The sequence below is a fragment of the Rana temporaria genome, chromosome 7 (assembly GCF_905171775.1).
Source record: "Rana temporaria chromosome 7, aRanTem1.1, whole genome shotgun sequence".
NCBI classification, from domain to species: domain Eukaryota; kingdom Metazoa; phylum Chordata; class Amphibia; order Anura; family Ranidae; genus Rana; species Rana temporaria.
The window spans coordinates 107,506,218-107,650,396 of NC_053495.1; the positions used below are offsets into that span (position 1 = coordinate 107,506,218).

The 144,179-nt window shown below is 42.5% G+C and overlaps 2 protein-coding genes across 2 annotated transcripts in view; one reads left to right on the forward strand and one right to left on the reverse strand.

Annotated features, from left to right (window-relative positions):
* Nucleotides 1–18,566: 18,566 nt before the first annotated feature.
* Nucleotides 18,567–102,038, forward strand: LOC120945562 (beta-1,3-galactosyltransferase 2-like). The gene is made up of 2 exons (XM_040359819.1): nt 18,567–18,784; nt 99,287–102,038. Exon 2 carries the CDS (start codon nt 99,384–99,386, stop codon nt 100,479–100,481), a length of 1,098 nt encoding a protein of 365 aa, XP_040215753.1. The 5' UTR covers nt 18,567–18,784; nt 99,287–99,383; the 3' UTR covers nt 100,482–102,038.
* A 17,441-nt stretch (nt 102,039–119,479) lies between these two features.
* KCNT2 (potassium sodium-activated channel subfamily T member 2) overlaps nt 119,480–144,179 on the reverse strand; it is a 1,265,156-nt gene continuing 1,240,456 nt past the window's right edge. Inside the window, exon 28 of the mRNA XM_040359820.1 lies at nt 119,480–120,379. Within this exon, the coding sequence (XP_040215754.1) occupies nt 120,268–120,379 (112 nt within the window). The 3' untranslated portion in view covers nt 119,480–120,267. The remainder of the gene's footprint in view (nt 120,380–144,179) is intronic.

Sequence of the window (144,179 nt, forward strand, 5' to 3'; positions counted from 1 at the left end):
ATGTTACATATATGCTCTGACACTCTTTTGGCTAGGGTTCTCTTTGTATGCCCAATATACATGAGCCCGCAAGGGCACTCCAGAGAATATATAACATGTGTTGATGCACATGAAATTAATTCTTCAATTTCACATTCTTTGCCATTGGCAGTCAATGTCAACCTTGTCAGACCTCTCAATTGAGTTGATACTTGCTGGCAAGCCTTGCATTTTCTGCAGGCATAAAAGCCTGCTCGATCCCAAAACATTTTTATTTTGCTAGGAGGGTCTAGTACCTTTTTGACTACTTGATCTCCAAAGGATGTTGTCTTTCTGTAAATAAAAGTTAGATGATGGGGTAGTACTGGGTTTAGTAGCTTATCCATACTAAGAATGTTCCAGTGTTTCTTAAAAATGGCTTCAATCTCTGAGCTTGGGGACCCCTCCCCCCATGCCCACCCGTAAATAATGGCTGAATGGCTGCTTGGTCCTTTTGCCCACCTGGGTTTCTGTGTTTTTTTTTTCTTTTTTACGTTTACTTGTTGCGCTTGGGATGCCATTTGCAATGTATTTTCATTGTTTAGTGTATACACTGACTCCTGTATTCCCCTTATCTCACCTGTGTGTGATGTATGCTTATGCGTTATGTATGCCTTTTATTTTTTCAAATAAAAACACCAAATTTGTAAAAAAAAAATGGCTTCAATCTCGCAAGATTGCACATGATAACCACCTATGAAGCCCCATTCATGTCTAGAATTTTGTTGTCGTTCTCTTGGGACCAGCTTTATTCTTGTGATTGTGAGCCTACTCAGCAATACGTTTATTTAGAACTGGTGCGCTGTAGCCTTTTTCCACAAACTGCTGCTTAATCTGTTCAGCCTGGATCACATAATCTGTGTCCAGAGAGCAGTTTTGGTGTATTCTCATAAACTGCCCCTTTGGTAGATTGCGAAGCCATTGGGGATGGTTGCCACTTTGGACCGGTATGTAGCTATTTCGGTCTGACATTTTAAAGTATGCTTTAGTAAACAGTTGGTTTTCCCCTTTGGTTACCAAGACATCAAGATAATGTATCTGGTCCTTACTCCACTTAAATTCCAAATTGATGTTATTGTTATTGGTATTCAACCATTTGGAGTATTCGTCTAAGGATGCTTCAGATCCCTGCCATATGATGAACAGGTCATCTTTATACCATTGGTAGAAAACCAATTTTTTTCTTCTATTATGACACACTTACTCGTCCTCCCACTTGCTCATAAATAAATTAGAGAGACTGGGCTCAAATTTTGCGCCCATCGCTACACCGGTCTTTTGGCTATAAAAGTTCCCATACCAAAAGTAGTTATGTGTTAAACAGTAATCTAACACCATTCTTAGAAACTTTTCAGAGATGGTATTAATATATGTGTTTTTATCATAGATCACTGCATATTTACATTTATTTTTAGTTTTGAATAATGAATGGATATAACGCCAATACATATAGTCTTTTTTTTATATGTTTTTTTTCTAAATATGTATATTGGCATATCAGAATGGAGATTGGTCGACAGTTTCCACAGATATTAATAGGTTAATGACTGCTTTGGTGAGTAAACAGTACCAGTCAGAGCAATAAAGGGAAGGATAGGTTGCTGAGTGGCTTTTCCTGAGTACAATCCCGATCTGGGGGTGTATACCAGTTCGATGACGCCCGTGATGATGCACGCAGAAGTATTGGCCCTCCCAATGCTATTTAAATGATGAGTTGTGTTGCATGGCCACGCCCTCTAAAGACAGAATGACAAAACGCATCAGGGCATGACCACGCGACTCACCAACCTATCACAGTACAGCATCATCCCGGGACTCATCGAGGAAGGAGGTTCATGCTAGGAGCTCCTATACGCAGTGAGCTGATGCTATAAATGTGACAGATAGGCTGGATTTTATTTATCTATTTTGTGTAAGCATATTATATGCGGGGGGTTTCGGATTCCATTAATAAACAAGTTTACACTATGGAAGGCATCCCTTTGTATCTTTACATGCTCCATCTACCACTGTGAGAAGCGATCCAGTACAGGAGAGCTGATTCCCTGATTAAGCTGCACTGACAGGCGGGTTTGGAAGGAGTGTATAGGCACTGGTTATCCTTACCTCTGGTAAGCATATACACAAAGGGGGCACGTAAGGTGAATCAGTGGAGGTGAATCAATATATTGTTCACGTTTGAGGATACTTCAGCAACAGATGCTTACTACTATTACATATGAACTGTGTGCACTGGATTTTCAATAGGAAGAGCGGGCTGATTTCACTACTCTTTTTCATGCTATCTATTTAGCTCTATGGATAATTAGTGAACACTGTGACCCATTTTTATGCATGGTGTGGTAGTAAATGGGGACATGTCTACAACATATGAAATACTATATGGTTGAATATTTTAGGGTATTCATATATTAGCACTGTTAATGTTTCTCTTTTTGAGATTAACATATTTTTTATATGTTTCTTTGATTTTATAATAGTGGCTAGAAGTCCAGGTTAAAATCTTTTAAACATTGAGCGCTGGGATCAGGGTGTCCCTTGAGTCTCTGATATTAATTTGTTATATACTTGCTTACGCCAGTGAATTTCACTGGTGTAAGCAACCATTTTTATTGAATAAAATGCATTATTTCAGTGGGTATTGTTGTGAGAAGCTGTTATTGGCCAAAGCTAATCACATGGTACATACAGGCATGCGATCACTGTACAATCACAGCTAGCAACAAATTGTACACAATGAATGCCACTAATCAAAGCCATTAATTGTTTACAACTGTCATGTAATATGCTGTGATTTGTCACAGTGATCACATGGTACTGACAGCGGGCCGGTACACTGATCAGTGATCAGCTGTGTCTGGCGCACACAGCTAGTGACAGATCACGCCGCTGTGCGGCCCTTGGTACACGCATAAGGCATGTTCCTGGAAGACGTCATGATGTCCACCTGGAACGACAATATTAGCAATAACAATTATGATTTTAACCACTTCCCACCCAGCCTCTTGTCAAATGATGGCTGGGTGGAAAGTGGTTAAAATCATAATTGTTATTGCTAATATTGTGAATGGGTGATAGGCTCATTCTATCTGGTGGAAGTTTGGGGTTTAAAAAGTTAATTGCTTAGTTACCTAAACCCAGTGACAGTATTTTTCAGTCTTTTGGCACTTAGATTGTGGTCCCTCAAGCTCCTAAAATATTTGTGCACGGTGAAGCTGAGAGTGTCATTGTGACATACCAGTTACATAGTTACATAGTAGGTAAGTATTGTCAGGGAATTCCACATCCTTGATGCTCTTACAGTAAAAAACATCTATGCAGTTTAAGGTTAAGCCTATTATCTTCTAATTTTAATGAGTGGCCACGTGTCTTATTAAACTCTCTTTCACAGAAAGGTTTTATCCCTATTGTGGGGTCACTAGCACGGTATTTGTAAATTAAAATCATATCCCCTCTCAAGTGTCTCTTCTCCAGAGAGAATAAGTTCAGTGCTTGTAACATTTCTTCATAACTAGGGTTGAGCGAACCCGAACTGTAAAGTTCGGGTTCGGTAAGGACTTTGGGTTTTTCACGAAACCGGACCCGAACCAGAATAATTGAAAAAAGTTCGGGTCCGGGATCGGAGTTCGGGAAAAAAAAAATGTGCGGAGGTCCCCGCAAATTCAATAACCAGACCCTTTAGGTCTGGTATGGATATTATGGGGAACCCCGCCGTCAATTAAAAAAAAAAATGACGTGCGGTTCCCGGTAAATATCCATAACCAGACCCTTCAGGTCTGGTATGGATATTAAGGGGAACCCCGCCGTCAATTTAAAACAAAAATGACGTGCGGTTCCCCCTAAATATCCATAACCAGACCCATTATCCAAACACGTTGACCTGGCCGGCCGCAGAAAAGATGGGGGGACAGAGTGCGGCCCCCCCTCTCCTGAACCGCACCAGGCCACATGCCCTCAACATGGGGAGGATGTCCCCATGTTGATGGGGACAAGGGTCTCATCTCCACAACCCTTGCCCGGTGGTTGTGGGGGTCTGGGGGCGGGAGGTTTATCAGAATCTGGAAGACCCCTTTAACAAAGGGGACCCCCAGATCCTGACCCCCCCCGTGTGAAATGGTAATGGGGTACACTGTACCTCTACCATTTCACGAAGGAAGTGAAAAGTATTGTAAGAAAAACACACTGACACCGTAGAATAAAGTCCTTTATTAAAAAAAACTCCAGCGCTGAAAAATCCACTCGTTCCCGGCTTCCAGCGTTGTCCTCATCCTGCGACGGTGATCTCCCGCGATGAGAAGATCCTGCGGCGTCCATGTCATCTTCGATCCATCGCTCAGAAGATCCATCCGGAGCGCAGCATCCCCGACCTCCTCATCGCCGGACACAGCCCAGCTGAATGACGCGCTGGGGCTGTGTGACATTACTTATATAGAAGAGGCAGGGGCACCCGTCACGTGACCCCGCCCCCTCTGACGTACCCTCTGCTACGTCACTGGCGAAGCCCGGCTTCCCTCTTTTTGGGCTTCCCCAGTGACGTAGCAGAGGGTACGTCAGAGGGGGCGGGGTCACGTGACGGGTGCCCCTGCCTCCTCTATATAAGTAATGTCACACAGCCCCAGCGCGTCATTCCGCTGGGCTGTGTCCGGCGATGAGGAGGTCGGGGATGCTGCGCTCCGGGTGGATCTTCTGAGTGATGGATTGAAGATGACATGGACGCCGCAGGATCTTCTCATCGCGGGAGATCACCGTCGCAGGATGAGGACAACGCTGGAAGCCGGGAACGAGTGGATTTTTCAGCGCTGGAGTTTTTTTTTTTTTTTTTAATAAAGGACTTTATTCTAAGGTGTCAGTGTGTTTTTTTTACAATACTTTTCACTTCCTTCGTGAAATGGTAGAGGTACAGTGTACCCCATTACCATTTCACACAGGGGGGGGGTCAGAATCTGGGGGTCCCCTTTGTTAAAGGGGTCTTCCAGATTCTGATAAACCTCCCGCCCGCAGACCCCCACAACCACCAGGCAAGGGTTGTGGGGATGAGACCCTTGTCCCCATCAACATGGGGACATCCTCCCCATGTTGAGGGCATGTGGCCTGGTGCGGTTAAGGAGAGGGGGGCCACACTCTGTCCCCCCCTCTTTTCTGCGGCCGGCCAGGTCAACATGCTCGGATAATGGGTCTGGTTATGGATATTTAGGGGGAACCGCACGTCATTTTTGTTTTAAATTGATGGCGGGGTTCCCCTTAATATCCATACCAGACCTGAAGGGTCTGGTTATGGATATTTAGGGGGAACCGCACGTCATTTTTTTTTTTAATTGACGGCGGGGTTCCCCATAATATCCATACCAGACCTAAAGGGTCTGGTTATTGAATTTGCGGGGACCTCCGCACATTTTTTTTTCTGAAAGTCCGTGTCCCATTGACTACAATGGGGTTCGGAGTTCGGGTTCCCGAACCCGAACTTTTTTTTTAAAGTTCGGGTTCGGACCCGAACCCGAACATCCAGGTGTCCGCTCAACTCTATTCATAATGAATATCCTCCAGTCCCTTTATTTGTTTTGTTGCCCTTCTCTGTACGTGCTCAATTTCAAGCACATCCTTCCTTAGGACTGGTGCCCAGAACTGGACAGCATACTCCAATTGTGGCCGGACCAGAGTTTTGTAGATTGGGAGAATTACTGCTTTATCTCTTGAGGTTATCCCCTTTTTAATGCATGCCGATATTCTGTTTGCTTTGTTAGCAGAAGCTTGGCATTGCATGCCATAACTGAGTCTATCACCTACTAGGACCCCAGGTCCTTTCCAGTCCTTGATTCCCCCAGTGGTTCTCCCTCCAGTGAGTAGATTGCATTCATATTTTTGCCACCCAAATGCATAATTTTACATTTTTCACACTAAAACTCATTTGCCATGTAGTTGCACCTTCCCCATTAATTTATTCAGATCTACTTTCAAGGTTTCCACATGCTGCGGAGAAGTTCTTGTCCTGTTTAGCTTAGTATCATCTGCAAATACAGAGATTGAGCTGTTCATCCCATCCTCCAGGTCATTTATGAATAAATTAAATAGGATTGGTCTCAGAACAGAACCCTGGTGGACCACTCTTCCCACCCCTGACCATTTTGAGTACTCCCCATTTATCACTACCCTTGTAGCCAATTTTCAGTACATGTACTCACCCTATGGTCCATGCCAACTGACCTTACTTTGTACAGTAAACATTTATGGGGAACTGTGTCAAATGCTTTTGTAAAATCCAGATACGTCTACAGGCCTTTCTTTATCTAGATGGCAGCTTACCTCCTCAAGAAGGTTAATAAATTGGTTTGGCAAGAACAATTCTTCATGAATCCATGCTGATTACTGCTTATGATACAGTTTTCTTTACTAAAATCTTGTATATAGTCCCTTATTATCCCCTCCAAGAGCTTGCATACTATTGATGTTAGGCTAACTGGTCTGTAATTCCAAGAGATGTATGTTGGCCCTTTTTTAAATATTGGTGCTACATTGGTTTTTCTCCAATCAGCTGGTACCATTCCAGTCAGTAGACTGCCAGTAAAAATTAGGAACAATGGTCTGGCAATTACTTGAGTGAGTTCCCTAAGGCCCCTCGGGTGCAAGCCACCTGGTCTCGGTGACTTATTAATGTTAAGTTTTTTAAGTCTATTTCTATTTTTGTTAGCCATGAGGGTGCTTCCTGTGAAGTGTCATGAGGATAAACACTGCAGTTTTGGTTACTAAAGCCCCCCGATTCCCTTGTGAAGACTGAGGAGAAGAATAAATTCAATGCCTTTGCCATCTCACCATGCTTTGTAACCAGATTCCCTAACTCATTCTTTATGGGGCCAATATGGTCTGTCCTCCCTCTTTTACTGTTTATATACTTAAATTATTTCTTGGGTCTTTTTTGCTCTCTTAGCAGCTCTAATTTCACCCTTACATTTCTTGTTGCATTCTTTGTAAAGTCTGAATGCTGATGATGAAGCCTTGTATTTTTTAAAGGCATTCTCGTTTGTTTTTATATGCATTTTTACATTGGAGTTAAGCCATCCAGGACTTCTGTTCACTGTTTTAAATGTATTTCCCAATGGGATGCACTGGCTAATGCCCTTATTTAATATGCTCTTAAAGCAAACCCATCTCTCCTTCGTGTTCTTTGTTCCTATGATTTTATCACAATTTATATATTTTAGCAAGGTTTGTAGTTTAGGGAAGTTGGCTCTTTAGAAATTCAGTGTCTTTGTATTCCCCTTATGTTTCCTATTTGTGTGATTTATACTGAAGCAAATTGACCTGTGATTACTGTTTCCTAAATTGCCCCTATTTCCACATCTGTTATCAGGTCTGTATTGTTGGTATTTAGTAAGTCTAGTAATGCTTTGTTTTAAGTTGGTGCGTCTACCATCTGACTGTCAGAGCTGGGCTCAGCCCTTCCTTCTCTGAGCTGGCTGCTCAGCTGTCGGCTAATTGCCAGCTCCTATCTCTCCACAGTGACTCACCTCACCTGCTGATGATCTGGCTCCTCAGTCCTGCCTACTTAAGCCTTCCAGTTCACTAGCTCTCTGCCTTCACCTTGGTCAACATCACAGAGACTATCTCCTGCATTCCTGTTGAAGACTTTGACATCCCTTCTGGTTTCTGATCCTGCTTGCTGTTCTACTACGTTCTTCTCTGACTCTATGACATTTGGCTCGGCTGACTATCCGATCTGGTTCCTGAACTCTGGCTATGTTTTGACTATGCTTACTCTGTTTATCTTTTTATTATTATTATTAAACAAGTGTGACTTAACTGTACTTCTGTCTCGGTCTGATTCATAGTTTCTGACACTGACAAATGAAATTAGCCTGTAAGACATTCAGGAACTGACAAGCTTTAGATGAATGTGCGGCTCCTTCTTCCCAGTCTATTTCTGGATAATTAACCACTTAAGGACTGCCTCCTGCACATTTACGTCGGCAGAATGGCATGGCTGGGCACATGCACGTACAGGTACGTGCTGTGCTATTGTCCAGCCATGAGTCGTGGGCACGCGCCCACCACGCACACCCGCGACACGGTCTGAAGTTCCGTGACCAGGACCGCAGGACCCGTGGACCCGATTGCCGCTGGAATCCCGCGATCGGTCCCCGGAGCTGAAGAACGGCAAGAGCCATGTGTGATCCCTTTTATAGGGATACATAATCGATGACGTCACACCTACAGCCACACCCCCTACAGTTGTAAACACACATGAGGTCACACATAACCCCATCAGCGCCCCCTGTGGATAACTCCCAAACTGCAACTGTCATTTTCACAATAAACAATGCATTTTAAATGCATTTTTTACTGTGAAAATGACAATGGTCCCAAAAATTTGTCAAAATTGTCCGAAGTGTCCGCCATAATGTCGCAGTCACGAAAAAAATCACTGATCGCCGTCATAAGTAGTAAAATTATTTTTTTATAAAAATGCAATAAAACTATCCCCTATTTTGTAAACGCTATAAATTTAGCGCAAACCAACAGATAATTGCGTTTTTTTTTACCAAAAATAAGTAGAATAATACGTATCGGCCTAAACTGAGAAAAAAAAAGTTTTTTTTTATATATTTTTGGGGGATATTTATTATAGCAAAAAGTTAAAAATATTGATTTTTTTTCAAAATTGTCGCTCTATTTTTGTTTATAGCGCAAAAAATAAAAACCGCAGAGGTGATCAAATACCACCAAAAGAAAGCTCTATTTGTGGGAAAAAAAGGACGCACATTTTTTTTGGGAGCCACATCGCACGACCGCGCAATTGTCTGTTAAAGCAACGCAGTGCCGAATCGCAAAACCTGGCCGGGTCCTTTAGCTGCATTTTGGTCCGGGTCTTAAGTGATTTAAATACCCCATTATGATGACACCTCTCATCCTTGCTGCTAATCCAATTTGTAATAGGAGGTCAGTCTCCCCCTTCTCCCTCAGGTTAGGGGCCTATAGCATACTCCCAGTATTACTTTGCTCTTAGTATCATCCCTTTGGGGCTCTCCCATAAGAATTCCACCTCCTCACTGGCTCCCCTAGTAATGTCATCTCATACATTCACATATACATTATTTTTGATATACAGGAATATCCCTTTTTTACCCTACCTATCTCTGCGATAAGGGGGAATACCCATGAATGGCTTCCAGCCAATCATGAGAGCTGTTGAACCAAGTCTCTGAAATTCTCATAGAATTAAAATCCTCCCCGTACAACAGTATCTCTAGTTCTTCCATCTTTGTTCGACATGCTCCTGGCATTGGTGAACATGGCACGTAGTTTAGACCTGTCGCATACTGTCTTCTTTCCCCTCTACCCTTCCTGACTGTCACCCATCTACTCTTTTCTAGTGCCTGCACCTCTTTGTCTCCATGCACTAGCAGCACTCATGTACTCACAGTCCACGTGCACTCGTTTACTTAGCGTGGTATGCATTTGACCAGTCATTTGTCACAAGTTGGTGAACGTCTGACCTGTGTTTGTCATAGGTGCTTCTCCTCTCCCTTTATGTTCACCTTTTCAGTGTTGCTCCTAGCTCACAGGACATAGCAGCTGCTGAGTGTAACTGAACTCTTACTGGTGTGGGCTACCAGTGTAGACTTATTGTTTCCATTATCAGGACTGTTGTGCATTACTGTAAACTGTTCATTTCCTTGGTGCGCAAAAATCTCTCTTTGTCTAATCACTTATAAAGAGCATGCATAGATGAAACGGTGTAATCACTCAATCAATAAATACAAAATTAAATGAAAGCACTGTAAGTACCCTAATTTGACTTGGTATAAGTTTCATGCAGTCTACTGTACAGTAGACCCAAAACTTCCTAGGGGGAACAGCATACAGTGACATTCAGGCATGCTGCAGTGCAAAGAGCATGCTAATCATGCTAGAGAACAAAGTGATAGAACTGTGTATATAGAATAACCAGAGAGAAAAATAAAAAAATAAGAAAAATGGGTAAACTATTGTGAATAAAACAATTAGGGCCACTGCAGGCCACATGAGCACTAGATAGAGATACATTACATTCTTGGTGGAATAGGTAAAAAAGTCTATAATAGTATAACTCCTACTAGTGACACTGGAGGCAGAAGATTTTTTATTCACTATATTATAGACACCACATTTAAGTACCCCATATCTCCTACATAAAAAAATAAACTTTCTTAGACTTATGTCGCGTACACACGATAATTTTTCAGCATGAAAGAAAACGTAGTTTTTCAGCATGTCTAAAAAACAAAGTTTTCCCAACTTCATCATTAAAACAATGTTGCCTACACACCATTGTTTTAAAAAAATGATCTAGCAAAGCGCGGTGACATACAACACGTACACCGGCACTTTAAAGGGGAAGTTCCATTCGTCTTTGGGCTGCTTTAGCTGATTCCGTGTTAGTAAAAGACGATTCACGCTTTTTTGTCTGTTACAGCGTGATGAATGTGCTTACTCCTTTATGAACGGTAGTTTTACCAGAACGAGCGCTCCCGTCTCATAACTTGCTTCTGAGCATGCGCAGGTTTTTTTCGTCGTTTTAGCCCACACTCGATCATTTTTTACAACCCGAAAAACGACATAGTTTAAAACGATGTTAAAAAATGCAGCACGTTCAAATTTTTTCGAACCTGAAAAACTGATGTGAAGCCCACACACGATCATTTTAACCACTTAAGGACCGGACCAATATGCCGCTAAATGACCCAAGGGGTTTTTACAATTCGGCACTGCGTCGCTTTAACAGACAATTGCGCGATCGTGCAACGTTGTTTTCCAAACAAAATTGGCGTCCTTTTTTCCCCACAAATAGAGCTTTTTTTTGGTGGTATTTGATCACCTCTGCGGTTTTTATTTTTTGCGCTATAAACAAAAATAGAGCGACAATTTTGAAAAAAAACTTTTTGCTATAATAAATATCCCTCAAAAACATATATAAAACATTTTTTTCCTCAGTTTAGGCCGATACGTATTCTTCTACCTATTTTTGGTAAAAAAAAACGCAATAAGCGTTTATCGATTGGTTTGCGCAACATTTATAGCGTTTACAAAATAGGGGATAGTTTTATTTTTATTTTTTTACTACTAATGGCGGCGATCAGCGATTTTTTTCGTGACTTCGACATAATGGCGGACACTTCGGACAATTTTGACACATTTTTGGGACCATTGTCATTTTCACAGCAAAAAATGCATTTAAATTGCATTGTTTATTGTGAAAATGACAGTTGCAGTTTGGGAGTTAACCACAAGGGGGCGCTGTAGGAGTTGAGGTTCACCTAGTGTGTGTTTACAACTGTAGGCGGGTGTGGCTGTAGGTCTGACGTCATCAATCGAGTCTCCCTATAAAAGGGATCACTCGATCGATGCAACCGCCACAGTGAAGCACGGGGAAGCCGTGTTTACATACGGCTCTCCCCGTTCTTCAGCTCCGGGGAGCGATCGCGAGGGGGCGGCTAGAAATGAATAGCTGCGCCCTCGTCCCGGATCACTCGGACAGCCACGGGAACAGCCGCATGTACCGGGGGGGGTCCCGATCGGACCCCCGACCTACGTCTAGGCAGGGACGTACAGGTACGCCAATGTGCCTGTCTGTGCCATTCTGCCGACGTATATGTACATGCGGCGGTCCGGAAGTGGTTAAATGACGTTTTCGAAAAACAACGTTTTTTTTCATGCTGAAAAATGATCATGTGTACGCGGCATCAGATTGTTCATAAGATTTGGAAAAATCTTGTCCCTAAAAAAGGAGTTTTCTTAAAGATGACCTTAGGATCATCCAGAATGTGGGGGCCTTTTACCAAGTGTAATTTTTTAATGTAGCCTATTGCTTTCTCAAATGTTTTTTACAATGTAATACTGGTCAGAATAAGTGGTGATACAAGACCACATGAAGTCATTGGGGTCTAACTTTTTCTTACATTGTTCATGAAGGGATTCCCTGTTTAAATCAGCAACTAAGTTTATATCAATTTGCAACTGGTCTACATCATATCCCTTAGCTTGGAAACAATGTTTGAGAATTTCTTCTTGCTTATTATAATCCTCTGCTTAGGAACAATTGTGTTTAATATGTAGGAATTGCTCTTTTGGAATAAAGCTCACAGTCATGGCAGATGGAGGCAACTTTGCCATATGATATACCCATTTCAATCTGTTCGCTTGAAATAAGTTCCAATCCACAGTTGGTCCCCTTTCCTGTAGAAGGTCAAATTCAGAAAGTTAACTTTCAATTTACGCCACTCATAGGAAAATCTGATACCCCAACTGTTAATATTCAAATGTGTCTTAAAGCAGTGTAAAGACTCAACACTGCCTTGTCGTAAAAGGTGGGCATCATCAATGTATCTTTTCCATAATAGGATCTCAGGTATAGGACATTCAAAAATGGCCTCACACTCCTAATAGGCCATAAATAAGTTTCAAGGATAGGTGAAAATTGACCACCCATCGCCACGACCAATTTATGCAAATCATATTTATTCCCACACTAAAAGTTATTGTGTTCAATTGCAAATAATTATCACCACTTTACATTGATTGATTTCCTAATTATTTTATTAGTTGACCCCCATTGTTATTTTTTATTTTTAGTTGCTCTCTCCAACTATTCTTAAATAGAAGGGTGCAGGTATTTTTATTATATATATATATTTTAACTCTTTTAGTGGTTTGTATAATTTTTAACTATTTTAATCACCTACAATTGATTTTAGTTTGCGTTATCTCATGCATATTATTTCATATTGCTTGATGATCAAATATATATGTTGCTAAGGTATGAAATATATGGTAAGAGAAATGATTTATGTGACCATATCAGAGGTGAAAGGAATCCCTTTGCATTCTAATGTATGCTATATTTCATGGAAGTTTGTAATCTGACCACTAGATACCCCTTTTTTGCTATGGGTACTAAGAATTTCATAAAAGATCTTTTGATTGAAGCCCTATACACACGATCGGTTTGTCTGATGAAAACAGACCGATGGACCATTTTCATCGGACAAACCGATCGTGTGTGGGCCCCATCGGTTTGTTTTCCATCGGTGAAAAAAAATAGAACATGTTTTAAAATGTTCCTATGGATAAAAAAACTATTAGAAAAAAGCGATGGTCTGTGTGTCCATTGGTCAAAAATCCAAGCATTCTCAGAATCAAGTCGACGCATGCTCGGAAGCATTGAACTTAATTTTCTCAGTACGTCGTAGTGTTTTACGTCACCGCGTTGGACATGGTCAGATTTTTGACCGATGGTGTGTAGGCAAGACTGATGAAAGTCAGGTTCATCGGATATCCGACGAAAAAATCCATCGGATTAGATTCCATCAGATATCCGATAGTGTGTACAGGGCTTAAGAGTTTTAATTATTTCCATATGTAGTAATATGCTCATGTTCACATTTTTTGTTGGCCATAGTGCTCTTTTATGTTGGTATGGCCTTGCAGTTTTGTCCTGAGGTAGTCAGGATTTTTTTCTGCTGCCTCTTCCGCATAATAAACTATATTATGGAGTACATATGTCTGCTGCCAAACCCTGCTCCCTTAGGATGTCTACGCTGAAGAAAAGTGTATGGTTTTTTGGCTACGTTATCGTGCACACATGCTCGGTTTGGTGGCATGCTGGTATTATATGCTGTAATCCTAAGAATCCCTTCTGAGTAAATCCTTTAGTTAATAAAGCACATATTAAAGTGGTAATACACTATAGTTTTTTTTCTATTCTTCTTCAAAATTAGGGATGGGGTTTCCCATGGCGTCAGAGTGGGGCAGGGTCACCCATGACGCCACAGGGAAACCGCCGCAAACCCCTGTTGCATCAGAGGGGCGGGGTCACACGCACGTCACTGGTGGCCCTGCCCACTAACACACAGCTCCTTTCTCTATCTGCAACATAGAGAGCGTCCTGACTCTCCTATAGTCCAAGGGAGGGGCGAGCACGACACTCCACACCAGGGAGAAAGCCTCACATTACTGAGTTACAGACAGAAGAACAGGAAGTGAGGATTTCTCAGAAGAAATAAGGACATTTAAAAGCAAAATCGAAGGATGAGGTAAGTGAAGGAGGACTGCACTAAGGTAAAGGAAGCTATTTAGGGGGGAAAAATTGTACAACCCCTTTAGGGCTGTCACAGCGGGTCTTGCATCATTGGGCAGGCGTCTCCCACGGAGGCGGATTTAATCGTGGTGGCGTGTATTGATGGGTGGACACGAACATCGGGCTTATACCTATTCAAGATCATTGGAATTTTTGGGGGATCATTAGGAGTATGAATCTATTACTGCTGTGGGACATGTATTATTCGGGACCACCATTACTGGGCTTGAAAGCAGAGGATTTGGAGGTTCTCATCCTAAAGAAAACCTGTTATTGACAGGATTTGTCCTGCACTCAGGCGCTGTTGACCTCTCAAATTTTGGGATCATTTGTTTTCTGGTAAGCAGGTGTACTTTATTTGTGGTGGTGGAGCACTGGACCTGCATCATGAATTGCCAGCACTTGTAGCTCATTTAATACATGGACTATTTACAATACTGGTAGAACTTATAGTTTACGAAATGTATGGACTATTAACAATACTAACTTGTATTTTGATGTTCACTATCACATTTGTCTTTGAGCACTCATACCACTGATTGGTATTATTTTATTTGTGTTAAATTATTTTGATGTGATTTAAAGGGATATACACTGCTCAAAAAAATTAAAGGAACACTTTTGAATCAGAACTCCTGGGATATTGGTCTGGTCAGTTAAATAGCAGAGGGGGAGGGGTATATACAGAGGGGGTTGTTTCAGCTGCTTTGCTGTTAATTGAAATTAACAACAGGTGCACTAGATGGGCAACGATGAGACGACCTCCATAACAGGAATGTTTTTTTAGGTGGAGGTGTCTGACATTTTTTTTCCCTACTCATCTTTTCTGACTGTTTTTCAGTAGTTTTGCATTTAGCTAGGGTCAGTGTCACTACTGTTAGTACAAGGCGATATTTGGATCCTATAAAGTTTGCACAGGCAGTCCAACTCCTCCAGGATGCCACATCAATATGTGTTATTGCCAGAAGGTTTGCCGTGTCTCCCAGCACAGTCTTAAGAGCATGGAAGAGATTCCCGGAGAAAGGCAGTTACTCTAGGAGAGCTGGACAGAGCCGTAGAAGGTCCTTAACCCATTAGCAGGACCGGTATCTGCTCCTTTGTGCAAGGAGGAACAGGATGAGCCTGAGGGCCCGACGTCCTCTAGTGTACTCTGTGCTCACTGCCGGACACTGTGGAGCTTGATTGGCATTTTCCATTGAACACCAGAATTGGCAGGTCCTCCACTGGTGCCCCATGCTTTTCACAAATGAAAGCAGGTTCACCCTGAGCATATGTGACAGACGTGAAAGGGTCTGGAGAAGCTACAGAGAACTTTATGCTGCCTGTAACATTGTTCAGCATGGCCGGTTTGGTGGTGGGTCAGTGATGGTCTGGGGAGGCATATCCATGGAGGGATGCACAGACCTCTACAGGCAACACAATGACACCCTGACTGCCATTAGGTAATCCTTGGACCCATTGTCAGACCCTACGCTGGTGCAGTGGGTCCTGGGTTCCTCCTGGTACACAACAAGGCCTGGCCTCATGTGGCAAGAGCATGCAGCCAGTTCCTGGAGAATGAAGAAATTGATACCGTTTCCTTTCAGAAAGGACGCTATGTTAAATTTAGTGGGGAATGAGAGAGTTATGTTTCTCTCATTCTTGATTTTGGTAAATTTGGCTGTCGCCAAATCCTGGATTGTCCTGTGGGTCAGTCTGTGCGTCCAGAGATACGGTCCCATCTCTGGATGGTAGATGGCGCCAGAGGGATCCAGGCAGAGCCACTTCCTCCCAGCGGCCAATGAGAGGAGTTGGGCCTCGCTGTGCCTGCTGGGGAGGGGTATTTCTGTGGCGGAGGCTGTTGTTCCGTGTTCTTCGCGGGTTCCTGGTTCCAGGTGCGGCACCCACCTTCAGGGTGTGCGCACATCGCGGGCCCCACCACTATGGCCCACCTGGCCTGGGGTCGCACGCTACATGGAGTTCCGGATTCTGGGCCCTCCTGGCCTGGAGCGACTGATACCACAAAGGGGCCCCAGTGACTTACTGGGTCCCCACTTCTACTGAGGAGATCCCAGGCTGTATGCCGTTCGGTGGGGGATCGGCTTGAGGAGAACCCGGAGGCAGGTTATCCAAAAGGGCTTGAACGAACCATCGGGGATCTGGTGACCGGAACATTGGCAGGTACACTTGCACTGGCAACCGGTGACCCTAACGTACTTTACTGGGAGGATTCGCTCTGCTGTTCAACTTAAAGCTACCACTAGGCCTGTGGCAGAGGTCTCAACATTTTATCAGAGCTAAGTCTGTGGCAGAGACTTGTTCCTCCCAGCAACCTAAAGTGACACTCCGGCTGCCAGGCCTGTGGCAGAGGTCTGTCCGGAGTCACTTCACCCACTCTGGCTAGAGTGGTGACGCATTGATACAACTACAGAATAGCAGGATTGCTGTTCTCTATCCAAAGCCTGATACTGCAGAGTTCCTTTATTTCATCAACCTTTCCTGTCTACTTTAAGTTGATGTGTTGGTCGTGTTGGACCAAGAAATAAAGCATTCAGAAAACTTCATCTGCAGACTGGACATTCAATTACTGCTCTACTCACTACCTTCACCCCTAGACATCACATAGAGGTAACTTAATACGCCGATCCCAAATCAATCAGCGGCTCCTTCAGGGGTAGCGCTACACGCATATGGGGTTTCTGTACTTTATTTTTTACATAATAGCTGCTATTTACCTTTTTTTTTTTTTTTTTGAAATATATACCATTGTGCGCTTGGATCAGAGTTGTCTTTTGATCACTTCTGATATTTTTTAGCATACAATATGATGATACTTGAACAAAAAGAGCTGCATGGTCAAGGTGCCAGAAAGAAACCTTTACTGCACAAGTTCCACAAAAAAAGTCTGGTTACAATATCTGCCCAACAACACCTTGACATGCCTCATTGGGCTTTTTTGTGGCATTGGGGCTAGGGATGATCCGAAAACCCCCCGGTCCGGTTCGCACCAGAACATACGAACAGGAAAAAAAAAAAATCGGACACGGGAATACCCCTAAAAGCCTATGGGACAGGAACATGAAAAATCAAAAGTGTTCATCTTAAAGGTTAATATTCAAGTTATTGTCATAAAAAGTGTTTGGGGACCTGGGTCCTGCCCCGGGGACATGTATCAATGCAAAATAAAGTTTTAAATAAAGTTTTACTTGAGGACAGGGTTGAGAACCACTGGTGTAGACCAATGTTTCTCAACTCAAGTCCCCAATTACCCCAACAATGTTTTCAGGATTTCCATCAGATGAAATTACTAAGGCAAAATAATGGTAAGCCTGAAAACAAAGCCATCCACAACTTGGCCCCAGTTACATCACCAACCTAGCTCCAAAGTACCAACCAAATAATTATTTGTTCCTCCCAAGTCCTCCTGCTCTAGTTCCCTTGTCACCACCTCTCAGGGTCACCTGCAGGACTTCTTCCGAGCCTCTCCCAATCTTTGGAATTCCCTACCGCAATCTGTTCGACTATCCCCTACATGTTTAGGCAATCACTGCAAACTTTTCTCTTCAGAGAAGCCTATCCTGTCTCCACCTAACAACTGTACTTTCATTTTCATCAGCTTAACCCCCACAGTTATTACCTTTTGTATCACTTGACCCTTCCTTTAGATTGAAGCTCTTACAAGCAGGGCCCTGATTCCTCCTGTATTGAATTGTATTGTATTGTGAAGCACTATACAAATGGGTACAATGTCGGGAGACATTTGCCAGTTAAAAAAAAAACAGTGTGTATGTCAGTCTATCGGACATGCATGCTGGCCCTCCCCTGGTCAGAACAGCTCAGCTGGGGAGATTGCTGGACTAACCTTTGCATGGTTAGTACAGCAGCTCTGACTGGAGCTGCTAGCTGTGGTGTGTACCAGGCTTTACTGTATTGTTAGCCCTAACATTGTAAAGCGCTGGGCAAATTGTTAGCGCTATATTAATCCTATATAATAGTTAAAATCATCAGTCTGCTTGCTGATCCTTCATTGTCCATTCATCAGAAAGGGGGTGTGTTCTTGATTAAGCTGCTTGGGCAACTGTATTGGAGGTTGCAGGTTTGGCTGTGCTTAGATCGCAAAACTGGCAGCATAATGTTACAAATCCTTCTAAGAGTAATACACTTTGCTGTATATATATATATACTTAAGCTGTTTGATGGAGTTTAGCTTGACATATCAAATATGCCTATTTAAATAATTATTAATTATGTACCTTTTTTAACTACCTTTTTGTAAAAGATGATTAACACATAAACCTATATAAAGCAAAGACACATGAAAATCTGTAAAGTACCAAATTTGTCTCGTGACTCAAATATGATGTTTTCGGCACTGCCCAGTGTTCTAAAAATATGTAATTCTGAGATTCCACATGTCACACTGAAAAAGAGAAGTACTGTATAGGCTTGCAAAATTATACTTTTTCATCCTATTGCGAGACTACAATATACTTGTGTGAAGTAACAGTAAGTGTTTTGAAATGTTCCTCCAGTGTCACAGCACAATGCAGGAAAGGTGTGGTTAACAGGTGCATTATTAGAACATGTAACCTTCGTGTGATGCTATTCACATGCAGTTTTAAGAGAAGGTGACCAGACGCTCCTAAGACTCCTCAAAGAAAATACACACAGAAGATACAGGTAGGACAAATGTTATACTTTTTGGTACTCTGGTTAAGAATATATGTGATAATAATATCTGATCTACTGAGAAATCGAATTATTTTTCCTGCATATAACAAGCGTTTTTACATTTTTACACAAAAAGTTAACTTGATATGTCTGTGCTCTGTAATACTTTGACCTGGCCTTGTAGATAAGTAATTGTAGGGGGTCACACTGAAGGTATCATACTGACTACCAGCTGTACAGGGACATTAGGAGGGATATGTTTCATATTTTTAGGAAGGACAATACACTTATAAATTAGACAATGCAGTCCACATATCTATCAGAAAATTTATAAAAAGGTAAAACTAAAGAGCTTAACAGTGGTAACTGTGACTCATAGTAAATATACCTATTCTTATAAACGCAGAGAAACTCGTAATCAAGATAAATATTGTAATATACTGTACATGGGAGGTTCAGTTTTACTACAGGAGTTTACAATCTTTATTCATAATATTTTTTTCTAGATTTTATTTGAGAGTTTTTTTGCATAAACTGTACTGTAGTCAAGAAAATCTAACCATATATTATGGTATTTATACCTAACTGTGCAAATAATTATATTCTGTAGGTAAGTCTGTAGTTTTCCAATATACTTAATTAACTCTTGGTCAGCATTAAGTTTGTAAATGATTTAAAATGTATTAATACGGAGGAATAAATAATAAAAAATCAGCTTCACCAGCACTACGCCCCCTGTTAAGGTCTGGAAATGAAGCCTCGTACGCTCGGTTTTCTTGGCCAGAAACAGCAAGAAAACTGCTGGCAGAGCTTTCTTGCCGAGTAAAGCGTGCGTGTGTACAAGGCTTTGAGGTTTCTCGTCGGGAAAACTGCCCAGAATCTCAACGAGAAAAATAGAGAACCTGCTCTCTTCCTGCCGAGAAACCCGAGCGTGTGTATACTTACCTGCCTCCATGGAAACCTGCACATGCTCAAAATGACTTTGACGCATGCGCGGTATCTTCCAAGGCACAGGTAGGGTGAAGCAAGATGGCGGCGACGGCATCGAATATGACGAGCGCATGCTCGTCGTAGTCCATGATGTCACCATGTTCGTGCCATTCAAAAAAACGGCGGTTCTTTTGAATCGTGCGTGTGTACACTCGGCCGGCAAGAAAATCTTGCCAGGAATCTCGTCAGGAAAAACAATGTTTTTTTTTTTTCAGACGAGAATCCCGGCCGTGTGTACAGGGCTTCAGATTGGATTTGGTGATATGCAGTTGTTTTCTTTCTTTTTTTTTTTTTTTTTACCATTTTCATGTTTTAATGTCATTGTGAGCCATATGAAAGCAGCTGGACACATTAGGATTACAGACAGAAGCCCTCCTGTTCTATTAAACTTTGCTTCTATGGCCTTAAGCATTGTGTGTGTGATTCAAAAATATTGGGGTCCTTTTGACAACATCAGTCTGAAAATAGTCAGGGTTTGTATTGTGGAGTGCACCACTGTTGGAACATTTACATGGGTTACCATCTAACCTCGTATGTTGGTGATATTTTATCTGCTCCCCTTACTCATTCACTAAACTGACATTAAAAAAAAAAAAAAAAAAAAAACTTTATTAACATTATAAATCCACTTCACATCCTTGTTTCTTAATTTTGGAAAAACTCTCTATAATTTGGAGCGTAGGAACTTCTGAGTTTTTCAGCATGTTTCTGTTTTATTTTTATTTATTTTTATGACTATTGACTAATACATTCTGTCACTAGAAATTATATGGTAACTAGGTGGAGAAATTTTTATTTCTCATAATTAACTCTAGGTGAGGTTTTTGACAAATGATGAAGCATTTACTTTATTTTAAATTACTTTTTTTAGACAAATTGAGAATGAACATGACTATTAAAATGCTACTTTGATACAAGTTTTATTTGTAATATTGATATATATTAGTACTGGTATCCTTTTGTATAATTCTGTCCTAGTAAATGTCTAACAAACCCCATTCAGGAGTTTATATGAAAGTGTGTAGCTTAAATTCTCCTCAAAAACGTATTTTCCTGGGGAGCAGAGATGCAGAAAAGACCAAGATCTAAAAGCACAGGATGGTTATTTTAGGAGCGAGGCTTATTTTTGCCCCTCCCTTAATCAAGCATTCTGAAATTACAAAGGGTGTACAATGTGTTGTGAAGAGAACAGAGGAGCTATCTGCCCCTCTTTGCAATAAGTCATGTTCTTGCCAGTGGCGGCTGGTGCTCAATTTTTTTTGGGGGGGGGCGCAAACAAATTGAAAAAAAAAAAACAATTGCAGCCTCACTGTGCCCATCAAACACAGCTACTGTGCCCATCAATTGCCGCCACTGTACCCATCAATTTCAGCCACTGTGACCATCAAACGCAGCCACTGTGCACATCAATTGTCGCCACTGTGCCATCAAATGCAGCCACTGTGCCCATCAATTGTCGCCACTGTGCCCATCAATTTTCGCCACTGTGCCCATCAATTGTCGCCACTGTGCCATCAATTGTCGCCATTGTGCCATGCCATCAATTGTCACCACTGTGCCATGCCATCAATTGTCGCCACTGTGCCGTGCCATCAATTGTCGCCACTGTGCCATCAATTGTTGCCACTGTGCCATGCCATCAATTGTCACCACTGTGCCATCAATTGTCGTCACTGTGCCATTAATTGTCGCTGCTGTGCCATGCCATCAAACGCAGCCACTGTGCCATGCCATTAAACGCAGCCACTGTGCCATCAATTGTCGCCACTGCCATCAATTGTCGCCACTGTGCCATCAATTGTCGCCACTGTGCCATCAATTGTCGCCACTGTGCCATCAATTGTTGCCACTGTGCCATGCCATCGAACGCAGCCACTCTGCCCATCAATTGTCTCCACTGTGTCCATCAATTGTTGCCACTGTGCCATGCCATCAAACGCAGCCACTGTGCCATGCCATCAAACGCAGTCACTGTGCCATCAATTGTCGCCACTGTGCCCATCAATTGTCGCCACTGTGCCATGCCATCAATTGTCACCACTGTGCCATGCCATCAATTGTCACCATTGTGGCCATCAATTGCCGCCAGATTGCCCCCTCAAAAACCACCAGATTGCCCCCCCGCCCGCCATCCTCCTTCCACTGTCCCTCGATGTCTTCTCCCGCCCTCGATGTCGGTTCAGCCAATCAGGTTACCAGTAACTAGACCCAGTGAACCTGATTGGCTGAGATGCGTGTCAGTGTTAACCAGGGAACGCACACCCTGTGCGTCACCTGGTTAACTATTTGGAAGCCGATTAGAGCCAACAGGCTGGCTCTGATAGAGACTTCCAAAGCCAACCAACTGCTGTTATTCAGATGGCCGATGCTCACCAGGTGGCCGGCCATCTGAATAGTGGTTGGCAGCGGCTCCGGCGACAATACATAGATTCATGCAATGCACGAATCTATGTATTGTTGACTTCAGTGGCGGTGCAGGAGAGAGAGGGGTCGGCGCTCCTGCACCCACTATCGACGCACAGCCACTGGTTCTTGCATGTCTAATGCACTGAACTGTAAAACACATTTTTATTTATTTCATTTGAAGAGATAGCTCACCTTTTTGGCAAAAATTAAAAGGTGAATTACCACCCTACACCCTCACAACGCTGTGGTCCCTGGAACACTAAAACAGAAGTGTTGGTATTCTGGAGTGTGTCCTTGTGGAAATTGTTAAAACCTACCCTCTTATGTTGGTAATGGGTTTTTCTTCACCTCTTACTCATTTCCTAAAGGGCCAGTTCACACTAGATTGCTGTACAGGAAGCCGGCATTCTGTGTGCATTTGCTGTATCAAGTTCAAAGACTGCAATTGCTGTCAATACCCCAAATGCAGGTTGCAAATGCAGTGCATTTACTTACACTGGATCACATAGTACAGATGTACCATGAGACCCGGTTGCTCTGTCGCAGACTTTACAAAAACACAGAGCCTCTGTGTTTTTGTAAAGTCAAATGGGCTGAAATTGTAATGCGCCCGAATCACATGTGAATAGCACTGTAATGCGCAGCTTTTGATTGGTGTGTGGATTGCGCTAACTCCTGAATGAAAAGATCTCACACCACTCCTATTTTACTTATACAAATATATATATATATATATATATATATATATATATATATATATATATATATATATATATATATATATATACTATACTCTATTTCAGTGGGGGATCCCTGTAGATATTTCTCTACGTGACAACAGTTTAATACATATGTGTACCCAAAAGTAAATACAATAACATACTTCTATGAAAAAATGCCAACTCAAACTATGTAAACAATGTACTTGTGAAAACCACTATGCAACAAATTAATGTCACTAATCAAAGTGCATGTGCCAAATACATATCAAATATGAAATAAGTAAAAGTGTGATTGCTGCTGTGTGCAACTCAGTCCTTTTAGTCCATAATTCAAAATAAAGTTCAAATGCAACAAAAATACAATGGATGTCCTCAGTGAGTGATCAACTTCTTACAATGATGACGTCCCTTGTCTGTGATAAAGTGCTTCTACTACCACGTTATAGTGACTGTACCACCACCTAGTGAAATGGCCACTCACCAGATATAAAAGAGTATGCACCTTTGGTTCATTAATTTAGGATAACCACTTTGTTTCAATGGATCCGTCAGCAGCCTTTCCAAGCAATGTATTAATATCTATTGCTCTATAGACAGTGGCATAGTGTGGGGGGGCTAGGGGGAGCGGTCGCCCCGGGTGCAAAATTTAGAGGGGCGCAGCGGCAGGTGGCAGGTTACCTGCAGCTCTTCTCCTGTGCAGTCTAGGAGACTGTGAGCTCTTCCACTTCGCTATGAGGAAGAAGTTGCGGTGCAGTCCTGGCTTAGGCTCCAGTGGTGAGTGAGTGAGTGAGTGAAAAACTTGTATTGCGCTACATTTGCGAACTGAATCGCCTCAAGGCGACACAGCAGTAAGTAAATGAACACTGAAGACCACCCATAATGATCCCAGGGATTGTGACCACGCGGAGACTGGGGGGAAGGAGGAGGGCAGGCGACTCAAGAGGCATCCTCTCCATTACACGCCACTCCCCACACACAAGGTCCACGTGCAACATGCTGTCCATCCACTTAGCCCACCCCACAGCCCGGACTTCCGACCACCGCCGCTTCTTCTGAGTCCTGCATGTGCCTGTCAGTGTGCTGCTATGCCTTCCCGTCACTCTGACCCTGCACTGACCACCTAGAACTGGAGGAAACCAGGGCCAGGAGGAAGAGGATGAGGCATCATCCACACAGACAGAAGCCCCTCCTTACCGATAGCTGCACAGACATTGTAAGTATGCCTCTACAGAGGAAAGCTCTGTACGGATGATGGCAGCCGGAGGGGGGCTGGGGCAGAGCTCTGAACTGGAATCTGTGGGAAAGAGAGCTTTGATTTTGAGGGGGGAGATGTACACAGTGCACCCCCTCATCCCTGCAAGCCACACACAGTGCATCCCCTCAACCCTGCAAGCCACACACAGTGCACTCCCTCATCCCTGCAAGCCACACACAGTGCACCTCTGAACCCTGCATTCCGTACAAAGCGCATCCCTCAGCCTTGCACTCCATACACTGTGCACCCCTCAACCCTCTTTGCTAATAATTCGTTCTATTTCTTCTTTTCTGTCTATTGGTGGGTCCCGTCACTTCTGCAGTCTGTGGTGTGCAGGCAGTGAGATGATGTGCTGTAACCTTAAGCAACAAATCAGTGGGTTGTAATGATGTGCTGTAACCTCTAGCAACCAATCAATGAGCCGTAATAATGTGCTTCAATGTCTAGCAACCAATTAGGGAGCATTGATAATATGCAGTAACCTTCAGCGACCAATCAGTGAATAGTAATGATCTGCTGTAATCTCTAGCAAGCAATCAGTAAACAATTATATCTTGCAGTAACCTCTAGCAACCAATCAGTTTGTAGTAATGATGTGCAGTAACCTCTAGCAAACAATGGGTAGGCAGTAATTATGTGCAGTATCGTCTAGCAACTAATCAGTAAGCAATAATAATGTGTGTAGTGGACAGTGTAGGAATCAGGTGGGTCAGTGTTGTGGTCAGTATAGGAATCAGGTAAGTCAGTGTAGTGGTTAGTATAGAAATCAGATAGGTCAGTTTAGTGGTGAGTGTATGAATCAGGCAGGTCAGTTTAGGAATCCGGTAGGTTAATACAGTGGTCAGGTAGGTCGGTGTAGGAATCAGGTTGATCAGTACTACTGTACTAGCAGAAGGGACTAGCAGAGAGTGCTAAAAGTCCGCGGGTTAGGGGCGCAAATCTCTTGCCCTGCCCTGGGTGCTGACATCCCATGCTACACCAATGTCTATAGATTCTCATAAAACACATAGATAGCCATCATGGTGTAGCATGTAACTATTTTTTTATTTAAAAAGTAAAAAAATACTATTAAACTCACATGCTGTAGTGCCTCTGAGCCAGCACCCAGCTAATCCAGCCGTGTATGTGGAGTGGGGAATGTCAACGTGTCTGCCCCTATGTTTTCTTTAAATGGTGTGTGTTCAAGGCATCACTTTCATTTGGCAGGAAGTGATGAAAAGTTTCCTCCCAGCAGCATCTACGTGTTTTGCATTTCTGTATGCATTATCAGGAAGCTGCTGTATTGATGTCCATCCTCCAATTTATACCCCCCTCAGATTTAATGTGTCCTATCAATATGTCGCGTGGCCGGAAACAGACGTTCCGCTGTACCAGAAGTGGTTGAACTGCCATCTTAACTGCTGGTTCTCATTCCCCATTCCCATCAGTCTAATGCTACTGGTGTTAGTGTCCCCAGCAGTCAGAACGGCTACATTCTGACCCTGTGGTTCTTCCCGTCTTCCAAACTTTTTCATAATGCGTAGCTTTTACATGTGCGATTCATGGTGTAAAATGACCCAAACTGAATGTAAAAAATTGAATAACACTTTATTAACCACTTAACCCTCGGACCTTATTGCTGGTCAAAGACCAGAACACTTTTTGTGATTCGGCACTGCTTCGCTTTAACTGACAATTGCGCAGTCGCGCGACGTGGCTCCCAAACAAAATTGGCGTCCTTTTTTACCTACAAATAGAGCTTTTTTTTGTGGTATTTGATCACCTCTGCGGTTTTTAGTTTTTGCGCTATAAACAAAAATAGAGCGACAATTTAAAAAAAAAATTATATTTTTTAATTTTTGCTATAATAAATATCCCCCAAAAATATATAAAAAAACATATTTTTTCCTCAGTTTAGGCCGATACGTATTCTTCTACATATTTTCCGTAAAAAATATATCACAATAAGCGTTAATTGATTGGTTTGCGCAAAAGTTATAGTGTTTACAAAATAGGGGGTATTTTTATGGCATTTTTATTAATATATTTTTTTTACTAGTAATGGCGGCGATTAGCGATTTTTTTTCGGTACTGCAACATTATGGCGGACACTTCGGACACTTTTGACACATTTTTGAGACCATTTGCATTTTTATAGCGATCAGTGCTATAAAAATGCATTGGATTACTATAAAAATGCCACTGGCAGTGAAGGGGTTAACACTAGGGGGCGGGGAAGGGGTTAAGTATGTTCCCTGGGTGTGTTCTAACTGTAGGGGGGGTGGCCTCACTAGGGGAAATGACTGATCTTGTGCAGGGGAGCCGACCTGCCGCTGTAAAACAATGGCGGCTGGTTGGCAAGTAGTTAACCATGTCCTGCTCGCCATATAGCAATATGATGTGTGCAAAGTGGTTGTGTTATCCTGACCGGAAATCATATGACGTGATCATGATACCAAGCCAGTGCGCGCTTACGGGAGCACGCAGCATAGCGATCGGTAGTGTTGTGTGTAAGTCTGAGGCCCCGTACACACGTCCGAGGAACTTGACGCGCCAAACACATCGAGTTCCTCGGCGAGTTCAGTGTGGAAGCCGCCGAGGAGCTCGGCGGGCCGACTTTCCTCATTGAACAACGAGGAAAAAGAGAACATGTTCTCTTTTCGGCCCGACGAGTTCCTCGACGGGTTCCTCGCTGAAAAGTGTGCACACGACCGAGTTTCTCGGCAGAATCCAGCTCCGACCGAGTTTCTGGCTGAATTCTGCCGAGAAACTCGGTCGTGTGTACGGGGCCTGACACACCGCAACACTGATCTTGGTAAATAGCCTCTGACGGAGGCTCTTCACCTCATGATCAGCTGTGTCCAATCACAGCTGATCACAATTTTCCTCACTCGCATCTGACAGATGCGAGTACAGAAGAGCAGATCGGCGGCTCTCCTAAAGGGGGGTCTGCACTAATTGAATTGATTATCAGTGCAGCCCCCTGAGGATGCCCACGAGGACCACCAGGGATGCCCACCACTGGTGACCACCAGGTATGCCACCTATGGCCACCAGGGATGCCAATCAGTGCCCACATATGCCAATAAGAGCCCACATATGATACCAATCAGTGCCCATCAGCAATGCCTCCCAGTGCCTCCATATCAGTGATGCCCATCAGTGGCATCTGTCAGTGTCCATCAGTGCCGTCCATCAGTGCCCATCAGTGTCGCATATGAGTGCCCGTCAGTGCCACTTATGAGTGCCTATCTGTGCTGCCTATGAGTGCCGCATATCAGTGCCCATCATCAGGGCCATCTTTAATATTGCCTGCACCCCATGGACTGGGGTGGTGAGGGGACCCATCAATAGACAGAAAACTCCTAGGGATCTTAGAACTCCTGGGATCAGTGGCAGTGCTGGGGGGAAGGGGAGAGTGTGATCAATGATAATGCTGACTTTTTTTACCGACTATCAATATAAAGAGGAGTTCAACTCTGGCCACCAATGTAATAGGAGTTTACACTGACCACTAATGAAATAGAAGCATTCACAGTAATAACCATGTAAGGAGGGGGACCTTCACACTGGTGTGAATAAAAGGATTGCACACCAAGCCCCAATGCAATGAGAAGATTTACAATGACCACCAATGTAAAGGGGATTTACACTGACCACTAATGTAATAGGAGCATTCACAGTAACCATCAATGTAAGGAGGGATTTACACTGACCACTGATGTAAGGGGGACCTTCACACTGATCACTAGTGTGAATGAAAGGATTCTACACCAAGCCCCAATGTAATGAGGAGATTTACACTGTCCACCAATGTAACTGAGACATTTAGCCTGCGTTCACATTTGTGTATGTCGGGAACGCATGCAAAATCAATTTGATGACACCACAGAAATGTGCTGCCCTTTAGCAAATACACAGCAGTGCCATTAATTGTTAATGACATCCTCACACATCTGCTGACATGTGCTATGCAACCGTGTGATTTTAAAAAAGCGTTAGGAACTTTCTAGCACATAAAGCAGCCCATTGAAATAATTGGGCTGCCCTACATGTGACCTACATCTTTATCCACCTTGTCAGTACATGTTTGCAACCTGAAAGCCCTGCTAACCTCTGCACCTCAAACTTCCACCCCTTTAACTCCACCTGCCTCCTCTGCTCATCTTTGCACCCACCCTCCTTACCGCTATACATCCCCTCCTTGCTCACCTGTGCACTCAAACTATATTTTATTCTCTGACTACATCTGCACCCCCCCCCCCCCCCACCAATTTGCTTAACTTTGCAGAAAAGGCTGATGGTAGGCTGAATGACCACAGTTGCAGGCAGGACTTTGAAGCATGCCTTATTTATCTCCCTAGTGGGCAGCATTCAGTATAGGTGATGGTAGATATGACCTCAGGGGGGCATGATATACATATGAATGCTGCCTCTATTTACTGTACATATGAATGCTGCTGGCTCGTGGCTATTTACATATGAATTTTGTTGCTATTTTCATATCAATGGCAGCATCAGTAGCAGCATCTCACACTGAGATATCGGGACATGGCACAGGACTACAACTTCAAGGGACAAGGGAATTTAAACCTGGGATAGTTGGCAAATATGAGGTAGCTGCTCTGGGCCCCACAACAATGACAGGGCCCAGGGCAGCTTGCCCTTTTGCCCTGCCTTAAAGACAACCCTGCCCATCATCAGTGCCACCTCATTGGTGCCCACTAGTGCCACCTTATTCGTGTCCATCAGTGCAGCCTCATCAGTGCCCATCAGTGAAGGAGAAAACTTAATTATTTCCAACATTTTATAACATTTTAAAATAAAAACCCCAGAGGTGATTAAATACCACAAAAAGAAAGTTATATCTGTGGGAACAAAATGATAAAAATGTTGTTTGGGTACAGTATAGCATGACTGCACAATTGTCATTTAAAAAGCGACAGCTTTTGTGTTTATGAAGAACACACGTACATCAGTCTCTGTGCAGCTTGCAATCCATTGTTCGTATCTTTTTGATATGAGTCATTGCCTGGCTTTTTTGCTGTCTGACCAGGAAACCAGGGTGCTCAAAATGACACACAAAGGTACCCTGCAATATCACATGTTTCTACCCTTTTACTACAACTTCTATTTTATATCCTACTAGCTGAATACCCGGCGTTGCCCGGTCTTCCTATCTTAACCTTTTGGGGAGGAAAATCATAGTAATATAAATATACCCATCTTTTATATAAGGGTGTAGGTAAGGGTTAATTTAACTGTCATATATTTTTATTTGGCATATAAGTAATATGTGTAGCAGGTATTATTGAAATATCTCCAGGCGTACAGAAGTTATGTGGGAACATACATTTCCCATTGATTTGCATGGGACTTTAAACAAAAACCCCGACCCTCACAAATGGGGGTAGTTAAGGGATAAATTAACTATCCTATAGTTTAAGTGGACATATAAGTAACATGCGACCAAGTGTTATCGAAATATGTACAGCCGTTTGGAAGTTATGAAGTAACATGTATTTCCCATAGAGTTGAATGGGACTTTAAAGAAAAACCCCGACCATGGCAAATGGGGGTGGGTAAGGGTTAAACCACCTATCCTATGTTTGTTGCTGACATATAAGTAACATGTGTGCCAAGTTTCATGTTAATATCTTTAGCCGTTTGGACGTGATGCTGGAACATACATACACACACACGTTGAGTTTTATATATATAGATTCCACAACATTGATATAGGATTTCATAAATAAGATGATACTTAGGAATGTATTTCTTAATTTTTTTAATTATATTTTGATTATGCCTGGATCTCAGGCTATTGTCTTTAACTTTTAAAAACTGTGGGCCAGATTCAGGTACCTGCGTCGTGGCGTAACGTATACTGTTTTATGTTACACCGCTGCAAGTTTTCAGCGTAAGTGCTTGATTCACAAAGCACTTGCCTGTAAACTTACGGCGGTGTAACGTAAAGGCATCCGGCGCAAGCCCGCCTAATTCAAATGTGGCATGTACCATTTCAATTAGGCGTGCTCCCGTGCCGGACATACTGCGCATGCTCCGTTTTGAAATTCCCGCCGTGCTTTTGCGCGAAGTGACGTCATTTTTTATGAACGGCGACGTGCGTGACGTACTTTCGTATTCCCGGACGTCTTACGCAAAAATAAAAATTTGAAATTCGACGCGGGAACGACGGCCATACTTTAACATGGCTCGTCTAAAGTTAAGCCATGTAAAAGCATGCTTAACTTTGCGACGGGAAAAAATTACTAGCGACGACGTAACGAACTCGAAAAGCTTTGTGGATCGCCGTGAAAGCTCATTTGCATACCCGACGCTGGAAAACGATGCAAACTCCACCCAGCGGCGGCCGAAGTATTGCAGCCTAAGATCCGAAGGCGTACGAAGCCGTAAGCCTGTCGGATCTTAGCCAAAAGCCGTTGTATCTTGTTTGTGAATCACAAATTAAGATACGACGCAGCAAATTTGATAATCTCTTCTGTGAATCTGGCCCTGTAATTTTGTGAATATAATATAATGATATGGCTAAATAAAATGGAATCGTATTGTAATTGCTTAAATAAAAAAAAAAAAATGTGGATATATAATTACATGGGTCTTGGATACTTGATAGATTATTCATTGTACATCCATTTTAAGATGCATAAAATACAGGAACTAAGACATATTTGCCATTTTTTACGGAAGTACCTCTAGTCATAGCTACTTGGACAATGGTTGACATCATTTAAATAACAGACACGCTCTTGGCTTCAATCACACATACAAGTCACTGGTGTAACAAAATAACCTAAAGAATATAGACATGATAACAATATAATTATTGAGACATACAGCATAATGTAAACTAGATATGAAATGTATTATACAAAATAAAGAAAAAGTGTATACTCTTTAGTCTACTGTACTCTACAGTAATTTTACTGGGATAATGTACTCATTTTGTTGTAATAATGTTCAGCATGATGAAATCCGTAACACTTTAAATTAAATAAATAAATAAATAGCTTGGTCATTAAAAAATTGTCTAATGACTTTTAAAACAGGACTATGATAGTAGCCTTCTCAACATTACTCATACGCCTTGCATCATGTTCAAGAACTAAAATACATAACTGACTTGGCACCACAAAAAAGTTTTGCACATAGAAAATCTTTGAAAACCTAGAATAACTGTGAGGTATCAAATCAACATTCTCAGTAATGAATGTGCAAGAGTACACTTTGTATTTGTGAATTCTAGTGCAACAGATGCCTGACTGTCGAAGAGGGTTGCGAAATAAAGGATTAAATAACAGCAGTAACCCAACAAAGACTTTTAACACTCTATATGTGCATGTTAGAAAAAGATTATTGGAGTCCCTTTGAAAGAAAGACAAACAAGCATCAATTTTCGAGTTCTTATATATAGTATGTTTGTTAGAACAGTGTAAACACACAGTAAGCAATTATACTCAAATGTGGAAAATGCTGATTAGTGGATGAAAGCTTCAATTTGATGAGATGAAATTAAATCCTAAGGCAACTATTCTTGTAGATGATTTTACTGATACATCCCATTGAAAGAACTACCATATTTATCGGCGTATAACACGCACAGGCGTATAACACGCACCCTAACTTTAAAAGGGAAGTTTCATGAAACAAACTTTCCACAGCCCCCTGCGTATAACACGCAGGCACAGTTTACACTCTATTTTCAGGTTAAAAAAGTGAGTGTTATGCGCCAATAAATACAGTAAATCCTGCCTGAATAGCATGAACACTTTAGTTGTCTTGTTTCTTAGTATGCATACCTGTATTATAAAGATGTTTTACTAAAGGGACAAACAGAAGGTATGATCAAAATCCACCTTAACAGGGGACCCAACAAGGAGTGGGGCAATACAAACAGTTCTTAGTTAAGCCTTGATTTCCTAGCAAGACAGATTGAACTATTTAATCAATACAATGGATAGGTGTATAGTTAAGGTTCTTTAAGGGCGATATTTGTATATTTTCCCAGCACAGGGTTTTTAAACTATTAATTATGCGATTTTAATGAACATGAAGAAATATAATAATTCTTTGTTGTTTGTTTTTAAATTTTTACCTGACAGAAATTGTACCTGTAAAGTCCCTTTTCGTGGAGTAGCATTCTGTTCCTCCATTTATTGCCAATGATCCAATGTTCTGCAGCAGTCCAGGTGGCATGTTTATTTGTAGTAGAGATCTAGAATAGATGATGCCTAGGTAAATATTTGAGAACCAGTGTACTTGAGGATATCCTGATCAGTTCCTCACCCTCATTCCCCTATTGCCATGTACAATGTATTTGAACAACCAGAGAAATGTACCACAGCTGAGACTAATGTGTTTGGGCCTTTATTGTAAGTAAATTAACTTGGAGCATTCTTAATCTACAGTCATGTGAAAAAGAGGGTATACCCCATGACAATTATTGACATTTTAATCATGTTTTGAGTAGACAAACAATAGATATTTATTCAAATAATGGCTACAAAATAAGGTGATTTAAACAAATGACACATAAAATGTGCAAGATGTATTCATTTTAATGAACAAAATGCCTGAAATTAGAAATCAGTGTTCCAGATTAGGTGCCAATGATTAGAGTCTGCTTAGGTGGTAGACAGGTTGAGCCTGGCTTTAACCTCTGTTTAAATCACACTAGAAGCCTAGGGTTGTCTTTGCTACTGCCATGTGCGCTGTCACCTTGCAAAGATTATTAGAGCTCTCTAAGGCCATCAGAAAGACATTTGTGGATGTCTATGAGTCTTGAAAGACATTAAAAATATTGCCAAATGTTTTGAAAGCATTGATTTCTCTGTAAGGAAATACATCTACAATAGTAGATTTCAATCAAGAACCCTAAAAGTCCATATTTGGGTGATTCCTATAACTCTTGCCACAGTTTGGTCAGAAAGAGATTTCACCAATTCAATGTGCATGAGAGGTGTGTTAATAAAAAGCTTTTGCTATCCAAAAACAACATTATGTTCAATAGCATAGCTTGCTCTAAATGCAACGGTCAGGCCTCGTACACACGACCAAGATTCTCGTTGTAAAAGAAAAGTTGTTTTTCTCTACGAGGTTCTTGTCAGACTTTACGAGAATCTTGTCAAGCTTTCCTTGCATACACTCTGTCAAGACAAAATCTTGTCATTCTCAAACGCGGTGGCGTACAATACGTATGATGGCACTATAAAGGGGAAGTTTGATTCAACTGGTGCCACCTTTGGGGCTGCTTTTGCTAATTTCATGTTACTGCGTGTTAAGTAAAAGTTTGTTGAGAGACGATTCGCGCTTTTCAGTCTGTTACAGCGTGACAAATGTGCTATCTCCATTACGAACGCTACTTTTACCGAAGGCGCGCTCCTGTCTCATACTTTATTCTGAGCTTGCACAGGTTTCTAAGCATACACAGGAATGTGTTTCTCATCGTAAACCAGCCCCGGCGAGAAACACAAAAAGGAAATTGAGACCTCCAATGAGAAAAAAGAGAGCATGTTCTCTTTTTTTCTCCTCGAGATCCACGACAGTTTTCTCGACGAAAAACATACACACGACCGTTTTTCTCTGCAAAAATGCTCTGCCAACATTTTTCTTGATGGATTTTGTCGAGGAAAACGGTCGTGTGTACGAGGCCTCAGGCTTTTTGGAACAATGTGCAGAAACACTGATAAATCACAGATAAATGAAAAGCTTGCCAATCAATTCCAAACAGAGCTGCATAAGTCTACCCATACACTATTACTGCATCTGAACACGCTTGATAGCAAAGCTCAGGATTAAACATAATTAACTTAGCCTAGTATATAATGAATTTAGAAAAGAACCCAAGTAGAAGACCTTGGTAAGAGAAATGGGCTTAATAATTTAAAGGATAAATTCACCTTTGGGAACATGTTACATGTTCCACCTGATTTTAGGGTGGAACATGTAACATGTTCCAAGTGCTGCAGCCGCCACCCTGTGCCCCCCCACCTATAGCAGCAGTATGGGGACGTGACCTGGTAACTTAATTTATACATAGAGCTCTGTGTATGAATGAACTACAAGTCCCAAACAGCCCTAGCATATAGTTCTAAAAAAACTACTATTGCTCTGTGGAGTGTTGTGGTAGTTCAGTGAGTCTTCCTGTCAGCGAGTATCGGCTTAACAGTACGGCATAGCAGATACACTGACAGTGTGCAGGAGACATGCATGGCATTAGAGTTTTCCTGATCACGGGTGCAATACTTTACAAGCTCCTAATACAAAAAATAATAAATGCAAACATTTTTTATCTGCAAAAAGGTAAACATATACTTTAAGCATATGTGGAGTCCCAGAGTCAGTAAATGATCTGGTTCCAGCTGTCTCAAAACTTTTCTATTCCCTGTTTCCACAGATCTCTCCATCCCCTTTTGTCTGTCATTGTATACATAGAGCTATATGCTCAAAGCCACCAGCTGATAAGCCTCCTAGAGATGTTATGTTATTGTAAAAGAGGATCTTTTATGAGCTTTAAAAGCTTTAAAAAACATGGCCAGCATAGAGTTGGACAATGTAAAAATTAAGCTCTTTCATAACGTTTCCCCAGTCACTTTGGAAAAGCAGCATAAATAGAAAGAAGTTTCTTTGGGTTTACAATCCGCCAGAATTCATCATAGATGGGAGTTCCCTTTTTTGTTGCTTCTGCCCCATAACGGTACAACCTATACACCCTCCTTGGTTGCAGAAGAGAAAGAGACTTTTTTGGACTCTGGGCCTTTTAGACAAGCACTGCTATGATTGCCTTCTACACTCAAGACCATCTCCTACTGTATACGGGCCACTCCATCATCTCGTTAAGACCATAGGACTATTGTGATTCAGCAGCCTGACTCCAGCTTCTGGCCTTGCATTTCTTCTATAACATCTATTATAATTGAAGCTTTATCTGAGATCCTCTTTCGTCTCCCCAGAATTTCTTGTTCTATATGCACTCGTATTAAGATTCCTTCATGACACCACTTAACGAATACTGCATGCATATAATATTCACCAGCCTATTCGTTTAAAGGCTTAAGTTGCACAATTTGACCACCTCTGCTTTCAGTCTTACCAATATCTTACCAATATATTCTGAGTTTTTACGTTTTTGAGTCTCTCATACTCCATATATGGCATATATGTGCCTACAGATCAGTTTTGGCATATCACTGCTACAGATTAAAGGACTGTATAGTCCTAACATTCACATTTCTTAGTCAGATTAAAGACACTACTCTGACCACATTGATGTTTTATTTCTTGTTTTCTATGTTTAAATTTGCCTCGTACACACGATAGGTTAACCAGAGGACAACGGTCTGATGGACCGTTTTCATCGGTCAAAACCGATCGTGTGTGGGCCCCATAGGTTATTTAACCATAGGTTAAAAAAAGCCAACTTGCTTTAGATTTAACCTATGGATTCCTAACCGATAGGTTAAAACCGATCGTTAGTAGGCACAACCATCGGTTAAAAATCCACGCATGCTCAGAATCAAGTCGACGCATGCTTGAAAGCATTGAACTTCATTTTTTTCAGCACATCGTTGTGTTTTACGTCACCGCGTTCTGACACAATCGTTTTTTTTTTACCGATGGTGTGTAGGCACGACGGACCATCAGTCAGCTTCATCGGTTAACCTATGACAACGGTCCTTCAGACACCCTAAATATTTTGACAAGTCATATTGACAGGACTATGTTACCACCTCCTCCTCTATAGCATCTATGGGGTAGCCAAATTTATTAAAACATATTTTCTGAAGTCCAGCATGTGTACAAGGACCCTAATAGTAGATTTCTCGCTATCCAAGGACTTATACATGGTTCAGCACTGACAATTGCAAATGTATATGCCCCCCAATGAATCTCAGGTCTCATATTTTTTTTTAAATTTGATGTCTTCGATAGATATCACTCTGACCATTTAATAGTTGGCAGGGATTTTTACCTAGTTGCACACCCTTTACTCAAAAGAAGCAAATATGTAGAGTCTGCTAAAGTCTTCTTAAAAACCCTAAAAGGGTTGCTGTCAGGGCTGGGCTCTCAGTCCTTCATGCTCTGTGCTCCGGTTGCTCAGCTGTCGGTCATCATTTCTTTTTTTGTATGGGTTTTTGTATGGGAGACACAAAAACCCATTGTCCTGAGTTACCCGGAGTTTGTGGATTCCTTTAAAAAGGTATTAAAAAGTGCATGCTCTACTTCTGCTGCCAAGAGCATTTTGTCCATCAAACAAAGTACAAGAACTGCTGCCAATTACGCCATTGAATTCCGTACTCTGGCAGCAGAGATTGTTTGGAACAATGAGGCCCACGAGGCTGCTTTTTCTCATGGTCTCTCAGATGACATAAAAGATGAGATAGCAGCCCGAGTCATACCTACAAATCTGGAGAAGTTGATCATGTTTGCCATTCTCATTGACTCCAAACTCTGGTATTACAGGAACAGGCACCAACTCAATCTTGGAAGGAGAGGAAACTCTTGTGACAATGCATCAGCCCTTACATTCTTGGTACAGGGTAAGAATGAGACTATGTAATTGAATCTAGACAGAAAAAGAGCCCACCTCACTCTTCTGGGAGATAAACGTTAAGGCCCCGTACACACGACCAAACATGTATGCTGAAACTGGCCAGTTTCAGCATACATGTTCGGTCGTGTGTAGGCGCGAGCGGGCAGAATTCCAGCAAACATTTGCCCGCCGGGCCTTTTCCCAGCGGGCAAATATTCCTGGACGTGTTTTAAAACCGTCCGCTGGAATTCTGCCCGCTCGGACATGTATGGTCGTCAGTACAGACCTACCGTACATGTCCGAGCGCCCGCCGTCCCTCGCATGCGTCGAATGACTTTGACGCAATGCGTGGAAGCCTTTAAATGGCAGGCCCGCCCACGTCTCCGCGTCATCGCCGCGTCATCGTCGCGGCGACGACGCGGACACGCCCCGCGTATTGTTTACGCGCGGACTTCTGTATGATGGTTAGTACAACCATCGTACAGAAGCCCTCTGGCAGGCATGTACGGTGAAAACGGTCCGACGGACCAGTTTCATCGTACATGTTTGCTCGTGTGTACCGGGCCTAAGCCTCAGACAAAAATTTGAGATTCTTATGATCAGTCAAAATGAGGACCGGCACAGTGGTACCTTTCAAGGAGATGCCTCCATTCTTTAAGAGCTTAAATGATAGTTAACAATTCTCTGTTCCAATCGCGTAATTGCATTCTGCAGGAGACAATTTCTTAGAAAGTAGCCACCAGGATGCATAGCAGTCTCAGAGGTAGGACGTTGAGACAAAAGGGCACTCACTCCAGTCTCAGATGCATCAACCTCAAGAATGAAGGGTATAGTAGGATCAGGATGTGCCAACACAGGAGATGAAACAAATGCAAGTTTTTAATGGAATCCGGAGACCAATTCTTTGGGTTAAAGCCCAAGAAAACGCATGTAGTGGGTGTAACTTTCCAGGAGTCTGTGCACTCCCCAGTCTCGAAGAATCATGTGACTTGGACAGTACAGGTGCTGAAACCTATTACACTGCTTGTGCAGCACTGAGCATGTGCGAGATCTGCAAGGCTGAAATCCAGGAAGTCATACAGTCTGGCTTCATGATGCCCACACTTAAGATGGCCCCAGTCAATTTCTATTTTATAAAGTGTCTAAATGCTGTAACAACCTAACAAAACGGACCTTAGTTTACAGACTAACTTTACCAGAATACATTAAGCTTGTGTATTACAGGGGTATTTATATTTAAAAAGTGAAATTGTGACCGGAACTCCGCTTTAATATTGGGTCTAAAGAATACAGTTAATAATAAAGAATAAACCGCGCTAAATGCTACATACAACAAAGTTAATAATGAAACACTAAAATTAAATAATAAAAAAAACGCACTAAAAAACAACAATCGCTGGAAAATGTCCCCAGTGAAAAAAGTGCTTGTGCTGTTGGAACAGTATTGAAGGTCTCATACACAGTGCTGTGACTTGAAATATGGATGAAAAATTCCATGCTCCTTATGTGCTCAAATAGGGTGTCCCCTAGTAGATGTGCACTCACCCTTGGGATTGGACCAACTATCGCTAGTTAGGTCAGATGCGTTTGTGGGGCGACCCCTGTAGGTATACTCTGGACCGGTGGTTGCATATAGTAAATAATCCTCATCTGCATAGATAAAAATAGAAAAAGCCTAAAGTACCGTTTGAAAAACTTTATTCCAAAAGATTAAAAGAAGGTATTCAACTCACATGTAAGAGTGCCTGATATCCTGGCACCCAGAGTGAACAGAAGGTAAAAAAGTAATCCATGAAAACTGCCCGATGTCGATGTCGCGGTGAGGGCTCGATTTTCTGGTTTGGATGTCTAGGTGGAAGTGTGTCACAATCACGTGACTTAACCTCTATGCATCAGATTGTCCGTCTTCAGGAAGTTGAAATTCCACCATTTTGGTTGAGGGCATAAATCCCCTGCTGGCCATATGTTGTAACTATCCTATTGTAACTATATCTAAAGGAAATCTAACAACAAAAGTTGTATAGTGTGTATCCAGCTTTAAACGTAGCATGTATACTGATGGTGTTTTACTTCCTAACATTATTAAGGTGTTGGAGATTTTCTGTGACCGCTCTATCTTAGGTGTCAACTCTGCTAATCAACTTGATAAACCATACCACCACAGCAATTCAACCTATCTTTGGGTTTTCTTGGTGTAGGGAGAAACTTCCATATTTGGGAGTCAAATTAACCCTATCCCTATGCTCCCTGTACCATTCAATAATCCACCAGTATTCTCCCGTATTGAGAACCTATTGAAATTATGGTCTTCATATCAAATTTCTTTCCTATGCAGAGTTACAGTGACCAAAATGGCAATCTTGCCTAAATTTCTGTTCTTTTCAGAACAATGCTGATTTATTTTTCTAATATACCATTAGAATCTATAAAATCTGCAGGTAATCACGTTGTATGGATGGGCAAGAGATCCAGATTTGAGAAACTGTTGTTATATAGACCTCAAGTTATACTCCCTCCTCTGATTGGTTAGATATGCTCTGGAATCTCCATAAATGCACACGCTCTATTGCGGTTTGGGAAACAGCTATTAAGCTTCATACCGTGTGGTCCTTAATGCCAGTCAAACTCTATACAATCTACCCCTCAATTCACTTGCTTTAGAGGATTCCCAGATTGTGATACTCTTACTCACTGTCACGTACCAGGTGCGAGACCAAGATGCAGAGAGAGCTCTCCTTGTGGTTAATTGCAGTGCTTTTATGGATGTGGGACAGGGAGAGCAGTGCCCAAAGAAGCACGGTTTACCAGGTATGGTTGTTTAAAGAGCTGGTCACGAAAGGTAGCTGGAACAAGAAAGGTGTATAGTAGAGCAGGTGTAGGCCAGGTCATGTTGTGCGTGCGCCATTGCGCCTGCGCGCCCCCTTTGGCGTCACCATGCATCTGTGTGTGCCAATGTGCCTTGGAGTGCGACTGATGTGGCCATGATGGCTATTGGTAAGATTGCCAGTTCTTTGACCATTTCCCTGACACTCACACATCTTGGAGTTGCACTAAATTACACTCAACAATCAGCTGGGAAAACTGCACACAATACAGGCTCCCAACTCACATTTAAACTACCTACTGTACGTGCCCCTGTTTGCCCTCATTTCAGGTGTGCCCCCCCCATGTGAAAGGTTACTACACTCTAGTTTCTCATATGGAATAAATTAACATTTTGGGGGGAAAAAAACTACCATTTCTGACATCATACCATTGTTTAAAAGGAAGTGTAAATACTGATCCTTGTTTGGCTATTGTTATGCCACCAGGGGTCAAGTCCTAGGGAAAAAAGTGTGGGAACTCCCACCCAAGATCCACTCCCCCACCAAAAAAAAATGATACGCTCATATGCTTAATTACTAAACCGCATGGGTTTTTTTTCGATCCACTGTACCTTAGTAATCCTTTGTTACTGACCGCTTCCTGTATATGGATTCATCAGGTAGTGTGTGGGTATTCCGTCACTTCCTCGATGCCGCAATGTCTCCTAGGAGCAAGTTCTTTCTAAATCCCGCAATAACTCGTGGCAGACCTCCGCAATGTCTTCTGGGAACAATGACAACATTTTCCTGGAGACATTGCGGCATCGAGGAAGTGACGGAATACCTGCACACAACCCGTTGAATCCATATACAGGAAGCGGCCAGTAACATAAAGGATTACTAAGGTTCGCCTGCCCCTGACAGTGACTCGAACTGGGCATCGCCGCTTAGTGAAGGATTGGCTCTTGGCTGCTCTAGTCCTGCAAAGGGAACTGAGTTCCTGCTGTGAAAAAAGTGCAGGAACTCCGTTCCCACGCGTTCCCGCAGGACTTGAACCCTGTATGCCACCTACAGTCATTCTATGCTCCATAGCCTCTCTTAGGCCTCGTACACACGACCAGTTTCCTCGGCAGAATTCAGCTTCCGACCGAGTTTCTGGCTGAATTCTGCCGAGGAAACTGGTCGTGTGTACACTTTCGGCCGAGGAAGCCGACGAGGAGCTCGACGAGGAAATAGAGAACATGTTCTCTATTTCCTCGTTGTTCTATGGGAGCTCTCGTCCCGCCGAGCTCCTCGGCGGCTTCAGTGCTGAACTGGCCGAGGAACTCGATGTGTTTGGCACGTCGAGTTCCTCGGCCGTGTGTACGAGGCTTTACAGTTTATTTGTTTTATGTATTAACAAATATACCATCTTGGTTTGCTTTAGTCAAATGCCTGATTTGATTGTTATGGAAATTTTGTAGGGAGATTTTGAAATTGACAGTTCATACAAGGAAACCTACAAGCATCTTGCAACCACATGCATTTTGAAAGAGAAGTACTCCTTTTAACAGTATATACACATTACAGATTTTTCATCTATTGATATGCTTTTTAAATAATTCAACAAAAGAAAACTATTTTAATATACAGTTACCTTTAACTGTAGGTATTCTTTGAATATAGATATAATGTTTGGGAGAAGCATCAACATGTGTACTATTTAAGATCAGTAAAAAGAGTGCTACTACCATAAATTACTTTTTCTTTTTATTATCAATGTTTTATGCTGTGCTTTTGCTATTTACTTGCAATTGCAACGTGTTAGACCAGACATTAAAATTAATATTAATATTATAACTATACAGGATTTATGTAGCGTCAACAGTTTGTGCAGCAAACAGAATAGGAAACAGTCAGGCAGATTGGGGTGGAGAGTTCCATAAGATGAAAAGGCTTGGGAAAATTTATGGTTGGTATTTTGAGACTAGGTTAGTTGAGCTTCTTGCTTGTACAGTATAGTCATAAACAATTTTTACAGTTCTTCATCATTGGTTTGTGATGTGGGGCTTATACTATTGCATTTATTATTGCAGTTTATTAAACTAGGCATTGAACAGCAGTGCTGCCTGTGTGCACAGTATTGCCATAAAATACCTTTTACTATTCATCGTTGCTTTGTGTTGTAGAGCTAATTATACTGCATTTGCAGCATACTGGACTAGACATTCAGCACCAATGCTACATAAGGGGTTATTTACAAAAGACAAATCCACTTTGCACTTCAAGTGCAAACTACAATTGCAAAATGCACTTGGAAGTGCAGCCACTGTAAATCTGAGGGGTAGATCTGAAATAAGGGGAAGCTCTGTGCAAGCTAAAATGCTGTTTTTTTAAATTTTCCTTGCATGTCACCCCCCTTGGATCTACAGCGACTTTCAGTGCAATTTCAAGTGCACTTTGCACTCGTAGTGCAAAGTGGATTTTCCTTTAGTAAATAGCCCCCATATTGTCTAAAAGCAGAAACCCTGAAGAAAAAAATAGTGGTGGTTTAATTTTTTCTAACAATATTATCACAATGGATTACTAAATCCAATTATTCAGTAAAAAATATACTACATTTTATTTTAGGGCATGCAAACACAACATATTACCCACTTTTTTTGTAAAATATAAGAGATTAGGGGGCAGATCCACATAGCGAGTACACCGGCGTATCTACTGTTACACTAGCGTACTTTCAAATTACCCGCGTCGTATCTCTGTTTTGAATCCTCAAAACAAGATACAACGGCATCTGGGTTAGATCCGACAGGCTTACGTCTTCGTACGCCTTCGGATCTAAGATGCAATTCTTCGGCGTCAGCTGGGTGGCGTTCACGTCGTTTTCCATGTCGAGTATGCAAATGAGCTATTTCCGACGATCCACGAACGTACGAGCGGCCGTCGCATTCTTTTGCGTCGTCTCTAGTCAGCTTTTTCCGGCGTATATTTAAAGCTGCTATTTCCTGGCCTATAGTTACACCTGCTATGTTAAGTATGGCCGTCGTTCTCGCGTTTAATTTGATTTTTTTTTTTCGTTTGCGTAAGTCGTCCGTGAATCGGGATGGACGTAATTTACGTCCATGTCAAAACAATGACGTCCTTGCGACGTCATTTAGCACAATGCACGGCGGGAAATTTAGGAACGGAGCATGCGTAGTTCGTTCGGCGCGGGGACGCGCTTCATTTAAATGAAACACGCCCCCTACTCGCCGCATTTGAATTCCGCGCCGTTACGCCGCTTGAGATACACTACGCCGCCGTAACTTACGGCGCAAAATCTTTATGGATTCGATTTAAAGCCAGGTAAGGTACGGCGGCGAAGCGTATATCAGATACAATGCCCCTAGGTTTGTTAAGCAAATAAATACCCAACATGTCAAGACTTAAATCTGTGTGCCTATCAAACAGTGACAAATTTCAGTACTCCTAATTTTTTTATAGGCGATGCACACAGGGCATTTGAGTTTCTACTCTGAATGTCCTTTACTGCTGGCAGAAAAAAGCAGCTTAAAAAATCTGTGTATTGCACACACCTTTAGGCACGTTTAATGTGTTTAAAAAGTTTATGGATTTCATTGGCCAGAATAGGAGTTTATTCTGGCCATTGGAATAAATGACCATAAGCATATTTTTCTGCCAAAAAGCTCCACTTCTGAACACATTAGAGATTTTTTTGCAGGCTATTTACACTCCTTTTCTAATATGTCTGTAAACACGTACGTATGCATGGATAAAGTCAAACACCTCTAAAAGAGACATTTTTAAGCCCTGTGTGCATGAGACACAAAAGCCGGCTACAGGTCATCAGTTTGGTGTTACCATGAATAATGGTCTAGATTTATTGCCTTCAACCTGGTGTGTGAAGTTATATGTCACATATGTAGCGCAATCAATATTTTCATGCATAGATGCCCCTGATGCACATATTTATGTTTGCATGTGCATGTATGTGCATGTATGTAGGGGTTGGGGGCACAAAGTTTACCTTTAATTTTTTACACATTTTTTTACACTAAACTTTATTTTGTATTACATAGTCTGGCCTGTAGACACATCCAGGGATTACGTGCTTGGGTGTACCTTTAACTTTTTACACTTTTTCCCACTGAACTTTATTCTTTATCACATGGTTTGACCTGCAGACACATCCAGAGCTTCCAAAGAGGACTCAGATGGCTCCAGAGGAACTGATTTTTATAAGGCAAATCAATATTAAACATTCCAATTAGCAGTCTCACAAAGTCCTCCAAATATGTGTAATTATTCACTCAGAAAGACAATGGGAGTTATTTACTAAAGGCAAATCCACTTTGCACTGCAAGTACAAACTAAACGTGCAAAGTGCACTTGAAATTGCACTGAAAGTGCACTTGGAAGTGCAGTCGCTGTAGACCTGAGGGGGACATGTAAGGAAAATAAAAAACAGCATTTTAGCTTGCACATGATTGGATGCTAAAATCAGCAAAGCTTTCCCCTCATTTCAGATCTACCCCTCAAATTTACAGTGACTGCACTTCCAAGTGCACTGTCACTGCAAAGTGGATTTGCCTTTCGTAAATAACCCCCAATGTGTGCAAAAGAAAAAGTGTACTTGCAAAGGAGGTTACTTGATTTATCCTGTAGCTTGTGTGTGTCATTAGGTATCAGTTTCCAAAACTATTTGGCAAACTATCATTATTTACATTCAGAGGACATACGTTTTGGTATACACTCTCACCCTCCGCTACCTGCCAAGAGCCCCCCCCCCACACACACACACCTTCCAATCTACCATGCTCCCCTATTTTGATGAAACTGTTACAGACCACAGATTAGCGTAGATGCTGTAAAGTGGTGTCCCTCCTCCCCGGATTCTCCTCTTGGCCTGTGTACATGAAACGTCAGAGCCGAGGAGGAGGGTGCTGTACAGTGTAGTCTGCCCCTTGGTGAGTGCATGTGCAGGCAGCCGGTGGGGAGAATAAGGCCTGCTGCAATGGAGAGATGCAGGTGTGGCAGGCATGTGGGACCCCATGCACCCCGCACGCAGTAGATGCAAGTTAGGTGTCCCAGGTGCTTGCTCTAGCGCTTCCATGTCAGACAGGTTGGTGGAGCCTTGTTCCAGCACTGGACTCCGGGATTAAGCCCAGACTCGCTTGACACCAGGATTTAAATCAAACGCCAGAATAGTCCCGGCGAGTCCTGAGTCCTGGACGGTTGGGAGGTATTAGTCTATGTTTGCAAATTTGCTTATCCTTTAAGTTTAATTACATTTTTGCAGTCAAAGTTGAGAAAAACTCACTTTATATTTGTTGTGTGTTCCCATTCATACATACCTACAATTTATATATATACATATATGTGTAGTGCCTGGTTACTTTATAGTACCGGTGCTAGTTAAATTTAGAGGGAGATCAGAGTGTAGCTAAACTGTGATCCAAATTGTTTATGTGTTAAACAGGGTCTCTGTCTCAGCTTGGCTGTGGGCTTATGCTGTTGTACTGGGTTGTTCATCCAACCCCAGTGCAGTAGATGACAGCAGTGGAGTCAAGGTTTGGGTGCTCTTTCCCAGCAGCCAATCAGCAGGGTTCGACCTCACTGTGCATGCTGGGGAGGGGTATTTATGGGGCAAACACCATTGATTCTGGGTCTTCTTCTTCGCGTGTGGCACCCACCTTTAGGGTGACCACATCACGGCGCCCCAGCATTATGGCACGTGACGTGCGTGCCACGTGGTGTTCCTGGCTCCGGGACCATGATGGCCCAGAGCATCTGAGACGGGGACCCAGTGAGCGACTGGGTTCCCACCTTTGAGAATCCCAAGCTGTATTGCTGTTCGGTGGGGAGTCCATCTGAGGAGCGCCATTGAGAGGCTGGCGGTCCAAAAGGGCCTTGACAAACCAGGTAGCCAGACATTGAAGGATTGATCACCTGTCAGTCGTTACCTAGGCGACAAGTTGAAGGAGATCCAGGCGTAATTCATCTAAGGAGGATTGCCTCCGTAACTACAAATCAGAGAGGGCCTGTGGCAGAGGTGTCTCCCTGACATTCACCAAGGAGGGTCTGTGGCAGAGACTTTTCCTCAAGTTCAAGTTCACCGAGGAGGGACTGTGGTAGGGACTTTATACGACAAATGTCCAAGTGATACTCCGGCTGCCAGGTCAGTGAGAGAGGCCTGTCCGGGTACGCTAAACCCACTCTGGCGCAGCAAAGTGTTACGCTTGGGAGCAGGATTGTTTCCCTATCATCACACTTGAATTTGCTATTCTCCTTTCTTCTTTAACTTTACTTTCCTCACCACAAGTTTTTTTTCTTATTTTTGGCTGGGTAATAAAGAGCACAGCAAAGAACACCTGTTGCGGACATTCCTTTACTTCTACTAAATGCAATACGCATCATTCACCCCTAGGAATTTGGGGGAGCCATGAGGTAAATGTGCCACCCAAAACAACCAGCAGCTCCTCCGGGGGTAGTGCTATATATATATATATATATATATATATATATATATATATATATATATATAGTTATGCCAGCTTAAAAATACATTTGCTGGAGAAATTATAGTATTTGTGCTGCAGAAAAGCTAAGCTGAGTTTGTTGTTTATTCTGGATCTTAACTTACCCACCTCACCCTGATTAGCTCTATTCTTATCTATCTCTTGCAGCTGCAGTACACCACAATGTTTACTTCCTGCAGGCTGGTCTCTTCCTCTTAATGTCCATTGCACAGAAGAACCCCATAGGGGATATCTACCAAGTGTAATCATTGTGGCGGACCACATATACTGTGGTTACTACAGGTATAATAGGAAAACACAGGCACTGCTCTCAATTGCTCATCCTTCCTACAGTCATACCAGCTAAAAAATAAATAAATAAATACATAAAAATCATGCTGATGAAGCGTATGACTTTAGTATTCATGTGTTTTACATACTGAAAAACTAAACTTGGCTTTAATGTGTATTTCAGGACTATATAAAAAAGCTAAATTCTGTACAAAATAAGAAATCTCCAATGCCAGTCCAAATACATAAAATAATAGTTTACAACTGTCCATGAGTAAATGATTTATTATTGTAAAGTTTATCTGAAAGCATTTGGTGTGACTTTCCCATTTTTGCATACTTGCTGTTCAATAATTTAACAATGATGAGCCCTCCTCCAGAGGTTGTGTGCATGTCAAATGCAATCAGCATCCTAGATAAAGGAATGAAGTAGCTTACTGGATAAGAAATTGCATTAATTTCAACATGCAATCTTACATTTAGTAACTACATTTAACTGAAAGTCTAAATAATTGTAACAGTGTGAAAAATATATTTTTCCACAGTCTCTGTTGCTGACATGGAAGCCTACTTGGGCTGAATAAGGGCATGCTGTAAAATTGAGGGATTGGTTCTGTAATTTTGTAACTTGTGAATCAATTTTTTTGTATCAGACTAGTTTAGCCTTGCACATCAGCTCTGTTCCCTCCCAGCATTATTTTTCTTGTCTTATCATCTCTTACTAATTATCCCCTTTCTGTCTTTAGTATTATTTTTCTCTCATTACAGGCAGTCCAAACAAGAGTCTGTAGGTTTGTTCTTAAAGGGGTTGTAAAATCAGAAGTTTTTTTTTTTTTTTAATCTTAATGCATTCCCCTATTTCCTAAGCCTCTACCAACAACGCAGCCTGTACTTGAAGCTGCCACGACATCAGGGCGGTAAAGGGAGACTTTGGGACTGACAATCAGAGGCGAATCTAGTGAAAATGGCGCCTATGGCAAGCACTGAAACTGCGCCCCTGTCAAAACATTTGAAACCTTTCAGATAACCAGGGATAGGGAGGGACGCCGTGCGACGAGGACAGAGAGGGACACTGGGGACCACTGGCATCTGGTGCTTAAATTTTTTTGGGGGGGCGCAAACAAACTGAAAAAAAAAATCAATTACAGCCACTGTGCCCATCAAAAGCAGACACTGTGCCATCAATGGCCAGTCATCGGCCATCATGGGGGTGCCTATCACTCCCCTCCCCAAGCCGCGCTTCAGCAGACCGGCTGCAAGGCGGGGGAGCTACATTAGTGCGGGAGGCGGCCGCAGGAGGACGGGTGGGGGTTTTTCATGCGGGGGGTAGCTTTTTGCCGCCCCCCCTCCCCATGACCCCCATGGCACTTGCCATGGCTGCCATACCCTAGATACACCACTGCTGACAATTACATTCTTTCTGTGCCTGTATTACACATTCCAGTTGCCGTTTGCTTTAATTCATATTAAACCAACGATCTTAATGATGCACTTAGTCTGGTGCCCCTCTGTTCTTGTTTTAACCTCCCTGGCGGTATGATTCTTTCTGAAAAAAGGTGCTGAAAGCGGTACCATTATTTTGCATGGAAATTTGGCGTTTTAGATTGCAGGCCTGTAATTCTTAGGAATAACTCACCTAAATCTGTCCAAACCAGAGTCTCTAGTAGACTATGATGAAGTTTGAAACACAAAATCATAAATTATAATATAATAAATAATAACAAGTAATAATTTAATAATAACAATACTTTTTATTCAATAAATCTTAACAAATAATATATTCAGATACTCTGATTTTTTGGGGGGTCAAACAAGGGTGCAAAATAATTATTCAGTAAACGTCTCGGGTATGAAACATTTTAAAGCAGGGTACGGCGCAAAGTCCAACGTTGCAGTCGGCACAATAGAAACGCGTTTCTTTACGGATTTTTCTTTCGTTTTCGTCGCGTTTGGAGCAGCAAACCACACACATCCTTGTGGGTGCTGTTTTTTTTTCAGTAGGTGGAATGTGGTCCAAAAAATGACGACCGGTCAGTCTTTCAGGGTTCACTACACCAGAAGCCCGACGTCCAGATCGGTTTACCGCCATTGGCGTTTGGTGCTTCAGAAAGATTTGTTCTGCCACCTTCCACACAAAGTCTGAATGGGCTATAGGCCTGTCACTTTTTTTTTTCATCAGGATGAAGGAATTCCAGAGACATTGTTCGACAAGATGTCGGAAATTTTTTTTATAGTACTTTTTCTGCTGCTTCCTCATCGCAGGGTAAAAAGTCATGGCCTGGTCAGCCCTGTCCACACCTCCCATCGTGTGGTTGTAGTCCAACACAACTTGTGGCTTCATAATATCCTTGCCACCTTTGGTATGCACCATGACGGTCGAGGTGTTATGGACGGTGCTCATAAGGGAAACGTCTTTTTTGTCCCGCCACTTCAGTGCCAACATTTTCCCTTTTTGCCATGCAGCTACTTCTCCTTTCCCAAGCTTTTTGCTGGGAAATGCTGACGGCATGTTACGCCGGTTAGGCCTCACGGTTCCATAAGCGTCGGTCTTATTTTGGATAAGGAACTCGTACAGTTCTGGGGAGGTATAAAAATTGTCTGTGGTGACACAATAGCCCTGGTTGAGCAAGGGCTCCATCAATGACAGAACTGAAGCGGTTGCCATCCCAAAATCGCTGAATCGCTCGCAGAACTTGGTCCCTTTCCCAGTGTATACGACTGAGTTCCAAATATATCCAGAGCTGGATTCACACAGCATAAAAGTTTTTATACCAAAGCGAGCTCGCTTTGATGCGATGAACTGTATCCAGCTGAGCCGACCTTTGTAGGCCATGAGACTTTCATCGATGGTAACGTCGCGCTCAGGAATATAGGTCCGCTGGAAGTTCTGCAAAATAAGCTGGTAAACCTCCCAAATTTTTTTCAGCTTTGGAGCTGGATGAGAATGCTCATCAAAGTCCTCATTATTTGCAAAGTGCAAATATTTCATGATCAATGAAAATCTGTACTCCGACATCACGGATCCAAAAAAAGGTGTGGCCAATAATTTGTTCGTGGACCAGTACCATTTTTGCAGGGGTTTCCCCACCACTCCCTGTAAAATAATGAGGCCCAAAAACTTCCAAATGTCCTCGCTGGTTACAGGCTCCCATTTTCTGCGCCTTGAAAATCGCTGAGGAGTCGCAGCTTCTTGTTCTTGGTATCGATTTGTCTCAATAACTATTTTGTCGATCACTTCAGCGGTCAGAAAAAGTTGGAGGTATTCCAGGGGATTGTCATCAACGTCCACTTTTATCCCAGGTGCTCCTGTAAATGGAAATCTTGGGGGCGCTACGTAGTCATCACCGCAATCAATTGCGCACCAAGTCCGCACATCGCTGGGCACAGGATCGTCGCTTATATCACTTTCTGCATCTGATGACGAACTTTGCCATGCGTCGCTGTCACTCAGCTCCTCCGCAAGTGATTCCGTATCGCTGTCGCTGTTTGGCAGCAGGTCGCATAGCGATTTTGATGTACAGGTGCGCTTTGCCATGATCGCTGTGCAGTTTGCAGACACAGGTATAGTACAGGTACAGTCAATCTGCAGACAGGGCACTGGGGAAAGCACTGGGGGGCAATCAAAGGTCACTGTAATTTATTTTTAATTTTTAGCCAATTGTGTCAGTGTGTTTTACTATGTGTTATTTATATTTTTTGAATTTCGCGCCGTTCCCCCCCCCCGTTCCGCCCCCCTGCGTCGCGACGCTCGCAGGGAAGGGAATCAGGGGAACACAGTGCATCGGGCGGACATCCGGCCGCCGTGCACTGGGGAAAGACATCGCTGACATCGCTGACATCGCTGGATCGCAGGGAAAAAGGTAAGAAACCTCTTCCTGCATCTAGCGAAGCAAACCCGTGTGTGTCTCGGGGTTACCGATCGTAGCCTAAAAATCTCGCCCCGAGACACACACGGGAATACCGCTCAGAAGGTTAACCTACATAATCACCTGCTTTGCTCTAAGATGCTGCCTCTAAGTGTTGATTGGAAATCTATTATTGACTTTTTCCATGGACTGTTATATTTTATTATGATGTTTTAATTATTATATATTTACTATATATTAGAGTGTCACTGCTAGGCGCTGCCTGACCCTCCTTCATACATGATCATATATTGATTTCATTCATTGCTTTTTTACAGTTGTATAAATATGTGTTTTCACACATTTCTCTAGCACCACTGTACACTTTGTTCTTGAAGAATCTAATGTAACCAAAGGGGGGCTTACATTAGTCATAGTATGGGAATATTTTCATTCATAGTTATGAATCACAATTAGACTCACTCAGTTAAGACGGGAGGTGAAGCCAAAATATTTAGATTTGCCATCAAAGCAAGAGGCGAGTGTTATTCTTCCAATGAGCACACCTGTTTCGGTAAAAGTTGTCAAAAAAGGGAATTATCTGGACTTTGTGGATTTTTTTTCCACTTCTTGCTGAATTTCTAGGACAGGAAGTGTTCTTCCTCTCCAAACTAAGTATGCAAGTGTTATCTCTATAACTGATCCAGTTGTGGCAAGATGGTGTTAGGAATTTGTTTCATAGTAGAAGACAAGACTTACATAGTGACATCTGGTAACATATGGTAAGGTGATGGCTTCAGAAGGAGGTAGAGATAGATGTTAAATTTTTTCCAGAGTATAGGGTTTCTTCCTTTCCTAATCTCTTCCTAATTCGCCACTCAACCCTCTTGGATTCTTATACTGTTTCATCAAAAGGGAATACAAGCACACAGGCTCATGGTGCAATAACGTCTTTTATTGGATATAAAATAATAAAATCAATACACTCACAAGTGAAGGTGAATAAACAGCATCAAACAGTTCCTCCAACAGAGATCCTTAGCGAGGGACACATCCGTGCTTTACTGTAGAGTGAATGAGAAGACCACTGGATGGCTGGATTGGCTGGCTTCACAGGCTCATCAAGCAGCTGCCGATAGGCCGCAAGTGAGCTGCTCACTGATTGAAGAGACAGCCGGTCAGGAGAGGAATGTGGGCCGCCTACAACACTTGTCCCAAGGAGAGCTCTGGTGAAGCTAACTGATAGAGGACGCTATAGTTGTCAGGATATGTCATAGAACATGTTTCGGAGGGCGTGGCCTCCTTCCTCAGATCTGACCCCTGTTATTCAGAGAGCCCTTTTCATAGCTGAAATTAATTGGCCTGGGTTTTTTTAACCCTATAATCAATATGTATCGAACTTCAACTAAAAAACATATGGGGGAAAGTATGACAACTAGAATACATTCAAGAAAATATAAAATACATTTTCCTTTTGTTCAGCTAAATTACTCTCTTGCTACCATGTGCTTCCCTTAAAGTCCCACTCTCCTTGCTCCCCTCCAGCATACATACAATATGTCTAAGATATAATTACATATATATTTTTTTTCCTTGAAGTTTTATTACGTTTTAACCAGTAAACTAAGGTACCAAATACCCTCTATGACACACTATGGGTTAAAAAGCCAAATAACAAGAAAAATCTAAAATTAAGGAAACTAAAAAGTTATCCGATACAAATAACCATTGTGTTAAAAAACACAATGTGATATATATCAAGATATTGATAAAAGAATCAACGTTTGTTGTGTGTGTGTATGTATGTGTACATATATATGCATGTATATAGAAAGAACCAAGGAATGAATTATAGAACAACCCTAGTACTATTTTCTACCTATCCAATTTTATTAAAATGTATGATTTATTAATATATATAAGTATATTTTCTTTTTTATTTGATTGTATTGCCAAGATAAAGAAAACAATATATATGTAAATATAGCTCAGGCATATTGGGCCAGATTCACAAAAGAGATACGACGGCGTATCTCCTGATACGCCGTCGTATCTCTGAGATACGATTGTCGTATCTATGCGTCTGATTCATAGAATCAGTTACGCATAGATAGCCCTAAGATCCGACAGGTGTAATTGACTTACACCATCGGATCTTAGGCTGCAATTCTAGGCCGGCCGCTGGGGGCGATTCCATTGCGGTCGGCTTAGAATATGCAAATGACTAGTTATGCCGATTCACGAACGTCCGCTTTGCCGTCGCTCTAAATTTACATTGTTTCCGTAGAGATACGCAGCGTAAAACTAAGGGTGCCCTCTAGGTGGCCTAGCCAATGTTAAGTATGGCCGTCGTTCCCGCGTTGAAATTTAAAATTTCACGTTGTTTGCGTAAGTCATCCGTGAATGGCGCTGGATGCCATTTACGTTAACGTCGAAACCAATGACGTGCTTGCGACATCATTTAGCGCAATGCACGTCGGGAAATGTTAGAGACGGAGCATGCGCAGTACGTTCGGCGCGGGAACGCGCCTAATTTAAATGGTGCCCGCCCCATTTGAATTAGGCGGGCTTGCACAGAGCAGATTTACGCTACGCCGCCGCAAGTTTACAGGTAAGTGCTTTGTGAATCAGGAACTTACGCTGTAAACCTACGGCGGTGTAATATAAATGGGATACGTTACGCCGCCGCAGCGTAACAGATTTCTACCTGAATCTGCCCCATTGTATGTATGCTGTTCTTGAATGTGTTCTAGTTGTCATACTATCCCCCATATGTTTTTTAGTTGAAGTTCGATACATTTTGATTATAGGGTTAAAAAACCCAGGTCAATTAATTTCAGCTACAAAAGGGCTCTCTGAATGACAGGGGGTGGATCTGAGAAAAGAGGCCACACCTTCCGAAACATGTTTTCCTGACAACTACAGTGTCCTCTATCAGTTGGCTTCACCAGAGCTCTCCCTGGGATAAGTGATATAGGCGCCACACAGCCCTCTCCTGACCAGCCGTCTCTTCAGTCAGTGAGCGTCTCACTTGTGGCCCGTCGGCAGTTGCTTGGTGAGCCAGCCCATCCAGCGGTCTTCTCATCCACTCTGAAGCATGGATATGTCCCTCGCTAAGTCTCTCTATTGGAGGAACTGTTTGACGCTGTTTAGTGTTTCTTCACCTTCACTTGTGAGTGTATTGATTTTATTCTTGTTTATTCTTTTATATCCAATAAAAGATGTTATTGCATCATATTCCCTTTTGATTTTACAGCTATCAATTTCCTGTTGATCACTGAGCTGCAAAGAGTATGGTGCTGTCCAGATTGTTTCACATTAAGCATCCTCATTAACTGGTTAACGACCGACTCATGAACTTATATGTTGGCAGAATGGCACGGCTGGGCAAAGTGACGTATATTTACGTCACTTTGAAATTTACGCTGTGCGGGCGCCCGTTCTGCGAGCTCCATGACTGTGCCTGCGGGCCCGCAGACTCAATGTCTGCCGGTGTCCCGCGATCGGGTCACAGAGCTGCAGAACGGGGAGAGGCAAGTGTAAACAAGCATCTCCCTGTTCTGCCAAGTGACACTGTCACTGATCGTCTGCTCCCTCTCATCAGGAGCAGTGATCAGTGACATGTCACTCGTAGCCACGGCCCATAACAGTTAGAATCACTCCCTAGGACACACTTAACCCCTTCCTAGCCCCCTAGTGGTTAACCCCTTCACCGCCAGTCACATCTACACAGTAATCAGTGCATTTTTACAGCAAAAATAAAAAATATTGAATTTTTTTCAAAATTGACGCTTTTTTTTTGTTTATAGCGCAAAAAATAAAAACCGCAGAGGTGATCAAATACCACCAAAAGAAGGCTCTATTTGTGGGGGAAAAAGGACGTCAACTTTGTTTTGGAGCCAGGTCGCAGGACCGCGCAATTGTCAGTTAAAGGAATGCAGTGCCGAATCGCAAAAAGTGGCCCAGTCATTTGGCAGCAAAATGGTACAGGGATGAAGGGGTTAAGGGATTCCTTGGTCAGTGTGTTATCACTTTGGAATGGACATTTCTAGCACAAATACTATTGTTGTTGTATTTTTTTGTTTATACTATTTCATAAAGTTATGTCAGCATTTTACAAAAGTAACACCCATTATTGCATATATGCTTATGTGGCATCAGTCTATAGTTAACTCCACCCATGGTCATGACATAGTAACTCAGAATAGAAGTACATACACAGCAAAATTACTTTTCACCATCCTCTGTCAGTAACCTTCAGAAACTAACATTTCTATTACATTAGAACATTCATGTGTTTCATATATATTTTAGAAACTTTTATCACTTCAAATAGTAATAAACTCAGGATCTCTAACAGATAGCTGTAAATTAGAGTCTCAGTAGAATAAGTAAACAGTGACTCGATTGCAATGACATCCTGCAGATAATAATTCTGCAGATCTTAATTCAAAAACTTGTGCAGATCATAACAGATGAACACCAGACTACGAAAGGCAAATCCACTTTGCACCACAAGTGCACTGCGTGTGCACTTGGAAGTTCAGTCACTGTAAATCCGAAGGCAAGATCTGAAATGAGTGGAAGCTCTGTTAATTTTATCATCCAATCATGTGCAAGCTAAAAAAATTTTTTTTTATTTTCCTTACATGTCCCCCATGGATCTTCAGCGACTGTACTTCCAAGTGCACTTTCAGTGCACTTGTAGTGCAAAGTGGATTTGCCTTTAGTAAATAACTCCCATTGCGACATTATGAGGTTTATTTACTAAAGGCAAATATGCTGTGCCCTAGAAGTGCATTTCAAGTGCAGTTGCTCTAGTTCTGGGGGAAGCTCTGCAGATTTCATGTACAAGCAACATTTTTATTTCTTACCCACAGTACAACAATCAGGTATATTCAATGTACAGTAAAATGTTATGTAGTTCAGAGTACAACTTAAAGAGTACAGTGGCCAGGACAAAACTTAGAAAGCACAGGGCTCAGGATTATGTGAGACAAAAGCACAGCTAATAGAGTACAACTTTCAGAACTATATAAAGTAGCACAGTTAAAACTACTTGCCGACCAGCCGACGTCATCTTACGGCGTCAGGTCGGCTCCCTTGCGTGAGAGCATGTAACTATACATCGGCTCTCGCGCAGGCCACTAGGGGCGCACGCGCACCACCGGAGGTGCGAGCGTGCCCCCTGCTCACCCTCGACTCCTGTGTGCGTGCCCGGCGGGCACGATCTCTGCCGGGCATACGCGATCGCTCATTACAGAGCGAGGTTCGGGAGCTGTGTGTGTAAACACACAGCTCCCGGTCCTGTCAGGGAGAGAAATGCTGATCTTCTGTTCATACAATGTATGAACAGAAGATCGGTCATTTCCCCTAGTGAGACCACCCCCCCTACTGTTAAAACACACCCAGGGACATACTTAACCCCTTTCCCGCCCCCTAGTGTTAACCCCTTCACTGCCAGTGGCATTTCTATAGTAATCCAATGCATTTTTATAGTACTGATCGCTATAAAAATGCCAATGGTCCCAAAAATGTGTCAAAAGTGTCCGAAGTGTCCGCCATAATTTCGCAGTACCGAAAAAAAAATGCTGATTGCCGCCATTACTAGTAAAAAAAAAAAAAAAAAAAATATGCCATAAAAAATACCCCCTTTGTAAACACTATGGGCCAGATTCACAAAGAGATACAACGGCGTATCTCCTGATCCGCCGTCGTATCTCTGAGATCCGACGGTCGGATCTATGCGACTGATTCATAAGAATCAGTTCCGCATAGATCTCCCTTGGATCCGACTGGTGTAAGTGACTTACACCGTCGGATCTTAGGCTGCAATCTCTCGCCGGCCGCTAGGTGTCGCCTCGGTTTTTTACGCATCGGATATGCAAATGAGGAGAACCGCCGATTCAGTAACGAACGCCCGCCCGTCGCTTTTTTTTCACGTCGTTTGCGTTCGGCTTTTTCCGGTGGATAGTTAACCCTGCTATAGGAGGGGTAACTGCGGCGTATCCTATGTTTAGTATAGCCGTCGTTCCCGCGCTGAGTTTTAAATTTTAACGTTGTTTGCGTACGCCGATTCAGAATTCTTCCCGACGCAAGTTACGCTCACGCCGAAACCACTGACGTCCTAGCGACGTCAGTGTGAGCAATGCACGCCAGGAAATTTAGCCGGCGGCGCACGTGCATTTAAATCGGCGCGGGGACGCGCCTGATTTAAATACTACACTACCCCTAGCCACGGAATTTGAATTCCGCCGGGGGAGTTACGATCCGCCGGTGCAAGTTTAGAGGTAAGTGCTTTGTGAATACAGCACTAGCCTCGCAAAAGTGCGCCGGCGGATCGTAAATCACATAGATTACGCGAATCTAAAGATCCGCTAATCTATGTGAATCTGGCCCTATAACTTTTGCACAAACCAATCATTAAACGCTTATTGCGATTTTTTTTACGAAAAATATGTAGAAGAATACGTATCGGCCTAAACTGAGGAAAATAAATGTTTTTTTATATATTTTTGGGGGATATTTATTATAGCAAAAAGTAAAAAATATTTTATTTTTTTCAAAATTGTCGCTCTACTTTTGTTTATAGCGCAAAAACTAAAAAACGCAGAGGTGATCAAATACCACCAAAAGAAAGCCACACACATAGGTGTTTAACCACTTAACCACCAGCCGCCGTCTACAAACGGCGGCAAGGTGGTTGCTTAACTGGGGGTCGCCGTTCTGAAACGGCGCCCACCAGAAGCAGTAATGCGCGCCGCCTCGGGCGCGCACACAGAAAATTCTGTGCGCGCCGGGTCTATGAGACCCGGCGCTACACAGATCACGGTAATTGACCGGCAACGGCGGTCTTTTACCATGTGATCGCGCCGTCCAATGACGGCGCAATCACAGGTAAACAAACCGGCGTCATTTGATGACGCCGGTTCCTCCCTCCTCTCGCTGTACCGATCGGTACAGTGTGAGAGGAGAGCGCGGATGGCAGCAGCAGTGTGGGATGGATCTGTGACTATTGCAGTCACAGATCCATCCATCCCTGCTCAGCCATCCCTGCATTAACCCCTGCAATACTCTGCCTTCCCTGTGCAATACTCTGCATTAACCCCCTGCAATACTCTGCCTTCCCTGTGCAATACTCTGCATTAACCCCTGCAATACTCTGCCTTCCCTGTGCAATACTCTGCATTAACCCCTGCAATACTCTGCCTTCCCTGTGCAATACTCTGCATTAACCCCTGCAATACTCTGCCTTCCCTGCGCAATACTCTGCAATGCTCTGCCTTCCCTGCGCAATTACTCTGCAAAACACCCGCGCAATACTCTGCAAAACACCCGCGCAATACTCTGCAAAACACCCGCGCAATACTCTGCAAAACACCCGCGCAATACTCTGCAAAACACCCGCGCAATACTCTGCAAAACACCCGCGCAATACTCTGCAAAACACCCGCGCAATACTCTGCAAAACACCCGCGCAATACTCTGCAATACCCCCGCGCAATACTCTGCAATACCCCCGCGCAATACTCTGCAATACCCCAGCGCAATACTCTGCAATACCCCAGCGCAATACTCTGCAATACCCCCGCGCAATACTCTGCAATACCTCCGCGCAATACTCTGCAATACCCCCGCGCAATACTCTGCAGTACCCCCTGCCAGTACTCTGCAGTACCCCCTGCCAGTACTCTGCAGTACCCCTTGCGCAATACTCTGCAGTACCCCCGCACAATACTCTGCAATACCCCCGCGCAATACTCTGCAATACCCCCGCGCAATACTCTGCAATACCCCAGCGCAATACTCTGCAATACCCCAGCGCAATACTCTGCAATACCCCCGCGCAATACTCTGCAATACCTCCGCGCAATACTCTGCAATACCCCCGCGCAATACTCTGCAGTACCCCCTGCCAGTACTCTGCAGTACCCCCTGCCAGTACTCTGCAGTACCCCTTGCGCAATACTCTGCAGTACCCCCGCACAATACTCTGCAATACCCCCGCGCAATACTCTGCAATACCCCCGCGCAATACTCTGCAATACCCACGCACAATACTCTGCAATACCCCACGCACAATACTCTGCAATACCCCCCACACAATACTCTGCAATACCCCCGCACCATACTCTGCAATACCCCCCACACAATACTCTGCAATACCCCCCACACAATACTCTGCAATACCCCCCACACAATACTCTGCAATACCCCCGCACCAATACTCTGCAATACCCCCCACACAATACTCTGCAATACCCCCGCACCATACTCTGCAATACCCCCGCACCAATACTCTGCAATACCCCCCACACAATACTCTGCAATACCCCCCACACAATACTCTGCAATACCCCCGCACAATACTCTGCAATACCCCTGCACCAATACTCTGCAATACCCCCGCACCAATACTCTGCAATACCCCCGCACCAATACTCTGCAATACCCCCGCACCATACTCTGCAATACCCCCGCACCATACTCTGCAATACCCCCGCACCAATACTTTGCAATACCCCGGCCAATACTTTGCAATACCCAGAAAATACTCTGGGGAAAAAAATGTGTTTTAACCACTTCCCGCCCACGTCATATGAGGTCCTTGACTTTGTGCAGGGATATCTAAATGATGCCTGCAGCTACAGGCATCATTCAGATATCATTTTTTTCAGCCGGCGATTCTCTACACCATAAGAATGATCATGGCGGCTGTTCCGCCTCTTGATCGTTCTTACGGGAGGCAAAAAGGGACGTCCCCACTCCCTTCGCCCTCCGGTGCTTCTTCTGACTCACCGCTGCGATCGAAGCCAGGATCGTTTTTTTTCTTGTTTTTTTTCAGGCTTCCCAGCCTAGAGGTGAGATGTGGGGTCTTATTGACCCCATATCTCACTGTAAAGAGGACCTGTCATGCTATATTCCTATTACAAGGGATGTTTCCATTCCTTGTAATTGGAATAAAAGTGATCAAAACATTTATTTTTGGGGAAAAACGTGTCAAACTAAAATAAATTAAGTAAAATGAACAATAAAAATAAAAATAAATATTTAAAGCGCCCCTGTTCCCGCGTGCTCGTATACAGAAGCGAATGTGTACGTAAGTCCCGCCCACATATGAAAACGGTGTTCAAACCACACATGTGGGGTATCGCTGCGAACGTTAGAGCGAGAGCAATCATTTTGGCCCCAGACCTCCTCTGTAACTAAAAACATGTAACCAGTAAAAACATTTAAAACGTCACCTATGGGGATTTTTAAGTAGCGAAGTTTGGCGCCATTCCACAAGCGTGTGCAATATTGAAGGGTGACATGTTGGGTATCTATTTACTCGGCGTAACTTCGTCTTTCATATTATGCAAAAACATTGGGCTAACTTTAATGTTTTTTTTTTTAAAAAGCACAAAACTGTTTTATTTCCCAAAAAAATGCGTTCGAAAAATTGCTGTGCAAATACCATGCGCGATAAAAAGTTGCAACGACCGCCATTGTATTCTCTAGGGTCTTTGCTAAAAAAGCATATATAATGTTTTGGGGTTCTATGTAATTTTCTAGCAAATAAATGATGATTTTTACATGTAGGAGAGGAATGTCAGAATTGGTCTGGGTGTTCCAGAACGCCTGATGGTGCTCCCTGCATGTCGGGCCTCTGTATGTGGCCACGCTGTGTAAAAGTCTCACACATGTGGTATCGCCATACTCGGGAGGAATAGCAGAATGTGTTTTGGGGTGTAATTTGTGGTATGCATATGCTGTGTGTGAGAAATAACCTGCTAATATGAAACTTTTGTGGGAAAAAAAAAAAAAACCTTGATTTTGCAAAGAATTGTGGGAAAAAATGACAACTTCAAAAAACTCACCATGCCTCTTTCTAAATACCTTGGAATGTCTTCTTTCCAAAAAGGGGTCATTTAGGGGGTATTTGTACTTTTCTGGCATGTTAGGGTCTCAAGAAATGAGAGAGGCTGTCAGTACATCAGATGTGATCAAATTGATCAATTTTCAGTAATTGGTACCATAGCTTGTAGACCCTATAACTTTCACCCAGACTAAATAATATCCAAATTTTTATTTTTTTTTTACCAAAGATATGTAGCAGTATACATTTTAGGCCAAATTTATGAAGAAAAATTCATTTTTTGCAAAATCTTATAATAGAAATGAAGAAAAATTCATTTTTTTACAAAATTTTCGTTCTTTTTTCATTTATAGCGAAAAAAATAAAAACCGCAGAGGTGATCAAATACCACCAAAAGAAAGCTCTATTTGTGGGAAAAAAAGGACACAAATTTCATTTGGTTACAGTGTTGTATGACTGAGTTATTGTCATTCAAAATGTGAGAGCACCGAAAGCTGAAAATTGGTCTGGTTATTAAGTGGGTTTAAGTGCCCAGTTGTCAAGTGGTTAAAGGCATATTAGAATAATAGAAGAGGTGCATTTACAGGCAGAAAAGAAAAAACATCACCAGTCTGTTCAGGAGAATACCTTTTATCCAGAACAAAATGCTTTAAATGCCTAATCGCACCTAAACTCTGAGGCCCCGTACACACGGTCGGACAAAACCGATGAGAATGGACCGAGGTTCAGTTTCATCGGTCCAAACCGACCGTGTGTATAGCCCATCGGTCTGTTTTCCTTCGGTCCAAAATTTTAAAACATGCTTCAAAACCGAACCGATGGACCGCTGCCCGATCGGTCCAAACTAATGGTTAGTACAGAAAAGCATCGGTTCAAAAACCGCGCATGCTTAGAATCAAGTCGATGCATGCTTGGAAGCATTGAACTTTGTTTTATTCAGCACATCGTGTGTTTGACGTCACCGCGTTCTGACCCGATCGGTTTTTGGAACGATGGTGTGTACGCACATCAGACCATCAGGCCACTTCATCGGTTTGGAACGACCGTGTGTACGCGGCCTAAGGGGCAGATCTACAAAAGAATTACGCCGGCGTATCTCTTGATACGCCGCGTAATTTCAAATTGTGCGCGTCGTATCTTTGTTTTGTTTTTTGTATTTATGATAAGGGGGACGCTGATGTAAGAAGGTCTTTGATGGAGACTCTATTGCAAGTGGGGATGTAAAAGTGTTCTGATGAGAAACCTGATGTAAGGAGGACTTTGATGGGGACACTATAAAGGGGCACTACGATGTGAGGTGGGACTCTTATTTACACAGTTTTTTTTTTCTAAATGATATCATTCTTATTACAAAAAAAAATCCAAATAAAATGTATTAAAGTGTAAGTAAAAACCCCTATCGTTTTCAGTCAAGGAAGCTGCCATCTTTGCCTCTGTTTAATCTACAACTGCCATGATGCTGCACATGTGATCGGTTATGACACCAGCCATTGGATGTTTTGATAGTTTGGTTGAGAGCACAACCAATGGGAGTGTTACATTTCTGGAACGTGCTGGAAATGAAACTGTTTTATGGATAGGTTTACTTCCGCTAATTAATTTACATTTTATTTGTTAATTCATACAACTGTTTGTTTTAGGCCCACACATATTTGTAAAAAATTGCAATGTGACCCTTGTATTGAAAAGTTCAGAGACCCCTGGTACATATAAACTTGCATAAAACCCAAGACTGAGGCACAAGGGAAGAAATGCCATATCAGACAAATCTCAGGCCTCGTACACACGACAGAGAAACTCGACGTGCTTGGCACGTCGAGTTCCTCGTCTCGTTTTGGGATGAAGCCGCCGAAGAGCTCGGCGGGCCGCCTTCTCCTATAGAACAACGCGGCCAACGAGAAAATAGAGAACATGTTCTCTATTTTCTCGTCGAGCTCCTCGGCGGCTCCATCGAGCCAAAACTGTACAGACGACAGAGATTCTCGGCAGAATCCGGGTTTTGACCGAGTTTCTCGGCGAATTCTGCCGAGAATCTCTGTCGTGTGTACGAGGCCTTACACGGAACATAAAACTTAAGACAAGACTGAACATGCACTGCAGATGGTTAACAAAATACAAAGGGATTCAGCAACGACAGAAAACAAAGCACAAACGCAGAGGAAACAAACACTCCAAAGAGGAAGTTACCACAAAGCATTATCAAGGTCCGTAAGTTGCCAAGTGACAATCAGAAATATTGCAGAAACAGGGCAGAACATCTACCATGTGCTGATTTTCCTTAAAGTGGATGTAAACCTGATTCATGAAATTTGAGCTGGGCACATATATCTGCAGTATTTGGTTACTCTCTTCGTTGAGCTAAGTCCCATAGCTCTCTCCTGAAATTTGTTGACTCTGATAACTCTGTTATTAGCCTGATAACTCCTGACAAATTCTCAGACAAAAGCAGCCTGATGCCTCGTACACATGACCGGTTTTCCTGGCAGGAAAACTGCCATGAGAGCTTTTGGCCGGGAATCCAGGCTGTGTGTATGCTCCATCGCAGTGTTCCCAGCAGGAAAACAACCGGGAATCCTGCGGGAAAAAAAGACACGTTACCGGCGGTTTTAAAGCTGGCAGTTTCCCTATGGGGAAAACCTGCGGTGGAGCATACACATAGCCGGGTTTCCTGACCAAAGCTCTCATTGCAGTTTTCCGGTCGGGAAACCCAGCCGTGTGTAGGGGGAAAAAGCTAACAAGCAGGTTTTCAGTTTTCCCCTCAGTTTTCCCAGTGGACTTTTTACCACTGGGAAAACCGATCGTGTGTACAAGACATGAATCTTCAGTCTGGGAAGGTTGCAAAAATAGATTAGCAGGGAGCAGGTCCTATTACAAAACACCTCTGCGGCCTCGTACACATGACCGGGTTTCTTGGCAAAAAACAGCAAGAAAACTGCTTCTTGCCGAGATTCCCATTCGTGTGTACGAGGCATTCAGGTTTCTCGTCTGGAAATCTGGCCATAATCTCGACCAGATTGTTTCTAGTTGAGATTCTCGTTTACCTATTTCCAGACGAGAAACCCGAGAGTGTGTATACTTACCTGTAGCCGTGGAAACCCGCATATGTTCGAAATTACTTTGACGCGTTTGTGCGGTAGCTTTCACGGCATAGGTAGGGTAAAGCAAGATGGCGGCGACGGAATCGATTGTGATGAGCGCATGCTCGTCGTACGCGATGACGTCACCGCGTTTTTTCCTTTCAAGAGAACCGTGGTTCTTTTGAAATGAAAGTCAGTGCACTCGGGCGACAATAGTTTCTTGCCAAGAATCTTGTCAGGGAAAACAACAGGTTTTTCCTGACGAGATTCTCGGTCATGTGTACGAGGCCTGAGAGTCTCTGCCTATGACGAGAAGGGGGTGTGTGCCTTTCCTCCAATCAGAAATTTTTGCTATCTTGGCTGTATGCCCAGACATCACACTGTGTATACCAGGAAGGGAAAATCTTCTAACACCATCTCAACATTCTAAACAGTATATAAATGTGAAGACAGCAGATATACATGTAAAACCTATGTAGGTAGATTTGGTTCATTTGTGTATCATCTGAGGCTGTTCACTTCACTGGGTGTATGGAGGGTTTACATCCACTTTAATTTCAAATTGGTTTACTAATCAATTCTGCCCACCACATACTTTATGTTAATACATTGAAAAGCTAAATGGATACCAAACTCGGAATCCCCCTGTTAAAAACATTTAGTCCTGTTACACATGTAGCACTGGTATTTTTGTCATGTAATGCTAAAGATTGCATACCACTAGAGGGAGCCAAATGCCAATGTGAGAGATATATTAACTTACACATGCAGAGCAGAAAATGTTTATTGACTGTAAAGAGACTCACTTACCCATATTGCTCACTCACTTACCCATGAACACTAGGTGGCTGAACTGCATGCTGGGTGGGAAATAAAAGGCAGAGTGCAGCCATTTTCTGTCTCTTCTGGATGCATGGTCTGCCTGATAGGATCTGTGAAGAAGTGTTCAGAATTGGGCCTACATCGTGCAGAGCAGAACAACATCCATTGACTCTGCCTTACCACAGTGTGCTGGAGAGGCAGTGTGATCGGGTCTGAGGACCCAGGACCCTTGACGGAGCAAAGTGGATGTCCGGTTTGCTTGCGGAGCGGAGCAGTGTGACAGTGCTGACTGGCAGCAGGACTGAGACAGCCGGAGCGGAGGTTCACAACTTTCCAGACCTGGTGTGGTGAGAGGGCTGTCGCCCAGAAGTTATTTAACACCCGTAACACACTTAGACTCATTTCACAGTGTTGCTGGGACCTGTAGTTCTACGGGGAGGTCTCATTCAAATAGACTGAGTTCAATCAGGTTTAAAAGCCTATGCTTCATTGAGGGCTGACTGATGATTAAGTTATACCTACACCGAAGGCATCTACAAGTGTGTTGTATAGCAGGAATTGTTATCACTCTTCAGTTATGTTACTTCATTACGTGTTAAACCATTGGATTACAAACACTGCAGTATAATCGCTAGCCGAAGACAAAGAAGACCAGAGACTACACTTCTCATTGGGAGGGTTTGTGCTGTGGATACAGTAAGACAAAAGGCTGCCTTATACCTCAGGGGAAGCTCTTGAGAAACTGTATTGTGCTGTGTTGATATCTTTGCATTGGTATGTTTGGTGCGGCCGTACTGGAAGTGGGAAGGTGACCAGTGTGAAGGCATTGTCACTCTGAGCACTAGTCCCACTTGGAGACGCGCCGCAGTAGAGGCTCAAGGGACCTTTAAGTGTTAATAATTTGTGTACACTCATTACACTATTATAGTAAGTTGTATGTTGATACAGTTATTATATCTACTGTCTCTATACTAGTTCAAGTAAACTTATATTTTGGTTGATCACAATTGGTGTGAGGCTTGTTCATTATTCTAACAGGTGGAACAACGGATGCCCAGATAGCGATAAAGGTACACTATATACACACTGTTATGTGGGGTTGTTCCGTTTAGTGAAGGTTTCACATCCACACTGTTACACAGCTGTGTCAAGCGGGTTGAGACAAATTATTTGGGGGTAGAAAAGCAGAGTACAGGCCCAATCAATTACCAGCAGCTCCTTCGGGGGTAAGTGCTACACACACCTTTGAACTTTTATGTGCGTTTTGCAGCTCATGAAAATACATTGATTCCAATTAGGCCATTCACATGAACGCGCTGCTTTGCGCTGTGTTGTAAGAAATAAGGCATGACGATATTATATGCATTTACCTGTGTTTTCCCGTCCATTAAAAGCTATAGAAGAGTATAAAAAAAGAATCTAAAACACATGGAAAATACATGTTGAATGCATGAAAAAACACATGTAAAATGCACTAAAATGCACATTAAAGAACATATACAGTACATAACAACAGGTAAAATGCATGACAGAGGAGGCAGAGTGAAGTGAGACCTTATACAAAACAAGTTTATATGACTGAGGGTGTGGTTGCCACCATCCCTGCATTAGATACCATATTGCAAACTTCCTCTTTTTGTTAGGACTTTAAGGGCAACTAATACAACTAAAATCATCATTAAAATGCAACATCCTATATTTTTGGAGAGATGATACCGCTCTAAAACCTGCTGATCCCTTGGCTTTGCTTCCGTCCCACTAAACCAAAAGGGTGCTGGCTATGCACAGGTGCATTGGATAGAAGAAGATCCTGGACTGCCGCACTCCTTAAAACAATGGGCTAGATTCAGGTACCTTTTGTGCTTTTTTTACGGAGGCACAGGCCAACGTTTTTGCCCTGCGCCCCCGCAAATTTTCTGCGCTACCCGCGATTCACGGAGCAGTAGCTCTGTAAATTGCGTGTGCACTCCGGCAAAATGCCCGGCGTAAGCGCGCGCAATTTAGATGATCCCGTAGGGGGCGGGAATCATTTAAATTAGGTGCGTTCCCGCGCCAAGCGTAGAGCGCATGCTCCGTCGGGAAACTTTCCCGATGTGCATTGCGGCAAATGACGTCGCAAGGACGTCATTTGCTTCAAAGTGAGCGTGAATGGCGTCCAGCGCCATTCACGAATCACTTACGTAAACTACGTAAAATTCTAATTTCGCGACGCGGGAACGACGGGTATACGTAACATTGGCTGCCCCTGCTGATAAAAGGGGCAGCCTTACGCGAAAACCGCCGTACGCAAACGACGTAAACTGTGTACGCAGGGCTCGCGTAACGTTGTGAATCGCGTTAGTATGCAATTTGCATACTATACGCTGAGCACAACGGGAACGCCACCTAGCGGCCATCGCAAGAATGCAGCCTAAGATATGCGGGCATAAGAGCCTTATGCCACGCATATCTTAGGCTGCAGTCGGCGTAACGAGGTTCCTGAATCAGGAGCATTCGTTACACCGGCGCAAATAAGCAATTGTGCTGCGTAACGATGGTTACGCAGGCGCAATTGCTCTCTGAATCCGGGCCAATGTCTTTATTGTACAAATACAATCCAAAAAACAACCAAAACGATGCGGTCAAAATGAAGTGAACAACAGGAAAAAGGTGGCTGACATGTTTCACATCACGTGATGCTTACTCATGTTATACATTGTTTAATCAATGATGGGAGAATCGTGCAAGAAATGTAATCAAAAAAGAAATGCGCATGTGCAAGAAAAGACAACTACCGGAAAGAAAAGAAGATTCCCAGCCACAAAAATTATTTTCTGTAGCATCATGAGGTGTAAATGAAGGCTTGGTTGTTCAAATTTTCCAAATCTATGGCGGCACAATCGGATCACAAAACACACAAATTTTCTGATTTTCAAAAGAAAACTCTGTATGGCCAGCCTTAGATTTACCATTTAGTTTTTTTTAACACATGGGGAGTTTTTTATTATATATTATTTGTTTATAAATGGTGAACATTTTTGTTTAAAGGAATACTAAATAATTAAGTTTTTATGAGATTTCTTTAACTAAAAAATAATGGTGATTTTGGTTGTACTGGTTGCCCTTATGCCGCGTACACACGACCGTTTTTCATGACGAGAAAATGCAAAGTTTTAAATTGGTTGTTAAAAACGACTGTGTCGACTCCAGAGCATTTTTCTCAACGTGAAAAATGGCCATTAAAAATTTAGAATATGCTCTATTGTCTTTGCTTTTTTCACGTCGTCATTTTTCGTTATGTGTAGGCTTTAACAACGGGGAAAAAACACGCATGCTCAGAAGCAGGTTATGAGAAGGGAAATTTTCATAATCAGCCCAAAGGGTGTCGCCAATCGAATGGAACTTCCCCTTTATAGTGCCGTCGTACGTGCTGTATGTCCCCGCGCTTTGCTCGACCATTTTTTTTTCATGATCGTGTGTAAGCAAGGCAGGCTTGACAAGAATCACGTCAAGAAAAACGTTGTTTTTTCCATGACATTAAAAACGGTCATGTGTATGCGGCATTAAGGTCACAGCAAAAAGAGAAAGTTTGCAATTAGTGATGTATAGAACGGTTCGCCGGCGAATAGTTTGTGGCGATTTTCGTTTGTTCGCGTTCGCCGCCGCCGGCGAACATATGCGATGTTCGACCCGCCTCCTATTAATTAACATTGAGCAAACTTTGACCCTCTACCTTGCAGTCAGCAGACACATTCCAGCCGATTAGCAGCACCTTACCCTCCCTCCCTGACCCTCCCACCTTTAGGGCAGCATCCATTTTAGATTAATTCTGAACCTGCATTCTTAGTGAGAGGAGGGACAGTGTTGCTCCTGCTGATTTTATAGGGAAAGCGATAGCAAGGACAGTGTACTCCAGTCCTGAAAGACTCATCTGATCTCTGCTGTTAGAACAGCACCCCAAACAGCCCTTGTTAGGGCTAATCAATCAGTTTGCTTTTTTTGTTCTCTGTAATCTGTGCTGCGTGGTTTACAGAGAGAGAGAGAGAGTGTAATTTTGGAATTAGATAGAGCAGGCAGGCTAGTCAGTTAATTTTACAGTGTATATATATACATCCCAGGACTCGGAGTTGTACATATATTTATACACTGTATAGTTTAGTTAGATTAGAGGTGCCAGCTGCTGTGTAATATAAAGGGGTCCAGTGGTGCAGGGTGCTATGTAAAGGGGTCCAGAGCTGTGGGGTGCTGTGTAATGTAAGGGGCCCAGTGGTGCAAGCTGATGTGTAATATAAAGGGGTCCAGTGGTGCTGGGTGCTATGTAGAGGGGCCCAGAGCTGTGGGGTGCTGTGTAATGTAAGGGGCCCAGTGGTGCAAGCTGCTGTGTAATAGAAAGGGGTCCAGTGGTGCAGGGTGCTATGTAGAGGGGCCCAGAGCTGTGAGGTGCTGTGTAATGTAAGGGGCCCAGTGGTGCAAGCTGCTGTGTAATATAAAGGGGTCCAGTGGTGCAGGGTGCTATGTAAAGGGGTCCAGAGCTGTGGGGTGCTGTGTAATGTAACGGGCCCAGTGGTGCAAGCTGCTGTGTAATATAAAGGGGCCCAGTGGTGCAAGCTGCTGTGTAATATAAAGGGGTCCAGTGGTGCTGGGTGCTATGTAAAGGGGCCCAGAGCTGTGGGGTGCTATGTAATGTAAGGGGCCCAGTGGTGCAAGCTGCTGTGTAATATAAAGGGGCCCAGTGGTGCAAGCTGCTGTGTAATATAAAGGGGTCCAGTGGTGCAGGGTGCTATGTAAAGGGGTCCAAAGCTGTGGGGTGCTGTGTAATGTAAGGGGCCCAGTGGTGCAAGCTGCTGTGTAATATAAAGGGGCCCCGTGGTGCAAGCTGCTGTGTAATATAAAGGGGTCCAGTGGTGCAGGGTGCTATGTAATGGGGTCCAGAGCTGTGGGTTGCTGTGTAATGTAAGGGGCCCAGTGGTGCAAGCTGCTGTGTAATATAAAGGGACCCAGTGGTGCAAGCTGCTGTGTAATATAAAGTGGTCCAGTGGTGCAGGGTGCTATGTAAAGGGGTCCAGAGCTGTGGGGTGCTGTGTAATGTAAGGGGCCCAGTGGTGCAAACTGCTGTGTAATATAAAGGGGTCCAGTGGTGCTGGGTGCTATGTAGAGGGGCCCAGAGCTGTGGGGTGCTGTGTAATGTAAGGGGCCCAGTGGTGCAAGCTGCTGTGTAATAGAAAGGGGTCCAGTGGTGCAGGGTGCTATGTAGAGGGGCCCAGAGCTGTGAGGTACTGTGTAATGTAAGGGGCCCAGTGGTGCAAGCTGCTGTGTAATATAAAGGGGTCCAGTGGTGCAGGGTGCTATGTAAAGGGGTCCAGAGCTGCGGGGTGCTGTGTAATGTAACGGGCCCAGTGGTGCAAGCTGCTGTGTAATATAAAGGGGCCCAGTGGTGCAAGCTGCTGTGTAATATAAAGGGGTCCAGTGGTGCTGGGTGCTATGTAAAGGGGCCCAGAGCTGTGGGGTGCTATGTAATGTAAGGGGCCCAGTGGTGCAAGCTGCTGTGTAATATAAAGGGGTCCAGTGGTGCAGGGTGCTATGTAAAGGGGTCCAAAGCTGTGGGGTGCTGTGTAATGTAAGGGACCCAGTGGTGCAAGCTGCTGTGTAATATAAAGGGGCCCCGTGGTGCAAGCTGCTGTGTAATATAAAGGGGTCCAGTGGTGCAGGGTGCTATGTAATGGGGTCCAGAGCTGTGGGTTGCTGTGTAATGTAAGGGGCCCAGTGGTGCAAGCTGCTGTGTAATATAAAGGGGCCCAGTGGTGCAAGCTGCTGTGTAATATAAAGTGGTCCAGTGGTGCAGGGTGCTATGTAAAGGGGTCCAGAGCTGTGGGGTGCTGTGTAATGTAAGGGGCCCAGTGGTGCAAGCTGCTGTGTAATATAAAGGGGTCCAGTGGTGCAGGGTGCTATGTAAAGGGGTCCAAAGCTGTGGGGTGCTGTGTAATGTAAGGGACCCAGTGGTGCAAGCTGCTGTGTAATATAAAGGGGCCCCGTGGTGCAAGCTGCTGTGTAATATAAAGGGGTCCAGTGGTGCAGGGTGCTATGTAATGGGGTCCAGAGCTGTGGGTTGCTGTGTAATGTAAGGGGCCCAGTGGTGCAAGCTGCTGTGTAATATAAAGGGGCCCAGTGGTGCAAGCTGCTGTGTAATATAAAGTGGTCCAGTGGTGCAGGGTGCTATGTAAAGGGGTCCAGAGCTGTGGGGTGCTGTGTAATGTAAGGGGCCCAGTGGTGCAAACTGCTGTGTAATATAAAGGGGTCCAGTGGTGCTGGGTGCTATGTAGAGGGGCCCAGAGCTGTGGGGTGCTGTGTAATGTAAGGGGCCCAGTGGTGCAAGCTGCTGTGTAATAGAAAGGGGTCCAGTGGTGCAGGGTGCTATGTAGAGGGGCCCAGAGCTGTGAGGTGCTGTGTAATGTAAGGGGCCCAGTGGTGCAAGCTGCTGTGTAATATAAAGGGGTCCAGTGGTGCAGGGTGCTATGTAAAGGGGTCCAGAGCTGTGGGGTGCTGTGTAATGTAACAGGCCCAGGCTCACAGCGTAAACTGTGCCCACCTGTCCAGTGCCACATCTCATCTATATTGTGTTGGCACAGTTGATAAGATATAAAAACAAAATTCACTGCAATACATAATCGTAGTCATTTGTCTGCCAGGGTGTCTTTGCCTCACAGGTAGGGATGAGCTCGAACATTGCCTGTTCGCCAGTTCGGTGAACAACGAACAATTAGGGGTGTTCGCGGCAAATTCGAAAAGCCGCGGAACACCCTGTTAAAGTCTATGGGAGAAATCTAAAGTGCTAATTTTAAAGGCTAATATGCAAGTTATTGTCCTAAAAAGTGTTTGGGGACCTGGGTCCTGTCCCAGGAAACATGGATCAATGCAAAAAAAAGTTTTAAAAACGGACGTTTTTTCGGGAGCAGTGAATTTAATAATACTAAAAGTGAAACAATAAAAGTGTAATATTACTTTAAATTTCATACCTAGGGGGGGTGTAAAGTCAGCATGTGAAAAATTGCATGTTTCCCGTACATAGAACTGTCCCTGCACAAAGTGTCATTTCTGAAAGAAAAAAAGGCATTTAAAACCGGCTTTGCGGCTCTAATGAACTGTCGGCTCTGGCAATTCAGAGATGATTCATTCATAAAAAATAAAAAAGTGTGGGGGTCCCCCCAAATTCCATTAACAGGCCCTTCAGGTCTGGTGTGGATTTTAAGGGGAACTCCTCCCTAAATAAAAAAAAAATGGCGTGGAGTTCCCCCAAAAATCCACACCAGACCCCCCTCATCCGAGCACGTTAACCTGGCCGGCGGCAGAAAAGAGGGGGGGCAGAGTGTGGCCCCCCTCTCCTGAACCGCACCAGGCCACATGCCCTCAACATGGGGAGGATGTCCCCATGTTGATGGGGACAAGGGCCTCATCCCCACAACCCTTGCCCGGTGGTTGTGGGGGTCTGCGGGCGGGGGGCTTATCAGAATCTGGAAGACCCCTTTAAGACCCCCAGATCCTGCCCCCCTATGTAAATTGGTAATGGGGTACATTGTACCCTACCATTTCACGAAGGAAGTGTAAATAGTTTAAAAAAACACACAGACACTGTAGAAAAAATTCCTTTATTAATAAAAAAAAAAAATCCAGCGGTGGTAATCCACTCTCGATGCGGCTCCCTGCTTCAACATTGTCTTCTATCCAGCGAAACATGCGCTTTTTCACATGCTGACTTTACACCCCCCCTAGGTACGAAATTTAAAGTAATATTACACTTTTATTGTTTTACTTTTAGCATTATTAAATTCACTGCTCCCGAAAAAACTGCCATTTTTAAAACTTTTTTTTTTGCATTGATACATGTCCCCTGGGACAGGACCCAGGTCCCCAAACACTTTTTAGGACAATAACTTGCATATTAGCCTTTAAAACTAACACTTTAGATTTCAAATGTTCAAGTCCCAAAGACTTTAACGGGGTTCTTAAGTTCACACGAACATTTGGTGTGTTCGCAAGTTCTGATGCGAACCGAACAGGGGGGTGTTCGGCTCATCCTTACTCACAGGGTAAACTGTGCTCACCTGTCCAGTGCCACATGTCATCTATATTGTGTTGGCACAGTTGATAAGATATAAAAACAAAATTCACTGCAATACATAATAGTAGTCATTTGTCTGCCAGGGTGTCTTTGTCTCACAGGGTAAACTGTGCCCACCTGTCCAGTGCCACATCTCATATCTAGTGGCACAGTAGCTTGCACGCATAGTACAACTAAACTAATCTAAAAAAAATTACAGGCAGAGACAGGCCACCCCGCAGGGGCCGTCATGGTCATGGTGCTGTGATTCCCTTTGGCCCTAAAATAATGCCCATTGTTCAGAGGCCACGTACCCTAAACTCGAAAAGTTCAGAGGACATAGTCAGAGTTTGGTCTGTCACTGTGAACCCTAACAGGGTTAGGGTTACAGATAGGGTTAGGGTTACAGATAGAGTTAGGGTTACAGATAGGGTTAGGGTTACAGATAGGTTTGGGGTTAGGGTTACAGACATGGTTAGGGTTAGGGTTACAGACAGGGTTAGGGTTAGGTTTACAGACTGTAACCCTAACCCTATCTGTAACCCTAACCCTGTCTGTAACCCTAACCCTGTCTGTAACCCTAACCCTATCTGTTACCCTAACCCTGTCTGTAACCCTAACCCTGTCTGTAACCCTAACCCTATCTGTTACCCTAACCCTGTCTGTAACCCTAACCCTGTCTGTAACCCTAACCCTATCTGTAACCCTAACCCTAACCCTGTCTGTAACCCTAACCCTAACCCTTACCTGATCGATACAACATCATACCTGATGTTTTAAAGCATGTTATTCCAAACAATTTATGAATGTTAGGTGATTTATGCCCTTTATAGATTAAAAACGGACTCTGCGACAACTACCTAATTTTGGGAGTTTTGCCATGGATCATCCTCCGGCATGCCAGAGTCCAGGTGTTATTCTTCTTGAAACAACTTTTCCATCACTATTGTGGCCAGAAAGAGTCCCTGTGGGTTTTAAGTTCGCGATCGCCGTTCATCACTATTTGCAATATGAGAGAAGTGACCCCAGCCTTACATACAGTTACTCCCAACTGATTTGAAGGAACTGATCCTTTCTTGGAACAAAGTCCCTCTTTCCACCTCATTTGTCCCTTTCTTTGGTCTGATGTATAGAACAGTTAAAAAATTGTATTTACTGCAGTATCTAAGTATCTAATTATCTATCTATCTATCTATCTATCTATCTATCTATCTATCTATCTATCTATCTATCTATCTATCTATCTATCTATCTATCTATCTCAAAAAGTGTTTGTAGGTTTAATCAATTGTCTTTTGGCGTAGAGCAGCTGGTAAAAGCAGTTAGAGAGCTGACAGGCTCAGAAAGTGCAGCGCCCCAATGAGTGAGGAGGGATAAGAGCAGAGAGCTGTGACTGACAGGCAGCATCTTTCTGCTCATGGAGCTCTGAAAACCAAGCGATCGGCTATGTTCAGAAAACAATTTTGTGGCGCTAAAAATAATAATAATGATAATGATATGGTACTAATAATCTGTGTTAACACCAATTGACAGTGTAATCAAATGAAAAAGTCCATATATAATAAATCAATGACAGTAGATTGTTAAAAATAAACTGTTGATGGATGAGTAATCAAGTGAATGGTTCCAAACACCACGGTGAATCAAAGTAAATGATTTGTGAAAATGACCACCACCAGAAGCGGAGGCTTACCAGAGGTATTGAACCCAAATAAGCATACACTTTTCTTTCATTTTCAATCTTGGATTTCTAAATTCAGATGAGCTTTCTAGCTACCTTATTTTCTATTTAATTTTATGGTATCCCATATACATATGTTTATTACATAACAAACCAACCCGGAAGTGATCTCTGATTGGGTGAGCTCCCAGGAAATGGTTTGATGGGGTCATATTTTATATATAAGCATGGTGGTATCAACAGAGTGTTACCCCAGATGATGCAAACTATTGCGAAACGCGTCGGGACTCTGCTGCTGCCATGCACTATTTCTTATTGATGTCCTTTTTATTCAGCAAAACTGTAAGTGTTTTTAACCGTTATTAAATCTCAACATTGTTACGGTATCACACTATGTGCCTTCGTTTTCCTTTTTGCACTTTGGATACGGCCTGATCCTTTGAGAATTACCTCCAAGTTGCTGCTATTCCCCCCTGTGCTGGTTTACGTGATGTCTTCAGGGTATCCTCCCAATCGTATATCCAGATCCGGTTGATGTGGTCTTCACCAACTTACATTCAGCTTGTATTGACCCTTTAAGCGTATGCTTATTTGGGTTCAATACCTCTGGTAAGCCTCCGCTTCTGGTGGTGGTCATTTTCACAAATCATTTACTTTGATTCACCGTGGTGTTTGGAACCATTCACTTGATTACTCATCCATCAACAGTTTATTTTTATCAATCTACTGTCATTGATTTATTATATATGGACTTTTTCATTTGATTACACTGTCAATTGGTGTTAACACAGATTATTAGTACCATATCATTATCATTATTATTATTTTTAGCGCCACAAAATTGTTTTCTGTTTTTTCACTGCTTTCTTGTTTCACTGGATTGTTTGTGGCTGCTAAGTATTTGGATAGCGCAGATTTATTTTTGTTTTTGATCGGCTATGTTCGATCACTTGGTTTTCAGTGCAGAGGTGCTGGGGGACAGATGCAGCATCCACCTAGGTAAGTATAAATACGCAAAACATATTCCTTTACTTCTCTTTTAAATGTGGTGGCTGCATTAGTTTTCTTTTTTAAGTTTTAAATTTCTACTCTAGGTGAAGGAGCAACAGAGACACCTTTGAATACAAGCACTGTCAGTCTGAGGGGAGGGGAGTGTTATGCCTAGTACACACGTATTGTTTTTCCCGTCTGGAGAACGTCTGTGTTTTCCTTTGCCCAGGAAAACCGCACGCGTGTATGCTCCTTAGCAGTTTTCCGACAGGAAAACTGCGGTTTAAAAAATGAGAACACGTTCTCTTTTTTCTTGCTGCAAATCACAGTGTTTTTTTCCCGCAGTTTTCATATGGGAAACACTGCGAGGGAGCATACACACGGCCGGTTTTCCCGGCCAAAGTTCTCCTGGCAGTTTTCCTGTCGGGAAAACCAGCCATGTGTACAGGGAAAAAGGGACCGAGCCGGTTCCCGGTTTTCCCCTCGGTTTTCCCAGCGTGTGTACTAGGCATTAGAAGTACTAGCAGATTAGGATACCTACAAAAATTGAAACCAAACTTCAGCTCATATACTGGGACCGAAAGTGTTCATTCACAGGATTGCAAGATGAAAAAAAAAAGGGATTATATAGGTAATTAAGTACTGTATGTATTATTTCTTAACACATTGTTTTACTATAATGTAAAGCACAAAAATAAAACTATGCTATAACACATTTAATAAATGTGTCCCTCCTGACAAACCTCTACTGTACTGCAAAGGTTATGTCTTGTTCTTGTAAGCCAGAAATTTGGATTTGCAATGCCAGGTCTATCTGTCATGTGAGCCTTTGCTATTTACAGGAATTGTACAGTCCATTCTAATTTATGGAGCTCTAGTTTGTGGTTTTACAAGATCCTATAATGATCCGTCTTCCATTTAGAATCAGAATATGCAGGGTAATATGGAGAAGGATCATCTCCCTCTCCTGAACGCAATTTTAGGGTGTTCAGAAAACATCCTCTAATTTCCTCTGCTACAAAACTGCTAAAAACATCCATGTACACATAGGATAACATAGAGGGGAGTTCAAGGGCAGGAAATAAAATAAAAAATAAACTCAGCGTGACCCACGACATCCCCGCTAACCCGGAAGTGACGTGTGCGCTTCACCCACTCCGCTCTCCAAACTAGGAAGCTGCTACGGTGTCTGCAAGGATTCCCCTGCTCTCCATGGATGTCTGAATCTGGTGATAGCGCCCTCTGGGGTCACTTTTATGCTCATTTTATTGTGATTTGATGTACGTAAATAGGTTTAAGGGGGCTTTCAGTGTATGGGCTACTTTGGATTAATAAACAGGATTACACTAAATTGCTTTTCCTTGTTTTTATGACCTTGTGTGGAGCTCCTGTGCCTGCTGTCCCCGCCGGCTGGTGATGATCGACAAAGTGGCTGATGTTTTTGCTTACTTAAAGCAGGGCTCCACCCTAAAGTGAAACTCCCGCTGATCGGAACCCTCCCCCCTCCGGTGTCACATTTGACACCTTTCAGGGGGAGGGGGTTTCAGATACCTGTCTAAATACAGGTATTTGCACCCACTTCCGGCCACACAGTCTCGGGCAGACTGTGGGCATGATGTCACCTCCCGTCCCCCTCCCGTCCCCTGTACACAGCGGGAGCCAATCGGCAGGCGTAACGCGACTTGCGCATGCGCCGTAGGGAACTGGGCAGTGAAGCCGGAGCGCTTCACTTCCTGGTTCCCTCACCGAGGATGGCGGGGGGCAGCAGAGTGACGAGCGATCGCTCGTCCTCTGCTGCGGACGGCGCTGGACTCAGGACAGGTAAGTGTCCTAATATTAAAAGTCAGCAGCTGCAGTATTTGTAGCTGCTGGCTTTTAATTTTTTTTCAGCGGACATCCGCTTTAAGGCTCTGATTTTCAGTCTTTTGGCGAGTTTAACCCCCTTGGGGAGAGTGCATCATGCAGTGGATTGAGATCATTGTTTTTCCCTGGTGGAAGGTGCAAGCTAGGATTACTACTACAGAGATTCCATTCAGCACTTTGGATTGTTTACATCACCTTGACTGCATCTGAGACTTTCTTTATTCAGTGGTTTTTACCACAAGTCTATCATTATTGATTTTTTAGTGCTGTTTTGTGTATTTTAATACTACAGAGACTGAACTGTTTTATTCTTATACCATGTTTTTATCTTCCTTTTAATTTTTAAATGGCTGCTCAATAGTTGTATATTGAAAAATATTTTACTATTCTTGTCTCTGTTGATGCTGCTTAGGGATCTGTGTTTTTGATTTGGCACTGAGTGGGTGTTCTGCAGGCCTTTATTTACACTCCTCTATATATATATATATATATATATATATATATATATATATATATATATATATATATATATATTGAAATAAATCAGCACAAGTATATTTAAAAACACCAGTGACACCAAAAGTATTTGGTATTGGACTAGGTATGGTTGAAGGTGATCAGTGGACAGCTGCCTCTACTAATTGCTTCCACCTAAGTGGAGCAAAAAAGTGTTGTGAAGAAAAAGAAAGTAGAGTTGGCGCTGGTCCTACGGAGCCAAATGCTCCATAAAAGAGGCTCCTAGTGTAAGGTCCAGTGTGCAAAATATACACAAAGTGCTAAACGATCCAAAGTAAACTACTAGAATGATTCCACAGTATATATAATAAATGCAGCTATGAAAATAAATAAAAAATTACATAGAATATATATCATAGTGCTGTGCAAATTAAAGTACTATTGTGCCTGCTAGGTAAAGAAAATGTGCAAAACGTAAAATTCCTGTACCATTAGGATACCTATGTTAACCCTTTAAAAGATGCGCTGATAAACAACATTTTATTTTTATTTTTTTCAGTGCAATATAATGTCCTTATTGGAAGTAAACAGATCCAATTGCCAAGTGCTGAGTGATTCTAAAAGTGCTTTGTGCTCTTGTTGTATGCCGTGATCACTGCAATCCGTGCTCTTACACACCCAGCACTCACCAACTTTTTCACCCCTTCTTAGGGTCTGGTGCCTTCACAGTATAGGCCACTGTGTAGCCCTCTGGCTGTTACTCGTCTCCCTGCGCTGATGATGTTAGTCCAGTAGTAGCCCATACATAGGAGAGAAAGGAGCCCCATATAGTGTAGTATCATTTTATACTTTATTTAAATAAACAAAACATGGGTACACACATGTAGACAAAAACAGTATGGCATATAATTTGGACAAAAGTCTGATGCCTGGAAACGATTTGACGTTCGTAGCGTGTTCTATATATATATACTTTTATTTTTCATGCCTCAGACTGGCACTGTTATTCTTTTTTTTTTTTTTTAAGTAGATAGTACAGTTCTCAAAATATGCAATGCAATTATCTATTTTTCTAATTTAAACAAAATGTATAGAAGTCTAAAATATCATGATCGAATTTTAAAATTACAATCTTACTTAACAGTCTGCGATTGCCTTCCTCCTGTTCTCCTCCCTTAATGCTTCTCCATTCTTTTACAGATGTGTTTCTCTAGAAATGGGAAGTTACTGGGTGGCTGGTATTTTTGTTTACCGTAAAGGACCTAAATGTTTAAATACAAATGTATTTCAATCCTTTTTTAGTGACTTAGAAGACATTTTTCTCAAAACATTTTGTCTTTTTTTTCTATAATATATTAAGAAAATCAAAGTTTTGATGAGGCTAACTAGCCCCTCTCATCCCGTCCATTTGATATGTGTTGCCCACTACAGACTGCAGATCAGCTGGTGACTTTTACCACATATTATAGACTACAACTGTTCAGGAAGGCTGAGGGGTTGTTGGTTTAACCCCAACTACTAACAATCTTTTCATAAAACCTTCTGTTTCTCTGTCTCTATTTAAGTGTTTCTAAAACCAAAACTTGTTTAATTTTTGGACTGAGTGGGGAAGGGTTAGAACCACTGCCAGGTTTTTGTTGCTGGTGAGTTTTGAGGAAAGCACAGGCACATTTTCATTAAACATAACTCTCAATAAATTACATTTCTAGTCTCCATCAAAACATGTTTGGTGCTTTCCTCACTATACACCAGTCTACAAGAGTGGTTATGGGTAGGGTTGAGCGAACCCGAACTGTAAAGTTTGGGTTCGGTACGGACTTTGGATTTTTCCCGAACCCGGACCCGAACCCGAATAGTTGGAAAAAGTTCGGGTTCAGGGGTTCGGGTATATTTGGCGCGTGGCACGGCAGCCAATCGCCTTTCTTTTTACAACTGTGACTGTAATCTGATCACAGCCATGCCTACTTATGGCATGGCTGTGATTGGCCAGTGCAGCATGTGACCCATCATGTGACGTGCCTCTATATTAGATACAGGCACACAGCACAGATCGTCACTCTGCTGCACTCTAGATAGGGAAAGGCTGGTGGAATCTGCTGCATAGGGAAAGTTAGGTGATCTGGCTGTATTCTACTTATGTGAGGGCAAGGTTCCTGATTGTTCTTTAGGGAGAGTGTTAGGTGTGTGCTGTGATTAATTACTGCTCCAGAAATTTCAAGAGGGACACTTTATTCATTTGAGATCTGCATCATCTTATTGTATCTGGCTGCTTCAGTTATTGAGGGAAAGGAATCCTGATTGTTCTTTAGGGAGAGTGTAAGGTCTGTGCTTTGATACTGCTCCAGAAATTTCAAGAGGGACACTTTATTCATTTGAGATCTGCATCATCTTATTGTATCTGTCTGCTTCAGTTATGTGAGGGGATGGTTGCTTGCTACTGATTCTCATAGGGACAGTTGTAGGTCTTAGTTTGTTTCTTAAATATCAAGAAGCACTGTATTCCTCTGACATCTGCTGTGCTGCTATATACTTCAGGAATTTTCTTCATCTATAGTGGCTGTTTGCAATCTATAGCTAACTGGCTGCATATTACAATAACAGTACACCTGCCACAGCAACTATTCACCTGTCATATACTGAGTTTCTGTCAAGTAACAGTTCCATACTCAGTGAGATTTTTCAGAAAAATAAAATAATTTCTGTGGGGGGGGGCAGTCATTACTGTATAGGTGACTGCCTGCATATTACAATAACAGTACACCTGCCACAGCAACTGTTCACCTGTCATATACTGAGTTTCTGTCAAGTACATAGTCAGGCAGGCACAGGTTCCTGAAATATTTTTTTTATAGGGGCACCAGCACTCTATAGGTGACTCTGTATATTTCAACAGCACTGCACCTGTCCCCTGTGATATACTGTCTGTGCAGTACATTGTTTAGTGCTGGCTTCCTGCTTCTTGCTATAGGTGGATAAATATATAGGTGAATCTCTGCCTATTTCACCAGCTTACACTTTTTTGTATTTAAAATTTCTCAAAATTAGGGCAAGACCCTAAATTTGAGAAATATGAGGAAACCGTCAAATAAGGGACGTGGGACAAGGAGGAATCGGGATCATTTCCAAGGCTTTCAGGGCAGCCGTTCACAAGTGGCTCCGAGGGTGGGTTCGTGCACCAACAAAGGCCAGGTACACAATTGTCTAGCAAGGGCACAGTTCTGGAGGATGACGCGGTGGAGGATGAGGAAGAGGAAGACATGGAGGAGGAGGAGGAACCATGTTCACAGCAGGATGGCATCCAGACCAGCTCATGGCCATTACTGGTGCGTGGCGGGGGGGATACAGAGGACACAGATGATACACCTCCCACAGAGGACAGCTTTTCGTTGCCTCTGGGCAGCCTGGCGCACATGAGCAATTACATGCTGCAGTGTCTCCGCAATGACCGGCGTGTTTCGCACATTATGACAGGTGCTGATTACTGGGTGGCCACGCCATGCTTCACAGTAGGCAAGGTGTTCTTTTCATCATAGGCCTTGTTCTTCCTCCTCCAAACATAGCGTTGATCCATGGGCCCACACAGTTGTAATTTTGATTCATAAGTCCACACAACACAATCCCAAAACTTGTGTGGTTTGCCCACATGACTTTCGGCATACTGCAGTCGACTCTTATTCTTTGGAGACAGCAAGGGGGTGCGCCTGGGAGTTCTGGCATGGAGGCCTTCATTACGCAGTCTGCGCCATATTGTCTGAGCAGAAACTTCAGTACCCACATCTGACATATATTTTCTCAGTTCCTCAGCAGTCACACAGGGACTTTTCTCCACTCTACGCTTCAGGTAGCGCACAGCAGTCAAAAGTCAGCATCTTCTTTCTGCCACGACCAGGTAGCGTTTCAACAGTGCCCATTGCCTTGAATTTTGCCTTTACTACTGTATTACAAAACCAATTGATATCATTTTAGTTGCATATGGTTGTTTATGAAGTCCTTGTAGGATAAGGTGACAAAATCTGGGGACAAAACCGGGGACAGACTTTGTCCGGGGACAGTGTCCTCAATCTGGGGACTGTCCCCTGAAAACGGGGATGTCTGGTCACCCTATTGTAGGATTTCATTCTGAATACAATTACAAATGTACACTAAATTCCCTAAAACCCTTTACAGCATTGGGGGGTTGAATAATTTTGAACAAAACTGTATGGACCTCGTCCTCCAAGGTCAAAAACATTATATTTTTTATTTTTATTTTTTTTAGGTTATTTTGAGTTATTTCCCTATCCACATTTATTTCCAGAGTACTTGCCATGCTCTTCCCGACATTTTGCTGCCATTTGCAGCCCTCCAGCCCTTTCCCTTAGTTTTTGAGAGCCATTTTTGTAGTCAAATATCCGGGTCCCCATTGACTTGAATGGGGTTCGGGTTCGGGTCAAAGTCCGGGTTCGGGTTCGGTCCCGAACCCAAACTTTGTTTCAAAGTCCGGGTTCGGGACCGAACCCGAACATCCAGGTGTCCGCTCAACTCTAGTTATGGGCCATTCCATGGCCTTTCCTGGGGAACTACCTATGAGAGAAAATATATTCTTTAGACCTGGGCTCTAGCTCCTAGGCCTATTTTACTTGGAGCTTATCAATGTGTACATGGCTGGGCAAGCATGGCACGCACGCCATGTTTAAAACTGTGAACCCACACCTACACGGATGTCAAATTGGGAGCAGCGCCTGTGTCCGTGCAGCCACTGCTTCTCAATAGACATCAGTGGGACTTCCTGCACGGGAATGCAAGGAAATCACCTATGCATCCCCATGAGGGTAAATATGCCCCTTGCATGGTGTACACATTGATACGCTGCATGTGAACAAGGCATTACTGGAACAGCTTTTTGAAACAGCAGTCCAGTGCTCCACATCTTTTTTTTTTAAACAGGTTTGCATTGCTGTCTGTGTCTTTGTTGGGGAAAATTACCTTTTCTATTTGTCTTCGTGTCCATTGTCCAATTACTGAAACTGAGAGGAAATCCAAAATTGTAAGTTGTTATCAGAACAGAAATTCAGGGAAATCATCAAATGAGGACACATGTTCCATTGATATCTTTGTAATAACAGATTCTGCTTATTTTGGAGAGATGTTTTGTTATATCTACTGGAAAAAATAGATATAGGTACCGTATATACTCGAGTATAAGCCAAGTTTTTCAGCACTTTTTTGTGTGCTGAAAATGCCCCCCTTGGCTTATACTCGAGACACCTTTTTGCACTTGATCTCCCGGACTTTGGGGACCCAGTTTCGGCCGGCCAAAACTTGGGACACATGCATCCCCACTCTTCCTCTACAAGAGTGCAAAGCTTTACTGCTGTGTTTTTTATTTTATTTTTTTCTTAGTAAATTCTCTTTTGTGTTTTGTAAATATTTTTCCACAAAATAACTAAATTAAAAAATAAACTATTGTATTTCACATGTATACTGTATATTTAGATTTCATTTATACAATTTCAACCATTAGTGTCTCATTCAATTAGATGCTAAATCTACCACAAAAGAGTTCCCCTACAGAAAAAAAAAAAGTTTGTTTCTAGTAGCTACCCAGGAAAAAAGTGTCATCACAATCACCAACACAGTAGTGTCACCCAAAATTAAAATGCCATGGGCATTGGGACAATAACTGCTAGCACCATCTGCAAGTCAGTGCCAGTTGAAAGTGCCTAGGAAATCTGACTCTGTGTAAGTGCAAGTGGCACTGGTTTTTAGGCGAGAAGAAAACGCAAAAGAAAAACATGCCATTGACCGTCTCAGTCATTTCTTTATATATGCAAAAGTACTAGAAGAAAACCAACATTGGAGCCTGACTTGCCATCATGTTGCTGTTCTATTACTGAAGGAAGACACAAAGAATAAATGAAGAAAAATGAGTGTCAACAAGTGTCAAAACTCCTGAAATAGATGATAATGTGACTAGTACTCCAACTTGAAAATTAGACTTTTTCATCGGAAATCCTGATCGTGTGTACAAGGCATTAGAGAAGTTGGCAAGCATGGTAAACTACTCAGATAGCATGGAAAACTTTTCACACATTTGTGGCAGTGTTGAATTGTAAGTCTTGCTAACTTGCTGCAAATTTTCACTGGCAGGTTGTACTCTTGCAGAGCACTTGAAGCACAAGATCTAATTTACACTTTTTCAATTTGTAGCAAATTTGCATGGCAAGTCTCTCGCAAGAGCAAGTTGCAGTGGTGAGTCTACAGCAAAAGCTCTGCAAGTCTACAGCATGAAAATTTAGCCACAGTGCCCCCTGTGGTGGGATGACTGTATCATGCAATGCGGACTTGCTGCAATTGTGCAACAAACTTGAGAAGCCTGGCAAGTCAAGCAATAGCTCAGCAAGTAATTTTCAAACTTGCAGCACAATTGCTTGCTATCTGGGCATAAGTATGTGTGATATGTTAGAGATGATGTTTAGTGTTACCACAATTTTGGACCCTAAAGACAAAGGGAGTCCTGAAATAAAGCTTCTGTAAGGGGTGTAAACAAAGTCACTATCAACCTATACTCTTCATCCAGCTTGCAGCAGTTTTCACAGAGCAGATGGTTCTAATTAGAGCTTTTGTTTATCATTGCAGCTTTGGTGGTGTTACTTCTGTTAAATATACACTACATTTAGAATCACCCTCTGTGCCTATTAGATATTACTGGTGCGTTCCCAAAGGTTTATTCTGTTAACCCCTTCATGGTGGAGGGCAAAACAAATCTAAATGCCTGAACACAATTTTGCAAATTTGACATGTCAGTAAAACTGTATGCATCATCACAACTTCTTCCTGTATCCAGTTGAAATATACCTTGTTTTTTTTTTCTTTGGGCGTTCCATCAGAAGCTATCACAGCGATCAAGTGATTGGAAACCGGGCTTTCTAGTTGCCAATCATTAACTGCTTGCTGACCGTATACTGTATATATATATATATATGTTCGTAAGGCGGTGCCTCAGTGCAGAATAACGTATCTGTATGTTATTCTGCACTTCCGGGTCTGTGGCAGGCATGCACACTGCCGGCGAACCACTCCCCCTTTGATTAGACAATCAGCGGGTCTGCCATTCTGTGAGAATGGAAGGTAGTGATCCTGTGTTTCTCACAATTTTTGCAAATTGCAGCTTTGCTCTCAGCGAAAATAGCATTGTGGAAATGTTTCCAAACTCTAGATGTTCATTTCACCATTTTACTGAGAGGAGGAAAAGAAAAAAAAAATGTACTGAGCAGACTACAGGTAAAAATTATGCTGTGATGGTGGAGAACGTTAACAGGAATCATTTAAAGATTATAAAGATAAATGAATCTGTCAAAAAAATGTACACTCTTACCTGTGAATTAAGGCCTGAGAGGACATAAACAATCAACTGCTGTATCCCAACAATCACTGAACTGTAGGCAAACTAAACTGGAACCTTTCCTATGCAGTGCCCCCTAGTGGCAGATATGCAAATTTCTCTTGTTTGAGAACTGCATTGAGAAATACAGTGTTACTTGAATTGTATTCCAGTATTTGCTTGTCTTCAGCTGAGAGAACTTACAATAATTAAAGACTTTACATAAAGTCTCAGAAATCTTTCATTAACCTCCCTGGCGGTATGATTATTTCATATTTTAGGTGCTGAAAGCGGTACCATTATTTTGCATGGAAATTTGACGTTTTACATTGTAGGCCTGTAATTTTTAGGAATAACTCACTTAAATCTGTCCAAACAAGAGTCTAGTAGACATCCCGGGTATAATAAAATGGAAAAAACAAAATCATTAATTATAATATAATAAATAACAATAAATAATTGCAGAATTGTTGCTGTCATTACTTTTATTTTTTGATGATGAATTTCCCCACAAATTGCTATCGCACAATTCTGCAAGTGATTATAATTTATTATCGCTGTTTTCTAGCTGCTCTAAAACCACTTTTGACATAAAGGGACACTTTTTGGCTGCTATGGACAATCTCCAGTTTCCAGGCAGAAAGAACAGTTTTTATTATATAAAAGGACATGCAGGACACTGGGCAGACCACTAGGGACAAAGGGGGTGTGTATTTTTTCCATACAGTACTGTAATCTAAAAGGTTACAGTATACTGTATGTAATGTATTTATTTACTTTTTTGAATTTGGCGCCGATCTCCACCCCCCGTGCGTCGTAACGTCGCAGGGAATGGAGCTCGGCGGCACACAGGCACTGTGTGAATCGAGCGAGGACACCGCTCGATCACACAGCGGAAAGGCATCGCAGGATCCAGGGACAAGTTAAGCAATTCCGAGCCAGACTCAGGATTACCGCCAGGGGGGTTAAAGTGATACTATGGCCCGGATTCTCAGTGGACTTACGACGGCGCAGCGCCATGTACGCCGTTGTAAGTCCTAATCCGAGCCGTCGTATCTATGCGCCTGATTCATAGAATCAGTTACGCATAGATATCCATTAGATCCGACAGGCGTAAGTCTCTTACGCCGTTGGATCGTAACTGCATATTTTTTCTGACCGCTAGGTGGCGCTTCCGTTGTATTCCGCGTTGAGTATGCAAATTATCTAGATACGCGAATTCCCGAACGTATGCGCGGCCGACGCAGTAAAGTTTCAATGTTTACGTTAGGTTTTTCCCGGCGTATAGTTGCCCCTGCTATATGAGGCATAAGTGCGGAGTACCAATGTTAAGTATGGCCGTCGTTTCCGTGTCGAAATTTGAAAAAGTTAAGTCGTTTGCATAAGTCGTCCGTGAATGGGGCTGGACGTCATTTACGTTCATGTTGAAACCAACGACGTCCTTGCGGCGTACTTTGGAGAAATGCACACTGGGAAATTCCACGGATGGCGCATGCACTGTTCCGCAAAAACGTCAATCACGTCGGGTCACAGTAGTTTAACATAAAACACGCACCCCTGATCCAAATTTGAATTAGGCCGGCTTATGCCGGCCAAATTACGCTACGCTGCTGCAACTTATGGAGCAAGTTCTTTGAGAATACAGCACTTGCCCGTGTAAGTTGCGGAGGCGTAACGTAAATCAGATACGTTACGCCTGCCCAAAATTGCGCGGAGGTACGAGAATCTGGCCCTAAAGGTTTGTTTTTTGTTTTTTTAAATAACAAACATGTCATACTTATCTCCACTGTGCAGTTTGTTTTGCACAGAGTGGCCCCGAGTGGCTCTCGTGGCTCCTCCCTGCATCAGCTAACCCCCTAGGAGAAGCGCTCTCCTGGGGGTTACCTTGCAGGCGCGCTCCCATGTCCAGTATTCGGCGTCCATAGCCGTCTAATGCAGGACTCGGCCCCGACAACCCGCGTCATTGGATTTGATTGACAGCAGTGGGAGCCAATGGCTGCACTGCTATCAATCTATCCAATCAAGAGCCGAGAACCCCGGGCAGAGAGACTGCGTGTCCTCACCATGAGACATTCCAGGGCTCAGGTAAATAAAATGGGGGGCTGGGGGACCGATGACTGTCAAGTTTTTTCACCACCTTAATCCATAGGATGAATTAAGGTGAAAAAACAGGAGGGTTTACAACCCCTTTAAGGTCTTCATGTTACATAGTTTACTTTCAAAAGTTTGTATTAAGAAAGTTTACAAAGTTTACAAAGAGTAAAAGAAGTGTAATACAAAAGTGACATAGGTCCACAAAGGTCCGTAACGAGCTTACATGAGTCAAAATAAACCACAAACAGCGAACTTGCAGAACAACAGGATAATTGATCAGGCTAGAGACATGGAGGAGGCTTGTCGATAGCTAGAGAGAGTAGTCCCTGGAAAGGGGACAACCATAGGGAGAAAAACACCTAAACATAATAAATCTATGAATAAAAAATAGTGCTGCGCTGTAGGGATAGGAAATAATAGTATAAATCTCATAAATACAGTGCTAGATCCAAAAATGAAATAAGTGCATCTAAACAGTGTAACAGTACACAACTTCAGTGATGCATAGTAACAAATCCAAGGTGAACACAATAGTGCTAGGTGAATAAGACAGCAGGCGCTGCTAAAGCCAGAAAGCTACAAAACTATACACATAGGTGATAGCAAACATATAAACAGTGAAAACAGCATAAGTGTTCATGCAGGAGCAGCATACTGAACGCTACTGGAACGCATGTAATAAAGTGCTGGTGCCAAGTGTCCAAACATATAGTGCTTGCCGGGGAAGGGTTCCAATTTCCTTAAAAGTAGTGCAGATGTCCCCCTACCTTACTGCTGTAAGGTAACAGCATAAAACAACTAAATATATGGATAAGTGCAGCAACGAAATTTCAGGCCGTTGTAGGTGGCAATGGTCCTCACACGGAAAGATAAAGGAAAGCACCAATAGCTTAATAACGTAGGAGCGATTTAATAGTATAAAAACAGCTTATACACTAGGGGCCAGATCCTCAAAAGAGATACGACGGAGTAACTGCTGTTACTCCGTCGTATCCCTGGTTCTAACTTTGGAACTGATCCACAGAATCAGTTTTCCAAAGTTAGGCAGAAGATCCGGCATGTGTAAGGGACTTACACTGCCGGATCTTAGGATGCAGTACCGCATTCGCCGCTGGGGGCATTTCGAGTCGAAATGCCGCTTCTGGTATGCAAATTAGCACTTAGGGCGATCCACAAAGCTGGTGGGTGCCTACCCACATGGGTACCTACCGGAGCATGATGGGACGGTGAGGCCTATATAAATGGGATGCAAGGCACGCTTCCATCATTGCAGTGAGAAGAGGCGTCGTGTCAACATCGGAAGAAGGGAGAAGAAGAGAAGAAGATGACGTCACAGAAGACCGCGCTGGCTGCCTGCTAGTAATTGAGCTAACACACGAAGATAGCAGGCAGCCAGCGCTGAAGAAGAAGGCACCGGACAGCTGGAGAAGAACCGGGGTGCGCCGAGTCAACAGCGGAGAGCGGCGAAGATAGAAGAAGACCCCCGGAGAGCGGAGAAGACCCCCGGAGAGCGGAGAAGACCCCTGGAGAGCGGAAGAAGAAGCCCCCCCTGGTATTAGAGCTAAAGAAGACAGGGGGGGTCTCCGGAGCAGACTAATAAATGATTTTAAAAACCCTTGTGTTGTGTGTTTAATAACTATCACTTTGCCTCCAGGTGAATGGGTAGGGGTACGATGTACCCCATATCCATTCACTTAGGGTGGGGGGCCGGTATCTGGGGGCCCCCTTATTTGAGGGGACTCCCAGATTCCGATAAGCCCCCGCCCGCAGACCCCGACAACCAACGGCCAGGGTTGTCGGGAAGAGGTCCTGTCCTCATCAACATGGGGACAGGGTGCTCTGGGGTGGGGGGGGCCCGCAGTGCGCTCCCTGCCCCAGAGCACCCAACCCCCCCATGTTGAGGGCATGCGGCCTGGTACGGCTCAGGAGGGGGGGCGCTCGCTCGTCCCCACTCCTTTCCTGACCGGCCGGGTAGCGTGCTTTGGATATGGGTCTGGTATGGATTGTAGGGGGACCCCCTACGTCGATTTTTCGGCGTAGGGGGGGGGGGGTCTCCTTACAACCCATACCAGACCTAAGGGCCTGGTATGCTCCTGGGGGGGGAACCCATGCCGGCTTTTTATTTGAAAATTGGCATGGAGTTCTCCCTCTCAGGAATGCATGCCGAGCGACGCTGTCAAATTTTTTTCATTTTTTTTTTTTCCGACGCAACTTTTTTTACCCGGCGCGATCCACAAAACTCGGCGTAACGTAACTTCACGCATGCGCAGTACGGCCGGCGCGGGAGCGCGCCTCATTTAAATGGGACTCGCCCCATTTGAATAGGAACGCCTTGCGCCGGCCGGATTTAAGTTACACAGCCTGAAAATTCTAGGTAAGTGCTTTGTGGATCGGGCACTTAGGTAGAAATTTTAAGGCAGTGTAACTTAAATGGGATTTTTTAAGTTGCGCCAGGTTTTTGTGAATCTGGCCCTAGGTACTCACAAAGGTAGTTTTAAAATACAGCATATAAAAAACGAGTGGCGGACTCGCTGGCATCACATCCGGTAACTCTTTAAACCGGACTCTTGCGCGCATTCGTCACTCACAAGTGACTTCTTCAGGAGTTGAAATAAATCTAGTTGAAAACTAGAGCCTCTGGTTTCCCCTATGATATTAACGGCGGATCAAAAGGAGGGATCAGAGGTGTGTGACTACTACTGATGGTCGGAAAGAAAAGTCCCTAAAAATGAAATTAAAAAGAAGGAAACAGGGAGTAGAGGAGGACATAAGAAACAAGGGAAAAGAAAAGGGAGAAAGAAATAAAAGTAAAAAAGGTCAGAAAGAGGAAGATTCTAGTGACCCATCTGGGGAGCTTTAAAAGGGGTCATATTTCATAGCTTAAATACTATTCCATTGATATAATATTTCTCATTGTCATTTTTCAGGAAAAAAACAAAAAGTGGCTTTGAAAAAAACAGGAACAAACTTTTTGTTTTTCAGATTATTTGCCAGGCCTTCACATCTCTATACATGACACAATCAGGGATACAGCTGAAGACTAGTTACTGTAGCACTGACACTGCATTAAATCATCCCTAAAATAGGCCAATTGGTGCCAATGCTCATTCTGGGCATGCATGCCCATCTGCGCACACGCTGTGATACACATGCACACCCACGTGCACTCTCATGCAGGCATGTACACCTAGCAAATGTTTGTGCCGGCTAATAGGAATTGGGCAGATGGGAACATTGCAAGGAGTGGGTAACAGGAAGACATGGCAAACTTTGACACTACTAGGGAGTTTTGGAGCTTTTCCTGTGAGAGCCAATCATTTAGGGCAAAATTCCCTAGGGAGAGCTGCTTTACTATAACTAAAGAGATGTATACATTATTCACAGTCTAGCAGATTGTACATAAATCTTAGTAATGTGTTACTGCATACACAGGTATTAATTATAGTTTTCCTGTAACTGTAGTTTGCATCGACAGTTGCAGTGATGTTCCTATGTTTTATCATGCATAAATGCCCATCTTCAAAACAGTTTCCTATAAATATGGAGACTATTCTATTGGGTTGGAAAAGGTGAACATATAATGGCACCTTTTAAACAGTTGCAGTTATTAGCTAATGAATAATGAAACTTCTGCAAGGCATCAAAAGGGCAGCCACACAGTTGGTCTTGTTAGGAAATAAAAGAAAAGAGCAGCAGGGTCTAAGCTATACAGCTGGCCCCAGTGGGAGGCTTCAGATAATTTAGCAGACTGTTTAAACATTTAACTAATGTGCATATGTCTTTGTTGCTATATGTGTGTATTTCAGTATTTAGAGAAATCTGTTAGAAATCTGAAAGAGAACCAGAGGAAGTACCGTAACCGCAACCCATTAGGCTGTGGTCAAAGCACACACTTCTTAAGCAGTGGCTCAATGGAAACAATTTCTAATAAAGAAAAAAAAAGAAAGCTGCGTTGTAAAATTAGGCAGTTGTGTCAGGAAATATTTCGAAACAGTAACCTACATGATGATGCTTAAGACATCACATATTTGAGTATTTATAATCATCAGTGCCTATTTACTTCTTTATCCATTCTTCCAGATATCTTATTTAATCATTTGCCTATTATAGGCTTTAGGAACCTTTTAATAATTACATTTTGAAGTTTACTGCATTTACCTAATTTAGGAACTGTTCATAAAAATTTGTTAATTCTTGAAAATTTTGGTAAATGGTATTTATCGTATTTTTTACCAATAATATGGAACTTCCTATAATGATAACTGCCATCGACTGTGCAATAACAAACATGTTATACTTACCTCCACTGTGCAATTGATTTTGGCCCCTAACGCCATCCTCTGGGGTCCCTCAGGTGGCTCTTGCGGCTCCTCCCCGCATCAGATAACCCCCTAAGAGAAGCGCTCTCCTGGAGGGTTACCTTGCGGGAGCATTCCCGTGTCCAGCATTCTGCGTCCATAGTTGTTGAATGCAGGACTCAGCCCCGCCCCCTGGCACCTGTGTCATTGGATTCATTTGACAGCAGCGGGAGTAAATGGCTGCGCTGCTATCAATCTATCCAATCAAGAGCCGAGAACCCTGGGCAGAGAGACTGCGCATCCTCACCATGGGACATTTTTAGGGCTCAGGTACAAAAAATGGGGGGGCTGGGGGCATGGTAACTGTCAGAAGTTTTTTCACCTTAAGACAAAGGATAGGATGATGATATCCAGTGTTGGGATTCCAGTCCACAACTCAGGGCTGGCCTCTTCAGGGTAGCAGAAGCACACTCCAAAACATGTAGATACAAGCAAAGAGAGAGGAACATTCTAAGTATGAACTGTATAAACTTTATAGTACAATACATAAAAACACTCACATTGAGGTTACAAAAAATCAGCATGGGGAAAATGTCCTGCAGCGGTGCTTCTCCTGACAGCTTGATGGACCAGCGAGTCAGGAGATGCACTGCTACAGGACATTTTCCCCATGCTGATTTCTTGTAACCTCAATGTGTGTGTTTTTATTTATTGTACTATAAAGTTCTTACAGTTCACACTTAGAAGGCGCCTACCTACAGTATCTTGCCTAACTTATGTAAAAAAGATCTGTATACTTACCTATTTTTAGTCCGCTCTGGTCCGGTCACATGATCTCCTGTGTCAGTGAGTAGTGGCTGCTGGGGAGAGGAGGGAATGCTCAACAACAACTGGGAATTCTGGGAGCTGTGATGTCACTCATAGGCTCCCATGTTCAAAGCATTGACAGTGCTCAATCCTCTCCCCTGCAGCAGCCGCTCACTGACACAAGAGAGCCTGAGCTGTAGATCACATAACCAGACTGGATCAGACTAACATTAAGTAAGTATACAAACCTTTTTTTTTTACACAGGCTATGCAGGATAAGTAGCAGGAGGGGGAAAGGACAATTTTTGGGCAGTTAGTGTTAGCCTGGAAGTTCACTTTATATCAGAGAGCACTGTTTGAAATGGTTAAAGTATAATTATAACCAAATCACTGAGATCGAATATATACTTTTTATATATATTAATGTAACATGTAAAAGGTTTTTTTTTGTGAAGCTCCATGTTTAGGCACTTTCTGTTAATTGGTGACAACACCCTGTCCCTGTCCCCTATTTTCACTCTTGCATTGTCACCCTGTTATATTCTTGTGGATATTACAAGTGGACATCTTTCAATGAGTGGCCACTCCTCATCACCTATTTTTCACTCACCAGAAACACACACTGCCCAATGTGCAGCAGACACAGATTGATTTCTCTGAATAGATTGCTTCCTCCTTATAGTCTGAAGCCTCGTACACACGACCGTTTTCCTCTGCAAAATCCACCAAGAAAAATGCTGGCAGAGCATTTTTGCCAAGAAAAACGGTTGTGTGTATGTTTTTCGTCGAGAAAACTGTCTTGGATCTTGACGAGAAAAAAAGAGAACATGCTCTCTTTTTTCTTGTCGAGAGTCTCTATTTCCTCGTCGTGTTTCTCGTCGGGCTGGTTTACGACGAGAAACACGTTCGTGTGTATGCTTAGAAACCCGCGCATGCTCAGAATAAAGTATGAGACGGGAGCACACCTTCGGTAAAAGTAGCGTTCGTAATGGAGATAGCACATTCGTCACGCTGTAACAGACTGAAAAGCGCGAATCGTCTCTCACCAAACTTTTACTTAACATGCAGTAACATGAGATTAGCAAAAGCAGCCCCAAGGGTGGCGCCAGTGGAATCGAACTTCTCCATTATAGTGCCGTCGTACGTGTTGTACGTCACTGCGTTTGAGAACGACGAGATTTTGTCTTGACAGTGTGTATGCAAAGAAAGCTTGACAAGATTCTCGACAAGCCTGTCAAGAACCTCGTTGAGGAAAACAGCGTTTCATTTATGACGAGATTCTCTGTCATGTGTACGAGGCCTAAGCCTCAATTGTCTAACCTGGGAAAAACATATATAGGCTCTCCTCACATCAGGATAGAAAGCCAGCATAAGTTGTATCAATGGAGCTCTCAAAAAAAGCAGACAAGAGGGCGTGGCTTGGACTCCACCGAGATGGCGGTGTGACTCCTGAGCTCCGGCTTACGGCGGACTTGTACAGCGGCTCACAGCGCACTGAGGCTCTATTTCTATCCCTAAACCTACCCTAATCGCAGCGGAACACTCGCCCACCAACGGGATGCAATGACGAGGAAGAGACAGGCAGAGCACCGGCCGAAAAAGCTGACGGACTTTTTCTCCTCATCGCCGCTGCCTCGTGGGCAAGATGGCGCCGGCGCTTCCTCCCTATCTGGATCCCGCAATGGTCGCTTTCAGGCCATCGCTATGCCAGACCACCGAGACTCCCCTGAGGCTGGAGGGACACCACAAGTACCTTCCCCGCTCAGTAGAAGCCCTGCAAAGTCCCGTTTCAGAGCGGACGAATCTGACACCCAGCAGTGTGAGGTAAGATCCAACGCTGACTCACAGGAAGACACAAGGGAGCTCCCTGACTCCATAATTTCATTCCCCACACAACATCAGCCAGTCCTGGACACTACCCTTAAAGACATGCTCATCTCTCTAAGGAGCACTATTCATGGGGATATGATGTCTTGCATGAGGAAGTTTAGCACTGAGTTGTCAGCAGTGGGTGAAAGAGTTAGCCACATTGAAACCAAAATGGGGGAATACGCAACCACCATAAATGACTTAGTAGACGCTCATGATACGGCAGAGGAAGAACAAATGTGGATAAAAGCTAAATTAGCAGATTTAGAGGACAGGTCACGTAGAAACAACGTGAAAATACGTGGCATCCCAGAAACTGTGGCCCCCTCTAATCTGCGCACATACGCCATGACCATGCTGACGGCCCTAATGCCTGACATCCCTGCTATAGAGCTGTCTATCGATAGAATCCATCGGCTGCCTAAACCCTCCTTTATTCCAGAGAATGTTCCCAGGGATGTTCTCTTTAGAATGCACTTTTACCAGTCTAAAGAAAAGCTGATGTCTATTACCCACAAGGGGGAACATGGGGGTACTGACTATGCACCCCTACAGTTTTATGCCGACTTATCGCAGTTCACCCTGCAGCTTCGGAAGAATTTGAATACTATCACCAAAGCCCTGAGGAATCATAACATTGTTTATAAATGGAGATTTCCAACGAAGCTGATGGTGACCAAAGATGGAACTACGCATGTGATTACCTCCCCAGCCAAAGGCTTCAAATTACTTCAGAAATGGAAGATTCTCCATGAAGACAACTCTACTTCCACCAGATCTAACACACCCGGCAGGGTGTCCCCTGATTGGCAACAAGTCTCTAAGAACCACTGAAATGAATGAATTCTCGGCCCAACATCATTGCCCTGTGCATATATTCTTTTGGCCCTATGGGGTCCCGCCTTGGAGCTCTATCACGGTTAAGCTCCCCTGTATTTGAGCAGTATTTTCTGCACTCGGGTCGTTTCGGCCCTCCTTTTACAGTTCATATTTTATTTTATTTTTTGGTTTATTTTATGTTTGTGCTTCTTTCATAACCAATCTTGGTTGCAGGAACCGCACTTTTCAGATTCTACAGACTGCATCATCTCTAACCACCCAGCTGCAAGAGACTTGTGTCACTTCTACCTGATCTGGGGCAACGTTTTCCGTCGAACATTCTATCTTTTTGAAATATCTATGATGACAAGGGGTCGTGAGTACACAAGACCCCTGTTGATAGCATTATATTACTTTGCTTGTAATGCCGGTTAAAATGTTATCGATCAATGCAAATGGTTTGAATCACCCTGTTAAGAGGGCGTCGCTCTGGCGGGAAGCTGACTCCTCGCGGTGTGATGTTCTCTGTGTTCAGGAGACCCACTTTCATAGTCATGCGCCACCTAAATGTACATACCGATCCTTTCAACATTATTTTTTTTCTAATATGGAGGCAAAAAAAAGGGGAGTAATGATAGCTGTCAGGGACACGGTTTTCTTCTCCTTACTTAAGGAATATTCTGATTCCTCTGGTCGCTATATAGTATTGATATGTGATATCAATGGTATTAGATACACGCTAGTGAATGTATATGTCCCAAACAAGAGACAGATTACATTTTTAAATGGCCTCATGCGTAAGATCGGGAAATCCCTCCAAGGATCCCTGATATTATGTGGCGATCTAAATGTAGTTCCGGACCCAATGCTGGACTCCACCACGGTGCTCCAGGGGAGGGGCCCGGCCCTGGCTAATTTCCTGCGGTCTCATGATCTGTACGATGCTTGGCGTTGTACGCATGCTACCGAGAGAGATTACTCCTTTTTCTCACACAGGCATTGCTCATACTCGAGGATTGATCTGTTTCTATTGGATAAATGGCTGCTCACCAGAGTTGTACATACCAAGATTAACACGATCACGTGGTCAGATCACGCCTCCGTTCTCCTGACCCTGGGTGACAAATACCCTGATACTGCTGCCTTTGTATGGAGAGATAGCTCTTCCATCATTCAGGACATAGCCACCAAAGAAACAATCAGAGAACGGCTAGAAGAGTATTTTCAGCTCAATTCTCAATCCACGGATAACCCATTCACACTCTGGAACGCTCACAAAGCCTTCATCAGAGGGGTGTTTATCCAGCTGGGTTCTAGGGCCAAGAAGCAGAGGCAACTAAAACTTACCACTCTCCTCAAAGACATAGACGCCCTTGACTCTCTAAATAAATCAAATCCCAATGCATCCACTAGTACCAGACTTGCAGCCCTAAGACATGACCTCAAGCTCCTTCTCCTACATGACTATGAAGCCAAAGACAGATGGGCAAAAATGTCCTTCTACTCGACTAATAACAAAGCAGGCAAAGCGTTGGCCCGTTATCTACGAGGTCAGCGCTTTAAAACCAAGATTGCTCGTTTAACACATCCCAGGACCAAGAAACCGGTGTATGACCCTCAAAACATCGCAGACGCGTTCAGCGACTATTACAGCTCCCTATACAATTTAGACCAAGACTCCTCAACCTATCAACCGTCACTGACCGATATACAGAACTTTCTTTCCAAAATCCACTTACCCACTCTGACCCCAGAACAATTAAGTGACCTGAACTCCCCCTTCACACTGAACGAACTAGTGCAGGCTATAAAAACTCTCCCTTCCAACAAGTCCCCAGGCCCTGATGGACTCATAGGAGACTATTACAAGACCTTTCAAACAATCTTAGGGCCACATCTATTGAAGGTGTTTGATTTGGCTGCGACCTCGACATCTTTTCCACCCGAAATGCTTGAGGCTCTGATTGTAACACTGCCCAAACCTGGGAAGTCACCGGATGCTCCTCAAAATTTCCGCCCAATCTCCTTACTGAATAATGACCTTAAGATTTACGCCAAAATGATAGCCCTGAGATTAGTAGACGTTATACCCACTTTAATAGACCCGGACCAATCTGGGTTTACGAAAGGCAGACAAGCATCGGACGCCACAAGGCGTTTAATCAATATCACCCACATAGCACGAGCGACGCGAACGCCTTCTCTGCTCCTAGCTTTGGATGCAGAGAAGGCGTTCGACAGGGTGCATTGGATGTACCTGAAATGCGCCTTGGAAAAATACGGCTTTGAAAAGCACTTATTGTCAGCGATTTTGGCCCTGTACACGGTCCCGTCGGCCAAAGTTTATACGTCCGGAATGCTATCCAAGCCCTTTAGAATCACGAATGGGACAAGGCAGGGATGCCCACTATCACCCCTCATCTTTAATCTACTAATGGAGCCGCTTGCGGCTTCCATTAGACAAGCACCTGGAGTGCACGGGTTTACAATAGCAGGTAAAAAACACGTCATTAGTCTTTTCGCTGATGACATTATACTGATGCTTACTAATCCGGTGACTTCCCTGGAAAGGGTTTCTTGTCTGCTTCGAGATTATGGTAAAATATCATACTATAAGGTGAATGATACCAAATCTTTTATTTTAAATCTGGGTGTCAGTGTCGATGAGAAAATGAATATGCAAAGTGCTTATCCTTATGTGTGGAATGACCACACACTTGACTACCTGGGGATCCATCTTACTGCCTATCCAGAGCAATTATTCACCGCCAATTACTTGCCGTTAGTGGATAAGGTCAGGGAAGGAACAAAGGCGCTGAGCAAACACATTTTGTCATGGTCCGGTAGATTGGCCGCCTTCAAGATGCAGATACTGCCACAGGTGCTGTACGTGTTTAGAACGGTACCAATACCGGTGAACAAAAAGTTTTTCGGGGAATTACAAAGTATTCTATCAAGATATATATGGGTGGGTAAAAGAGCACGTAGTGCATTTCACAAATTGCGCAAGAATAAGATGGCCGGGGGCATGGGAGTTCCCTCCTTTGCTGACTACCATCTAGCGGCTGTTTTAACACAAGCTAAAAGCTGGTTCCCAACCCAGGTAACCCCAATATTGGGACCCCTTGAGCAAAACCAAGCGCCGGGACGGGATTTGGCAGCGCTTTTGCTGGCAAGCCCATTCCTCAAATGCACGCAAATGACCTTAGCACCCCTTATGGTAGCTACTCTAGAGGCATGGAGGAACTTCGCTTCGGCGGAGCTACTTTCAACTCCTACGGTGGGCTTGGACATACCTATCTCCTCCTTAGCTTTAATAATACCCAACTTAAACCTGCAGAAATGGACACTGGGAGGCGTACAGTGGATTTCTGATATTCAAGAGGAGGGGAAACTGAGATCCTTTCAGCAATTACAAACTACATATAATCTCCCTAGCTCGGAACAATTCAGTTTCCTTAGAGTACAATCATTCCTCAAAAGTAAACAATATAGGCCCTATAAGATATTCTGGAAAACAAAAACATTTTTCACCTCTCAGAGAGGCAAGAGTAAGGGTATAACATTAATTTACAACCTGCTTAACAACAAAGCTATCTTTGTTAAAAGCAACGCATTAATGGCATGGGAAAGAGATCTAGGTGGTCCCTACATGGACGACCAATGGCTCAAAGCACTACAACACACACACTCAGCTACCAAAAGTGCCAACTTATGGGAACTTTATCACAAGGTTACTCAAAGGTGGTACCTAACTCCATCCAGACTCGCTAAGTTTGGTCATGGAGAATCTCCACTTTGCTGGAGACAGTGCTCACAAGTGGGCTCACTGTTTCATATTTTATGGGCATGTGGGAAATTGGCTAGATTCTGGAGTAGCATATTTGCAATTATGCGCCAGGTTACGGGACTCACTATACACCTCTCACCTTCCTTAGCCATATTACACCTGGGCATAGAGGACTTTCCTCCTCCTTTTAGGAAATGCATCTTACATCTCCTATTGGCAGCCAAGTTGGTCATAATGAGACTTTGGAGATCCAATGTGAGCCCCAAGGTAGAAGATGTGGTTAAAACCGTGTATTTGCACTTCATGTATGAACGCATGCTAGCCTATTCAGAGGGCAGAATTACCACATTTCTTACTCAATGGCAGTCCTGGGTGGATTGGTATGACACTAACAAACTCCTATATTAAGAACGGTTATAGTATTAAAAACTGACAAATAAGTTGTAAATCTAGACCAAGGCGAAGTGCTGGTTCCTTCCTTTTCCTTTTCCTTATTTTATTTTTTCATTATTTTTGGCTATTTTTGGCTCCCTTTGTTTAAATTTGTAGCCACGGAGTATGTTGCTCCATGTTCAACATTACAGTTTAAATCTCTTATATGAGTAGCATACCAATGTTCGTGGAGAGTATTGTTGCATACACCATGCAGCAATTTTGAGAGCATGTGCAGCTTGGATGGTATAGGCCCGATTCCACAGGTCACAGCAAGTACCCAAGGGGTGGCCTCTGGAAGATGGGTCCCAAGGCACGTCTATGTGTTACCCGCTGAATCGTAGAATTGCATTCCCAAAGCTGTGCTCTTATTTTGTATTGTATAATGCGGATGTCTACCTCTGTTGGTCTTTGGACATCCACGTGTACTAACATATGTATACCCACGACATGTTTTTTCCATGTATGTTTATACCTTATAAAACAATAAAAAACTATTGAAATTAAAAAAAGCAGACAAGATGCCACCATAGTGTAGTATTTTTTTATTATAAACATTGTTGGTACAATAGATAAAACATCAACATACAGCATACAGTCAAAAAACGCTAGGTGAACTCACATAGGGAGCTGCTGCTTGAGACTCGATGCAGGGGTGTGACATCAGGGCATAGACTCCTCCCTATGTGTTTCATCCATTAGGACATTATCAGGGGGGCCTCAGATAGGGTTTTGATCTTCAAATTAACTTTTTTTTAATTTTGTGTAAAACTTAAATGTAATATTTTTATTATTAACCATTGCCATTTTCATTATTATGATATCTACTATTGCACATATACTAAATACAATTTTATATTTGTTTATTGTAGGTCATGAGCAAATAACTATCACAAAACAAAGCTGCATCAGTGGAATAAAAATGACAAACCTGCCTTCGCAATTTCATGTTGAATAACCAGAAAATCCATGATGGCATTACATAGGAAAGTTTCATTTTGTTCCATTAAGACATTTATTTTGCTTTTAATATACTTAATTGTTTCTTGCAGTGCTCTTATTGTATATCTAGTTTACCACCAAGCACATTCCACATATTTCACAGAAACAGTGGATAAGAAAGATATTTTTTCTGGCAATGATGACATGACTGAAATTACTCAAACTTCATTTGAATGGATTAGAAAGACTCTTCTTAGAATTCCTAGCACCGTGTCATCACCTGCTGAAGGGTATTTAAGCATCAATTTCTATCAGTATGTTATTAATGAACCAAACAAATGTAAGACTGTCAGTCCTTTCTTAGTCCTGATAATTGCATCAAGTGCAGTAGACACTGAAAAGCGACAAGCCATAAGACAATCATGGGGAAATGAGTCCCTAAGAGACGGAATTCCTATTGTCCGTCTATTCATGTTAGGCATTGATAGAACGGTGGAACACAATGTCATTTTGCAGGAAAGTGAGCAATACCATGATATCATCCAGAAAAACTTCCAGGATACATATAAAAACTTGACTATTAAAACCATAATGGGCATTGACTGGGTCTCTGTCTATTGCCCAGGAGCAAAATATGTAATGAAGACAGATTGCGATATGTTTGTCAACACTGAGCATTTGCTGGACTTCTTAGAACCAAATGCACCTATCAAGCAAAACTATTTTACTGGCTTTTTGCTAGAGAATCACCAGCCACACAGAAATAAGGATAGTAAATGGCACATGCCACATTCCCTCTACCCCTATGATGTCTACCCCACCTTTTGCTCAGGAACAGGCTATGTGTTTTCTGGGGATGTTGCACCAAGGATTTTGAGGGCCTCTTTTAATGTAAAATATGTTTACCTTGAAGATGTGTTTGTGGGAATCTGTCTTGACAAAGAAGGCATACAAATAACTCCACCTGTTGATAGCTTTCTGTTTAATAATTATAGAGTTCAGTTTATTCCATGTTTGTATAATAGGCTTATTACTTCTCATGAAATAGGTCCAACGGAACTTATTTCTTTCTGGAAACTTGTGCAGGAACAAAAAGAGACTTGTAAAAAACAATTGGCGAATTGATCTAGGTAATAACTTCCTTCAGTTTAAATCATTTGTACCATTCATTTGATAATGTGATAATAATTATGCTAGGCACTGCATCAGTGCGGTAGGGTATTGGTAAGAAAAATGTGCAGATGTACTATATCTAGCTTCATTTTGCATTACATTGGATTTGCATGAAATAAATTGTATAAAGTAACAATATATTATGGCTGTCAGAATTGTTTAATGCACACATTGAATATGCATGAGCCCAGGCAGATACTAGCCTTTAAATCTAAATGTATTTAAAACAAATCAGTACAAAGGATATTATTTACAGTTATTGTGATGTTTCCATTGTGCTGATGGCTCCTACTTTAGTTGAAGTCTTCCTCCTCAATTGCCCTTAACCCCAGCTGCTGTAATCTTCCAATGCGCCAGGAGTTAACAGAGATGACCAACCTACACACTCATCAAGAGTTCCGTCTATACGTGTCATTTCAGCTCCTTCTCAATTCATAGAAGCTGTACTATAGTTTTAATGAATGAAATGGAATATAAATAGTGGAGGCTGACCTTCCTTTTATATGCCTGTCCTTCATTCATATATCATTTTTCATTTATAGAAGCTATAATACAGCTTCTATGACTGGAGGAGGGGATCTGAAAGGGCAAACTTAGTTGGCACTTGATGAGTGCATATGATAGATCCCTCTCCACTCCGGAAGATCTCAATAGGGGTAGGAGGGAAGATTGGAGATGAAAGATCAGGAGCCAGCAGCACAAGAAACAGCTCACACTGACTGTAAGGACTGTCCCTTGTGCTAATTTAAAAAACAAAATAAAAATTTAATTCAGAAAATCAACTGAATTTGCATACACACTATACAAATTGTGGTCAGTTTCTAACTGCCCGAAATTCGCTACTTGGGTGGTCCTGCTGGTCACCTCCCGCCCAGCATCTATTGATTGCAAGGGCTGAATGAAAATATCCTATGGGGTTAATTTACTAAAACTGAAGAGTGCAAACTCAGGTGCAGCTATCACTATCTGCTATATTAACAGTTCTGTGAGTGTCTCTGCTGTAGGAGAGCAGGAAAGTAGCCATAGACATGTCTTTCCTCTGTAGCTCTAGGACCCACCTCTGTTGGAAAGAAAGGAAATAGTGGAAATGGGGAATTGAGGTATACTGAGTATACATTCTGAAGCTAGCAAGGCTGAACTCAACAGCAGGGCAAATGCATATGTATAATAGATATAGTGAATGACTTTGTAGACCATATTCAGTAAAAACAATCACATCTATTCCTGTAAAAGAGACATTTTCACTGTATTGCCAGTACTCACCAGAATACATACTATTCCCGGTTTACCCAACTACCTACATTTGGTCAATATGTGTCTCGTAGAAGAGACATATTTTGCATTAGCCAAGATAATGCATTGAAAAGGCGATGTTGTTTTGTAAAACCAGAAATATTTATTTGAAATGTCCTCTGGTGTTGTCCACTGATAGGAAAATCTAGGCATGTAAATTGTTGCATTATACTACTTGTAATCACTCTCTAATAAAAGTCATGGATAGGAAAACCACACAGTCCTATACATCTGCCAGAAGACTGCATTAATCAGTTTTAATTTATATTGCTGAAACATGTTATACTGAATTTCTTGGAATATCAGACCCTTTGGCAGAGTATATTAATATTCTATAAAAGAGGTAAAATCGTATCATTTTAAATAAAATATCAGTACTACTGATTAGACCCCTTAACTCTGATTAAGTCTGCCATGCAAAGTAAGGTTCCCATGACCCTGAGGCAATTGATATACGTATAGTGCTTAGAAAACTGAACCGAGCTTGTGACAGTAACAAGCTAACAAATTTGTTGACTAAACTATTGTGAAACTGACAGATTAAGCCATTAAAAGTGTAAGATTTGGATTTCCATGACCTTAATGATATTGACACATATATATGATGGCTGGGAAAATGAACAAACAAATTGGTAGTTGTATGGAAGTAATTCTATTAGTTGAGCCACCATGGGTATGAACGATTATAAATTAGTATCTACACTTTTTTTTAAGATTAGGAGGGAGTTGCCACATATAAGATGTTTAGGGATCAAACCCAGACATTTTTTGTTTTAATGAAGGAGGCATTGTATTGAATATGAGTCTATCGATAATGTAAGGCTTATGTAGGCGTAATGGGAGCAATTTACTAGAAATGGTGCACACATAATCTGGTGCTGGTGTGCATAGTAACCAATCAGCTTCTAATTTTAGCTTGTTCAATTAAGTGTTGACAATTACACCTAGAAGTTTATTGGTTACTATACACAGCTGCACAAGATTCTGTTTTAGTAAATCTTCACCAGAGTATCTAAGCCCCACTATCTAATAATTATATATTTATGGGATTACTTCCTTGCCTACTACATGATGGCAACATTTTGTACCCCAGTACCTTCAAATATTAAGTTATGTAATTATGGGGAAATTAAGGGAGTTTTAATTTTATAAAACAAAAAAAAATCATATGTTGTCTTATATTTACTATTAAAACAGTGTAATAATAATATATACAAGAAACAAAACTACTTTCAGCAAACCACATATACATTATAATTTACACCAGCATACAAATAAGCATGCATGCAATTTCACTTGATAGCTCATGCTCTAAAGCAGAGAATGGATCTACACATGTGTATGGCCTTCATTGAATACATTATATTTTTTTTTTCCATTTTTCGGCCCCGTAGGCACTTAAAGAAATAACCAAGGTCATACATCAGCAAACTCTGTCACAATGTCCATTTGTTAAAGCAAATTATAGCAACAGTGTCTACAGGCAGCGTTATGTCATGCACATTACCTACTCTATTGAATAAAATATAACAAATGGCTTTGATATCTTTTTTGAAAACTTTTTAGTTCATGAACATACAATACAGATGAGATATGCAAACACCCACAAACACACACAGGGTGTAAAAGCCCAGAGCACATTTGTCATATTTGCGGTATGAAGTCAGAGATGCAGACAAAAATCTTTATTGGTATTCAGCTGGTAATGCAGTATAATGTAATGTTGCCATCTAGTGTCTCATAAGTCTAAAATCAAAATGTGCACAAATCATTATTTCTATTTTTAGCAGGTCTTACAACACTACACTGTAATGGCTTTATCTAATATTGTGATTTTATTACCTTTATAACTCCGTACACAATATGACTTTGATGTTTCAGAGACCCAAAATAAAAAAAAATACAGTTTGGTCAAGTTTTGTGTACACAAAAAAACATCACAACACAAAAGAGGCAAATAGGTTTTTGTTTTACAGGGTGGTAGAACTAATTTTCAGTTACGCTGAGAGCTTGTGATATATACATTATAATGAAAAGAACATTTTTAAGGGGTTTCCACTTTAGTTTTGCAATATGATATCTATAAAAAAATATTCAGGATTATACTTTTCTGAGTGACAACTATGTACCATATATACTTTAGTATAAACTAAGTTATTCAGCCCTTTTTTAGGGCTGAAAACAGCCCCACCGGCTTATACTCGAGTCAGTGTATCTGTCAGGTCGTGGGCGTCCATTTTTCAAAAGTCGTGGCTTCCTCCTGGTCCGAAATAGGCATTTGACACTGTGTTCCACTACCGCCTATCACGGAGGTCCTCTCATCCTCGGACTTTCCCAGCAAACACTGTGTTCAGTGTTCCTATCATGGACGTCCTCTTGTCCGTGATGAAAGAAGGTCCGTGATTGGCGGAACACTGAACACAGTGTCTTCTGGGAAACTGAGTCCGAGGATGAGAGGACCTCTGTGATAGGCGGTAGCGGAACACAGTGTCAAACGCCTATAACGAACCAGGAGGAAGCCACGACTTTTAAAAAATGGACACCTGCGACCCAACAGGTACACTGACTATCACGGAGGAAGCCGCAACTTTTGAAAAATGAATGCCCGCAGCCTGTCAAGAATAGAGGTACACTGAGGCTGCAATGGGCACAGTGAAAATGGGCACAGTAAGGCTACAATGGGTACAGTGAGAATGGGCACAGTAAGGCTGCAATGGGCACAGTGAGAATGGGCACAGTAAGGCTACAATGGGCACAGTGAAAATGGGCACAGTAAGGCTGCAATGGGCACATTAATGCTACAATGGGCACAGTCAGAATGGGAACCATAAGGCTGCAATGGGCATAGTAAGGCTGCAATGGGCACAGTAAGGCTGCAATGGGCACAGTGAGAATGGGCACAGTAAGGCTGCAATGGGCACAGTGAGGCTGCAATGGGCACAGTGAGGTTGCAAATTGGCAGAGTGAGGCGTGCAAATGGACATTGTTGACCCTCTTTTCCGCTTACAGTAGCTGCTGCATTCTTGCCCTAGGCTTATACTCGAGCCAATACGTTTTCCCAGTTTTTTGTGGTAAAATTAGGTGCCTTGGCTTATATTCGGGTCGGCTTATACTCGAGTATATACAGGTATATATTATTAGAATTAGAGTTAGGCCCCGTACACACGGCCGAGGAACTCGACGTGCCAAACACATCGAGTTCCTCGGCGAGTTCAGCACTGAAGCCGCCGAGGAGCTCGGCGGGCCGAGTTCTCCCATAGAACAACGAGAAAATAGAGAACATGTTCTCTATTTTATCGACGAGTTCCTCGGCGGCTCCATCGGGCCGAAAGTGTACACACGACAGAGTTTCTCAGCAGAATCCGGCTCTGACCGAGTTTCTCGCTGAATTCTGCCGAGAAACTCTGTCGTGTGTACGGGGCCTTATGCCGCGTACACACCATCGTTTTCTGCGATGGAAAAAAGCGACGCTTTATGTGCTTTAAAAAAACGTCATTTTTCAAACTTCAATTTGAACAACGACGTAGCATACACACCATCGCTTTTTCACAACGCTCTAGCACAGCGCAGTTCCGTCAATCACGCACTACGTCACTATAAAGGGTCGTTTCCATGCGGAAGACGGCCTCTTTTGCTGATATCGTGTTGCTGCGTGTTAGTAAAAGTTTGGTGAGATACGATTCGTGATTTTCAGTGACTGTGCTTTAAATTTCGTTTTCTGTCGTACAGTTTGTCTATTTGTTGTCGGATCTGTGATACAGTGCTTGTACTAAGGACGTATTTGTTTAGGCATTACGTTTGGTGTGCACGGTGCTGTTTAGCAGGTCGTTCTTCAAAGGCCATTCTTTACTTCAGGGCGTAATTTTTAGTCTGATCTGATTTGACGACCGTTTTCTAGCCATGTTGCGGGTACGAACTCGTCGCCGAGATCGTGCTGTGCTTGTTGTTAGGATGTGTGCTGCATCCCAGCGACGGTCCATGAACAGGGTGAGGAGGAGGTTGTGGACCAAGAACTGGTTGCTACGCAGGGACCAGTTCTCTCATATGCCTCTGCTGCGGGAGATCCGAGAAAATAACCCTGATGATTTCAGGAATTTTCTTAGGATGTCTGACCCCGTATTTCAGCAGCTTTTGGCTTTGGTGTCGCCATATATCACCAGGCAGGACACCGTTATGCGGGAAGCCATCACTGCTGAGCAGAGGCTAGTTGCTACGTTGCGCTACCTTGCAACAGGGAGAAGTCTGCAGGACTTGAAGTTCTCGACGGGCATCTCCCCCCAGGCTCTGGGCCTCATAATCCCTGAGACCTGTTCGGCCATCATTCAGGTTCTTCAGGAGGACTATGTTAAGGTAAGTGGTGTTCTTTCAATGGTCAAACTAATTCCCAAAAAAAAAAAAAAAAAAGTAATAATTTTCTAATATGCTCAGAATGCTCACTTTGTCTCTATGTATGCTGTTCTACACAATTAGTAAAGCCCTACATGTTTATTTAATTTAGCCAACCTGTCCATCATTCTATGTTGTGGGCAAACCCACCTAGCATAGTCCCTATCTTCCCGTTTATTTGTGGCCTCCATTGTAGTGCTGCATTTTGTGTGTCCCTATCTTCCCGTTTATTTGTGGCCTCCATTGTAGTGCTGCATTTTGTGTGTCCCTATATCCCCGTTTATTTGTGGCCTCCATTGTAGTGCTGCATTTTGTGTGTCCCTATATCCCCGTTTATTTGTGGCCTCCATTGTAGTGCTGCATTTTGTGTGTCCCTATATCCCCGTTTATTTGTGGCCTCCATTGTCCAAACCCCCCCCCCTAGATTTTTGAAATACATACTAATAATTATTTTTCTTATTTAGATATTTTTTGGGGGGTTGTTTCTCATCTCATCTTGAGCCCCACTCCCCCTAAATATATTTTTTAAACATCAGAGGGGGGTGATTAATATGCTTAATTGTTCACATTTTTTTTTTTAATACTAACCTTTTTTGTTGAATTGTTGGTGGGATCCCTTGTAATTTTAGCTATATTCTGTTTAAAATCTTTGTTCTAATGTTTTTTATTTTTTCTTTCTATCCAGTTCCCCACCACGCCACAGGAATGGCAGACTGTGGCAGCGGACTTCTCCCAGCGTTGGAACTTTCCGAACTGTGGAGGAGCCATTGATGGCAAGCACATCCGCATTGTGCCCCCACCCCATAGTGGATCCCATTTCTTCAATTATAAGGGATTCCACAGTGTTGTTTTGATGGCGGTGGTCTCAGCAAATTACGAGTTTTTGTACGTGGATGTTGGGAAAAATGGCCGGATGTCGGACGGCGGTGTCTTTGCGGAGACGGAGTTCGCACAACGGCTTCGGTTGGAGGACCTAGGATTGCCACCTGCGGAGGAGAACGAAGAGGGTCTGCCCTTCGTGTTTGTAGCAGATGAGGCTTTTGGTTTGGGTCCCCACCTCATGAGGCCATTTCCCGTACGCACCCTCACCCATGAGAGGAGGGTTTTTAATTATCGGCTGGCCAGGGCAAGACGTGTGGTAGAGAATGCCTTTGGAATCATGGCCAGCCGATTCAGATTGTTTTTAACAGCAATAAACATGGCGGAATACAAGTGGAATTATATTATACTATCTTGTTGCATTTTGCACAATTTTTTGAAAAGAAATTCTCAAACGTACCTGACGGTATTGCCTGATGAGGCTGATCTTGTGGCTCCGGAGCCGGGACATCAGGCTAGCCATAGAGGCTTGGCCCCCCAAACCGCACGTGCAGTGCGTCAATCCTATGTGGACTATTTTATGGGGAGGGGGGCCATTGCAATGCCTGATCTTGTTTAAAAAAATAAATTTACTTTTTGTTTGATGAAACAGTGTTTATTTGTTTGATTTTAGTTATTTGTAAGTTTTGGGGGGTAATGTTTCTTTTTCGTAGGTTCTCATCCAGCCATGTGTTTGGGATGTAATAAATTCCCATGAGTGTTAAATCTTAATAACTCTACAAATATGCCTGATTAATTTAATGAGTCTGCATTGATACCAATAACTACACACAAATTGTTTGGAGTCCAAAATGTTATTTATTTGTTACTTTTTTAGTTTGGATTAGTACAACAAATCATTTTATTTTTTTTTTTGGTCTTTTTTGATTATTTCAAAATATAAAATATTTTTTTTTTTTTTTGGTCTTTTTTGATGATTTAAAAATATAATATATTTTCTTAATTTTTTTGGTCTTTTTTGATTATTACAAAATATAATTTTTTTTTTTTTTTTTTTGGTCTTTTTTGATGATTTAAAAATATAATATATTTTCTTTATTTTTTTGGTCTTTTTTGATTATTACAAAATATAATATTTTTTTAATTTTTTTTGGTCTTTTTTGATTATTTCAAAATATAATATATTTTCTTTATTTTTTTGGTCTTTTTTGATTATTACAAAATATAATATTTTTTTAATTTTTTTTGGTCTTTTTTGATTATTTCAAAATATAATATATTTTCTTTATTTTTTTGGTCTTTTTTGATTATTACAAAATATAATATTTTTTTTATTTTTTTTGGTCTTTTTTGATTATTAGAAAATATATTTTTTTTTTTTTTATTTTTTTTTTTTTAAATTCAAGGAAAAAAGAAAATACACCAAAAATTAAACCCTCCCCAAAACATTAATAAAATTTTTTAGCTGCCGTTCCAGCGTCTTGGCTTTGTGGCGTATTTCACGGCAGGCCAGACGTATGTCCTCAACTTGGGCCCTGCAGGTGAGAACCTCGCCGATGAGGAGCTGGGCACTATACGTGTCCAGTCCCTGACCAGCCCGATTTCCTCCTGAAATGTGGAACCAAAACATGTGTTAAAAGATTGTATGCCTATATCTATATTCACAGAAAATGTGGTAGATGTTACTTTACCGGATGTTGAGGCAGGTTCCTCTTCCTCTACATCCCTCGGGGGTGTGGCTTGATTGGCTTGTGCCTCCTGCCTTTGTGCTTCATTGTGCCCTACAAGATTGAAGAAAGGGAAAACATGAGGTTCAACCATTAAGAGCGGCCTGAAATGACACCCAAAAATTAAAAAATGATAAACAAAAGGTCACTATTGTTGATTTTTAAACAATTATCAATAAAATAGACCAATATTTAATCCATTCACAAAGTAATCTCAAATCAGTTAACACAATTTTTACGTTTAGATATGTAAGCTAAACAAGTCTCCCCTGGATCTGCTCACCCCTGTGTGTGACCCAACATAGGTTGTGATTGTGACAAACAATTGTGCTACTGAGTACACATGTTCAATAAAAAAAGGAGTAGCAAACGCTCCTTTTTGTGAATCTCAAGGTATTTACGTTTCTTCTAAAATAAGCTGAAACACATTTCCATCTAGTCCAGAATTGAATACACCTTTTTTTTAAGCCCCAAAAATGTCACAACTTTCATATTTGTGTCGACTAATTGGTCATAGGAGTCGTCGTTCATTCGCCCACAATTCCTCAATTTACGATTTTTGATCAGATACAGTGCTTCAACTCCCCTTTGCACATGCCAACTAGGCATGATGCCATTTCTCGTTAATATGGTCTTGGATTATTGAAAGTCACCGAATGAACGACGACTACGACGACTGCATCATGCGTCCACATTCATAATATTCATTTTATGGTCAACCTGGCACAAAAAAAAAAGGGCACAAAGAACACACAAAAATAATTAAATACACATGGAAAAAACTTACTTCTTCTTCGAATCACCTTATTAATTCGGTAAAGTTGGTGGGGTTCCCTTTTTTTCAAATCCGACCACCTTTTGCGCAGGTGCTCTCTGCTCCTGGTTTTACCAAACTTCCGCTGGAGCCTACGGATGACCTTCTCCATAATTTGTGCTTTTACTTTATTGGGATGCATGTAGGGGCCATGCTTGGCATCATAGTCCTCCCTCCTCAATATGGTGACCATCTCCACCATTTCATTAAATGACATGTTGGAGGCTCTGCAGCGGAATCTGCGGCGTGGTTGGGCCTGGCCTGCCTCCTGGCTTGAGCTGGAATACACCTCCATGTTGTCCATCTTTTCTCCCTCACCAAACGACAGAGAAGGGGCGTGGAAAGGACGATACCGAACGTCAGGGGCGGGGTGTCGTGCGGAGCGTCACGCGTGCGTAGTGTAAAAGGGATGGGACGTGTTTGGAAACGGCCTGCATAGTCTGTGGAAGAAGTCGTAATTCCCGATCTTTCCTAATAACGACGAGACGTAAGTTTTTAATTCCGACTTTATTATAGTGAATAGGGAATGAGTTTGTGGGCTAGTTAGGGGAAGTAAGCTAGTGCCTTTAATTACATTATGTTTTGGCTTCTGTTTCATGTGCAGAAAGAATGGATGCCTTCAAGGATGCGGACTTCCTCACAGACTTCATCCAAAAATGGAAAGAACATCCAGTTCTGTGGCAAACCAAAAGCACACTAAATAAAAACAAAGATGCCAGGGAGAAAGCTAGACAGAGCATGCTTGTTTTTGTGAAAACAAGGGTCCCCAACGCCACAACAGCCACTGTGAAAAATAAAATCAATTCCATCAGGGGCACCTACAGGGCCCAACGGGTCCAAGTCCTGGCCTCAATGAGGTCTGGGGCTGCAGCTGACTCCATCTACAAACCAACCCTGTGGTACTACAGTCAGCTGCAGTTCCTGGACGACCACATAGAGACCAGGCCATCCCTGTCTACCCTTCCCCCAAGAGGTAGCTCCCAGCTTCCCAGCAGCCAATCCTCCAGTCTTCCCTGCAGACAAGAGCAGACAAGCTCGGAGGAAGAGGAAGAGTTCCTGGAGGACCCCAATTGTGAGCCGTGGAGAATGGTATGTGTTTTTTGTTTGAATTTAGTTAGTATATGACAAGTATAGTAATAATGGTAAATGTATGTTACTATTGTTCTAAATTCTATGTGAATCTCGTAAAGTTTAGGGATAGGATCAATAGTCAGTAGTGGGAAAACATGATGGGGTCAAAATGGGCAAATTAATAATGTTGATGAAGGAGTGGGTGGCATTTTCAGATAGGCCAGTAGGGGGGGAGTAACGCAATACACCTGCAAGGGGTCCCAGATGGAAGACACCCTTTTTGAGTACTATCTAGTTGACACTAAATTGATTAACCTAATTTTTGGGTAAAAGGCCACTTATTTACTAAATTAGGCATGCAACAACCCACATAATTCCAGGGGGACCATGTCTGAAGGTGTTTAAGGGGCCACATAATTAAGGATGGCGACCCTGTGTGTAATATATATTGACATTCAATTTGCATCACTCATGATTGTAAAAATGTGTGTGATTAATGACAAACACAAATAACATATGTTCCTTTTTTTCATACACAGGCAGACCCAAGCCAGGAACAGCCAGGGCACACAGGGAGCCAGGAACAGCCAGGGCCCACAGTGAGCCAGGAAGAGACAGGGCCCACAGGGAGCCAGGAGGAGCCAGGGCCAACTGCAAGGCAGGAGGTGGCAGAGCCCACTGGGAGCCAGGAGGTGGCAGGCCCCAGTGGGACCCAGGAGGCACGCCGGCGGGATACCATCTCCCGGATCCCTCCATTCCGCAATCCCAATAAACGGCTCAGGAGTATGCGACAGATGGAGGAGGAGACCCAGGGCCTGCTTCGCCAAGCTACTGCAGCCATCCGAGAGCCACCCAGTGAAGTTGAGGGGTTCGCAGCGCTCATTGCAGCCAAGCTGTACAATCTGGAGCAGAGCCAGCGTGTGCGCTGCGAACTCCTCATGTTCGAAGCCATAACCATGGCATCCCTGGGGCAGCTCGATGACGACACCCACATTGTGCGGATTGCTCCTCCTGTCCTTGCTGCTCCTCCTGCTCCTGCTCCTGCTCCTGCTCCTGCTCCTGCTCCTGCTCCTGCACCTGCTCCTGCTCCTGCTTCTCCACCTCATGAGGCTGCTATGGCTCCTGCCACCTCATCTCCTCCAGGAACCCAGCCCCCAAGGACTCGGGCTTCCGGGAAGGCTGCAGGGAAGACTGCAGGGAAGGCTGCTGGGAAGAAAAGGGCGAAGAAATAATACGGTGCCCCTGATGGAATTTTTATGTGGACTCACAGGCTGTATTTGTGGCTTCGGGGACCCTTGTTTTCAGAAAAAAACAAGCATGCTCTAAAGTGCTGCCTACCCTGGCATCTTTGTTTTTATTATGTTGTGTTTTTGGTTTGCCACTTTTTTTTTTTCTAAATTTTTATGAAGACTAAAATAAAAATTTAATTTTCAGCCAAATTTAAACATGTTTCTTTATTGTAGATTTGAGAGATCAGTATTGAGTGGGCAGACCCATGACAAAAAAAATAATGAAAACATTAACAAGGTAAAAAAACATGCTTGTGGGTGAGTAAACTAAAAAATTAGGTTGTTGCATACACTTCACACACTCCTAAATAAAAAAATAATAGAGATTACTAATCAAATTGGTGAGAAAAATTTTTAAAAAAAATAAAAGGTGGACCAATATATATATTTAAAATGTTTAAGATGGAAGATACAACTAAATAACAGAACACAAACATAAACATTATCAAACAAGAAAGAAACTAATTAAAAGCTTGTCATAACTATGCAACAAGATCAGCCGCAACAAACGTCCATTTCTGGGTAGCAGTTAAAAGCAGGGGTTAAAGATGCGGTTTATTTTCTTGTCTATAAGCTGAAAAACACCTTAACGAATGTGCTGATTCCATTCTGAACAGTCGTTTTACATGAATGAGCGCTGCCGTCTCCTAACTTGCTTCTGAGCATGCGCGGGCTTAAATCGACGTTTTTACGTACACACGGTCAATGTTTAGAACACAGAAAACGACGTCGGCCAAAAACGACACATAAAATTGAAGCATGCTTCAATTTTTTTCTGTCGTTTTTTAGAAGACATAAAACGACGTTTTTGCCCACACACGGTCAATTAAATTGACGTTTTTGAAAATGACGTTTTTTTCCATCGCAGAAAACGATGGTGTGTACGCGGCATTAGAGTTTCTGAAGCTTTGTAAAACTAGCATTGGAATGTGGCAAAACCCATATATAAGAGCATTACAGTGGAATTTAAGTTAACAAATCTTAAAAAAAAGTTGCCTGCCCCATCCTAACAGCTATGCTGACTAATGTGTGTAAAAAAGATGTACTGTATGTACTTACCTAGTCTCAGCCTGCTCCAATCCCATTATGTGATCCCACGGTGGCTGCAAAGGAGAGGAGAGTGCACTTCACAAGGACCGGTAATGCCTGGGAGTGGTGATGTCACCCATAGGCTCCCATGTCCCAGTTATTGCTGGTGCTCCCTCCTCTCCCCTGCAGTTGCTGCTGGATGACACAGGGTGGATGGATCATGTGACCAGACTGGAATGGGCTAAAGAGGGTGGATCGGACATTTGTAAGACTAGATAGGTTTATGCTGGAAATCCACTTTGAGGCTAAATAGAAAAAACATCAGCTATGGGTTAACACAGGGATTTTTTTATTATGCGCTAAACTTGACAACTGAAAAAGGAACACATTGCAGAAAACTCTGCTTATTCTGAAATGTTCTACCATATAAAGGGTTAACAAGGTATTAAAGTGGACCAATATTATAACAATCTCCCCTCCTCCCTGCTAATCCAAACTGCTCTAACAAAATTATTTTATATCCCACCACAAAGCTTTGTTTCCCCTGCAAACCCAGATATAATACCTTTAATCCCAAACCCTATATCATTTTTATACAAGTTAAAAAGTAACAGCCTCAACACACTGAACCTTGGAATACATTGCTAACAACCATAGAGCACTCCACACATGAATCATTAATCACTACTCTCTGGTCACTTTGCAACTGCAGTTGGACTCTGCAAGGGAATTTTATCCAGTGTTTCTAAATGGGGTAAAGCTCTTCTGACTTCCATCATTTAATCATGTGCCACTAAAAAGCTTGTTTTCCTCCTTGCACATGTATGGATATTCTTTGCAATGTGAAATTTTACCACATTCTCTAAGGTCTGGGAAAAAATTCTAATTGCAAAAGGGGCCAGTGCATGTGCCATTGGTAAATCAACCCTGAAGTCTTACGTTTTCTTTTGGACGGGAGTTATTTACTAAAGGCAAATCCACTTTGCACTACAATTGAACCACAAGTGCACATGGGAGTGCACTTGAAAGTGCAGTTGCTGTAGATCTGAGGGGGACATGCAAGGAAAATAAACAACTGCATGCATTGTTGCTTGTACATGGTTGAATGATAAAATCAGCAGCGCTTCCCCTCATTTCAGATCTTTCCCTCAGATCTAAATTTCCAAGTGCACTTGCAGTGCCAAATGGATTTGTCTTTAGTAAATCAACCCCATTGTCAACCCTTTCAATAATGTTCAGTTATACTACATTCATAGCCATCCTTTTCTAGAAGTTTCTTCTTCCTTTTTCATACAAAATGTAGGTTTGACAACTTTGGTCATGAATTCACGCTTGTTATCACTCATGATATTATTTTTTAGCAGAAACTCTTGCTGTCCTTTATCAGACCCTTGGATAACTTTCCTATAGAAAAAAAAAAACATACAGGTCGGTAGTAACTGGATGAAGACCTTCATCTTTTTTTTAAATATTGGTACCATATTTGCTTTGCATCAATCAACTTGTACCAAGGTAGAAATGAAAAAGTCTCTAACACAAAATGGATTCAAGTTAACTGAGCCTAATTCTTATAGGACATGTTGGAGTAAGCTATTTGGCCCAGGTGCTTTATTTTGGCGGTTTGTGGACCATATACATTTTTAGCAATTGTCAAGTATTTGAAACTATGTAATACCACCTTTATTTTATACATTAGCTTTTCCATTAAAGAGGAAGTAAACCCTCTCTTTAAAAAAAAAAACAAAAAAACCCTGCAAGACAAAGGCATAATGAGCTAGTATGCATAGCTTACTAGCTCATTATAAATGACTTACCAGAGAACGAAGCCCCCGCAGCGGTGCCATTAGTAGCGGCACGCTCAGTGTGCCTGCGTGCCGTTGTCTACATTGGTGCCGTCTTTCTTGGAAATATCGCCTTAGTACACCTCTCTCATTTTTTGTAAATATTTTATTATATCTTTGCATGTGACAACACTGAAGAAATTACACTTTTTCTATGAATTTGCTGTCCCCTCAAAATAACTCAACACACAGCCATTAATGTCTAAACCGCCGGCAACAAAAGTGAGTACACCCCGAGGTGAAAATGTCCAAATTGGGCCCAAAGTGTAAATATTTTGTGTGGCCACCACTATTTTCCAGCACTGTCTTAACCTTCTTGGGCATGGAGTTCACCAGAGCTTCACAGGTTGCCACTAGAGTCCTCTTCCACTCCTCCATGATGACATCACAGAGCTGGTGGATGTTAGAGACCTTGCGCTCCTCCACCTTCCATTTGAGGATGCCCCACATATGCTCAATAGGATTTAGGTCTGGAGACAGGCTTGGCTAGTCCATCACCATTACCCTCAACTTCTTTAGCAAGGCAGTGGTCGTCTTGGAGGTGTGTTTGTGGTCGTTATCATGTTGGAATACTGCCCTGAAGCCCAGTCTCTGAAAGGAGGGGGATCATGCTCGGCTTCAGTAAGTCACAGTACATGTTGGCATTCATGATTCCCTCAATGAACTGTAGCTCCCCAGTGCTGGCAGCACTCATCCAGCCCCAGACCATGACACTCCCACCACCATGCTTGACTGTAGGCAAGACACAGTTGCCTTTGTACACACACGCTTGACACCATCTAAACCAAATAAGTTTATCTTGGTCTCATCAGACTGCAGGACATGGTTTCAGTAATCCATGTCCTTAGTCTGCTTGTCTTCAACAAACTGTTTGCAGGCTTTCTTGTGCATCATCTTTAGAAGAGGCTTCCTTCTGGGATGACAGCCATGCAGATACATTTGATGCAATGTGTGGCATATGGTCTAGCTGACCCGCCACCCCTTTAACCTCTGCAGCAATTCTGGCAGCAGTCATATGTCTATTTCCCAAAGACAACCTCTGCATATGACGCTGAGCACCTGCACCTTAACCTATTTGGTCGACCATAGCGAGGCCTGTTCTGAGTGGAATTTGTCCTGTTAAACTGCTGTATGATCTTGGCCACCTTGCTGCAGCTCAGTTTCTGGGTCTTGACAATCTTCTTATAGCCTAGGCCATCTTTATGTAGAGCAAAAATAATTTTTTCAGATCCTCAGAACGTTCTTTGCCATGAGGTGCCATGTTGAACTTCCAGTGATCAGTGAGAGTGATAACACCAAATTTAACACACCTGCTTCCCATTTACACCTGAGACCTTGTAACACCAACAAGACACATGACACCGGGGAGGGAAAATAGCTAATTGGGCCTAATTTGGACATTTTCATTTAGGGGTGTACTCACTTTTGTTGCCAGCGGTTTAGACATTAATGTCTTTGTGTTGAGTTATTTTGAGGGGGCAGCAATTGTACACTGGTATACAAGCTGTACACTCACTACTTTTCATTGTAACAAAGTGTAATTTCTTATATATATACATATATATATATATATATATATATATATATATATATATATATATATATATATATATATACACTATATTGTCAACAGTATTTACACGCACATGACGTTTATTGGCGTTCTAGTTTTAGTTCTAGTTTTAGTCCGTAGGGTTCAATATTGAGTTGCCCCACTCTTTGCAGCTATAACAGCTTCAACTCTTCTGGGAAGGCTGTCTGCAAGGTTTAGGAGTGAATCTATGGGAATATTTGACCATTCTTCCAAAAGCACATTTGTGAGGTCAGGCACTGATGTTGGATGAGAACGCCTGACTCGCAGTCTCAGCTCTAATTTATCTCAAAGATGTTCTATTAGGATGAGGGCAGGACTCTGTGTTTTTGGACCTTGTTTGTGCACTGGTGTGCAGTCATGTTGGAACAGGAAGGGGCCATCCCCAAACTGTTCCCACAAAGTTGGGAGCATGAAATTGTTCAAAATTTCTTGGTATGCTAATGTCTTAGGAGCTCCTATCACTGGAACTAAGGGGCCAAGCCCAACCCATGATAAACAACCCACACCATAACCCCCCTCCACCAGATGATTTGGACCAGTGCACAAAGCAAGGTCCATAAAGACATGGATGAGCGAATTTGGGCTGGCAATATGACCTGTTGGAGTCACTTGAAAACTGAAGTTGCAAAGTACTATACCAAAGGGTTGCAGGTGATGCAGCTCTCCACACAGAACACAGAGCCACCTATTTGGTAAGTTTGACAAGGACATGGTAAAAAAACAAACAGAAAGTGTGTTGAAATCTTTGACATGTGCACTAAAATGTGCATTGATTAACCATTTTTTTCCCTCAACAACAGTAAAATGACACGTTAAAGTCTATTTAAAACTGAATGTTCATCTACAATAAGTCACTGTGTGCAATGCAATCTAACCATACAATATTTGTACAATCAAATTTAGATTTACCAAAGCTATGTAATATAACAACCTAGCTAAACCATCTAATCAATTGGTATCTAAGCAGGTAGGCCCTTGAACTACATAATTGCTGGTAATAAAGGAATCAGATTATAATGTGTGTGTTGAGCCTAATGCCACGTACACACGATCGGTTCATCCGATGAAAACGGACCGATGGATTTTTTCATCAGATATCCGATGAAGCTGACTCTCATCAGTCTTGCCTACACACCATCAGTTAAAAATCCGATTGTGTCCAACGCGGTAATGTAAAACACAACGACGTGCACTGACAAATGAAGTTCAATGCTTCCGAGCATGCGTCGACTTGATTCTGAGCATGCGTGGATCTTTGACCGATTGATTTCCCCACAGAAGATCGTTTTTTAACCATCAGAAAATTTTTATCAGACGAACCGATTGTGTGTACAGGGCATAAGACTACCCTGCCCCAAAGGCTGACAACCTTGCTACAGAGAGCACTAGATCCCTTTCCTCTTTGTTTCATATGTTCTATACTGCTGATATCCTATGGGCCTCTTTGCTGCGATTCGGAGTTGCCAAGTAATCTGCTGACCCTTAATACCAGGACCTGTGATTGCATACCATGCTTTGTGACCTCTAGGAGGTCGAATTAATGAGGTGAGAGGCCATCCTTACTTTCTGGTGGAGGATCTTTTTTCTGGTCACCTGCCCTGGACTTGCACCATTAATGAAATTATTGGATTTCTCTTACACTTATTCACTTATGGACTCTTTATATTTTTAATTATCAATTTATTTACTTTGTTTGCGCTGCACTTTTTATTACTATAAGTCTGTTTGGGGAGTTTATTTGAATTTATCCTTAGGCCTCGTACACACGACTGAGAAACTCGACGGGCGAAACACATCGTTTTGCTCGTCGAGTTCCTTGTGAACCCGTCAAGAAACTCGACAAGCCAATTTTTTCCATTCCCATCAAGGAAATAGAGAACATGCTTTCTTTTTGGCTCGTCGAGTTTCTCGACAGTTTCCTCGACGAAAATGTACACACGACCGGTTTCCTCGGCAAAAAAATATCTCCCAGCATCTTGCTGTTTTTTTCCCGAGAAACTCGGTCATGTGTACGAGGCCTGAGTGCTGGCTAGCATCTTATTTTAATTTTGTATTTTCCACTTTATGTTTTAGCGCTGAATACTTTCTTTTATTATCATGGGCCACAATGAGCAGAGTAGACAGATGACAGGTCACGGCTACTCTATAGGCCCTCAGATCTGCTCAGATGGAAGGGGACGAATTCCCTTCTGTTTTTCGGATTGGAGGTAGGCGGGTGTAAATGGACATCTGTCGCTCTATAGAGGTGAATTAAGGGTCCCATTTGGTCGGGCTGATCATGTGAAAAGGGCCTAAGACTGCTTTCACACTGATGTGCTGCGGTTTACCCACACCATGGGTGCAGTGTAGGGCACCATAGACTTTCTTCCTCTACCAACAGCTTAATTCACAATACTGATGCTGTGGTATGGCGGGTCGGTAACCTGCGATCTGGGCTTGCCAACCCACCATTCCAGAGCAGGAGGTCGCGGGCCACATTAGAGAGCTCCGTGGGCCACTGGTTGGCCACCCCTGCACTAAAGAATGAACATCATTAGCCCCCATATGGTTGGGGGGGGTCAGGGAATGACTTAGACAACAACTGTAAATGTGCCTAATATTAAAACATTGAATGGGCTGTCATCACTATAAATAAATAAATAGTGATAGCATCATATTTGTCATGTTTTATTTTGCCAACAGTTACAGTTTAAAGTGTGTCATCCCCCAGACTATTGACATTAAAGTTTTTCCATGCTTCTAACAAGCATTAAAAGAGCTCTAAAACAAGCCAACAATGACTTCTCTAGCTGCACATATTCTGAATTTGCTGCATGTACCCTGATCCTCAAATATTTTTGTGCCTCTGCTGTAAATTTTGGTTAATAATTTATCCACAGTGTCAATAGCTACAAAAGTGAATGATGGTTTGTTTTAATTCTAGTTCAGAATATGTAAATAATTTAAAGGTGCATAGTCTGGGAACAGGTAACTTTAAATACTCACATTTTCCACTGAGTGTAAAAATTTCTAGATAATTTGTATTTAGCACAAACACTATGCAAACATACATTTCGATATATGTTTAATTATGCACAAATTAGCAATCAAATTTTACTTGTACAGATCAAGAATTATATCCTGCAACTAAAACATGGTGTGTAGCATTGATGTATAACATAAATACATACATAAATAAATAATAACTAAAACATAATCAATAAATACATACATAAATAAATAAATAAATAAATAAATCAAGTAGCTTGTGACTATCCCTTAAAACCAGGAGTAGAGATCTACTTCGTGTTTGTCTGATGGAAAACCAAAAACATAAAATGATTGGCAATGCAATAGAAAAACTTGTTTTGCAATAATATCTGTCAAAAGGTAAAATTCAACTCTCAGGACTTAAATACAAAACAAATTCACATTAGGAAGCAGTAAGACACTAATAAGATCTCACGGGTTCTGTACAAGACAGCTGCTGCATATATAAAATATTTTTTTCACAATGACCATCCTACCCAGAGTTCCATAATACTCAACTCTAGGTCACTGCAATAGCATCTCTTTAGCTCCAGGTGTTGGCTCCACACAGGTCCATACTCACTAGCCAGTATACTGCAGTGCATTTATTTATTTGGTATCCTACCTAAAGTGTCTGATGTCATTGGTCTCTTAATCCAATCTAGAAAATTACACGGTAGGGAAATAACATTGAAGTAACAGCTTGAGACATGAGTAACAATAATTCCCCATACAGACTCTGCTATAAAAAGCAGGTGTTTACTTGAATCTTCTAGCCATAGATTTAGGCTTGACATGGCTGGAAGATGTTACAGCTACAAATAATGTTTTTTTTTTTTTTTTTATTCACTGAAGCTTCTGGAATATTAGAGCTGCGTTTCATCCTTTGAGTCTTGCCCAGTTGTATTGCAAAAGCTGCTTTTCCGGCTTGATGCATTGCCTGGAACATAAGACAGTGGGTCTGGCCTGATCAGGTAGCTAAAAGCACAAAACAAAAGGAATATATTTGTACGGGTTTTGATCTCTCAACATATGAAACAAAAACAGCCACTGTTAGAACAAAGACAAGTTATGTTATTAATTTATGGACAGCTGTAAATATTGATAAGTCATTTATGCACAATTCTTGGTTTTCTGTATCTCATAAAATACAAGGTTTTCATCAATTGCTAGCCTAAAGCTAGTTATTTCAAAGAATGTTGTAAAAATTCTAGAAATTGTATAATAAAAAATTGAAGTGAAAGCAATAAAGCCCAACTCTGGGCTAACATCGTCTTATGAAAAGGTTGTCTAGAAGGTTAACAACGCAGCTCAGCCTGCAATGCTTCTCTACTGATACAGTTCCCCACAATAATTCCTTTTTTCCATTAGATGTCTTTGGTCTTCGAGGTTGAACGACATTATTAAACCCAGAACATACTGTGGACATACTGTCAGTGCAGGGCATCATCAATCGACACCTTAAATGAGTGTCACTACAGATGCTTGCACTCACAATGTGATGATGCAAAGAGTGGCACTGACATCATGTTTGAAGATCCAAAAGGAACAAACCTCTGCACTTCACTTCACTTGCCCAGCCTAAAGAAGTCAACAAGAAGTATTATAGGAGACGTTCATTCTTTAGTAACATGTTACATGTTACACTCCTTTTTAGGGTGTAACATGTAGTGTGTTACTATGTAGCACCACCCCTTTCCCTTCTTACCCCAGAGATTGGTGAATTAAGAAACTGCAAGTTCCATCAGCATGTCCTTTTCAATTAACTATGAGGGCACTGATGAGCACCCTTTTAGTTCATTCACACTTTCCTCAGATTTTTAAAAGAAGCTCATACACAGATATGGGTGAGAAAGCTGGAGGAAGAGTGTGCAGGAGACTGATCGTGGGTGCAATGATCTGCAGGCTCCTGAGAAAAAAATAAAAATATGTGCACATTTTTTTAACTGCAAAAACATGCATGTATTATTATTATTTTTTTTAAGGTCAACTTAGCCTTTAAGCACTTACTGGCCACTTTGAATGACAATTGTGCAGTCGTGCAACACTACTCATATGAAATGTTTATCATTTTTTCCCACACAAATAGAACTTTCTTTTGGTGGTCTTTAATCATCACTGTGTTTTTTATTTTTTGATAAACAAACTAAAAAAGACAAACATTTTGAACAAAAAAACAAAACGTGTTTCTTAGCTTCTATAAATGTTTTTGCAAATTAGTAATTTTAATTTTTCACTGATGTGCGCTGAGGAGGCGACACTGATGGGCACTGATAGGTGGCATTAAATGGCACTGATAGGTGGCACTGATGGGCACTGGTAGGCACTGTTGAGGCTGCACTAATAATCAGGACACTAATGATCAGTGCCCTGATTATCAGTGTAGATGTCCCTTTTCACACTTGCAATTGTGTTTACATTGTGTTTTAGCTTTGATTGGACACAGCGGATCACATGGTAAAGGGCTGCTGTGATTGACCTTTTACCCCAATCTGTGATCAGCTGTTTCTGAAGAACACATCTATCACAGAGCATGCAGAATGCATGCCACAGCAGGTGCGCGGGGCTGTGGTTATTCAGTAACAATAACAAGTTGGGGAATCATATTGGTTCTAGTAATGATGATTAATTTGAGGTAGCAGAGGAACTGTCTTGGGTTAAAACTTTATAAAGCAATGGGCCCTGATAGTATTCATCCCAGAGTTCTAAGAACTTCTGGATATAGTTGTTGGACAATTAACGGATCTTTTTAATCAATATCTTTTAAAAGGAGAAGTTTCCATTTTCATGGGGAGTTTATCAGTGGGGTCTACAATGGGGCTGCTGATGCTTTATCCAGGGCTGATTTCCGGCGTTTCTTTCAACAGCATGCGGAGGCAGATCGGAATGGCATGCTGGTTCCATCATTTGCCCAGCTGAGGTTGGATTAAACGCACTTGGGGCACAGGAGGCCAGCCTGGTGAATGCTTCATTGTCCAGGAACACGCTCAGGGCCTACAGGAAGGTGTGGAGGTGTTTATGTGGCTTCACGTCCATTTATCCCTGCAACAGGGGTTGTGGTGTCAAGTACATGATGGCTTTCATGGCCTATTGTCATGACAGTTTGTCATTGTCCTTCAACACCATCAAGCTATACCATTCAGGTGTTCAACATTTCTTTTCCCTTCTCCATCCTGAGTTACTGTCATTTTTTGCAGCTCACCCCATCAAAGCCATACTCAAAGGTATCCAGAAACCTCAGGGGAGGCCAGCAGTCACGTGCTTGCCTATTTACAGTCAGATGTCTCAGGGGTTAGCAGATTCATTATCTCACACTTTGGGTTGGGTCCCAGTTTGGTCCTGAAGGCAGCAATTTTCCTCAGTTTTTTGGGTTCCTTAGAACTGGGGAGGTGTCCCAAGCCAGTCCCTACACTCCAGTTCCCTGCAAGGGTAGTCTTACCAGGTGGCTGGATCATTTTGCCTTGCAACTCCCCAACAATACGAACTGTCAGGTGGGGCAAGGGTTTGTGATTAACTATTATAAAACCAACGCTGCCTGGTGTCCGGTGAAGGTTTTGGATCGCCTTGTTTCTTTATTCTCTGCAGCCCTTCTCGACAGCCTGTTGCTTCCCTTCCCTACACAGGGCTTCTCGTCCAGTCAGTTCATTGCTTATATCAGGATTTTGATTGGTAACTTGGGGTTTAACCCGAAACAGTTCACAGGGCACTCTTTCAGGATCGGGGAAGCATCTGTGGCTTCCAAGCAGGGGGTCCCTTCCCATGTCATCAAATACATGGAACACTGGCAATCATCTTGCTACAGTCGGTACGTTCCGGATCCCTACACGGAAGTCAGACGGGCTTTTGCCACTTTGTTGGATTAATTATTTATCGTGTTGTTTCTTTAAATATTCACTTTCTGTACCTAGTTAGTGTCTCTTTGCCCTCTTTTAAGCATACTCTCACGGGCGGCCATGGCACACCTCAGGTCGCCATAGTTGGTGGGTTAAATTTGCTCCAGTATCCAGACTCTGACTACAAGTTAGAAGGCTGGCAATTGGCAATCCTGCATTTGTAGGAGGAGTTTGGGGCCTCATAATCTCCCCTCCTTCCCCTCCACTCTCGTCGGCTAGCATTTCCGGGATCCTTCCCACCCATTCACCCATTTTCCATATCTCCTACTCAGGGTATGCTCTCTTTTAAACATACTCTCATGGGAGGCCATGGCACACCTCAGGTCGCCATGGTTGGAGAGTTACGTTCACTCCAGTATCCAGAGTCTGACTACAAATAATTTCATAAGTCAAGATTGGAAGTTTAGTGGTCACAGGGCAGTAGGACTGCAAGACTGCAATTCAGACATTGAAGACAAAAGGTGACCTAATAAAAGCACTTTTCTGGAATTTGTAAAAGAAAAAAAATATATATTTAAATATACACACACAGTATACTGTATATATAAAGTTGCTAATAAAATCTCATGATTTTTTCTGAAAATGTAACACATTTTTGTCATTATTGCTTGGTAAAGAGAAAAGCGTAATAACTATAGTACGAGTAATTATTTACATGTGTTTTCCAAGCAATCAAGAATTGTTTACAAATTCACAGTGATTTGTGAATAAAACAAGACCCTATGCTTATTTGCCAGTATTTGATAGGTTGCTAACACAGCCTCTTCATTTATTTTTCTGAAACAACAAATCTGGAATAAAAGCTCTGCAGGCCATATTATGGATGGCTATGAGTCACATTGCTAGCAAAGCAGATTTTCAGTTTTTATCCGTGTCTATGCACTGGCTTTAAAATACATTGTTATATTTAAGTATGTTGTATGCGGTTTAGCCCAGTAATACAGTGAACCAAGGTTCTCATGATGACATGCACCCAGGGGGATTTTCTAAGACAGCCTGGGTTTAAAGGAAGTGGGTTAAATGAGGCTAGCCGTTATTTAACTGGAAGATTTGCGGGATAGGTGGGAAAAATGAACTATTGTGTATAGCAGCTCCAAATTGAAGATGAGTATTGCTGCAAAAGCTTTCCTTTCTATGAATTGTTAATAGTTAATTTATCTAGTCCTGTTGTAAGTGACATAACTAACGGCAAAACCTTTTTTTTATTTTTGGATAGAGTGGAGAGGGATTAGAATGCTTGTCAGTTTTTTTTTTTTTTTTTTGCTGTTTGTGTCCCCATTAAGGAGATTTATCCTTTCTATTTGTCCTGTTTACCATTATCATTGAAAGTGAAAGTAAAATAAAATCCCTCATTGTGGGTTGTCCCCAGAAAATAAATAGAGGAAAAATCCTCCAATGGGGACACTAGTTCTGGTCACCTGTAGGTCCCCAAGGAATTCACCTAATTTGCAGGGATTTCCTCTCACTTCCTGTTTGGCTATGGGGCAGAAAGTGAAAGGAAATCTCTGCTATGGGACACAAATGACAAAAATTATATTTTACGGGAGTTCTAATGCTCCCTTACTCTATTCAAATTGAAAAAAAAAATTGCATGTGTAGCGCCTGGTTATTTTTCAGTACCGGCGCTATTTAAATTTAGAGGTAGATCAGAGTGTAGTTAAACTCTGATCCAAATTGTTATGCTTAAAACAGGGTCTCTGTCTCAGCTTGGTTGTTCTGTAGGCTCATTCTGTTGTGCTGGGGTGTTCTGCCCACCCCAGTGCAGTAGGTAGCAGCAGTGGAGTCAAGGTTTTGGTGCTCTTCCCCAGCAGCCAATTAGAAGGGTTGGGCCTCGCTGTGCATGCTGGGGGAGAGTATTTATGGGGAAGACGCCATAGGTTCTGGGTTCGTCTTCTTCGTCCAGTGTGGCACCCACCTTCAGGGCGGCCACATCATGGCGACCCGGCATTATGGCCTACCTGGCCGGGGCGTGCATGCCACGTGGTGTTCCTGGTTCTGGAGCCATGTTGGCCCAGAGCATTTGAGCAGCGACGGGACCCAGTGAGCGACTGGGTTCCCACCTTTGAGGATCCCAAGCAGTATCTGCTGTTCGGTGGGGAGTCCGTCTGAGGACTCCCCATTGAGAGGCTGGAGGTCCAATGGGATTTCGACAAACTACTGGGGATCAAGGTAGCCGGACACTGAAGGATTGATCACCTGTCAGTCGGTACCTAGGTGACATAAAGAAGGAGATCCAGCGTAATATTCATCTAAGGAGGATTGCCTCTGTAACTATAATCAGAGAGGGCCTGTGGCAGAAGTGTCTCCCTGACGTTCACCAAGGAGGGTCTGTGGCAGAGACTTTATCCTACTAAGGTTCGAGGGATACCCTGGCTGCCAGGTCAGCGAGAGAGGCCTGTCCGGGTACACTAAACCCACTCAGGCAGGACATTCTTCTACTATTGCTAAATGCACCATTCACCCTTAGGGATTCAGAAGAGCCATGAGGTAAATGTGCCACCCGGAAAAAACAGCAGCTCCTCCGGGGGTAGTGCTACACATATATTGTTACTTTAAAGCAAACCACATAGGATTTGTAGCCACAAATTATAGTTTGCCTACCTTCAAAGGTAAACTTTTTAGCTATGTGTAATTCCTATGACTCAAAGGAGATCACAGTTATGAAGTCACTGTTGAACATTACCTTAATGAAAAAATATGCACTCCCTTGGGCATGTGCAGTCAGCACGATCATTGTTATAACGACCCCCAAAAACAGGTACTCAACAAAGGGTTAAATTCAAGGGTTTGAATACAATTTAATCTGAGAAGTCTCTTTGGTGTAGAGCACTAATGTCACAAATAAGCAGAGTCCAGGAAAGGGCATTTATACACTGCTAACTAATAAAATTGAGGTCATAACTACATGTATCATTTTCCCGTAACCAGTGTACTGTTAAACTTGAAGAATTTAAACATATTGCAATTTGTGAAAAAGCCATTAAAATATTGAGATGCAACATAGTTGGGAGCAGACCTCTATTTCGAGTTCATATTTTAATGGCTTTTAATTCAGTCTGGTTTGAAATGTTCAGCCATGCTGAATAAGTGCTTTTTTAACAGTCACTACCAAGCTGCACTTTGCCGAAGTGTTTAAATACTTGCTTTGCTAACTCAGTCCAGAAAAACTCTTCAGCATTCAGGAAATAACTGTCAGCATACACTGAATTAGCACTAAATGATGACCTTGCCACCCATTTACATTGGAAAATAACAAGCGTATTAAAATCCATTTGCAAAGCTTTTAAACCATAAGCTGGAACAGGTTTTCAGAAACAGTGCTTGCTATCACTAAGGAGATGTCATCTGTGCATCAAAGGTACTGTCAGTTATAGTGCAGGAATGTTAATAATCTGAGAAACATCAAACAACCACATCTTCCTTGTAAACATGTCATAAATGTATAAAATTCTTCAAACATTGATTTGTTTCTCAAAAGGTAAGAAAAACTGGAATTGGAAGAAAAGAAGCAATTCTGTTCTTCATTCATTCGTACTTGTGATTAATAATTTCAACAAGATAAAGTACAGGCCTTTCAACAAAGATTCAGGACTTTGTGTGTTATGATCAAATTAAGAGGCCGATTAACTAACAGACACTGGTCCAGATTCAAGAAGCACTTGCGCCCGCGCAACCATAGTTGCGCGGCGCAAGTGCTTACTTGCTCCGGTGTAACGAGTGCTGCTGATTCAGGAACCTCGTTACACCGAATGCAGCCTAGAATGTGATAAACATAAGCCTCCTTATGCCTTCACATCCCAGGCTGCATTCTTGCGTTGGCCGCTAGGGGGCGTGGCCTTTGTGATCGGCGTGTAGTATGCAAATTGCATACTACCACCGATTCACAAAAGTTGCGCGGGCCCTGCCTACGCAAGGTACGGAGTTTCCGTACGGCGCCTTTAGCATAAGGTTGCTCCTGCTAATAGCAGGCGCAGCCAATGCTAAAGTATAGCTGCGCCTCCCGCTCGCGACGTTCAAATTTAACGTCGTTTACGTAAGTGAACCGTGAATGGCGCTGGACGCCATTCACGTTCACTTACAAGCAAATGACGTCCTTGCGACGTCATTTGCCGCAATGCACGTCGGGAAAGTTTCCCGACGGAGCATGCGCTGTTCGCTCGGCGCGGGAGCGCGCCTAATTTAAATGATTCCCGCCCCCGGCGGGATCATTTACATTAGGCAGCCTTGCGCCCGGCTGCTTAGCATATTGCCCGCGCAATTTACGGAGCAACTGCTCCGTGAATCGCGGGCAAAGCGCAATATTTGCGTGGGCGCAGAGAAAAAAATTTGCTCTTTGCCCACGCAAATATTGCGCGATTCTACTTGAATCTGGGCCACTGAGTGTTTACCTGTTAAACATTCCCTGGCACATAGCACATTAATGGTATTCCAGCTGTGTGTGTTAAAAAAATAAAACTGCAATGTGATATTAAAGCGGAGTTCCACCCAAAAGTAGAAGCTCCACTTATCTGCCTCCCCTCCGGTTCCACATTTGACACCTTTCAGGGGGAGCGGGTACCTGTTTCTGACAGGTACCCATCACCACTTCTGAGAAATCTCAACGTGGCAAGATCACTCAGAAGTTCGCCTTCCCCCGACACAGGGTCATTCAGAAAATGCAGCCCACTTCGCGGATGTGCAGTAGGGAACCGGCTGCGAAGCTGAAAGGCTTCACTGACAGTTTCCCTTACCACGAATGGCAGTGGCAGCACCCGAGAGTCAAAGAAAACAAAGGCTGGGGTGCCCACAACGCTGGATTCCAGGACAGGTAAGTGTTCTAATATTAAAAGTCAGCAGCTACAGTATGTGTAGCTGCTAACGTTGATTTTTCATTGCTGGGGGGGGGGGGTGTGAGGCATTAACTCTGCTTTAAAGCTGAATTCCAGGTAACGATAGCTTTAAATAGTTAATTTGGTCTGGCTTGTAGCTAGGCATTTACCACACCTGGCTGATCCCCTGGAAGCTTTAAATCATTGTAAAAAACACCTCATGAATACAATTAAAGCTAAAGGGGTTGTAAACCCTCATGTTTTTTCACCTTAATGCATTCTATGCATTAGGGTGAAAAGCCTTCTGTAGGGCAGCAGCCCCCAAGATCCCCCCTTTTACTTACCTGAACACGATTGTTCCAGCGATGGGGATGAGCACATCAGCTCCAGCTGCTGTCTCGGTTCCTCATTGGAAAGTTTGATAACAGCAGGGCCATTGGCTCAAGCTGCTGTCAATCAAATCCAGTGACACGGGAGGGCGGGGATGAGTTCTGCTGTCTGTGTCAATGGACGCAGCAGTGGGACTCAGGAGCGCACCCGCATGAGTGCCACCATGGAAAGTGTCTCTCTGTGGGGCCGCTCTGTGTAAAACCCTTGCACAGAGGAGGTAAGAGGAGGTAAGTATAACATGTTTATGGTCGTTACCCTCTGACCGAGAGAGATGTGGATCACATAAACACGCGACAAGACTTACAACATAAATAGACCTGAAGTGTGCCTTGGTGGTCTGGTCAGTATGCCAAGAAAAAAGATTCAGATATGGAAATAGCTTTTATTGATTTATTGTATTTATTGAGCCAGCTTGGTAAAGGCTTGTGCCATTTCTTCCTGAGGATTTGGGATGCATTTGGCAAAACAAGGAGACTTCCATCAGCCTGGTATCTTGATTACATGGAAGATCTGGGTAGAGGGCGCTAGACCACTCAGTAATATATTATTAACTAATAAGTGAAGTGATCCTATAGAGAAAATAGCACTATATATGAATACAAAATATAAAGCTAATTAGTCAAATTAAATAACAAAACATCATAAGTGTCTTCAGGGGGGCGCCCCCCTGAGGCCAATTTGGCTGTTTGTTTTTAATACTCTATTTTTATATAATTTTATTAAACCAGTATCACACTATTGGCATCTCCATTGGCTTTTTTTGCATATCCCAACTGGAATCCCTGGTGATGAGGCTAAGATCTTTTTCCTGTCCGATGTGTATGCAGGCACAATCCTGCATAGGCTCTTTTGACTAACTTTTTAATAAAAGTAGTCCATTTCTTCCGGTAAGCGCATCCTTTTCTCATCAACACAGTTATTGGGTGTTAAAGAAGACTGGAATGTGGCGGTGGCATTTTCCTTTTTTTCACTTAAAGCAAGATATAACCAACTAAGAAGATTTATCACTTATCTGTGACACACTATTTGATAAAATATTGGGACTTGATATCATGGACTCATGACACAGAGACACTTATGATGTTTTGTTATTTAATTTGACTAATTAGCTTTATATTTTGTATTCATATATAGTGCTATTTTCTCTATAGGATCACTTCACTTATTAGTTAATAATATATTACTGAGTGGTCTAGCGCCCTCTACCCATATCTTCCATTCATTACAATCAGTATTGTTTATGAGGTGCAGCTTTTTTTAAGTATCTTTATTTATATTTATTTAATATTTTTTGGCGCTGAATTTCACCTTTTTTCACATCTTGATTACATGGTCTGGTACTCCCTGTTGGGAGGCAGCTGAGGCTGCTCTAATTCAGAAAGAATGTCCAGAGAACTGACTGGGGTTTGAAGCCCAAGTTACTTAGGAGGATTCTGACATGCTTGACACACTGGCTGCCACTCAGGGAGCTGGTTTAGAAAGGGTAGCAACGAGCTACCATCAGATTGGCTGGGTAGATGGAGCAGTAGTCGGTCGAGCACCGTCACTGGGCATCAGGCGTTGTTAGTCTGAAACAGGTTGATGCCAACCCCCGTGGCTGGTTTGTTGCATTTGCAGACTGTGAGGCCCCATACACACCATAGAATCTATCGGCAGATAAATCCCATCAAATGGGTTTCTGCGGATAGATTCTATGGTGTGTACACTCCGTCGGATATTTATCCGCGGATAAATCTCCCCTGGGATGGATTTCCAGCAGATGGATATTTGCTGACATGCTCAACAAATCCATCTGCTGGAATCCATTCCAACGGATGGATCCGCTCGTCTGTACAGACTTACCGGATCCATCCGTCCAAAGGGATTCCCCGCACGCGTCGTAATGATTTGACGCATGCGTGGAATTCCTTATATGACAGCGTCGCGCCCGTCGCCGCGTCATAATAGCGGCGACGGCGCGACACGTCATCGGCAGAGGATTTCAGCGCGGATTTCAATGCGATGGTGTGTACACGCCATCGCATAGAAATCTTCTGAAATCCTCGAGAGGATTTATCTGCGGATACGGTCCGCTGGACCGTATCTGCGTATAAATCCCCTCGTGTGTATGGGGCCTGAGAGTGTAGTTGTTCGAAAGCGAGTCAGGTGGTGTCGGAGCAGTGTCTGACTGCCGGAGCCGCTGACTGTAAATTCACTAGGTCGTAGGGAACCATAGAAGGCCTGGTAGATGGCTGTTTGGGTGACTAGGCTGGGCAAAGCCCTAAACAGGGAATGAGTAAGGATTTTAGACATGTCCCTAAAGAGGGAACTCTTGAAAGGTAGGCGCTTGCCACTGATTACAGGTTGATGCTTCTGTATGCTTGTTGGAGGGACTTGACTGCATGGGCTCAAGAATACTGACGATTTACTGGAGTCCTGCAGGGACAGGAAATGCTGGATGCCATCTAGATATGGCGTGATAGTATTGTGAGAAAGGGTAAGCTGCGTGTGGCAATACGATATGAAGGCTAGAACCTGTCTAACGTTGCCTATTGTTGCTTCGGGGCAAGGGGCCAAAAATTGCGGTTAGTGTTCCAAGCAGTGCGATAAGCCTTCAGTGTGTTGCGTGCCAAGGAGTGATTAATAAGCTGGGTTGCATTGATGAGATGCAACTTCAGTCCATCGTCAGCAATGACCAGGGTGGGACAGGCATAGTTGTTGGGTCTGACTCTTGCTGGAAAAAGTAAGGTTGGAATGGGAAAGCGCATCAGCTGCGATTTTGCATTTGCCTGGAATATGTCTACATAAGATATTAACTGGTGACGGAGTGACAGCTGCGCGAGCCTGCGCAGGAAGGACGTGATGGGGAGTGACTTAGATCTACCTTAATTGATGATGTCGGCTGTGGCCTGATTGTCTGTGGTGAAGAACACTGTCTGTCCTGTTCAAGTGTGGCCCCAGACTTGGGCAGCTGCCACGATGGAGTACAGCAAGAGGCGTGATCAAGACTGGGTGAAGCAGAAATTTAAGAGAATTTCTGGGGGCCAAGGTTTGGAGAACCAGTGGCGGCCGAAAAATGTCTGCAAAAGCCTGTGGTGGTTTGACTGACACTGCCGGGATGAAGATTGAAATGCTGTTCTATCATGTGGGGAAGTTGTCCCACATAGCCAAGTCTGCTACTTATGCTTGGTCTAGTTTGAGAACTTGGACTGGATCTTGCATTGGTGTGAGAAAATCAAGACAATACACAGGTGCTCAACAAGACGATATACATGCACTCGCTGACCAACGTGCGCTTGCAGACCAACGTGCGCTCACAGACCAATGTGCGCTCTCTGACCAACGTGCGCTCGCTGACCAACGTGCGCTCGCTGACCAACGTGCGCTCGCTGACCAACGTGCCCTCGCAGACCAACGTGCCCTCACAGACCAACGTGCCCTGGCAGACCAACGTGCACTCGCAGACCAACGTGCACTCGCTGGTGCTGGATGGAAACCTGAATTAACCTCCGGGAAAAAGAAAGAGAAAGTATGAGTGGCCCGCGTGCCACTGAAGATGAATGGCCAACTGGGTGCCACTGTGTGTTTGTGTGGCTGATTGTTTGTCACTGAGGTGTGTTTGCAAGTTTAGTTTGTATTCGGGTTTGCACGTAGGTGCGTGCCGCAAAGTGTTTTATACTACTGCAGACAATATTGTGTGGTTGCAAGAGTGTCAGTGAGTCTCGATGAGTATGAAGGTTTGCTGAGACGATATTGCGTTTTGCAATGGTCTCAAATGAGTGTCAGGCTGCTGAGACGACTTTGTATGGCTGTACGGGTCTGAATTAGGTGTCAGGTTGCTGAGACGATATTGCATTTTGCAATGGTCTCAAGTGAGTATCAGGCTGCTAAGACGACTTTGTATGGCTGCAAAGGTCTGAACGGGTGTCCGGTTGCTGAGACAAGATTGTGTGGTTGCAAAGGTCTAGACGAGTGTGGGGTAACTGAGATGATGTTACATTTTGGGTTTGCTTTGGACTGGAGTGGGTGTGCAACACATCCGAAGAGTGTGACGCACAGGCAATAACTTTGGTAAATAAATGAGAGAGAAGAACCATGTACAAACAATTTGTAAGTTCCGCTGCGGGAACTAAAACGCATGGCATGAGGGAAATAACGAATGGCAACGGTAGAAAGTATGCAATGTATCTGATACAAATCGGTTATAAGGAGAAATGACTCATACAAAACGGTTGTAAAATGCATGAAATTAATCCGATACGAATCGGTAGTAAGGAGTATTGAACAAATCTGATACGAATTGGTTGTAGAGTATATGCTACCCCTTGCTTTGAAACCGAACACCTACCAACCACCCATCCCCCCAGGCTAATCAAGTGCAGACAAGGCACTAGGTGGGACTAATTACCACCTAAATCTGCCAAAGAACCCATACAAACAATACATGCTACTCTCCAAATGGATAAGACAGCAACCATGGACAGTCAATTTTATAACCAGTGGCTCGGAGGCTTGGATTTACAAATTAATCGTATGTTTGGCAGGAGGAAATTACAAATGTACTACACCTGAATGATGTTGGAACATGAGCAACAATAACTCAGAGGCAGATTTTTTTACAAAAGGGATGCAGGATCGGAAGCTTAACGAATTGCAAGATTGCACATGATACAAAAAGGTTTGAATACTACCTGCGACAGTAAGCAGGAACCACCGACGAAGACCATGAAGGGAGAAGCCGCAATGCACTTGCGATTGAATGCGCAGACTCACGGACATGAGGTGAGCTGGGAAGAGTCGGCCCAGTGACGTGTAGTACCGCACACTGAACCGACAGCGCATGGGTGAATGGGCTGCTTGAATACCCTCCGGGCTCCTCCCATAAACTCAGGCCACCATACTGGCCTTCTTATTTGTTATTTAAAAAACAAAAACATGAACCTTTACAACCCCTTAAGCATTCTCTGATTGGACAATATAGAGATTGTGGTGTCACCACCCTGCCTTTCCACCTCATCCAATCAGGGAATGCATTGAATCAATTGAGAAAATGCAAAGAGTTCTCTGAATATCGCCTGTGACAAGTCCTGTGTTCACAATGCAGCAAGGCAGCTACATGGCATGGAATCTGGAAACTATTGGAGATCATTGTAATAGCGGTGCTTGATACAGTAATTTCCAGCTTCCGAGGGGATCAGCCAGATATGTTCAGTATATGCATTGTACATTGGTCCAAGTTGGAGCAATGTAACTATGTAATAATGTCCATACCTGGAATTTTTCTTTTATAAACTGCTAATGCCGTGGGTCATATAAGGTCTAATGTGAGAGCAAAAAAATTCAAGGGTCCAAAGTTTTTAATGACAAAATTAGTTCACAACAGAAAAATGAGCCAACGTTTTGTTGGGACCAAGCAGACCCCCCCCCCCTCCCCCTCCACAACCTTTCATCAGGGTTCAGAATGTATATTGTGCTTAAACAGACGTCAGATGGATACCACATAGATTTGTTGTTTTCTGCCTTGAAATGTTTTAAAAGGGACACTTGCTAACAGTAGCATTAACTACCCCGTTTTGAAACTATTTCAAGCAGAGGCATGATTTGCCCCAAAAGCACATTGGATTTTTTTTTCTGCTATGTGTAGCACCCTCCAAATTCAAGTGATAGAAGTGAGGCAAATTTTGTTTTTGGCTCTACTGTTAGAAGCCTGCAGCTACAGGTCCTGGATAGTTTCAGCCAATCCCTGGTCGAGAAGAATGGCCAGCAGGGGGCTGAAAGGTGTATTTCTGAAATGTAAAAAATGTGTATATATACCAAGGTATGGAGCCTCAAAAAGATCATTAAATACAAACAAGTAAATGTGGCTGCCCCTTTAAGAGTGGAAATTTTTATCTCTAAATAAAAAGAATATAAAGAAAAAGTGGAGTTCGCAAATGATGTCACACGGAACCCGGATCCGGTGTCCATCGTGTCTGGGTCCCATATGACATAATTTCTGGACTGGAATCCAGAGTTGGCTTGGAATGCATGGCAGCTCTGGCCAAGCCACCCCATCTGCACATGATTTACACACTAGTGCTGGTGTTCAGACACTTTTACATGTGAGTGCAATACCATTTCTTGTTATTTTAAAATACCAATTTTAATAAATACTACACTATGAGGTCTTTTATCCTGTCTTATATTGGGGGACTTTACAGATGACCATCTTGCACTACTGGAGAACCAAATCCAGAGTAGAACACCAGGGAAATCACAGCCTCTAATGGCATAAGCGCTTTTTGACCTACCTGTAAAAAGGGGTCAAACTCAGGTGAGTGTACATCCAAACTATGAGCACAAGTGGTGAAGATTTCGGGAACCTGATGTAGAAAGTAACATTGGTGTTGTGATTTGTCACATTGGACTTTATAATTAATTTATCCACTTATTTGATCGCTGTTCGCCGAACAGGCAATGTTCGAGTCGAACATGAGTTTGACTCAAACTCGAAGCTCATCCCTACTGCCTACTGCAATGTATGATTCATTCAAGGCATTCCATATGACAGTTGCCAGTGATTATGTTAGTTCTGATTTTTCATGCCATGCCATGCGTGCAGCACCATAGCAACTGCAGATCTGAATGGACACTAAGATGGAAACATCCTAGATAGATAGAAAGGTAAAAGGGTTTAATTCCACTTTTAGCTTAACCTCTCTGGACCTAAGGTCAGTGTTGCCAAATTTAGAGACAGCACGTGTCAGTTAACTAAACAATAACCTTATGACAAATTTGTAAGCCTAATAATAGCTCTGTAATTAACTTACACAGTTGACAGTTTAATTATTAAATAGGTGTCAGATGAACAATATAACATGAAGGTTGCAGGAACTACTTTGATTGGTTACCAGTTATTAGTGAGGACCCTGATTGTCATTGATAACAGGTCTAGAGAGCTAACAGCTGTGCAATGTGTCAATAGTTGTGCAAGGTTGACATGTATAAACATATCGCCAGCACAGAGCAACGTTCTGCATAATGTTAAAGGGAAAGTAAACCCTGATGGGTTTTACGTCCCATTTTGTGCCCTGCAAACCCTGCAAAGTAGAAGCATAATGGGCTAGTATGCATCGCACCTGGGGCCGTGGACTCCGACTGTGTGACTGGCCGGAGTCGCGCAACGTCACTCCCATGCATGCACACCGGAGCTGCCAGTCACAGCACTCGATTGGGAGGAAACGGCACTACAAGGTAAATATCTCTTAAACAGCACATGTTTAGGAGATATTTACAGTACCTAAAGGTAAACCACATTCTAGGCTAACCTATAGGTTATATCAACATGGGGACAAGGTGCTTTGAGGTGCTTTGCCCCAAAGCACCCACTTCTCCATGTTGAGGGCATGTGGTCTGGTATGATTCAGGAGAGGGGAGGTGCTCGCTTGTCCCTTCCCCTATTCTGATCTGCCAGGCTGCTCTGGGGGACTGGGGGGGGACCCCATGTACGTTTCTAAAAATAAATTACAGGAACTTTTTTTTATTCAGCTGCCAGCAGAGAAACCCATTGACAGCTGATGACTCATCGGTTGTTAAGGACGCCACAGCCGGCTTCCTGGCCCCCGCTCCTTACCAACCAACACTGCTGGTGTACACTAGACATGTGCACATTCAAACAGGATACAGAATGCAAATCTTTTGTTATAGATGTAATTTTCGTTCTTTTGCCGTTTTCGTTTTGTCGTATTTTCGTCAGATCGTTCGCATTTGCGGTTGTTCGTTATGCGGCTCATTCGTAATCCCGTCATTTTCGTATTTTGGTGCTTTCATTTTTTCGTATGTACACATTATTCTGCGGGTACGAAAATGAACATTTTCGTACGAAAACAACATTCGTACGAACGGGAATGCACATATCTAGTGTACACTGTGCCCTGATTTGGCAAAGTTTTGCCCAATTAGGGTGCAGATTTCACTGTGCAGCTCTCAGTGCATTGCTGGTGTTCATAGGGGTGAAATACCCTGCAAATTCAAGTGTTCGGCGAACAGCCGAACAGGCAAATGTTCGGCCCAAAATCATGCTAGGGTCAAATCCGTTTGTAGTTTGTAGATGGTATAACTTTCACACAAACCAATTTGTTTTTTATTTATATATAGAAAAAGAAAAAAAAAGCGGTGATCAAATGCCACAAAAAAAAGCTCTATTTGTTTGAAAAAAATTATATGAATTTCATTTTCATACAGTGTTGCAGGACCCCGCAATTACTAGTTAACCACTTAAGCCCTGGACCATATTGCTGCCTAAAGACCCAAGGTGTTTTTACAGTTTGGGACTGCATCGCTTTAACAGACAATTGCGCAGTCGTGCGACGTGGCTCTCAAACAAAATTGGCGTCCTTTTTTCCCCACAAATAGAGCTTTCTTTTGGTGGTATTTGATCACCTCGGCGGTTTTTATTTTTTGCGCCATAAACAAAAATAGAGCGACAATTTTGAAAAAAATGCAATATTTTTTACTTTTTGCTATAATAAATATCCCCCAAAAACATATATAAAATTTTTTTTTTTTCCTCAGTTAAGGGCGATACGTATTCTTGTACCTATTTTTGGTAAAAAAAATCGCAATAAGCGTTTATCGATTGGTTTGCGCAAAATTTATAGCGTTTACAAAATAGGGGATAGTTTTATTGCATTTTTATTAATTATTTTTTTTTTACTACTAATGGCGGCGATCAGCGATTTTTTTCGTGACTGCGACATTATGGCGGACACTTCAGACAATTTTGACACATTTTGGGGATTTTTGTCATTTTCACAGCAAAAAATGCATTTAAATTGCATTCTTTATTGTGAAAATGACAGTTGCAGTTTGGGAGTTAACCACAGGTGGCGCTGTAGGATTTGGTGTACACTGTGTGTGTGTTTACAACTGTAGGGGGGTGTGGCTATAGGAATGACGTCATCAATCGAGTCTCCCTATATAAGGGATCACTCGATCGATGCAGCGCCATAGTGAAGCACGGGGAAGCTGTGTTTACACACGGCTCTCCCCGTTCTTCAGCTCCGGGGAGCGATCGCGACGGAGCGGCTATAAACAAATAGCCGCGCCGTCGTCCCGGATCGCTCCCCGAGGGGACCCGACCGCCGCAAGTCGCGGGTGGGGTCCCGATCAGACCCCCACCCACGTCTAGGCAGGGACGTACAGGTACGCCAATGTGCCTGTACGTGCCATTCTGCCAACGTATATGTACATGCGGCGGTCGGGAAAGGGTTAAAGTAGCACAGTGCTGAATAGCAAAAAATGGCCTGGTCATGGAGATGGTAAAACCTGTTGCAGGACAAGTGGTTAAATATGATCATTTTAAAAATTTACTAAATGTATCCAAATTTTCTGCATTTAGCTACTCACAATTTTTTTTTTCTGCAATCAGATTGTTCTTTGAAACAAATAGGTCAGTTTCATTATCTTAAATTTGTCTAATACATGTTACAGTTATTCATCATCATTTTTTATTACAGAGAAATAAAAAGCACCTAACCTTTCCCAGTTTGAAAATGTTGTTTTGTTTTTTACCTTTTTTATTGGCCTAGCTATGTAGCTCCTTCCATCCACAGACTGAATTAAATTTCCATTAGTTAAGGGAGCGTGTGGTTAAATATGAAATACAATAACTACTATTGATTTATAGCAGCTTTGGGCTATTGTTATAATACTGTATTTGATATTTAAACAGATAGCAGATAGTAGTTAAATGTAAGTTTGGACAATATATAAAACTTATTTAACCACTTGCTTACTGGGCACATATACCCCCTTCCTGCCCAGGCGAAATTTAAGCTTTCAGCACTGTCACGATTTGAATGACAATTGGTCGTGCGATGTGGCTCCCAAACAAAATTAACGTCCTTTTTTTTCCACAAATAGAGCTTTCTTTTGGTGGTATTTGATCATCTCTGCGTTTTTTTTTTTTTTGCACTATAAACAAAAAAAGAGCAACAATTTTGAAAAAAAACCCCACAATATTTGTTACTTCTTGCTATAATAAATATGCCAATTGTTTTTTTTTTTTAAACAATTTTTTTCTCAGTTTAGGCCAATACGTATTCTTCTACATATTTTTGGTAAAAAAAAAATATTGCAATAAGCGTATATTGATTGGTTTATGCAAAAGTTATAGCGCCTACAAAATAGGGGATAGAATTATGACATTATTATTATTATTTTTATTTTTTTACTAGTAATGGTGGTTATCTGCATCAGAACTGGACTATTACAGCGGACACTTTTGACACGTTTTTGGGACCATTCACATTTATACAGCGAACAGTGCTATAAATGTTATGCACTGATTACTATATTAATGTGACTGGCAGGGAAAGGGGTTAACCACTAGGGGGTGATCCAGGGGTTAATGTGTTCCCTGGGAGTGATTCTTACTGTGGGGGAGGGGACTGACTGGGGGAGGCCACCGATGGTTGTCCCTTTGTACAAGGGACACACCATCGGTCTCCTCTCCCTGACAGGACATGGATCTCTGTGTTTACACACAGAGATCCACGTCCCTGTCTCTGTAACTGCTGATTGCGGGTACCTGGCAGACATTGCGGCCACCGGCACACACATCGGCATCTGGGTGACGTAAATAGACATTCTGGGTATTTCAATTTGCTGCCAGTCGCTTAAAAGATTAGCAAGGAAGCATAATAAAAACATATAAGGTTAAAACAATGATAATATATTTTTCGGGAAGCAAACTGAAGAGGATTAAACAGACCTAAAAATGTAAGCATGCATTTTCATGAGTGGGCCCACATGGTAATAAAATATGTAACAGACAAGTCTTACATTTTAAAGGTAAATATAAAATGCCCCTTGGTTTCTTCCCCATATTTATGCAAAATGTTTGACGAGCAAAACAACATTTTTCAGGATGTCTAAAATGAAATACTTGAGTAATGAAGCACAGAAACACCTGTGTTATGCTGAATTTTGAGAACAGAAACTAGAACTGTAAATACGTGCATCATTATAATATAGTCATGGTTCTGGAGGAAACATTTTTTTGCTTCTTTTCTCATAATTACTAATCTCCAATCGGCTGGGTCATGCGTGCATTTTGGCAGTGCAAACATGAACAAACACTGGAGTGGAAGGAACTCAGAGTTTCAGGAAATAATGTTTACTGTGATACTAAGATGGAGGGATAGATAGATTATGGGGATGAAGCTTGGTGATATAAAAATCCCAAGATACATCTGGAATGCAATTATTGTATTGATCCACACAACATAAGATTTGTCTGCGAAACCTGCTGTATGTCTGCCTGCATGTCTATTTTTTTTGACTAAAGGTAATGTATAGTGGTTTTGTTTGAATTTTATTTATTTATGTATTTATTTATTTTGGTCATAAGCATGTTCTTATCGGTTAAATATGAAATATTACATAGTAATATTGTAATTTAACTGTTTACTGGGCTGCATGGCCTTCACCTGTAAAATTGCCATATACTAGGGGAGCACGTAGTCTATTTACCTATTCTTGTTTGGATTTTTGTTGCTTCTCAGGACCCACCATTCCCTGCTGGGGAAATTTCACATTTCCTATTTGCTTATTAAAGTTGTCTCACAATATCTAAGAATGTAAGCCTCCAAAGTCTAGTTGCCTAAGATGACTTCATTGATTTGGGGAAAACTCACACTACGGTGAAAAAGTGTAAAGAATTAATATATATATATATATATATATATATATATATATATATATATATATATATATATATATATATATTAATTACTAAACTTGCAGCAGCTGTACACAAGGTGCTATTCACTTGAATCAATGTAAAAATAAATGACAGCGCTTGCAACCGTCCAGGAAATTAATCAAAACAATGTGCAGATGTATCCCAAAAAGGATATTGAAAATGCTTGTGTGCTATGTAACAGTTGTAATAAATATAAAGATTCATTGATAAACAACGAAACCAAATTATATAATTATATATTGCAAAATGTCCCAATAAAAAGCTCTTGTGCTCCGATCCTTTGTTAAGTGCAACATGCTCGAAACTTTCACTCAGTGATGTGACTCACTCCCCTTCAGTATCTCCACTCACCAGATCTAGGGGACCCTTAGCTTTTCAGTCTAGGAGTCAAAAAAGGCAAAGATCCAGCAGTGACTGATGTCTTGAACCTGTCCGCAAGAGATCTCCCCCAACGGCATGGTTAGTATATGGAAGGAAAGGGAACTGATAGTGAAGTGCTTTAGAAATTAGCGTTTATTGCACAGAAGATGGTTCTACTTACAAAATAGCAAGATAAAATGGACATGTACTGTATGTATAATACATGCCCATTTTATCTCGCTACTTTGTAAATAGAACCATCTTCTGCACAATAAACGCAAATTTTTACAGTACTTTACTATCAGTTTCCTTTGTAAAAATTAGCATTTATTGTGCAGAAGATGGTTCTACTGCCCCCCGCTGTGATTGACAGCAGTGCCAGCCAATGGCTGCGCTGCTATCAATCCGCCCAGTCTAGCCAATCAACGGCCAGGATGGGAACCGAACAGGATGACAAGCACGCGCCCGGGACTTTCGAACAGTGAGGTAAGTAAAACGGGGGCCTGGGGGGGGGGGGGGGGGGTGCTGTCAGATGTTTTTTTACCTTAATGCATAGAATGCATTAAGGTAAAAAAACTTTTACCTTTACAACCCCTTTAAACCTCATCTGCCATACAGCAGTTTACTCCTCTGTTTTGCCTAGTTGTTTTTGTAAAAATGCTATATCCTGTTGTGAAATTATTTCCCTGCTTAGCTTAGTACTAGGGTTGCATTTTTCAAAACTGAGTACAAGTACCAATACTTTTTTCAAGTACTTGCTGATACCGATTACAGATACTTTTTTTTAAATGTCATGTGACAGTGGCACTGATATGCAGCACTGTTCGGAACTGATAGGTGGCACTGATGAGATGTGTCAGTAGTTTTTTTATTTTTATTTTTTTACAATTGTATTATTATATGTATATATATATATATATATATATATATATATATATATATATATATATATATATATATATATATTTTTTTTTTAAATGCTTTATTTTTTAAAGGGGGGGGGCAGTAATCATTTTTTTTATTGTCCTACAATTTAACATTTAAATATGTATTACAATTTTTATTTTTTATGATAATTTATTTTTTATCAGACCAGTTGGGGGGGGGGGGCGCTTTTGTAAGATATCTGGGGTATAAACAGACCCCTGTCCTCTCCCCTTTAAGACAAAGAAAGGGACTAAGGACACAGACTCACCAGTTCATTTCTCTGCAGCCTCAGCTGCACTGAAGATGAATGGACAGGAGTCAGAGGATCCTGTTTATTTATAAACTGAAGCATTGTAAACACAGTTTACGATGCTCAGTTATGAATGGAGTCAGTGATCACTGGCTGTTCATTCAGAAAAAAAAGGTGCCAGTAAATGACATAATTACCGGCTCCTTCCTCTGCTCTTCATCCTGACAGATCTGGGACAGGGGGACCACAGAAGGACACAGAGGGGGACCGGAGGAGGACACGGAGAGGGACTAGAGAAGGACATGGATGGGGACTGGAGGAGGACCAGGGGAGCCGGAAGAGGACCCAGGGAGCCAGAGGAGGACACATGGGACAGTCAGGGGTTATCACTGCAGTAGTGAGGGAAGTTATAAGCACCAATCTCCCTGTATAGCTTTCAATAAATCAGCTGACAGCCATGGGAGGGGGAGGAGAAGAAGCGTCTGTCAGCTGCTTTACTAAACGCTATACAGGGAGATCCGTGCCTGTAACTGCTCCCACCACCGCACCGATCACCTGTGAGGCTGCCCAGGTGTCGGATTAAGCATTGGAGCATGTGCAAGAGTACAAGTACTTGTGCAAATGCTTGCTATAGGCACCTATACCAATACTAGTATCGGTAGGTGCAATTCTACTTAGTACTATTAGCTGAGATTGAACTATTAATTCCAACATCTATATCATTTATGAACAAGTTAAACATAATTGGTCCCAGGAAAAAGCCTTGGGGCACCCCTCTTACAAGTATAGACCATTCAGAAAATATGCCACTATACTCTGCAACCGCACTCCTAGCAGTTCTTATCTCTGCAGATGCCCTACTGGGAGAAATGCATTGGGCAGAGCCGATTTTGTGAGGTCACTGAGTTCTCTGGCGGCTTGATTTCATGACGGGGTTCTCATCTGTGATCTTACTTCTGTGATTGATTGCTTCTATGTAAGTGCACCTATTTTTAAATACATTTTTCATGTAATACTTTACTGCACTATGGAGCTCTCCTGTTTTCTGTTTTAACTGGCTACCCTGGAATATGAGGAAGCATCAAGTCTCATGTAGGTAATTCAAGCGTGGATAGCTGCTTTTTAAAGCCAGCTAGGAGAGTTTCTCATGCATATAAGCTCTGCTGCTGTGTGCTGTTGGTAAGCTGCTATATATTGCACGTGAGCATTGGAGCACGGCTGTCATCAATTTGTTGCACTAGGAGTGCTTTTCATCATGGTCATGTACTGATCTTCATTGTTGTGGATTTGCACTGGACTTTATTTGCACAAGTGAACTAAGTTGTATATATATGAATTGGTAAATTGTTGTATGCACACAAAGCACTTTCCATCACAGTCATATACTGATCTTCATTGCTGGAGATCTGCACTGTGGAGTGGATTCCTATTTTTTGTACAATTATAGGAATTGATAAATTGCTATTTTGCACATATTTATTTTATTATTTGTATGGATTTTGTTTTAGCACATTTGATATGTTTTGCACATTTACATGCTGAAATATAATATATATGAGTTATACATTGTTGGTTATATACATTCTTAAAGGGACAGACACCTTATTTAATTTAAATGGATAAGAGCACCTGTTTTTTCCTTATTGATTTATTTGGTAGGTTTGCATTCAGTCTCACTTGGTGCAGCTGTCAATATTGATCTGAGCACAGATTGTATACAAATCTTTTGGTTTATTACGGTTTCAAATGCCTTAGCAAAAACTACTGTAGATATGTGTAAGGGAAAATAGTCATGCTAAACAACCTGTGAATAGAGTCATATACAAAAAGCCTGAAATGAGTAGTGCACCAAAATAAACAGTGTATCCAACAAAAATAGATTTCTGGCTGAAATCACCTACATAATCAAATGTAAACGACTGTTGAAAAGCAAGAACCAAGGTGAATAACTTTTCAATGCTTTTCAACAGTCGTTTACATTTGATTATGTAGGTGATTTCAGCCAGCAATCTATTTTTGTTGGACACACTGTTTATTTTGGTGCACTACTGATTTCAGGCTTTTTGTATATGACTCTATTCTCAGGTTGTTTAGCACGACTATTTTCCCTTACATATTTCTGTTTGCATGGTTTCACATGTTAATTGTGTCGCAGCTTAGCTTTCACTAGCATTTTGCTCAATTTTATTATCAGCACAGTATTTACTTTTTTACCCACTGTAGATATGTGACATGTACCAAATTACCTCCTCATCGAATGTTAAAAGGCTGGTCTGGCAAGAACAGTCTTTCATAAATCCATGTTTGTTACTACTAATGATGCTATTTTGATTAGGAAATTCAGTGATATGGTCCCTTATCATTCCTTCCAATAGATTTCATACTATTGATGTTAGGCTGACTGGTCTGTAAATTTCCAAATATG

Bases quoted from the DNA above. Each gene is read 5' to 3' on its own strand.
- LOC120945562 (XM_040359819.1), top strand. From the start codon at position 99,384: ATGATGGCATTACATAGGAAAGTTTCATTTTGTTCCATTAAGACATTT.